We start from the raw sequence: 140,183 nt of genomic DNA on the forward strand, positions 1-140,183 counted from the left end.
TTTTTCATATATACTTGCTTCTTATATGTCATATTTATTTCTTTTTCTATACATATTTATTTTTCATATATAATCTCTTCTTACACATCATGTCTGTCTATTTATTCATACATAGATATTTATTTCTCATATATACTCTCCTCTCATATGCTATAATTATTTATTTATTCATATAGACTCACCTCTCACACCTTATGGTTGTTTATTTGTTATTGTTTTCAGTCAGTCAGTCACCATGTGGGCAGAGTCTGAGGTATCAGTCAGTCAGTCAGTCATCATGTAGGTGGGGATTGGGCTGTCAGTCAGTCACCAAGAGGGCGGGGCCTGGGGTGTTAATCTGTCAGTCAGTCACCATGTGTGTGGAGCCTGAGATGTCAGTCAGTCAGTCAGTCAGTCAGTCATCATTTGTTCATTGGTTAGTTAGTGGGTGTCTCCTTTGTTCATTGGTTAGTTAGTGGGTGTCTCCTTTGTTCATTGGTTAGTTAGTGGGTGTCTCCTTTGTTATTGGTTAGTTAGTGGGTGTCTCCTTTGTTCATTGGTTAGTGGATGTCTCGTTCGTTCATTGGTTAGTTAGTGGGTGGTTCATTTGTTCATTGGTTGGTTAGTGGAGGTTTATTGGTTAGTTTCTGAGTCCATGGATCATATTATCACCAAGAATGGTGCCTGTCATTGCCTGTCAGCCTTGCAAACTCTGAAGAACATTCCAGGAGGCTTCCATCTCTAGCGATGACAGGACAGCTTTGACCCTGCCTGACTATGGAATGGATCAGAGGAATGGATCCTTCAGGACGCCATGCTACAGCAGGTGCTCATGGGTCATTGCTGAGGAAAGGCAGCCTAGAGCTACCCAGCAGGCTCGGTGACCAGCGATCTGAGTTGCAACTGACACAGTTATGTTATCATCTCTTAACACAGCTTCATGGCTGTCTAGATGCTGAGCCTGGACCACAGCGCCCTCTGAGTCCTCCCAGGACCCTGTGAACCACACGCACACATGCACAGCCAGCCTCACAGGATGCTATCTGTCTCCTGGCACCATCCCCACCTCATTCAGAACAATGAGGTAAAACTGTCTGTGAGGAAACAAGAAGACCTGCCTGGTTCCCTGCTTAGCTCTCAGGTCACTCCCTCCAATGAGCAGACTCTGCTGGCAGTGCCCGTACTCAGAGCCTGGCATTCAGCCTGCCCCTGTTACACACCTTCTTTGGCAGTTGACTGTAAAAGAGGTGCCCTTGACACATGTTCCATTCTGTTGTGGTCATAATTCTCTGAGAAAGGACAGGGTGAGGGAAACATGTCTATTATAGCCATAAGTGAAGAGCATCAGTGATCATCCCAAAAGAGAGGAAGATGCTGAGCAGATGTGGGAGGAGCTAGACATATCTGGCTCTTCACAGTAGTTTGTCCCTTGCCTGGTGACATTTCCTTCTGGCCCCTGATGGGATGGACCACAGCACCCACAATCACTGGGGCAGGCCTCATCCAGGACTTTCCTGCTACTGTCTGCTGTAAGGTACTCCTGTGCCTGACCCAGTACTCATGTGGCCTCAGACTGTGTGGTGGCATCTGCCAATACCCATACGGCACTGCATCTTTCTACCCTTCGAGGCTTGGCTCAGGACTTCTTTGAATATGTTGTCTCAGCCTCCATCCCCCTTACCGTCCATGGAGTCCTTACTGTTGGCTTGGTTGTTGTTGTTGTTGTTGTTGTTGTTGTTGTAACAATATGTGTGTGTTACAGGTGGTCTTTTTATCTGGGGTACCACCACCTGTATTGTAGGTGACTGTTAGGGAGAGTTATAGGTGCACATCTCTGAGCCTTTCTGAAGGTGTCTTGACCAATGTTTGGGTTAAGAGTACACAGTAGTGCAAAGGTGACAGGTGTATGGGCCTCGGTCCATCCTTTAGAAGAAGTGAGAGATGGGCAGTCACAGACTAAGGGAGAGAAGCCTTGGGGCACTGGCCCCCTCCATAATAATTTGTTCCCAAGCAAAGGGGCAGACATAAGGAAGAGCCCTCTTTTCCTTATCCAGATTTTCCATAAAGTTGCCTATCTGGAACTCTTAGCTTTCTGGCCGGGAGCTGAAGGAGAAAACAAGTGGTCAGCGATGCTTGCCCAGCCCAACCATGAAGCCAGATAGAGTACCGAGAAACATCGCTAGTCTTTGCTGGGACAGAAGATGGACAGTGATAACTTATGTGACTCATTTGAGCTTCTTCACTCTCTGGGAGAGCAATTTGATTTTAGTCTTTCCAGTCATGGTCTGACCTTTTGAATCTATCCATTCTTCCACACATGCCACTACCCATGATTTGTCCGTCTATCCATCTATCCACCCATCAATCATTTGTCCATGTATTCAGCCATTATCTATCTATCCATTGATCTGTCCAACCATCCACATGTCTAGCAATCCACTCATCCAACATCCATTTATCTAATTATTCAGTCTTCACCCCATCAACTCATCTATCCATCCACCTGCCCATCCACTCATCCTTCATTCATCCACCTGCTCATCCATCCGTTCATACAATTATACATCCATCCAACCATTCATCTTCTGCTTATCTGTCCATCTATCTAACCATCCATCTTTATCTATCCATTTTTCTATGCCATCATTGACCCATCCATCTATCCATCCGTCTGTCCATCCATCCATCCTTACTTATACCCCCCCTCTTTTATGAGACGGGTCTTTCTACATCTTGTAACTCACTGTGTAGACCAGGCTGACCTCAAACTCATGGATCTCTGCCTGCCTCCAACTCTCAGATGCTGGAACTAAAGGCATCAGTCACCTAGCTTATTCATCTATTCATCCTTCATCCTTTATTCATCTCCCCCATCTACTCACAAAGCCATGCTCTAGCCACTCTATCTTTTTTCTTTTCTCCTTCCACTACTCATCCATCATTCTGTATCTGCTCTTCCATCCTGAGGGTTGATGGAACTTGCAGCTGTGGATTTTGTAAACAAGCACACCTTTGGATGGACCATCGGGGGCGGGGGTGGGAGCAGGAGGGTGTTCCTACAAGGCGATGGCTGTGATATGGACATAGGTCAACCAGCTCTAGCTTCCTCTAGCCTCTAGTGAGGAAGGCGCTGTGGTGGCAGGCTGAGGACCCCTTGTCTGAAGAAAATAGAAGCTATAAATTATGGAAGAGTTTACAGGTGGGTAAAGGGACTCATGTTTATGGTGGCAGTGAGCCCGACAAAGGGTCTGAGATCAGAACACCAACAGCCAGAGCCCTGGGGATAGCAGCAGAGGGAAGAAAGCCTGGCGAGCTCCAGTGGCCAGCACTGCCTGCCTGTAGCCCTGATCACACCCTCTGTTGTCCCCAGTTTTAGTCACTGGGGAAGAATTTCATCAGGGCTTCCAAGGCACCCAGTTTGTTTTCCAATCCCCTGGTTGGCCTTGCATGAGGCCACTACCCTGAGGGTGGGGGCTAGTGGGAAGGACTTGGGCAGACCCTCTGTTGCTGCCATACCTTCTGGCTTGGCTCTCAGGCCTTTCCTAAAACTGGCTCTTTACCCCGGGAAGCCACAGGGAAAGAGACAGGGAAGAGAGGGGGAGGATTGGCTGCTGCAGCCTGGGCAGGCAGCTGTCCTGTGCGTATGGGTAGGTCAGGAGCGAGAGGCTGGACACCAGCGGGCTGTGTAGTGGTGCTATGCTGGCTGCACCTCTCTAGTCCAGGCCTTGTTGCTGAGCCTTTTGGCTCTTACTCTTCTGTCTGTGAACTTATAGAACTGAGCCCAGGGGTTGTCAAAAAGGCTCACACACTTCTCTCTTGAAGACAACGATGTTGTCCTTGGAGCTTGCAACACGAAACAAAATACCTTACTCTCCGTTTCTCTGTTCCTGGTCCTTCTGTCTGTCTTTCTGTCACCAACCCTGTCTTTCTCAGTCTATTGCTCTTTTGTGTCTCTCAGTTTTTGTACACTCCTCATTTTCTCTAAGGTTTGTGGTAAGCGTGGCCCGCAGCTTCTCCCGGCAGTGCGACATGGAGAAGGCTTAGTGTCTGAGGCAGGCTGTGGATCATGAGGTGGGAAGAGGCCTGCTTGACCATGAGGTCGTAATATACCAGCCATAGGTCGGGCTCAGATGACTAAGTCACAACACTCCCTCACCCCTGTTGAGATACCAGTCACCACTGAGTGATTAGTGGGGATGAGGCTGCATCGGGGAATCCGGGCCAGGGACCTCCCTGTGAAGGTACAGAGGGCCCACGAATCCCTGTGGCACTCCTTGAGGAGAGAGCTGCTGTTCCAGGCATGGGTGAGGAGGGGACAGGTAGCTAGCTGGGCTGGAGGCCTCCTGCTCCCGGCAAATGTGTAAAATGGGCAATTTATTGAGGGTGTGTGCGTGCTGAATCAGGGGCAAAGAGTTGTGTCACTCAAATCTGTTGGGTCAGAACTGTGACCTCAGAGGACTCTGAGTGCTTCCCTTCTGCAACTCCAAAGGTCATGGGTCATTTCTCATCAGCTCACAGCTGCTCTGAGATCGGAGCCTGGCGGGAGGCAGAGCATAGCAGCCAAGGTGAAGTGAATTGCATTCCTGAAAGCAGAACAGGGGGGCTGAGCTTATTTACCTTTGGCCTGTTATGTGTAAAGGCCATGAGCTCACTTAGTCATTCAACAAACACAGCTGAGTCATGGCTCTGCCGTGCCCCTGCCCAGCCCAGCACACAGGGCTCTGCCCTTCTTACTTCTTCCCATTCCAAACCCCGATGGGATGGGGTGCAAGATGAATCCTGCAAGCCGTTACATGTAGCCCTCCTCTCAGGACCTCAGCGTTCTGCAGGGCTGTCTGTGCTCTGTTGTCCCCAAGCCTCCTGCTGAGCTGGAGGGCAGTGCTTGGCCAGGGTCCCCTCTGAGCGTTTCCATTCCCTGCGGTGGCCAGGACTGTGGTGGCAGAAAGTATGAAGCTGGGGTTTTAGATTCTATTCTGTGGGCACCGTGTGAGTGGCTCCAGATGGTGACTCAGGCCTTCCAAGAGCAGGCTGCCTTCTGCAGTGTTGGCAACCAGTGGCCTGATTGATGTGTTCCACAGTCGGGGCCACCAATCCAAGGGTTAGGCTGCTGAGCGTGGGACTGGCCCTCCTGCAGAGCAGGCTGGCATCCTCACAAATGTTTCTGGGCATGAGGCAGGGGTGTCTAGATGGCACCTATGGCCAGGCACCAATTTCTGTTCTTCCTAAAAGCAGATACTCCCTTCCATCTATTCTTAAGCCTGGGACTTCCTGGTATTGGGCTGTGGAGTGCTGCTCCAGGGCCTTATCATGAGCTGTCTGCCTCATTTGGTCCTAGGCAGAGCCACAGGGCCACATTTTCATGTGCCAGTGGCTCACTTTTAGCTGTCGATCTCTGGCCAGCAGGTCAGGAGAGCCCATGTGCTGTGGCCATGCCAGTGAGGCTTTAGTGTCCTATAGCTGCGGAGTGAGTAGATGGAGGCAACAGAGATTAGCCACTCCAGCTCTCAGCTCTGCAGGAGCACAGAACAGCCAGTGCTTAGTGGTGGTGAAAGAAATGCCTCACGGGGCAGGGTAGGGTTACCCTGTGGTCAGAGGTGGCAGTGTCGCCAGTGGGTGAGACATGTGACTGCCTAGACATTTGTAAGATCTGTCTTTGGCCTCTGCCTCTTGGTCAGAGGTGGCAGTGTCGCCAGTGGGTGAGACATGTGACTGCCTAGCCATTTGTAAGATCTGTCTTTGGCCTCTGCCTCCTGGTTTGCCCCATTCTTCTCCTCACTTGCTGAGTGAGTGATGAATGAATCCTTCCCTCCAACCATCTACTCATCTACTACCCACTTATTTTGTTGCCTACCATCCATTCATATATCCATTCATCCATCCACCTACACATCTGTACTTCATCCATTAATCCATTTGTCTCTAATATCCATCCATCCATCCATCCATCCATCCATCCATCATCCATCAATCTACACACCCATTCATCTACCTACACATCCATCTGTCATCCATCCATCTTTCCATATATCCACTACCAATTCATGTGTCTATCTATCTAATCTATCTATCTATGTAATCTATCTATCCATCCATACCTCCATCTAGCCATTCAGCTACCATCTATATATCCTTCTGTCCACCTACTACCCACTTATCATCCACTCATCTATCCATCATTCTATCATCCAACAATCCATAACCTATAACCTTCTATCCACCCACCCCACTTATCATCCGTCCACCCACTCATTCATCTATCCAGTATCATCACCTATCAAACAGTCTATCCATAATCTACATCTGTCTACTCGCCTACCCCACTTACCAGCTATACCTACCCACCATCCATCCATTAGCTTGTTCGCTCATCCATATCCACTTATCATCCACCTACTGTCCACCATCCATCAGCCCATTCGTCTATTCATTCACCCACCTATTGAGGAATGTAGTCCTCCAAGCATAAATGACTATTAATGTCTTGAAATCAGGGCAGCTCTAATTATGCACATGAGATTCTCACAAGATTGAATCTACTAATATTCCTTTGTAGAGGGGAGAGAGGGATCACAAGGTGTCCTAGATGTTCACAAATGGCTCACATGGCTACACAGAAGGCATCGTATAAGGCCTGGATCCTCCCTGAAGATACAAGTGATTAACTCTTAACATCTCTTCCTTGTCAGTTTAACCACCTCTATGTTGTCTATGCCCCTGTCAGACCTAAGTAAAACTCAATGGTGGAAGCCTTTCTTTGGTCTGTCACTGTTGCCTTATCTGGGGCGAATAGATGTTTGTTCATGTCTTTCCAAGAAAACTTAACCCACCACCCACCCACCTACCCACCCACCTATGGACCCATGCCCTCATCCACCCATTTACCCACTCATCCATTTCTCTCTCCATTTACCCACTCAACCATTTATTCATCCACTCTTCTACCCACAAACCAGTCAGTCATCTGCCGATCCATCCATCCGTCTGTCCATCCATCCATCTATCCATCTTTCTGTCTATCCTGGCCCCTTTATCTGAGCCTCCTTGGTGTGGACATGGCTTCTTTAGTGTGTCAAGTATCCAGAACTCAACTAGATGGCTTTTATTGCTTCCTTGGTTACCTTTTTAAAAAATCTTACAACTAACTTCATTTGCATCCATTTCCCAGTTTAGAGATGCCACACACGGTCCCATCAGCACTAAAATGGAATGAGGATACTGGAGTGTTAGCAAATTCTGGACTGACCATGAACACACATGAGAGGCTGAGTCCAGCCTCTTAGGTTTCTGTCCATTGAGGGATGGGCCAACATCTGCTCCTTTCCGTGTCTAGAAGTGACAGCATGGCTCCTGTCTTTAGGGGCTGGGCCCCTGTGTGCTGTGATGCAGACTGAGGCCTTTCAGGCATGTTCCTCAAATGCAAGTGTAGCATACACATAGCTGAGTAGCAGGCTATCGGTGGCGGGAGGTGGGGTGAGGGCAGGCTGTGTGGAGAACAGAGCCAGTTGGAGTCAGAAGTCCTGAGGTAGCATCCAAGGTCACACTATCACAATGAGTTTACTATTCATGTGACAAGATCATTCTTGCAGTTGTATGGAATCCTTGGGCTGGACCCCAGGCCCAAACAAAGGGGTCTTAGTGCCAAGACTGCCTCATGGGCACAGTCTTAAGGCAGGTTGGGGAGCTTACTACAACTCATGTTCCACACCAGGATAATCTTTGATTGGTAGATTCTGGCTTACTTCAATGATTCTTATCCCAAAGGCCTCTGGGAAATGTAGTTTTAGCCCCCAAGGCTGTGTAGCAGGACTCTCTAGGAGGAGACTGGGCCTAGCTGAAGTGAACAGATAAGGCCAGGCAGCCCTCTCTCTCTCTCTTTCTGAAGCCTGATCTGTTCGTAGGCAGAACAGCCTGTGGAAGAGCAATGGAGTTCTTGCATGCAAACCTTTTGGAGGTGGTCTCACTTGCAGCGGGTGGCAGGTCTCAGGATTTTTCAAGTTTGACTGTGAAGCACAGGCTTTTTGTTGGGAACAAAGGCCTCAGATGCAATACCATGTGTGTCTTTCCTAAGTTTGTGGGACTCAATGAGTCCTGAGGTCACCATCAATACTGTTTTCCTTCCCAAGCATCCTGTACATTAGCTATGGAGTTCTGGGAACTGCCCCTGCAGGTTCCAGGAGGATTCTGTGGCTTCTTTGACTGGCCTCAGCTGGTATGATCATCCCTTGGGGGTGTGGTGACCCTAGATTCTTAGTCACATCCACCTGTTTCAATAGCCCCTGGCATGTCAGAGTGGAGGCGCTCACCCTGGCACTTGTTTGAAGGACAGATAGGCATCCTCTGTGGGAGAGAGTTTTCTAGAAGCCTGTGTGCTGGACACAACTCTGGTGTTCCCCACACCTTGTTTAAGACTAAATATATCTTGCTCTCTGGCACAGAAAATCCCTGGCCAGCGGGAAGGGTGGCACTAGGCCTAGGAGAGGTCTGGTGGCCTTTTAAACTTGTTGGAATACAGGTCTGCAAACATCCCCAGGCAAGCCCCTGAGAGACTGCTCTCTGCTTTGACAATGGGGAAAGCAGGCTCCAGCCTGCTCTGGGAAGAACATCACAGCAGAGGTGCTGTGATGCAGGTCCAGGAAGCCCTTCTGGGATCCCCATCAAGATCTTCCCTCGGCTACTGCCAGCCTCCGAGCTCAGTTTCTGAGATGACCCAAGGTTCGGTGCTATGTCATTCTGGCCAGGTGTGCTGGCGGTTGGCACAGTCATCTTCCCACGGCTGTGCCCAGGCCTGGGGCTGTGCCACACAGCCTTGCCAGTGCGCTGAGCATTGCCTCTGATGTTCACTAAACAAGGGCCCAGTGAGGGCTTTGTCACCACATGAATATCTGGGAGGCGCCACAGATACGCAAGTGACTGACACCTTATGTGGCACTGGGCACGGGGGACTGGCTAAGAGCTGTCCAGGATTCTAAACCAGGTGGAGGCTATACAGGATCAATAGTGGGCTGGCTGTCTACACTGTGCTCTGCTGTATGGGATCAACAGTGGGCTGGCTGTCTACACTGTGCTCTGCTGTACATGATCATTAGTGGGCTGGCTGTCTACACTGTGCTCTGCTGTATGGGATCAACAGTGGGCTGGCTGTCTACACTGTGCTCTGCTGTATGGGATCAACAGTGGGCTGGCTGTCTACACTGTGCTCTGCTGTATGGGATCAACAATGGGATGGCTGTCTACACTGTGCTCTGCTGTACGGGATCAACAGTGGGCTGGCTGTCTACACTGTGCTCTGCTGTATGGGATCAATAGTGGGCTGGCTGTCTACACTGTGCTCTGCTGTACGGGATCAACAGTGGGCTGGCCGTCTACACTGTGCTCTGCTGTCCTTCGTAATGATTTCTTATAGGGGTAGGGAACACTTTTCTCTGGAGTAGATGGTGAAGGATGCCAAGAGCTGGCTGCAGACCTGGCCACATGGTTGTCTGGAGCACAGGGTAGTGAGTGTCAGGCTCTTGACTTGGTGGCGGCTGCTGGAGGATTCATCAAAACTCTCACCAGAGGAAGCCTGCGTGATCATCCTTTGTTACCACCTTCTTTAAAAAACAGCCTGACTATCCTCCTGGAGAGTCAGTCCTACAGAAACACCCACTTGAGGAGGAAGGCAGGAAGTAGGTGGGTTGAGTTTGGGAGAGACAATCAAGGGATGAGCCAACTTCAGCCTCCTGTAGTCTTCAGATGGGGAAGTCAAGGCAGAGACGTCAGACCTCTGGTCACGTCAAACCCACAATCAAGAGCAGAGAGAAATGGACGCACACATGCTCATCTGCTGGCTTATGTTCAGCTCTGGTTCTTCACTCTTATACGTCAGGACCTCATGCCTAGGGGATAGTACCACCCACAGTGGGCCAGGTATTCCCTCATCAGTTAATTTAAAGTAACCTCCCATAGGCATGGCCACAGGCCAACCCATTATAAATAATTCCTCACTGAAATACTCTTACAAGGTCATCTTGACAATTAAAGTATTGCAGGGGCAACTGTTGAGCTCCTGAGCAAGCACCTGCAATTCAGAGGTTGGAGGGTCAAGCTTCCGCTTTTCCCTGAGTGTCTCCCAGAGGTGGGAGAGTCAGAAACCTTCCTAAAAGGATCTGAGGTCTCTGCAAGCATTCTCTGTCCTGGGAAGTCAGGCCTCGGTCTTTTGAGGCTGGACAGAAATTGGCTATTTACTGTAAAGTGTTGTGGGAACATGGGGGACAAAAGTGACACCGATAACAGTGGAGAGGTTGCCTAGCAATTTCTTAAACTGTCAATCACTCCAATGTTGGAAACAGCTCTGCAGGGATGTCTGGGGACAGAGGGTCTACTGAGGCTTCCTGGCTGTGTCTGAGGGACAGAGCCATCTCTGGGGCTGCTGCTGAGGAGACACAGTTAGGAAGTGGAGCTTGAGTGACTCAGGCCAGCAGAGGATTTGGAGCAAGGAGTCTCTGCAGGTTGCAAAGCAAGAAAGGGCGGGGTGGGGGCGCACGAGGGACTGTCAGAGGGTGTAGGCGAGGCCAGGCTCTGACCCTGGGAAGCTGGTTGCATGATGAAGATTGAACCACTTCTAGAGGTGTCCCTCCTGGTCCGGAGCAGGGCCCCAGCCTCTTCCCAGCACAGATGTTTGCTGGAGGGAAATGTGAGGGGCAGAGTGAGTGCTGGTTTCAGTTGTCTAAGACTGTCTTCCTCTTTGGGGGTGCCTTTCAGTTGTGTCCACCCTGGGGCTGACACAGCCTTTCTGTCTTTGCAGCTCAGCCATCAGACTGGTGGTGCTAGATTTTCACAATTTGCCCTCAGGGCTAATGAAAACCACAGGCTTCTGTGCCACTCGACGATCTTCCAAAGGGCCGGACGTTGCCTACCGTGTCTCTAAAGATGCACAACTCAGCATGCCCAGCAAGCAGCTGTACCCTGGTAAGAGGTGCCCCATTCCTGTTCTGGGTGGTGGAGTTCTGGGGACTCTAGGGTTCTGGCCTGGGGGCAACGAGGAAGCCTGAGTGGGTGGTTGTAGAAGAGCCATGGGTGTGAATTCTGGGAGTGAAACCTACCACTCACCCATCACGTGTGTGTGTGTGTGTGCGTGTGTGTGTGTGTGTGTGTGTGTGTGTGTGTGTGTGTGTGTGTGCAAGGTCTCGTCTGTGCCTCACCGGATCCAAGCAGGCAAGTTTCCAGCAATGATAGACCACCATGCCAAAGGGCAGAAAGGAGCTGGATGCCCTCCAAGGGATGAGGTGAAGAGAGAGCTCAGGTCCTGACAAAGGAAAGGCTGGTAGTGGGGGACATGAACCTACCTGGGGCCAGTGACACTAAGAGACATAAGTCCAACCTCCTAGCTGGCAGCCAGCATGAGGGAGCTTTAATGAGAATATGCTAGCAGGTGCCAAGCCTCTGCTTTAATTATTTATGCAGAGGGAACCATGTTGGGTGGAGGTATACATCCGAATTAGTCACACACTTGGGTATTTAGCTCCGATCCTCAACATCTTGTGGTATTGATTAAGTGCTCTGTGCCTATTCACTGATGAGCAGGTGATGGGTTCCCCTCTCCCTGCCTCAGGAGGGCCTGTTGGCTCAACCTGAGGTGCCCCGACCCTGCTGACCTGATTATGAAGTGAGCCAGGCAGAAGCCATGCCCCTTCTGCGTTTAGAAGCCCGCGTTCAATCTTTTTTTGTGGTCTGGATGTGACCCCAACATTGAACTAGAACTGGGCAGTTTTAGCAAGCTGTCCTGTCCCAGTGAACCTCGTGTCTCCACTGTGTCCCCGAAGGATGCTCTTGCTGGCGGTGTGGTCACTTCCTGTGGCCTTCTCCTGTCTGGGTTTTTTCCCCCATCCAGCATCTCTCTGAAGTCATTGTGACTTTAAGAGTTTGTAACTGAGGGAGGAGCTGGGTGCTTTGGTCCAAGGTGTCATTTTGGATGCATGGGTGCTGTGCACAATGCTCCCTGCCTTGCAGCTTCGGAGGGAGCAGCCTGGGGGCTCCAAGGAGCAAACCCTTGGTGCAGGACTACCCTGGCTCACAGATGCCCGGTCCAATTCATCTCTACAGATAAACGTTCCACAGTGACGCTTTCTGACGCTTCCTCATGGGGAGCTGCAGGGAGTCTGTGCCTTATTTTTTTGGAGACAGCATGTTTTTCAGTGGGAGGTCATCTTTAGAACCCCAAGTCTCATCTTTTTCCCAGAGAGTTGTAATTTTTCTGCCGTGTGGCCCAAGAGTTAGAACTTCCGAATTGGAGCCATAGAGTCCTGGGCCCAGGCAGGAAGGTGCTGCTGGCAGGGGACGAAGGGATATGAAGCTGATGTGGGAATAGCTGTGGGAGGGGGGAGGGGGGGGAGGCTCCCAGCACAAGGAGCTTCACACAGCTGCCGCTAATAGCCTCTCTTAACACTGCCACCCAAGGCAAGAGTGCTAGCAGAGCAGGTCGCTAGAATTCCAGTCTGTCACTCAGTTCCCCCTGGGTTAGCTTATGGTAAGAATTCTCCTAGGATCAGGGAGATGAGCCTGGGAAACTGAGTGGATCCCCAAATCAGATGATGGGGGATGTTTTTGTGGTTGTTAATTAGTTTGTGGCTCTTTTGTTTTTGAGACAGTCTCAGGTAGGCTCAGGCTGCCCTTGAGTGTGCCAAGCAGCTAAGGAGACCTCGAACTCCTGGTCTTCCTGTCTTCACCTCCCAAACGGTAGGACTATAGGCATGTGCCACTGTGGCTGCCTCCAGCCTGCCCTGAGCTCTTACCCTCTTGCCTTGACTCCCCAGTGTGTGGGACCATAGGCCTGGGATTTATTTATTTACTTTTGACAGGGTCTCAGGTGTTCTAAGCTAGCCTGAGATTTCGATTGCCAGTCAAGGTTGGCTTTGAACTTCTGATGTCTTGAATCCACCCTAAGAGTGTAGGCATGCATCGGTTTGTGGTTTGTGTGGTGGGGGCGATCAAACACGGTGCTCCAGAGACTGCTCTGTGACTGACTGAGCCCCAACCTCAGCCTTCCCAGAGGCCTTGGGAAGTTTTTGTTGTTGTTGTTGTTGTTGCGTTTCCTTTCATCTGTCCTCAAATTAGTAACTTGGTTAGGCATTCAGACTTGCTCTAATTAGGGTGTTGGAGGGCACTGGGCCACACAGTGATTGTCGTTAGGGGCCAGTGAAGCCAAGGTAGCTTCAGAGTGTCTGCAGAGGAACTCATGTGGCGTCAGTCTCCTCAGGTCCCACAGGTCAGTTGGGCACAGACTTATGCATCATCTGGTCTATGAGGCTGCACAGCTCAGAGCAGGCGGTTAATCCTGGAAAGTCCTGGAAGGTACTGCAGGCTTTCTGATTGGCAAGTGCTCAGGAAACAGGTCAGACCTCATGGGATGTCTTCCATAGGACTAATGTTGGCCACTTGCCAACCATTGCCAAGGCAAGAACGAGAGCGGCTGCGAGCTACCATGTGCCTCCTTCCAGAATGCAGGAGCTGCTCGCCTGCACCAGGGTGGGGAGGCTGGCTGTGGCAGCTGCACATGGAGGCCTGAGGGCTCCAGGCAACTGCAGCAAGGCTGCACTGAGCAGAGCACGAACAGAGGTTTGTAATTGTCTTAGTGCCTAGTGGACCCCTAGAGGGCGACACGATTGTCCCCTCATAGCCTGTGTGGCTCTGGGTCTCTAGATAGCTGGTCATGTCTGTCCATGGGGTACAGTCTGGTCATTCTCTCCCACAGGGTGGGCACCATATCTAAAAGAAACTACCTGTAGACAGCCAAGCTCAACTGTCCCTGTGTCCCTGTGTCCCAACAGGCTGCTTGCAATGTTCTCCTAAGTCACACTATGGAAGGGCCACTGATCTCACCTCGGGTGTAGAGGGCCAATCCCCACTGTTCTTGAGCTGTGCACTAAGGTCTTAACCCCTCAGCTGAGGAGGGAGCCGAGATTTCTGACTCACTTAGGACTCCAGACAGGATGGGCGGGGCTGAAGCTCTTCTCTTCCTGCCTCCTTGCCAGGGCTACATCTTTACTCCAGGATCCTAAGATGTCAGCAGGCCCCACGCTCCAGTAGCACCCAGTGACCTGCAGAGTAGCCTGCTGCTTCTACTGTCCCCTCCCACTCCCACTGGGCAGAGGTCTCGGGTCCAAACAGTCCACTGGTGACCACAGGCTAAGCAACTTCTTGGAATGCTGGCCCTAGACCATGGCCATGGGTGGAGGGCAGGGTGCTGTCTGCCTGAGCAGGCCCCACATGGAGTGGTATATGGAATCCTCCAGTTAGGAGTATCTTGTTCCTTGAACCCCTATACAGTAGGATATAGGGTCCCTAGTGCATCCCGAACTGTGGGGTGTGAGGGTCCCGTTCAGGAGTGGCCCACCTTGGCATCTACGTGGTGTTGGAGGTGCCCTCCTATCGCTCCGTGTTAGAGCCCAGCTGCCTCATGGTGACAGTCAGCTGCAGGCACCCTGCCCTCGCCTGAGGGCCTGAGGTCAGACTTGATGACCTCAAAATAACTCCATCCTGCAGGAAGCGACAACTGGTAGTGATTCTTCAGGCCCATCATCTTCCTCAGGCGGAAGGAAGCAGATGAGAGTCCCTCTAGGTCCCCACGGGCCATCATCCCTATGCTGGCTCCCTGCCTAAAGCTCTCCACACCTGCAGTGAGTTCCTGCCCCTGTCTCATCACACGCACCCCCAAGCCACTCCACATTGGCTCTTATTGATATAACTTGATTATTGTTTCTGTCCCTTATGGAAATGTCACTTCCTGCGCAGAGGACGGTGTCCATCCCTTGACTTCGCACTGGATCCCCGCCCATATTAGAGGAATTGTCATAACTATTGATTACCTCACCAAGGCGAGCGGCCCGTCAGCCAGCTCATCACCATTGACTTAGAATGAGTCAATTCCATGGCAGCTGCACTTACTAGCCACCTACTGTATTCCTGCCGTGGACTGGTACCTTTGGGTGTTGGTGGAAGGAGAGAGTATCCCAGGAGGGAGGTAGCTGGCCCTCTGCCACCCTCACCTCTCAGCAGTGGCTTTTCTAAGTGAGATGAAACACAAAGCACCAGACAGCAGATGCACTTCTTCCAGACTGCCTGAAAGCTTGGAGTACAGTGTCAGCGGCCAGCTCTTGTCACAGTGAGAAGGGACCTCCTTAAAGTGACTATAAATCCATTGTTATTTTGCCAGGAGAGAGATTAATGTTCGACACAATTTATCTTTCTCAAGTTTTGTCTGAGCTGAGAAAATGTGTTACCGTAGTGATTTTAAACATTGAGAAAGAGCACTTTAATGAGCTGGGAGAGACGGGTTGGCTGTCCTCGGCCATAGATCATGACGGAGAAAGAGGACTCTCTCATGCGCCATCCTTCTCCTTCTTTCAGTCAATGGCTGCAAGGGACACAGAGGCAGGGTGGGCACAGAGGCAGGACAATGACTGCGCGGTGCACCCTGGATGCAGGCAGAGACCTCCAGGCTGCTATAGAGACTACAGTGTCCACTTCCTATGGGGACAAGGCTCCTCACTGGCATGGCTAACTGGAGGCTTGCACTGGGCATGTATGGCGGTTCTTGCCATCCACCAGCACCAGCTAAGGCTGAGACCTCCATTTTCCTCACATCCCCGAATAGTCGAGGGTGCAGTGTTGATGCTCGGGGCAGCAAGGCAGTGAGGTCTCACGTGTTCCCTTCCAAGCGGCTTCCTGTCTGGAAGTTGAGGGCAGGCTAAGCAGGTCCCTCCATGGAGCCTGTCTTTCTTCAAGCAGCTGCTCTAGAGCAGCCTGCCGTTGTCATCCTGACCCCAGGTCACACACACAGCTGCCAAGCACACACACAGCTCCCTGCACACTAGCTTCTTTACGCATGTGCTTGACTTGGGCTAGGGCACATGGCCATTCCATGTCAGAGTGTGAGGGCCCCTTAAGGAGAGGTCATGACCTAACGGGATGGTTCTTCCACTGCTTTCCTAACCCACAATGCCCTGGGCCACCCCTGGGGCTTGCACAGTTTCACTGCTTGGAGCTCCCACAGACTCCATAAGGTCTCTCTGCCTGTGTCCTACATCAGGAGTGGGAAGGAACAGCAGTCAAGTGTCCCATCCGTCCATCCATCCACGTCCTTACTGCTCCCCTCCCTCTGACATTTTACTTTCTCCTAGCATGGTACCTGTAGCATGCAGTTTTATCAGCAGAGGGCGCCCTTGGATAGCTTTGCGTAGGAACTATGCAAAGCAGCCTGGCTACGACAGTGACTGGCGGCCTCCTGGGCCAAATGGCTGTCCTTGTTCCTACTTTAAAGCGGAAGGTGAGATAGCCAGACACTCTTGTCCCAGCCCGTAAATCAGATTCCCAGCCATCTACAGAGAATAGTGTGGCTTGGTGACACCTCACCACTGTGCCCTTTGTCAGCCTGTTCCTGCTGATAACTTGCTGGCTGGGTATCACCCTCTGAGAGCTCTGAGAGGTACACTCCCCACAGGTAGGGAGGGGAAGAACGTTTCTAGAACATTTTCCCTCTTATTTATTAGCTGTGTTGTTCACATCCCCATCAGACCCAGGGCCTCGGCAGCAAAACTTCAGTCATAGGAGGACACTTGACTTTTCCACCAGGAGCCCTGGGGAGGTGGCAGCCAAGGTCCTCACTAAGCTTCAGGCAAGGGTGGCATCAGGAGTGGGTTCAGGTACCTTCAGGGACAGCCTAGGGGCTTCCTATATTGAAAGTGACAACCCCTCCTGTTCAACATACTAGATATTTGTTTTTCTTAAAAATTTAAGCTTGGAGTATTTTATGTTTTATTTCTGCTTTTTCTTTGATTTGCTTACTGGCAGAGACATCTCAAAAGTGTGAGTCTAGGTACGCCACAGGCCTGTAGTCTTCCACCCTCTCTCTTCCACTCCTCTTATCCCCTGTGACTGAGGCACACTGTGCCCAGCCTTTCGTACAGTGGGAGATGTGGAGGTCCTTCATAAGCCCCCTTCCCACTCACCCCCATCGAGGGCAGGTCTCAGTCCAGCAGGTCTTGGGTAGGACTCATAAGCAGATGTGTGGAGGTGAAGGGTGGAGCCAAGGAGAGGCTGTCACAGGCTCCTCACTAGAAGGGCCACTGCTGTTTCCTGGAGAAGTTTGTGTGGTCAGTATGCCTTGAACTGGCAGCTTGACCCCCTCCCCACCCACCCCGCGGTGGAGGAGGAGGCTGCAGAGACTTCATCTCAGGCAGGTGAGCTGCAGAGGGGCACCACCCACCAGAGTTTGCCCAGTCTCTGACCTGGCCCATTGTGGCCTGCCATGGCTGGCCAGGGTCCGGTTTTCCTATGGCCCTCTCACCCTGTCCTCTGTTTCAGAGCCTGATTTTCCTGAGGACTTCTTCATCTTGACCACTGTGAAAGCCAAGAAAGGCAGCCAGGCCTTCCTGGTCTCCATTTACAATGAGCTTCCAGCAGATGGGGCTGGAGCTGGGCCGCTGCTTCCCTGTCTTCCTCTGCGAGGACCACACAGGGAAGCCTGGGCCTGAGGAGTATCCACTCTTCCCTGGCATCAATTTGTCCGATGGCAAGTAAGTACCCCGCCCACCAGCAGAAGGAGGGGGTGGAGCTGCTAGCCGGACATCACAGGGCAGCAGTTAGCCTGGAAGTAGATGGCATATGATGCCCACATGCTGGGGACCAGGAGGATGGAGCACTGACCTCCCCAGGGCTTGTTCTCATCTCTAAAACCCCAGGGACCTTTGCTGTTCCCTAGCTCTGTTTCCCGTAGAACGCACTGAGTGCATCCTGTGCTGGCCCTAGGGCAGAAGGGGCAGAGGAGGGTATGTGGCCACACCTACCTATTCCCTAGGAGCCTACCCTTTCTGGATCTGGCACAGTGTCTGTGTGAGCGAATGAAAACAGAGCCCTATCTTCAGAATTCTGCTGGGGGCTCCCTGAGTGCTGGTCACCATCCCTAAGGCACCTGGAGACTGTAGGCCACGGCTCCTGGGGTTTCTAGCAAGGCTTTGTGTCAGCCCATCACAGCTGCCATGGAGTGGGTGTCCTGCATAAAAATGGGGCCCTTGTGATAGTGTTATTGTGACTGCAGCGCCCCCATGACTCCTTCCTATGGCTGAACCCACCCTGAGCCCCCATGCTTGTGCCTCCCAAGGGCACCTCAGGAGCTCCCAGGGTTTGCGCCTTAGATATGAGAACTCTGGTTTGGAGAGTCTGAACGGACTAAAGATTATCTATTCTCAAAAAGCTCCTGTGTTACAAGAGCTCTTTCCGGAGTCTGACCCCCCTTTATTGTAAGTAATGAGGGGCACATTAGGACTTCACACAGCAGGACTCTTAGGAGCCCAGGACCTTCCTAGTCGCACTCAAAGAGGGGAGTGAAATTGAGACCACTCTCTGACCTAGGGCAAGGGCTTTCTGCTTCATAAGCATTAATTTCGTGTTGCCTACGAGTGCTATATTCACACTGGGAAAAGAAGCCTACTGTGGCCTTTGACACAGAGGTCTGAAGCCAGTGGCTGTGATCTCTTCCTTGACTCTTAGAGATTCTCTCAGTGACAGTACTATCCTTGTGTGATATTGCCCAGGCTCGTGCCCAAGCTTGTCACTCAGCAGCTTTGTGGCACATGGCCCTTGGGGACTTTCCCTGCCTGAATATTTGTTTCTTTGCAGGTGGCACCAAATTGCTATCAGTGTCTACTAGAAAAATGTCACCTTGATCCTCGACTGTAAAAAGAAGATTGTAAAGTTTCTCAACCGCAGTGAACACCCCATAATAGACGTCAATGGCATCGTCATGTTCAGCTCCCGGATTTTGGATGATGAAATATTTGAGGTAGGCAGGAGATGGATGGTTCACCATGACACTCGGGGACAATGTGGCAAGTGGCGGTCCTCCATGTAGAGATGCGGCAGCTGCTGTGGGAGGTCCATCTCCTCAGCTGGGGATCGGTTTGACTCTCATTGCTTCCCGTAGGACACTGTGGCTTGTGAGTGGAGAGGCCAGCTTGGCTGGCACATGAATGTAATGACTGCCCTTTTCCAAGCAACCCGGTCCGTATGTCCTGGGTACCAGGTTGGGATAGACACAGGGCAAGCTTGCTCTAACTGGCACCTTCTGGTGGGCAAGGGTTCTGCTGAGGAGAGCCAACTTCCTTTGAGCACACTCGCAGGCCATAGCTGGGCCATGCTGTGGGATTGTCCTGACTCGGTGTGCATGTTTGAAGTCAACAGTGTTCCAGACAGGCCCAACAGAGCCTGTGTCCTGGGAAAATGCCCAGAGATAGGACCAGGAGGCACAACAGGGGCTGTGGCCTGCACTGTAGTCTGCAGAGTCCTCTGGGTTCGTGTGGGGCATGAAAGGATTTGGGCAACTGTCTTGATTCAGGAAGAAGGTTGAGAGCCTATACAGGTGTCTCGAGGGGGGAAGGCAGGTGTCCCAGAGGCCACCTGAAACCAGAAGAACTGGGACAGCACCTGCTACCACACCCTTAGGTCTGTGTCCTAAGTGTATCCACAGCCTGAGTCCTTGGGCTTGGGCTGGGACACTTGGCATGGTTTCTAAGACATACATGGCCTTTGTGGAAAGCTTTGGGGTGCAGAGCTCCCCAGCTGGAGAAGTGATTTCATAATCACTTAGAAAATGGTCTCTGAGAGCTATCTGAACTCTCAGGACAGGATGGGGGAAGGGCCCTCCCAGCTCTCCAAACGCCGTGTGAATGCCATTTCCCCGCTGTGTTGGGTCCCCACCATGGGGACATGTGTCACCTACATCTGGGGAGGCTTGCTGATGGCCTCACAGCTGCAGTGGGGGTTCTAGGCCATGGCCTCTTAGTGGCCCAGGGTCCAGCAAGCTGGATGCAATGCCGAGCCGACCCCAGTGCTCTGCGAGGACTTAGTGACCTGACATTGATTGCAATGTGACTACTACATAGATCTGTGACCAAAGTGACAAGTAGTTGTGTGTCATAAGGAGTGAGTGCCAGATGAGTGTGAACTGCAGTCACTGTGGAGGTTGGGCCGAGGTCAGCTCGGGTGAAGATGGGATAGAATTTGCAGTCAATAGCCAAGCAGAGTCCAGAACAGCCAGTTTGCCTTCTGTGGACACGGGGTGGGCCTCCAGGAGAAGGTGCAAACAGGGCGTGTCTGTTGGACTCAGCTGCCTTAAGCTGACACTGTAGCTGGGGCCTTCTGCCAGCTGGGACGGGCACATGGGTGCAGACAGCGTTGAACCTCGAAACCATGGGGCTGCCCTCAGGGCAGGCTTCTGAGTGGACATGCCCGGGAGTCTGGGATGAGCTGGAGGGTGGCCAAGTGGCCTCAGCTGGACAGGCAGCTGCTGGCCTCTTGTGGGGAGCTGGTGCTTACCGCGGGTTTAGAGGTCAAGTACTGCTTTTACTGGTTACTCTGTGGGAAGGCCTAGGCAAGCCTGAGATGCTGGCAGGTTCCAAGGCCGCCCTGGAGAGTGTGCATAAGAGGAGTTGAAGAGAGAACTCTTAGCCAGTGGAGCCACAGTGGCTCCTGATGTCCAGTCTCTAGTGACCAAAATCTTGAAAGCAGGCATGCAACGGCATCCCAGGGCTGAGCAAAACATTGGGCCTGACTGAATTTCCTGTGTACTATTGGTGTTGGGCTGTGCCTAACACTTGTCATTTCTGCAGGATATGCCAATGTACCTTTTATCATCAAGATTCTAGAAAAACTTTTGACCCTTAAAAAAAGGTGTGTCTGTGTCTCTGTGTGTGTTTGTGTGTGTCTGTGTGTGTCTCTGTATGTATGTGTGTGTGTCTGTGTGTGTCTGTGTCTCTGTGTGTGTGTCTGTCTGTCTGTCTGTGTCTGTGTGTCTGTGTGTGTGTGTGTGTGTCTGTGTGTATGTGTGTATTTGTGTGTGTCTATGTGTGTCTCTGTATGTATGTGTGTGTCTGTGTGTGTGTGTGTCTGTGTCTGTATGTGTCTCTGTATGTATGTGTGTGTGTATCTGTGTGTGTGTGTGTGTGGTTTATGCACATGTGGTTTATGCATGCAAGTCCTTGTTTGTGTGCACATGAAGGCCAGCAGTCAGTGTCAAACATCTTCCTCAGTTACTTTCCACCTTGTTTTTGGAGACAAAGTCTCACTGAACCTGACGGTCACTGGACCCAGCTCAGAGGTCTTGGCTGGGTGTTCTCCATAGCTGAGGCTCAATGACTGCAAAATGAAGACAATAATAATATATTTGTGTGTGTGTGTGTGTGTGTGTGTGTGTGTGTGTGTGTGTGTGTGTGTGTGCATGCATGCATGCGTGCGCGAGCTCAGGAATCAATCCACAAAAGCCACGCGCATGCATGGTCTACAGCAAGTCTTCTGTAACGATTACCTATTTATGTTGAGACGGAGACAGGTCCCCGTTTTCAAACTCGTTTGGATACTGGCTGCAGAGTCCAGTTTTGCCTTGTTGGCTTTTTCTCACCATGCACAGGTGGGTCTCACTCTGCAGCTGATGCCTGGCAACTCTGTTGGAACAGCAGGCTGCAATGCACTCACAGTCCCGAGTTTCTGGTGAGCCCTTTTCCCCTGCCGTGGAATTTGATTTGAGGGAGAGCGGCTGCCAGAAGCCCAGGATTTTTGTTGACCACAAGTTGTTAATGGTTTGAGGTCCATGTTTTCCCAGCCCCAGGGTTTCCTGGCTGTTAGCTGTGCTCACGGTGGGAAATTGGACCTGTCTGCCTTAATGAAGACCAGCTAGGGCAGCAAGGCGGAGGGGGGGTGGGCAGAGTTGCTTTTCCTCCTCTTTGCTTCTTCCAGGTATAATGGCAGAGGAGGAGAGCTGGCCTCAGTCTCCTTGCAAGTGAATTTTTATCCCTTTTGAAATAGAAGTGATTTAACTCTTGGCTTTCCAGGTTTCAGATAACAGTGCTCGCTGTTTTCTCTTTTTCACTGCCTGGCTTCTCTAGAAGCTTCTTGCTGGAAACTTCTCCAGTGGCCTTTTCGTCCCACCAGATTCTTATGCTTGTTAAAGGCCAGTCTGCCCCATAGCTCTCTGGATTTGGAGAGAGCGAGGGTGCCGGAGCTGAGGCCTAGGCCAGGCACTGTTGGCACAGCCTCACCGTGCCCCACTCAGCACCTCTTCTAGGCAGACTCTCAGGACTCCACACAGCTTCCAGGGGGGCCTTGGGGGAGCCTGGGTGCCCAAAGCCTCACAAGAAGCAGAGGCTTCTGTGGCCCAGTACCCTGTTCAGCTCCAGGGCACAGACATGTTGAGCCCTGGCACAGTGGCCCTGGCAGGCAGTCTCTGGCAGCTGCTGGCTCCCTCAGGCATGGCCCCTTTGCCTCACTAGCTTGGACCTGAGTCTCGGGGTTTCCCTGATGTTTAGGGGATGTTGGACATACCAGGGTCTGGCAAAGCTACATAGAGAGGAAGTGAAGGTGTACAGGGTGCAGGCTTTCAGCTCTGCCTGAGTGAGCTGGTTGAGGATTTGGGCACCCTAACGCCAGCTTCCCCTTGCCATCCCAGAGGCCCACCGTGAAACGTGGGTACAGTTCTCATCACTTGGGCTTCCCACTGTCTGGGGCTTGGGGGCTTCCTAGAGACTCGCTGAATGATCTGCCTTGCTCATTTGGTCTAACCCCGTGCTACTGCATTCCCGAGGGGTATGCCGAGCCTTCCCTGGACAGCTGAGTCTTGTCGCTTTCCTTGCGATGTGCCTGAGATCTGACATACAGGAGGTGGTGGGTAGGCCAAGGCCCCATGATACAGGAAGGTGGGGGTGCCCCATATGGGCAACCACTCCTTTTCATCCAGGGGTGAGCTTTGGGGTTTGGGAGCAGGGACACAGTTGTCAGGGAAGGGGGCTCTCTGGACGGTAGAAGTGAGCTGTTCATTGGTGGAGTGTCCTTGCAGACAGGCTGCCAGCAATAGCAGCTCCGTGCTCTGCCTGCCCACCTCAAGGTGCTGGGGGCTGGGGACCCTGTTCCCATCTAAGGGCTTGGGAAGCTGGCATCCGTGGCTGAGCAACTTTTCAAAGATCATCTGCAGCGTGGCAGCAGAGAGGGACTTCTTCAGCCAGGTAGCCTTGCTCTGGGCCTCTGCCACTGGCTCCTGGGACCCTCCATTAGCCAAAGACATCCGAATCCCTGGTCCTGTGGGGTCTATGAAGCTTGGGACCTTACAGAAAGGACCAGAACAAACAACTTTCCAGGATGGAAGCTCATTCAATGCTCTATCCTGCATGACGCTTGACTCCGCTACCCCCATCCTCCTATTTCACACCCCAAACTGGAACTTGGGGCTGTTCTTGCTCTGTTGTCTGCAGGTTCGAGGCTGACCTATGTTTTCAAGGGAACAACAGAGTCTGGTGTCGCCTGTTTTCTCTAGGGCCCCGAGGTGGAAAGGCCTTCTTGCTGGAGTATGCCACGAAGGAGGGCCACGGAGGAGGCTGAGACTTCAGGGAGGGGGGAGGGGGATGGCCGGCTGCAGACTCTGGGCCGGGAGCCAAATGTGCTTTTAAGCTGTTGAATGTTTCAAGGGGCAACAAAACCAAATAGACTGTTAACTCAGCTTTCACTGTGTACCCCCAGTTGCTGGTGAATCCCCCCTCCTGACCGTACCTCAGCATTTGAAGAAGGCCAAGTGTTTACCTAATCCTGGCTTCCCTGTTTCCCGGAGGCCGGCTCTTCCGCTGAGCTCTTTTTTTCCTGGAATCTGTTCTGAGACAGGAACGGGCTGTGCTGAAGAGGTGCTTTCCTCATCAGCCAGCCCAAGGGGATCTGGGCCTGGCCTTCTCAAACAGGTCTGAGAGCCAGCCATCTTCTGTGTGAGTGGGGAGCAGAGCCCCGGTCAGCAGTGTGGCCCCCAGATCCAGGCCTGGCTTTAGCCTCTGTCTCCTCCCAGGGACTCTCCAGTCTCCTGCCACTCACCTGTCCACCGATGGCCTCCATGGCAAGCTTTAAGGGGCCAGGGATTCAGCTCAGGCCTGTTGTCAAGTGGGGATGCAGAGCCAATGGAAAAGCCTTGTCTCACTGGGGGGTGGAATGAGGTGACAAATTACCACAGAGAGCTGGTCCCTGTTTGTGGGAGTCTGCCAGTGACTGGTGGACAAGCTGCAGAGTCCAGAGAACAGCCGCTCTGTGTCCAGCTCTTTGCATTGCGTCATCTCTGTCATCCCCTCTTGTCGACCTGATGGTCACACACGTCTCAAAAGGAGCAGCCAAGAAAGGCTGGCTCTGACTCTGATTGCAGAGGGCTATGATCTGGCTGCCCAGAAGCTTTTCTGATACCATCTCTGTGCCCCAGTGCCCACCCACTATGATTTTAGCAGCCCAGGGGTGGACAGTCTGGGCCAGCTGTATCAGAGTCTCTGTTGCTACCCAGGCCAGCGTAGCTGTGGCCATGGTGGCCATTCTGTGAGAGACTCCCAGCAACAAGGCCCGCTTTCACAGGCCTCTGCTACTGCTCTAGGCCCCTGTGTCCTGACCTACAGAGGGGAATTTGGAAGCCTCTAGATGGTAGGTCCTGAGTTCAGTGATGAGAAAGGAAATCTCCAACCCCGGCTCTCAGTTGCTCATCCTGGGAACAGCCAAGCAGGGAGGGGGGTGGGGGTGGGTAGTGATGCAAATGGCCCAGCAACAGATGGGAGGAGTTTGTGTCAGTAGGTGAGCAGGGTGTTGAGTGGGGTCATGCCCTTCTGGCTCTAGACCATGACCCACAGTTAGCCAGTCTGTTCTTCTGACTTCTGCTCAGGTTTAATGTAGATGTGGCCTCTGGCCTTCTCAGGCCAGCGTGCCTGTGCTCTAGCTGACTGAGTGGGCCTCAGCACGTGCCCTTGTGTATATGCACGTGATGTTTATGTGTACGGTGTGTGTGTGTGTGTGTGTGTGTGTGTGTGTGTGTGTGTGTGTGTGTGTGTATGCATGCACATGTGCAGCGCATGTGTCAGCATGCATACCATGGTGCACATGTAGAGGTCAGTGTGTGTGTGTGTGTGTGTGTGTGTGTGTGTGTGTGCATGTGTGCGCACATGCAGCACATGTAAGTGTCAGCATGCATGCCATGGTGCACACGCAGAGCTCAGAGGACACCCTCAGTTGCTGACCCTCTCTTTTTGCCTGGCTAGAAGTGGGATCTCTTTGTTCTTCTCTGTTTCCTATAATAGGCAGCTGGTCCATGAGATTCCAGGGATTCTGCCTCTGCCTCTCATCTTACTGCAGGAACACTGGGATATGCACTGCTATAACTGGCTTTACATGGGCTCTGGGGATTTGAACTCAGGTCTTCATGCTTGCGTGCCAGGGGCTTTATTCAGGGAGCTCTAGCCACACCATGTTGTCCTTTGAGGAGCCCCGGGACACTAGCCAGTGTGGATTCAAGACTATCTGGCTGTGTCTTCAGTCCGCCTGCTCTAGGGTACCCCCAGTTCCAGGAAGGGCAGAGCTCGGTTCTGATGGCTCTCCTGGGGCTGACACACATGGTCACACGTGGCGGTAAAGTGGAGAGTCTGCTTCCTTCCGATCTCGAAGGCTCCGGGTGTGGGCATGTCACGCTTCCTCGCAAAGCTTACCCTAAACCTAATGGTTTCACTTTGAAACCCTCAACTGAGCTCCATCCATGTCCTGTTTTTGGTAAGGTCATACTATGGAGTTGAAGTGTTAGAGCTGAAACATAGCTTTGGAGCCCCCCGTTTAGCTCCTGTCTCTAAAACAGCCTGGAAAAGGCCTCCTCTGACCCCACCAGAGCATGTGCACTATGGTGTGAGGCCCTGGGCACTCTGGGCACTCCTGAATGGCTTCCAATTCCCCAGCTCCCAGGCTTAGGAATGGCTTCAGGTTGGGAGCAGGGGTTGGCCCCAGCCTGTGCCCTGGCCAACAGTGGGCCACACAGGGTGATTCATCTCCTAAAGCCCTTGGCTGGCTGGCAGCCAGATGGGAGGTCTGTGCTTCTGGAGACCCAGGAAGGCACCGTATGAGGTTGGCAGCAGAGTGGAGGTTCAGTCTTCACAGGACTTGCCTAGCCTGTAAGGGTGTCAGGCTTGTTCCATGGAAACTGTGAGCTGCAGAGTCTCCCAGGAGACAGGGCTGACCTTAGGTTGGAAGTCAGGCCTTGTCCAGTGACATCATGCTGGGCTGGCATGTGGTGGACATTCTGACCTAGTCCCTGGGGAGCATGGTGGCCAAGGAGCTCTAGGAAGTCGGACCTCACTGCACAGAGGCGCACACAGTGCCATGTCACTGAGGGAGGGGACCAGGGTGGCAGGGACACATGTAGGGAGAACAGAGGGACAGACAGTATGCCACCTGGAGGTGGGGCATGTGGCCGAGGAAACTATGAGAGCCTAAAACTGCTACCAGGCTGTTGATGGGTGAGAGTGTGTGAGCGCTGGCTCAGGGGCTGCAGAGGGAGCTGGCCAAGTCCTGTCCTTCGGGTCCCATGGCCAGCTGCATGGCTGTTGGGAGCATGCCATCAGAAACACAGACTGACACCTTTGAATCTCTTCAGTGTTTGCTGAGTAACAGGAAGCCTACAAGCTATGTCAGTCTGATTGGCTGTAATCCACCAAGCGCTCCTAATTTGGATTGATAGACCCTGTGATTGGTAATCAGAGCTCCTTTCATTCCACTCTTAGTGATGACTATTAACTCTTGTATTATACATTGGTTCTGGTTAGTTTTGTTTTTGTGTTTTGTGTTTTTATTTTGTCAACTCACCACAAGCTAAGGTCAGTCAGGAAGAAAGAGCCTCAAGTGGGGAAAAAATTTAAAAATTTAAAAATTTTAAAAATTAAAAAAAAAACCCTCCATCAGAATGGCCTGTGGGCAAGCCTATGGGTTTTGTTTTGTTTTGTTTTGTTTTGTTGACTAATGATGGATGTGAAATAGCCCAGCCCATTGTGGGTGTTGCCACCCCTGGATAGGTGGTCCTGGGTTGATTAAGAAAGCAGGCTGAGCAAGCCATGAGGAACAAGCTATTGAGCAGTGCTCCTCTGTGGTCTCTGCCTCAGTTCCTGCCTCCAGGTTCCTGCCTTGACTTCCTACCCTGACTTCCCTTGGTGATGGTCTGTGATTGGGACACTTAGCCAAACAAACCCTTTCCTCCCCAAATTGCTTTTTGTTAAATGTTTTGTCACAGCAATAAGAAACAAATGAGAACATTATACTTTACACAAAGAAACATATATTCTTTCTCTCTCTCTCTCTCTCTCTCTCTCTCTCTCTCTCACACACACACACACACACACACACACACACACACACACACACACGAGCACTACCGAATGACTAGAGGCCTAAAGAGTTGATGTGGGTATCCTATGGGGTCTGTGTTTGGCCATACCCATAGCCCTGGCTCAAGTCAATGTCACCTTCTTCACATAGCCTCACCCACACCACGGGGCTCAGTGCATCCCATGCTGATGGGTCAAAAGAGCACAGCCAAGCTCTGAGCTGTGTCCTTCATCATGACTCCCTGGACCTCCAAGGCACTTATGCAAATTGTCCCAAGGAAGCCTAAGGGCTGTTTTCTTCTCCCTGGAGACTAGCAGTCATAACAGAGTTAGTTTTTCACCTATGTCTGTAGACTCAGTAGAGAGTGTGAAACACTGAATGAATGAAAGACTGAGGAATCTAAGCTGGGTGCCCTTCTATAGGCTTTTCTGCTGCATAGGGGTGTTTGGGCTGATGGTGAGCGTCCATTAGGGATCAAGGGCCACATAATATCTTTATGGTCATGATTGGAAGTCTGGTGGAGGTAAGCTGGCAGGTGTGGTGATGGTGGTGATGACGATAGTAATGGTAGTCTTGGTGGTGGCAGTGGTGATGATCTTTGTGACTGGTAGTGGTGATGGTGATCTAGATGGTGGAATGGGGGTGGTAGAGTTAATAATAGTGACTATGATGATGATGATGCTAATAATAGTGGTAGTGATAGTGGTGATGGTGATCTTGGTGGTGGTCGTCGTCTTGGTGATAGTGACAGTGATGATAATGATAATAATAATAATAATTAATAATAATAATAATAATAACAACAATAATAACGATAATGATGAAGGCACTGGTGGTAATGGTGTTAGTGGTGGTGGTGATGGTGGTCTTGGTGGTGTTGGCAGTGCAGGTGGTGATGGTAGTAATAATGGTGGTCTTGATGGTGGTGATGGCGGTCTTCGTAATGATGATGGTGAGGATGGTGATTATCTGTCTCTTTCTCCAGGGTCCAGCTCTGAGGTATTTCCTGAATGATGTCTTTATACCATCCACCCTAGACAGGGTCCAGGGAAAGACAGCAAGAAGACATATTTGACCACTTGAAGTTGTTTCCTTAATTCTCCTGTGAACATAGCTCAGCCCACTCTCCCCAGCCGTACAGAGAACCACAAAGCGGTGTCTCCAGGTTCCCTTCCCCTGGCTTAGACACTTTTTATTCCTAGCCTGTGTAGCCCCATAAGTAATAATACAAAAGCAAGATTTTCAATGTGACTTGTGAGGGCCCCTGAAAGTCTGAATGGGTGGTCTGTCTACAGGGAACTTCTGAGGGCACAGGGAGTGGAAGAAAGCACCCCACCACACCCAATTGCTCTGCTCTGAGCTTGTGGGAGAATCCCCAGCCTGCTGCCTGGGTGTGTGGCTTGGCTCCTGCTCTGCTTCAGTTAAGGAAGTTGGGTTGAGTCTTTCCCTGGCAACCACCGAAGCCAGACTTCTTTCCATCCTCCCAGACAGGGAAGTGTGTCCTGCTGAGGTTTGGGAAAGTGCCTAAGATCACACAGTGTGATTCAGATGGGACCCCAGGGGAGCTTGGAGGCTCCCAAGTTCCTCCTTCCTCCACCTGGGACAACAATCCAGGAAGCACCGGCAAGTGTCCAGGCTGCAAGTGCCTAGGTGTGTTTTGAATGGGTGGTGGAAGGGCATGGTTCTGGGGTGCCTTATGGCCAGGGAGCGTGACAGAGGGCATTCAAGATTTGCCTCGCTGGTACACTTGCGTGCCACCTCTCCTGCAGCCTGGAACAAGAACGGGTTATTTTCTCAACTTAGTTGCACCTGTCTATTCATGGGCATGAGGTAGTCTGGTTAATTAATTAATTTTATATCTCGATTGCAATTTCTCCTCCTAGCTCTTCCCTCTCACCTCACCTTCCAGTCACCTCCAATCCCCCTCATTTCTCCTCAGAAAAGGCTCAGAAAAAAAGAGGCCTCCCATGGATCTTAACCTGCCTTGGCATATCAAGTTGTAGAAGGGCTAGTCACATCCTCTCCTATTGTGGCTAGGCAAGGCTGGCCAGTAAGGGGAAAAGGGGTCCCCCTGCTGTCTTGTTGAGTCATCTGGGTAAAATTTGATGATAATAAAAATCTGTAAATTGAGCAAAGATCTGTGTGGATCCCCGCAGAGCACCTTTGGACTGGGGTGAGGGCCAGGTGTGGCAGCCATGGCGTGGGGGCTGGTGTGCCTCAGGGAGGAGGAAGAGTGAAAAGGAAGGGCAGCAGAGAGGGGCTCCTGTTATCAGAGGGTGCACTGCTAAGCTCTCTGCTGGATGCGCGTTCGCTGCATAGCCGCCAGGGTTGCAGACTCTCCCACAAACGCTTTGCAATTTCCTCAGCCCAACGCAGCTTGGCTAAAATCTCATTATCGGCGGAGACAGAACTGACTCGCTCAGCAAAATGCTTCGGGCTCCATGAGCGCCAAGGACAGCATGATCTCTACTGTGTCCAAATGAAGACGGACCTGTCCTCTGTGGGAAAATGGGCCGCTCACTTGATGGCTGCCAACATGGGTGCGTGGTCAGCGCAACACACTGGAACAACAGTAATGACCAACAGGCATGGGGGAAGGGGTGCAGAAGCTTCTAGAGGCTCATTAGGGGCTCAGAAAGTGAAAAGGATGTTATGAGAGTGAAGGTGGCATTTGAACGCCGACACCTCCTCAGGTGATCTAGGGTCCCCATAGGCAGGCTTGTGTGAGACTGCCAGTTCTGGGTTGCGGCGTTTGAAATGAAATGAAGTGATGCCAAGGGTTGGCCTGGACCCCGTGGGTAGAAGAGTGAGCCGAGCTGCTACCCACTCTGTATAAGCCTGTGTGGGTGACTAAGAGGTGAGAGGGTGTCCTGTGTGTGCTGTGCACAACTTAGCACTGTGGCCTTATGGTCCAAGTGAACAGCTCTAAGGGGCTGGGAGGGGTGCAGGCAACCTTCCTGCTAGGTAGCCTGTGAGAGCGGTCTCACATCTGTGTCCTGTGAGGCAGCGAGGAAAGAAGTCATTCGTCGTCTCACGTGGAAGTGTGAGGGTAGGGTCAGCCCTGGAGAAAAGGTCACCTTCGCTGAGACAGAGTGGGCCAGAGAGGGCTGGTGGATGACACTGGACCATGCGTGAGGAGGGCGTGGTCAAGCTTTTCTGTTCCCCGTGTGAGCTCAAGACATCGTATGGGAATGGAGAGGGGTCTCGGTACAGCTCTTGAGGACCCATGAGCTGCTGGCGAGGGACACTCAGGTTCCACCTCAGTGCTCTCTGAGGGCCAGCTGCATACTATATAATAGACTCAGTGCTTAAGAGCACTGTTAGCTCTTCCAAAGGACCGAGCTTCAACTCCTAACACCCACATGGCAGCTCACAACTGTCTGTAACTCCAGTTCCAGGTGTTCTGACACCCTCCCACCAATGCACATAAAATAAATTTAAAAAATAAAATAAAATAAAATAATGGGGCCCTCCCACGACATGCACATGTACACAGACAAAACAGTGCACACGCAGTATATACTACAGCTAACAGACAGACTCCACACCCATGTATGTGTACAAAATCTATATCCATACCTATAAACACACCAGGCAACCCCAGATCTTGCTACTAGGCCATCAGACTTGAGAGCTGCTCATAGAGAAGGCAATGTGTGGAGTGGTTTGTGCCAGGATGGAGACAGGAGAACGGGCAAGCCTGAGGAAGTTGGAGGTTGTGCCCATTATCCCTGCCGTGTGTGTGTGTGTGTGTGTGTGTGTGTGTGTGTGTGTGTGCGCGCGCGCGCGCGCGCTGGGGACACTTAGCAATAAGACATGCCATTAAGGGGTCGTCAGTGAGAGGCTGGATGGCCAGAGACTCAGCAGGGGTGGAGAGGCTGGACTGGGGGCCTATGGCCCAGCAGCCAGAACCCACCTCTGGGAGGGCGACTGGGACTGGCATCCTTGCCGCACCCCAATGCCTCCATTACTGGCCATGCTGAGAAGCCAGGAGCATCCTGGATTACAGGCCAGAGACCTTCCTGTGGCATCTCAAACAGTGCATGGGATTATAAGCCCAGCCCAGGTTCTAGCTTCCTGTCGCCCTGCCAGCTACTGTTGGGGCCATGAGGGGGCCCTGAGGAGACCCTGCGGCCACCAACTAGCTCCCCGGCCCTGCATATTTAGAGCCTTTATTTCTCCCTCATCCATGCTATAAGGAAGCCGTTGTGGGAATTCAGGGCTGTTGCACGGAGCCTGGATATCTTCCACAAAGTATTGTTAACATGTTCTCAATGTGAGACTCTGGCCATTGGGGTTTGTTTTAAGATCTAGTTAAGGTGTTTTAAAGATTTGTTTATTTTAAATGTATACGTGTTTTTTGCCTGCATATATGTATGTGTCCTTTGTGCCCATAGAGACCAGCAGACAGTGTAGGACTCTGGGCCTGGAGTTACCTGTAGTTACGAGCCACCGTGTGACAGGAATTGAGCCTAGATCCTCCATGAAAGCCACAAGTTCTCTTAATGGCCGAGCCACCTCTCCGGACCTGGGCTTGGCTTTAACAAGTAGTTTGCATTGACCCGAGGCTTCCAGGCTTTTGCCGCCCAGGCCTCGGGCAGTGCCTTCCAGAAGCTCGCTGAGGCAGTCTGGAGCGGCTGAGCCTCTGACAAGGGCCCTTGGGACTTCCTGATGGTCCACAGGGAGTGAGGCCATTGGGATTGGGGGGGGTGGAATCCTACAAGGTCTCAAAATGGCTTAGCACAGCTGCATCCTGTTGGGGCTCCCTGCAGCGAGTGCCTGGATCCCAAACCCACCTCATGGTTCTAGCCAGATGTATCAGATCCGCTCAGCAGCATTCCTGAGCTCCCAGGAGGGTGGAGAAGCCCTCTTGCCCTCTGAGATGCTTTTAAAGATGCAGGAGCATGACCTGTTCTCTTCAGTTCTACCTCCTGACTCCACCAACCCGGGCTTTTGAGGCCCACCACACCAGAGGCTTCTAGAGTCTTTGGATATGGATTTCTTGGCAGGACACATGTGTTCTTGGGCACAAGACTGCTATCTGACCCCGATCCATTGTGGATTTATTGTCTGTCTGTGTCCATCTGTCTGTCTATCATCTATTTATTCAACTTATTTATTTATTCAATTTATTTGTTCTATTTACCCTATTTATCTATTTGTTGAATTTCTTTCTTTACTTGAGACAGGTTCTCCTGTAGCCCAGGTTGGCCTCTAACTTGCTATATAGCCAAAGATGACGTTGAACATCTAATCCTCTTGCGTTCTATTATCTTCCTAGTGCTGAGATATACATACGGTGCTACCATGCCTCAGTTATATAGTGCTGGGCATTAGACCCAGGGCTTTTGTGTGTGTGAGCCTGGTACTCAACTAGCCAGTCAGCATTGTGTTTTACCTGGCTGGCAGTGGTTCCAGGGATGTGGGAGTGCCTTAAAACAGCACCCTACATTCCCCACGACACTCCAACAGGCTTGCTCTGCACCCCACCCCAGCACCCTGTTAGGTCCCATTGTCCTCTGATAGCTACCTCAAGAAGTTAGCTAGAAGATTGGACACCTGGCCCCAGTTCCAGTCTGAAGCCAAGTGGTATCCCCAGGTTGGATGTAGCCCAGGATGGGGGTGGGGTCTTCTCAGAGCCCAGGATGGAAGTGGCATCTTCTCAGAGACCAGGATGGAAGTGGGGTCTTCTCAGAGACCAGGATGGAAGTGGGGTCTTCTCAGAGCCCAGGATGGGTTTTCAGCCTTTCTCTTGGTTCAGCTTCTGCTCCTCTGCCTCGCACAAGGTCTGGAAGGATGCTGTGGTGGTGTCACGGCACCCTTATCCTGTTCTTCCAGCCCCAACCTGTGGTACACACAGCTGGGAAGCTGAAACAGATGCACAGTGGAGCCCCCGTCCTGCATCTTGTCCTCCTGCCCCTCAGAGAGCTCCTTGTCCCTTGCAGTCTTGCTGGGCACTGGGCATTCGAGGCCCTTTCCCCGTCTCCTCACATGCAGTGAAGAAAGGCTAGATGGGCTGGAGGCACCCTGGACCAGGTAGAGTTAACCCAGCTCCCTGGAGGGCTTGGAGAAGGATGGACCAGGAAAACAAGGACTCTTTGGCCAGCTGGGATTAATTGCGTGTCCACATCCTGCCCTGGGTGGGCTGAAGCCAGCTTAGCTTGGATACCAGAGTAGGCACACAAGAACATGGGGCCTTGTGTCAGTTGGGGATCTCTTTACCCAAGCACAGAGCCAGTTGTCATGTAGTGCGTGGGAGGTGGTGAGTGCCCACACTCAGCGACATGAGCCATCTTCCTCCGGGGCATGTTCTTTTGACCACTATGCTGGGTTTCAGGGATGTGCTAGACACACAAGTACCTGCCTAAAGAGCCTGTAAGGGACAGTGGTCACAGTGTCCCAGCTGCCAAATCCCAAACTCTCACAGACACGGCTCTTCCTCCCATCAAGGATGTTTGGAGAACATTTATTTACACATCAAGCTATGGGCTGAAAGAGAAAATATTTCATTTGAATCGGATGAAATTTGAACCACAGGTCACATCGCTTAATGAAAACATGTGGTCTTCGTGAACCATTCTGCCATGAGGTGGGCATCTGTGGGAGTTTAAAACACAGGCCTCTAACATTCTAGGAGGGACAAGTATGGGATGGAGGGAGCCAGGGCAGTGGGCACCTCTGCTGGCCTCAGAGAAGGTGGGGGAGGGGGTGGCAGGAATTGGAGAGAAGCATCTAGACTAGATGTCAGTAGGGGGCAGTACTATGTAAAATACTGAGAGACTGTCACTGAGGACCCTTTATGTCCCCCTCCTCCTGCCGTTTGCTGCAGTAGAGCCTGCAGAGCAGCAGCAGGCAGCGTTGTGCCTGCATTCTCTGTCTCCCATATCCTTGTGTGGTCTGAAGCCCAGGGCTTGTCTAAGAGAGGAAGATTCCCCCATCCTTGCTCTTGCCTCTTTACCCCCAGGAGTCAAGAGTGGACAAGGACACGCTGCCCTTGGTTGCATCTTGCACAACTGTCCTGCCTCGTCTTATGGAAAGAGTCTGGGCTCCAGGGCGTAGCAGTATCCGTGGTGGTGTGGAGTGGTGGGGGTATTGCTCTTTGAGGGAGCAGCCACCCTGCCTGCTGGTGGGAAGATTGCTTTTCTGTCTATAGTCTGGATAGGAGTTTGCCAGCTGAGATGGGAGACAAGTGTGGTGGGTCAATTGATAGTCACGGCCACTGGTCTCATGGGTCTGTAGGCCGACGTTAGTTTCAACTGTCAGCTTGACACAGCCTAAAGTCACCCGAGAAGGGCGTCTCAACTGAGGCACTGATCGGATCCGATTGGCCTCTGGGCATGTCTGTGGGGCATATTCTTCATCGTTAATTGATAAAATTGAGTCTAACCCAGGTTGAATTGCTCTGTTCTCTAGGTATGTTGTCCTGGGCTGTATTTAGAGAACTAGCTGAGCAGGGGTGGTAGCCTTTAATCTCAGCACTTTGGAGGCAGAGGCAAAAGCAGAGGCAGGGGCGGGGACAGGGGCAGAGGCAGGGGCAGAGGAAGGGGCAGGGGCAGAGGCAGGGACAGGCAGATCTTTAGGTTCAAAGCCAGCCTGGACTACAACATGAATTCCAGGACAGCCAGGGCAACAAAGAGAAACCCTGTCTTTGAAAAACCAAAACCTTAACCAAACAAACAGCAAGCCAGCTGAGCATGTACCTGTGCCTGTGGGCGAGCCCAGCAGGCAGCATCCTCCGTGGTTTCTGTTCCACTTCCTTAGCTGTGAGTGAGTTCTCTCTTAGAAGTAATGCACACAGGTCTGTCTTCCGGTTCCTGTCCTGAACCCACTCACTCATGGACTGTGACCTGGAAGTATAAGCCAAACCAACCTCTTCCTCCTGAAATTGTTTTTGTCAGAGTGCTCTATCAGATGTGGAAAGGAAATTACTATGCCCCAAGATCAGGGCAGTGGCCTGCATACAGCTCCTCAGATGTCCACTGGGGAGTGACAGCCACTGGGCAGACCTCAGGAATAAACGTCTGCCCCTCCTTTTCCATAGAGGTCAGGGGTTGGGATCAAGCCTGCTGTGAGGAAAGGACCACGTGCAGGCCACACTGGAGGCTACCCTACACAGACGCCCAGACAGACTCAGGCCTGCTTAAGGGTACTCTGAATTCTTTGCTCACTGGGGACCAGGTACGTGGAGCTAAGCCCCAGGGCTCAGGGAAGCTGGCCTTTGAATATTCTGAGACTAGTTTTTTTTTTTCCGCCAGTGAGCACTACCATGTCAGCCCAATTCAAGGCCAGTTTCCCCTCAGAGACAGAGGCTTGGGGATGGTGAAGGGTCCTGTCCTAGATCACAAGACACCCACAACCTCCTTCTCAGATCCTAGGAAGCCATCATGTGCCCACACTCAGTGACTTCAGGTGACACATGCATCCGGTCCTGCCGTGGCCCAGGAGATAGGAGGCAACATACAGACTCCTGCCCCCCGCCCCTCCAACCTCCAGCTTAGCCTGGGGTCCAGCCCGGAGAAAGATTCACACTCGTCCTAATGAAAAGCAGACATGAAGAACTTCCTGGATTGTGCAAGAAGGTCCCCCTGCCTGGAGCACAGCAGGACTGTCGGTGCAGGACCAGTCCTGAGATCTGGCCAGAAATCTGGTCTTTGGAGCATGTAGTATTATCCAGAAAGCACAAAGCAAATCTGTGATGCTGACAGAATGTGGGCGCCATCGTGCAGCTGTTGCGTGTCAGAGCTGCATCTGCAGTGTATGGCCCAGTGGCCACAACTTAGGTGCTCCATAACTGTTGAATGGACAGGTTAATGGACAAACGCATGGATGGATGGACACATGGATGGATACATGGATGGATGCAAGGATGGATGGATGGATGGGTGGGTGGGTGGATGGGTGGATGGGTGGATGGCATGGGTGGGTGGATGGCATAGGTGGGTAGATAGATAAGTGATATGCAAGGATGATAGATGGATGATTTGATGACATTAATAAATGGATGGATGGATACTTGGATGGATAGATGATGGATGGATGGATGCATGGATGCATGGATGGATACATGATAGATGAATGGATGGGCGGATGGATAAGCGGATGGCATGGGTGGGTGGATAGATAAGTAATACGCAAGGATGATTGATGGATGAATGGATAGTATTAATAAATGGATGGATGAAAGGATGGATGGAAATATGAATAGCAGGCATCAATGGGTGGAGGGCATTCATGGTTGGATGGATGAATGGAAAAACAGATTAATTGCATGGATGGGTGGGTGGGTGACATACATGGATGGGTGGGCGAGGAGATCTGTGAGAAAGAGCTGGGTATGCCACTCATTGTAATCACAGAAGTGTATTTAATATTTCCTTCCCTTCTTAGGTGCTCATTATTTACTGTTAAGTCCCCCTGAGCCCCTCCTTCTGGCCCTGTGGCTTTGCTACTGACCCCTGTGGTCTGATCCTTGCCCATATTTCTAAAGTGCCTGATGTCTGTGTATTTTCCCTGCCACCCATGCCCGTTCTTGGGTTCTTCATCCTACCTGAGCCTTCTGCTGGCCCCTGACCCCGCCCCAATTCCATATCCTACTGTCCCTTTAGGGCTTTTCTGTTGCACTCACCCTTTGGTGATGTCAAGATTTGCTATTGAGCACTCCGGTCATGCCAGTTTGCCTGGAGGACCACAGCCTCCCAGCATCGTGTGAAGTGGATATTGTTTATTTTGCGTTCAATTTTCACACAGAGAGAGAGAGCAAATCTCAGACAGGCTCCAGGCCACACAGATAAAGAATGGGGGAGCCGGCTAGTTTTTCAGACCTGATGGTCTATGTGCCAAATATGCTGCCCCCGTGTCACTGCAAGTTGGGAGTTCCTGCACCCTCCCCTATGTCCCGTCCAGCTCTGAACTGGTGGTAGAGGGGGACACTGTAGCCTGCAGTGGAGAGTTAAGGGCATCACCTCCCCATGCCCTTTACGCCTCCATTTGAGGCCATTTGCGGCAGCCATTGGGAAGGCCTGAAGCTGTGTCAAGGGAAAGGAAGCAGCTTTAAGGCAGCAATTCCCCTTGAGTAAATCCCTGTGTCCTCAGGCAATGGAATTCTGGGTAAATTAGCACAGGGGCCGGTAGAGAATGTGTGGTTGTGTGTGGTCTGTGCCCCTGCCGGGTCAGAGAGTTTTGTGGGAGCCCAGCCTTGGTTAGGGCACCCTCATCCTGCTAGGTGCTGTGGCCTGCTCAGGTGGCCTTGGTCCCAGACAACGGAAAGATGCGTGGCTGCCTGGACTGGGTTTGGCAGATATGGGAATGTGGACTCAGAATTGGCTCTCCCCACAGGGGCTGGCCACTGAGGTCATCCATCCTAGCATGTCCTATGAGTACCCAAGGGAGGAGGCCATTGTCCTGCACCATGGCTGGTGCAAGGCTGGGCAGCTGTCAGTTCCACTGCCAGGACTCAGCTCCCTGGGCCTGAGTTCAGAGCATGACCTTGGGGCTCCCTAGGAGAGAGAACCAGCCTCACAGGACTCCGGCCCTCTTACAGGAGAAAAGGCTTGCTCAGCAGTGCTTAGTAGGCCAGCGGGCCAGGGCAAGCTCCTTGGCTTGGCCTCTTCCCTAGCCAAAGGGAGCCCTAAAAGGAAGCCTCTTGCTGGCTTCAGGGCCTCTGCCTGCCACTCATGCACCTGGCTCCCCTGGCAGTGAGCCTGAGGACGCTTATCCTCCTCCCAGACCTCTCTGTAGTTCCAAAGAAGACGCTCTACAGGTGAGGCTGGAGGACCAGGACACAAAGGGAAAGGGCGTAGAGCACAAGGGTAGCTCAGCCTGGGGCCCTTTGCTCAACCCCATGAGAAACCTCAACCCAAGTTCGTGTTCATGGGAGATGGGTGGGCCTGAAGACGAGCATCCTAAGGGACTGGGGCAGACTTATCCCATGGCCCACGTCTGAGGCTTGTCTTGCCCCATGCCAGAGGAAGGATGCAGCACAGATGGCCTCTCTGCTATGCTGGACTATTTTCGAGGACCACCTCAACTGGGCTTGGCCCCAGGTAAACTTGGTCATCACTTGTGGCCCCTTGACAAGGTCCCTAACGCTTCACTAAAAGGGGCAGCTTTCCTGAGATTCCAGAGAAGGCAGGTACCCAAGGCTCTGGGGGCCTTGTGGTTGGTCCCCAGCTTCAGAAGTGGGTGGGTTGAACCTTTGAATAAGGCTTACTTAAGCTTATTGTATATGGAGTTGGCTCTCTAGGTCTGGGCACAGGGAGAGGCATGGAGAGAGAGTCCTGCTAGAGGGCTGCCCTGACAGAGGCTGTGGGTGAGGGTGGGCCACAGACAGCACTGAGAATGTCGGGGTGGTCCAGCGGATGCTCATCTCTGGATGACCCAGCTTCTCTTCTCTGGGAAGAGCACAAGCCATCTGGAGGCAGTTACAGAAGGCCCCCGCCCCCACCTGATGCTTGCTTCTTCCCAGCTTCCTCTGGGGTGTCCACAGAGCCTTTGGCGAGTCCCCATGGAGAGATAGTGCAAACATTTGGAATTGTCAACCTGGAGCATCGCCAGCTGTCCCCGGAGTCTTAGCGATACATACACAGATGGAGGCCCTGGGGACTGGTGATGTACAGCCTGCCTCGTGCTGGGGTGGCTGCTATCCCCTCTCCTGACACCTGTCCCACAGAATAACGGGCTTACAGCAACTGCTAGCATAGGGTCAGTCCCTCCTTGCATCCAGGAGGTGACATGGCTGGCGCCCCCCACCCCACTGCTCAATTTCAGCTCCTCTGATTTGTCAGCAAGACAAAGGGACTCCTTAAAAGGACAGACCTGGCTTGGCTGAGATGAGGCAGATCCAGCAGTCTCCTTGGCATCGGCCCCCGTGTTCTGCTTAGCATGTGGAGGGACCTTCACTAAGAATGGGTTTGGGTGCTGGGAATGACAGCACATGCCTATGAAACCATCACCCTGGGGGGCTAAGGCTGGAAGATTTGAGCTCTGGGCTAGCCTAGGCTACAAAGCAAGATCTTGTCTCATTGGAAAGTAAGCAATCATCTTCAGTCTGACCAAGTCTGTTTAAAGTAACAAAATGTCACAGCTTTTCAGTGTGTATGTGCATGTGTGCGTGTGTGTGTGCATGCATGTGTGTGTGTGTGTGTGTGTGTGTGTGTGTGCATTTAGGTATGGGTATATGCAGTGTATGCCTGTGGATGTGTGTACACACATGCAGAGGCCAGAGGTAAATGTCAATTGTCTTTCTCAATTGCTTTCCACTTTTTTTTTTTTTAAGATTTAAGGAAATTACTGTTTTAACTGTCTGCATCCTGAAGAGGGCTCCCCTGGAGCAAGATGGTTTTGCGCTCAGCAACCAGCTAGGTGGCTGGGATAGTAAGCCATCTGTCTCCGGTTACAGGTGCACACTGCCACACCTAGCTTTTATTTATTTGTTTTTTTATTTATTTGTTTATTTATTTATTTTGAATACTATGGATCCAGACTCAGAGTCTCATGCTTGCACACTTTATTGACGGAGCCATCTCTGCAGCCCATGGTGCTTTGACATACCTGAAATCTATACACACAGTGAAGAGCTCCCTGCCGCTGGCACCCAGCGTCACAACCTTTCTTTGTGTGAGCGTGGGGCAGTGTATGAGTTTATTTCTGATAGATCACTAGTGAATACAGCCATGAAAGCCACAGGGACCTTCTCCTGTAGTTCCGGGCCCCAGTGCATTTGGTGGTGGACGGGATGGTGAGGTACAGGGTAGAGACAGCAGGCCTCGGAAGGCCAGATGGGCCAGCGCTGGCTCCTCTAGCCACACGCCTTTTTTTTTTAAATGAAGGATTTGTTTACGTTGGCAGTTTTAGAGGGCATTGCATATCATGGTGGGAAGGCACAATGGCTGGTGACTCCGCAGCAGGAAAAGTATGGAGCAGCTGGTTACATGACATCTGCAGCTGGGAAGCAGAGAGCAGAGAGAAGTGTATTAACACCTCGAAGCTCACATGCAATGACCCAATTTCCACAGCCAGATTCCACCCCCTAAATGCAGCAAGACCAGCTCAATAGCGAGTGTTGAGACACACAAACCTGCAAGGAACGTGTCACATTCAAAACAATAATAATATTACTGACAATTAAAAACAAGGAATTCCCGAAATTTGTCATGCCTTCTTTTTTATTCTGAGCTGAGGTGATCCGGACTGGCCGTCACCTGTGAGATCCTGTGATGCTACCCCGGCTCTGCTGAACAACAGTGTGTGCGTGTGCGTGTGCATGTGTGTGTGTGTGTGTAAAGACATCTGCTGCCCCCTGGGCCCTGCCAGGGCCAGTGGTTCCCCTTAATCCCTTCTCCACTTCTGAGTCCTCCCAGCTGCCCATCAGAGGAAATGGGAAGATGAGCCGCTTGGATGAGTTCTCTGTGTACATCGCACGCACAAATATTTCTCCTTAGCACATCTGTGTAAACATGGCGTTTAGCCTCCCAGAGACCAGGAAACCACGTGGGCAGAGTGGATAAGGCTTGTATGCAGGCAGTACTTTGAATCCCTTGCTCAGTTGAATCTCACCCCACCAATCCAACTCATTAGACATGGTGACCAGCCTGCCAGGGCCTCGCACCTTCACTTGAGTAGGTCTATTTTGCTTGTCAGGACTAAGCCCAAATTTGACAAGAGGGCTGTGTGCTTTCAAAGACACATCGGAGGCATGATGACTTCCGTTATCTCAAAAGAATAGCCATGCCTGTTTCCCTTTGCCTGGGAGACTAGAGAGGGACCTGGCCCAGGGACAAGGCCTCCAGCCTCTCACGCCATCATTCCTGCAGTCTTGAGAGCTACCTGGGAGACATATCTATGCATGTCTTACATGTGGCTAGCCTGCACAACCTGCAAGTGTCATGACAGGGTCCTGCATCTATCTACCCAAAGCGTGCCGCGGACTCTGGGTACCAGCCTGCAGGCCTCTTGTGTGGACGCTGCCCGGCACACACACACAACAGATTTTCCTAGAGTGTGCATGGGGCTCAGAATGTTCTGGATGGGTGATGGTAAGGAGACCAAGAGAAGTCTGGGTGGGGCTTTTTGAAGGAGAGCATCTAGAAAAATAGATCCTAGCACAGAGGAAACCATCTTTCAAGACAGGGCCAATGGGCAGCAAGAGGCCTTATCTCCTCTCTGGGCTGGGCACAGTGAGGGCTAGTGGCAGGATGGAACCCGGGCTTAGGAATAACGGGAAGAAAACAGGCATGGGTCGAGTGACGTCAGCAGTGTGGGAGGAGGGACAGAATGTTCTGCTGGCTGGGACAGGAGTAGTCCTGACTATGCTCAGCCCACCTAGCTTTTTTCCTTAACCTTTGTCAGTCCACCTGGGTGCCTGGTCCCAGGTTTCCATTTTATCCCTTGGATAGCTGGATACTCTTCAGGTAGATGGCAAAGACAAGAGTCATGTTTGGAGCCTGATCGTTCCCTCTGGAAAACTGGGGTGCTTTTATCAAAGTTGTGTTTGAGGGGAGCCTGTGGGCTCCTGATCACTGGCTGGAGCCTGCTGCGACTTGGGATGCAAAGACAGAATGTGCTCCCACCACCGGCCACTGTCCAGGAGTCCTGTAAGGACTGGCTGACCTCTTGGCTGACTGTGGTAAATTTAAGGGCTGTTGTCTACCCCAGATCAAGGGCTGGGCCCGTGATCTCAGATGGCCTGTTTCTCTTCCTCTCTGCAGGGAATGCTGATAGAGGGGCCCCCTGGCCCTGAAGGCCCTGCTGTGAGTGTCTGGTTTTATTTCCCTCTGACTTGTGTGTGTGGGGGGGGGGGCACTGTGGGGGTAATTTCCTGGGGAGGAAGTTCAATGTTCCTCACTTTTGCAGATACCCGGGCCTACAACTTCCTTAGCTCCATTTCTGTCTCTCGAGTCTTTGCCCTGAGGCCATATCTGAAACTCTGTCTTGCTTTTGTTTTTAATTCCAGGGTCTTCCAGGACCTCCAGGAACTACAGGTCCTACTGGCCAAATGGGTGATCCAGGAGAAAGGGTAAGACCAGTTCAGCTCCATGACCACATGCTGTGTGGGTTGTCTTGCCTTGTCTGCTCTCTTCCCTCCTCCCTTCCTGTTCTGCTCCTGTGTTGATTTTCAATGTAGAAATGACACTAAGAACAACCACTCCTTCCTCAAATTTCCACCTCCGTAGAGCCAGCCACCCAGTGTCATCCCCTCAGGTCTTTATGGGGTTCACTCTTACCTGGCTACGTGTGTAACTAAACCTGGGTCCCGAGGCAGCCAGCAGTGAACCCTCAGCAGTGACCCCAAGTGACAGCTTGGAGGGCCCTGGTGCTCTCAGGAGCAGCTCCTGGCCTGGAGCCTGCATTAGTTCTCACAATAGACCCTCTTAGTAGAAGTCAAACCACTGGCTGGGGAGGTTTGTTCTGGGTGGGATGTGAGCCAAGCCCTGGGCCATGAGCTTCTTCTGACACCTGGTGGCGGGTTGGAGTACTGCAGCCTGTGGGTTTCTGAAGCCCACCCACCCTTCTTCCTCCTTCCTTTCTTTCTTTCCTCCCTCCCTCATTCCCTTCCTGCCTGCCTCCTTTGCCTGATCACCTAATGAATATCATCACTGATAATCAGGCAGCCAAGTTATAGATGAGGATGTACATGCGTTAAGGCTAGGCATTTGTCCCTGGCTCTTGGCCCAGCACAGTAAGGCGTTTAAGCGGCAGGTGAAGTCGCATGATGGTGTGGCCACATGGTTGGGTGTTATGTATGCTCTGCTGGCTAGGGCCTCCTCAAGGCAGTGGTTTGGGCAGTGCTGGTAAAGGGTAAAGTCGGGTGTCTGTAGATGCAGGGAAGACTGAGAGGGGTTCTGGGTGTCAGTCAGTAGAGGATGGCAAATCTCAGGGGAAGGATGGAAGAAACAGGATACATGACGACAGGTGGCCAGCCAGCCTTTTGCCTTCGTGAGGAGCACCATAAGTTGAGCACTTACAGGAAGATTTTGTGACCCATCTAGGCTGTCAAAGGGGTTCATTTGTCAGGGCTGGGAGATGACTCCTGGGAGAGAAGAGCAGATGGGGGCCGGCTGTGAGACCCAGAAGAGGAGGCTGTGTGGAAGGCACGCAGGAGGCAAGGGTGACCAGCCCGCAGGGCCAGCAGGAAGAGCTCTATCCTGTCCTCCAGCACCTCACTCAGCCCGGAGAGCTTAGGGCTGCGGTTCTCAGCCCTCGTTCTGTGTGGAGACAGCGCAGAGGGCTGGGCTATGCAGATTGATAGGGGTTGACCCCTGCTTTTCTCCAGCTCAAGGCTCAGCCTCCAGCCTCCAGCTAGACACAGTTGCCTGCCTTTCATCTCTGAATGTTTCACATCTAACTCAGCTCCCTCACTCCCTGTGCCCACATCCCCCTGTCATGATGTGCCTTTCTCCGGGTTTCGAGCACATTCTCTGCCACGGAGTCTTGCGTTGCTCTTTGCCTGCTCTAGCCTGTCTTCTGCCGTCTCCTCCTCACTTCTGAAGCTCAGCTCTGTCCCATTGTCTCTCTCTGACCGGTTTTCTTCCCTTCTCCCCTGGGCGCCCAGGTCTTCCTGGGGCTGATGGCTTGCCTGGTCCCCCAGGAACAATGCTTATGTTGCCGGTGAGTGTCTGTAACTGGGGGTGGGGGTGCGTTCTTAGTGGGTGGGTCATGATAGGGGCAGGTGTGTGTGGATCTGTGGTGGCCCAGGAGTTGGGTATGAGTGAGGTCCATGTAACTCAGCCTGTCACTGGTACCATGTGGGGAAAGGAAAGTCCCGCTCTCTGGGTGGGACTCCTGGGGAAGTCTGCTGCAAGGCTCTCTGTGACGATGGCTGAATCCCCTCTCCCTAAAGAACCGACCAGTTATTGTGGGTGGGAGAGGAACAGGGTCTTCGTTGGAAGCTATCTGTGTGGTCAGATGCCATGTAGAACCTTCTGGATGCTGCCTTTCACTGGAGTTGCTATTGAATCCTAAGCAATAAGAATGAAGCCCAGGCTCACATTCTCTGTGACAAGTGGAGGATGGTCCCTCAGGCCGACCGTTCAGAGATGAGGGACTTGGAGCTCAGAGAGGAGCTGAGGGCCAGCTGACCTCAGACTTCCAAACCCAGAAGTTTCTTAGACATAGCCCTGGCAGTCAGCACCCAACCTCTGCCGCTGGCTTCAGGGTCTCTGCAGGGACCTCTGAAGAGAGGGGCACATGCCCTGGACTCCTGTCTGTCTTCTGGAGAATAACTGGGGCCCTTGCAGAGGTGCCCTCAGGATGGAGGGTTCTAGGTCAGGCATAAGAAACTTGGGTAAGTGAAGGGCCAGGCATAGGCAGAGCCAGACCAGCTCCTCAGCCACCTTGCTGTTAATTATTGTCCTTGCCCCTCATCTCCCTCACTATGCCTGAGCACCATGTCCTCAGCACTGTGCCCCCAGGACTGTGCCCCCAGCACTGTGCTCTCAGCACTGTGTTCTCAGACTGTTATCAGCACTGTGCCCCCAGCACTGTGCTCTCAGGACTGTGCCCCAGCACTGTGCTCCCAGGACTGTGCCCCCAGCACTGAGCTCCCAGGACTGTGCCCCCAGCACTGTGCTTCCAGGACTATGCCCCCCAGCACTGTGCTCCCAGGACTGTGCCCCCAGCACTGTGCTCCCAGGACTGTGCCCCCAGCACTGTGCTCCCAGGACTATGCCCCCCAGCACTGTGCTCCCAGGACTGTACCCCCAGCACTGTGCTCCCAGGACTATGCCCCCCAGCACTGTGCTCCCAGGACTGTGCCCCCAGCACTGTGCTCCCAGGACTGTACCCCCAGCACTGTGCTCCCAGGACTATGCCCCCCAGCACTGTGCTCCCAGGACTGTGCCCCCAGCACTGTGCTCCCAGGACTATGCCCTCCAGCACTGTGCTCCCAGGACTGTGCCCCCAGCACTGTGCTCCCAGGACTGTACCCCCAGCACTGTGCTCTCAGGACTGTGCCCCAGCACTGTGCTCCCAGGACTATGCCCCCCAGCACTGTGCTCTCAGGACTGTGCCCCAGCACTGTGCTCTCAGGACTGTGCCCCAGCACTGTGTTCCCAGGACTGTGTTATCAGCAGCATTGTTTCATCACAGTGTTCCAGGGACAGCTGGTATGGAGGAGTGTGGGAAGTTGGCAGGTTCCCCTCCCCAAGGGCAGAGGCTAAAGAATGTGACATTTGCTGCTCATGTTGTCTTCCTACGGTCTGGGAACAAGAGCATCAACTGCACTTTAGCCTCAAGTTGCATGTTGCACTGAGGGAGACCCAACATAGAACCAGGTGTCCCTTGCAGGTCCCTTGGACCTAGGCTGGTTTCTTTGGCCCCTTGCTACTCTTGGCAGTGATGAGGGCCCATGCTTCATCACGCAAGACAGTGAAGGCCCAGGGTCCTTTGCGGCCCAGGCTGGGTTTTAGGTATCCAGGGCTAAGACAGACAGGAGGGCCATGTGCACGCAGGTTCTGGGATTGGAAGTCTCTATTAGCCACGTTCCACCCCTGGTGACTCTTCCCCTTGCTCTCGCAGTTCAGGTTTGGAGGCGGTGGTGACGCTGGTTCTAAGGGCCCCATGGTCTCTGCGCAGGAGTCCCAAGCCCAGGCTATCCTCCAGCAAGCCAGGGTGAGTAATGTGGCCCCCTGGGGACGCGTGTGACAGAGCCTGGCCCCAGCGGTCGCAGGAACTGAGTGATTGCCTCACAGTCTGCATGGTCAGGAGCCTAGGGGAGGTCAGGTCCTCTGTGTCCAGCTGCACAATGTGGGGGACTCAAGGAGAGTTTTCAGGGGCATCCTGTCCACAAAAGGGGCCTCTGTAGCTCATCTGACCCAGTGGGCCCATCTTATCTGCAGTGTGCAGACACTCAGCTCTGTGCCAGGCCTTGCACCTGGGGCTAGCCACGGGGAAAGGAACTGCTTGCTGCTCCACGTAGGGCTGCCAGCTGGTTGACTCAGGCTCCCAGGGCTGGGGTTGGGATTGAGTGCAAGGACACACCCTAGAAGAGAGATCCCAGTCCTAGGGTACCTCACATGGACTCCCCAAGACTCTTGCATTGGGTCCAGGGTCTCTCACACTGAGCCCAGGGTCACGTGGTCTTTGTTAAGGGTCCCCTCCTTCCCGGGTGAGCACATCAGGCATCAGTAGAGAACGTGGCTCCAGATTGCTGATTGCCAGTGACTGGCCTGATGCTGCCACTGCCCGGTGGGGTGGGCAGGTAGGTGGATGCTCCTCTGGTGACGTGCAGATAAAGCAAACATAGAAGCCTTGTTTGGGAAATATTGACACCACTCTGTGCAGTGCAGTGGAGACATTAACGGCAGAGTGTGCTGGGGGCAATTGAAGGACAGTTTCAGTATTGAGTAGTTGCCATGGAGCAGGGTAGCCAGTGGTAAAACCAACACCAGACAAGGCTCTGCATGTGACTGGGTTTGTTGACTTGTGCCTGCCTGGCTGGCCTCTTAATCTGTGCATTTTAATCAAAGCCAAAGGGCTTGGTTTTTTTTTTTTAAGATTTATTTATTTTTATTTTCTGTTATTTGCCTGCCCACACTGGTGCCCACAGAAGCCAGAAGAGAGCATCAGATGCCCTGGAACTGTAATTACAGATGGTTGTGAGCCACCACATGGGTGCTGGGAATTGAACTTGGGTCCTCTGGAAGACGTGCTCTTAACCCTTGAGCCATTTCTCCAGCCCTGTTTTTTTTTTTAATATTTTAAATTTTGTGTTTTTATTTATAAATTAAAACAATATTCATATTTTACTATTACTGTGGGGGGTATATGTGTGCATGTGTGTGGAGGACTGAGGTGAGTGTCAGGTAATTTTCTCTCAGTCTCTTTATTTTGAGACAGGGTCTCTCCCTGACTCTGAAGCTCACTAATTTGGTTAGGTTGGCTAGCCAAGGCACACCAGGAAACTGTCTGGTTTTGCCTTCCCAATACTGGGGATGGAGACAGGTGTGGCACACCTGGCGTTTTGCAGGTGTGCTGGGAATCCTAACTCAGATTCTCATGGTTGCCTGGAGGGCAGTTTGCCAGCTGAGCCATCTCCCTAGCCCCCACAGAGTTTCAAACTGCAAACTAATCTTCCAAAAGTAAGACTGTGGTGGAGGGTTGGAACCCTGCAACAGGGTGGCTCTTTGGGAAGACAAGTTGAGCCTGGGTGGTGGCTGACAGGGGCCACATGAAGCCAGGGGGCCAGTGAATGACAGAGCGCCTAGGGCCACAGGCTCCTCCCCCATGCACCGCACACATCTCTCTCATTGCTGCAGAGTACACAGTGCCTCTTCTGGAGACGAAAGTCTCAAATCCACAAAGAACATCTATGCCTCAGCCCACGCCCTCCCCCAGGAAGGGAGACCACAGTTCAGATATGATACAGGGTGGTCCACAAGCAAGGAGGAAGACGCTGGGGACTTGGCCACAGTGGGGCTGCGGGTAGCACTGACTTCTACATCTGTGTCGTGTTTCCCTGTGGAGATGCTAAGAGCCCGGAAATGGGCCAGTGAACCTCCAGTCTTCCCTGTCCTTGGCCACGTGTCACAGAACAGGAGCCAGAAAACCAGGACAGGGCCACCCAGAGCCTTTTCCTGATCTCCTCCCCTTTCCTTTGCAGTTGGCACTGAGGGGCCCAGCTGGTCCAATGGGTCTTACAGGGAGACCTGGCCCGATGGTGAGTGATCGGCAGGTCTGAGGCCAGTGGGTGGAGAGCACTGGATGGCCCTCTGCCCGGCACCGTTGTTCCCAGCTGGGAGTCAGCTCAGCTGCGTGGCCTCTTGGAGCTGTTCCATCCCATTGTGGGAGCACGTGTTTAGATGTGTTTGGGGGTCATTTGAAGGATTTGGAGCCGGTTCCCGGGAAATAGGCCTCAGTTTAAACGTGATGGAGGATGGGGTGGTCCCTCCCCACCTCTGCTTCTGAGCTCCAAGCTCTCCCTGTGAAGGACACGCTCTAGGCTCCTCTCTTTTCTCTATCACAGGGAACACAGCAGGTAAGGGACTGCTACACTAGAGGCCTGGAGATGTCCACAGAGGCTGAGCCCGTGCAGCTATGCCAGCTACACTTTTGGCTGATGAGGGGTCAACTTCTGTGTCCTTTAGGGGTCTTCTTCCTTAGACTTCTGTCCTGGTGTCAAATGTTGCCCCAGTGCAGGCCAACCACAGGGGTTGCTGTCTTTCCCTGCCTGGCCTAGGTGTCTCAGCTCGGCTTCCTCTGGGCCTCACAGTACAGCATGGATGCTGTGAATCCAGGGACCCTAAGCTGTCATCCAAGTGTCAGATACATGCTCTGGGCACTGGGAGTAGGGCCTGGCAAGGACACAGCCACCTCTCAGCCCTTTGGAGCTGAGGACTGAACCCAGAGCCTTGCACTTGCTAGGCCAGCATTCTGCCACTGAGCTAAACCTCCAACCCTAAGGACACAGGATCCTTATAGCTTTATACAACTGGCTGACTTAGCCGTATGCTACCTCTCACCCCCAGGTCTGGGCTCAGTCCCCTGCATGCAGAAGGTTGAGGCCAATCTCCCAGGTGCTCTTACCTTGAACTAGCCCATAGGCTATGTACAGTGTTCCAAGCTGGAGGCTGTCACAAATCATGGGCTGGCTTGTCCTGGGGTCAAAAACCACTTAAGACTAAACGGTCTCCATGAGCCCCTTCTCCTGGGGTTCTACTAAGTACCAAGAAGAGACCCTGGCAGCTACTGGTCCCTCTGCCTCCTGGAAGTCATATTTTCTCATTCGTCACAGAAAGCAGGCTTGCTATGATGAGGGCTCCCTGCCTGTTGTACATACAGTGTCCCTGTGTCACTTGTCTGGTACACACTAATATGGTACAGTCTTTAGGGTCCTCCTGGGAGCGGAGGTTTGAAGGGTGAGCCAGGAGACATGGGGCCTCAGGTATGTGTGAACCTACTTCTGCTTTGCTCTCTAGGGTGTGGCTCCTGGTTTGCTGGTGGTGGTCTGATTGCTAATACTTCCCCAACAAAAGCAGAAAGAATTGTTACTTGACACTATAGAGCAAGGTGTTGGTGCTGTCTTCACTAGCCCTCACTTAAGGCAGTACCTGTGTCCTGTCACCAAGATGTCCACATGTGGGCAACCGGAACAGTGAGCCTTAGGCTAGGCTGACATGCACGGGGATGAATGAGGGACGTATCCTGATGCTTTGTCCTCTGATTTCTGGCAGGGTCCTCCAGGTGTGCAAGGCCCACCTGGCCCAACAGGGAAGCCTGGAAGACGGGTAAGTGCTGGGCTCTATGAGCATGTCCAGATCTGAGCTAGGCTGTCCCCTTAGGAACCTCATGGTCCCGTGTCCACCTCCAAAGCTGTGTCTGTCCAGGAACAAATGCTGGGGTGAGATGGTCGACCTGTGCCTAAAGCCATCTCCCAGACGGGTCACAGGCACTGTATCCACATTGTTGGTTGTTGATAGTGGGCCTCGTATTTGGGGGGAACACCTCGTGCCTCCTCTCCAGAAATGGCTGTCTTGGCTCCTGCTCAAGCCTTCCTTCAGCCCACTAGCCTCCTGGGATTTCCTGTTGAGAGCGCTGTCCTCCTGGATGGATCCAGCTGGTTTCCTCAGGAGCACAGCTGCTTCAAGATGTCACGCTGAAAAAGTGATGCCCACACCCCAGGAAGGCTAGCAAAGGCTTAATTAGCCCATCCTGTTCCTACAAACAGCCCTTCTCACGCATTGCATATGGAGATTGTCCGCATGGCCTCTCTGCCTGACCATGAGCCCACGGGTAACACCCCCAACCCATGATCAGTCATTTACAGAAGACACTAGAGAAGAGGTTGGTATGCCTCACTAGTGAGCAGGGGCTTGTCAGGGAGACCCTGTGCCCTTGTGCTTCTCCCCCATGGTCACTGTAGCCTTCATACAGACTCTGCAGGTCCAAGCTTCGGACCCAGGGCAATCAACTGGGCACCGTGGCTTTGATCTTGGATATTTCCCATGCCTGGGGAGCAAGTGTGAGAGCAGACAAAGATGGGTGGCCAGCTCACCATGCATCGCAGACTCTACCTTTAGGTCACTGTGTTGTCTGCCTGGGACACACACCCTGTGGACTTGTCTCATACTCACTCAGGTATAAGTGATCAAGAGAGGTCTTGAGCTAGCCCACAAATCTTTGGTCTTTAATTTTCTTCCCTGTGGTAGCAAAGACCTGAGCTCCTCATGGTTGTCAGCAGCACCTCCCTGGAGCCACAAAAGCAAGCTCCCTATACTGGCCTCCCAAATCGTCTTCCTCCTCAAGCCTAGAAGGACAGGTAGCATCAGGCTCCTGGGTCAAGTCCCAGTGAGGCAAACACTATATTTTTATTTGCTGGCCATAGCATGGCCTCGAGGTGTTGGATCTGGGTCCCCTGTCCAGTCTGGTGACACTGGACAATCGCCTTTGGCTGGAGTGCTTTCCACGGTGACTCCCTCAGCTTGGTTTGCTGGGAAACTGCTCCCAGAGGATGTGGCAGGCTGGCTTTTCTCCCATATGGACTGCTTGTGTCTTCTGTTCCAGGGCCGAGCTGGGAGTGATGGAGCCAGAGGCATGCCTGGACAAACAGGCCCCAAGGTAGGCAGTCACCCCTACACTCCTCATGTCAGGGGCTCCCATTCACCATCATCGCTGACGTCATACTGATGGCATAACCCTCATGTTTGATGAGCGGTGACTCTAGGGAGTGCTGACTCACTTGGGTGAGTCCCTCTGGTGGGTGTGTTGAGAAGACAGATTGACAGGCGAATTGCATGGGTGAGAATCCGTCTCCTTAAAGGGGCAGGTGCCCTCTGCATATGGGCAGTGTCTGAGGTGGGGTGAGTTGTGAGAACCCCTTGAGAGTGTGCAGGTAAGCAGGCCACACCTTGGTAGCAAGGCGGGCCAGATGATCCCAAGTCTAGGGAATGTGAGTTTCCCTGCCCTGCCTTGGGAAGTCAGGACCTGGGCCTCGTGGGGGAGAGTAGACACAACCTGTGGGTGAGTAGCAGCTTCTGTGCGTGCACAGGACTTGTGACAGCTGTGGATCCCTGATGCTGTGGATCCTGGCTTCATCCCTCTTCCTGTGACCCTGTATAGATAGAATCTCTCTCGCACATGCCTGGGTCACCAGGAACTGTCACTGTTCAGTGCATTTGTGCTGCATGCCCCTGGATCCAAAGTCCTGAATGTTTCCTGTGAACCCAGAGTTAATGAACACAGAAAGCTGTGGATGACAGGAGGAAGAGAATCTGACTGTTCTGTCAAGTCGTTTATGCTCTTTTAAATATGAAGTCACAAAAAGCCACACATACCCTATTCTGATATCATCCTCCTGGGCTTGAACACCCACAAGATGGGATGCTGATACTGGCCTCCATGAGGCTGGAAGGCAGGAGCCAGGGTCCCTGCAGGTGGAGATGCTGGGGCCTCTAACAGTGAGTGTGAGCACTGGTGTGTGACAGCCCTCAGCACACAAGGCTGCAGCCATCAGGACAGTGGGACTGCTCCTGCAGGGGGAGACTCAGAGCAAGTGAACACATGCTGACTTTGCAGTGGCCACTGATAAACCGCATGTCAACATCCCCAAGGATGCCCTGGCCTTTGGCTTGGGGACAACAGTGCTCCTCCCTTTCTCACCTCTGCCTTGCTTGGGGAGAGGAGGTGGCATATACAATCTCCACAGTGGCCTGGCACAGGACGGCTGTGCAGAGGCCATGAGAGGACACTAGGTCCAGGGTGCTCGGTTAAGGTGTCAGTAGGTCCTGCTGTGCGTGTGGTTTTTGACGCAGCTCTCTTGTCCTTGCAGGGTGACCGTGGCTTTGATGGTCTGGCTGGGTTGCCGGGAGAGAAGGGCCACAGGGTGAGTATTTGCTGTGGGATTTGGGGAGGGGACCAGGTGCCCCCATTTTACAATGGAAGCGCTGTGGCTTGTTCACACACAACTGACCCCCGGAATGAAGTCTCTGCTGATGGAGATCTAACCCAGAGAAGTTCAGTTTTCTACCTGTGGCTTATGAGCAAAGGCAGCAGGCACTTCATCGCAGGGCATCACAGAGGACTGGGAAGTGAGGGAATAAGTGCGTTAAAACTAGTTTTAGAACCTTCTAGAACCAACTTTCTACCTAAGGGAGGCTTCACATTCATGGGAAATCCAAACAGCTATCACGTGCAGGCTGTGGCCCTGGGAAGATGGGGCAGTCTCAGGGGCCTGCTGCTAAGGAGGGCTGGGCTTGGGCCACCGTGGTGCCTGCCTGCCTTTCTCACCCCTAGCTAGGAGTGGATCCTCTCTAACCTGCTTTGCCTTGAAGTAGATTTATTTGTCAATTTTAGCATTGTTTGGGACATCCAGGTGCATATGTATGTATGTACAAACATGTACACAGATACCTTCACAGGCATACACACAAAGGCACAGGGACATATATTCATCCGTACACATATACACATACACACATGCATGCACATATTCACACACACACATTCATACACTCATACAAACATGGAGACATGTATGCATCATAGAAAGTATAATAATATAGGGCCCAGAAACATGTACACACATTCACAAGCACATAAACATACAAATATGTACACAGAGACATAGGCATATAGACACCCATGTGCATATACATGTATATACATGGGAGTACACATGTATGTAAACAGGTACACATGGATAGATTTACCCAGTCACACTCATACATATAGGCAGATGTGGGGACACATGCGTATATAATACATGCACGTGTATGTGTGTATATATATGTGTGTGTGTACACAGGGATGCAACAACAACACAATCATGCATACACATGAGCAAAACATATACACACATAGAAACGTGGGCATAAAGCATGCAGATATGAGTCTTACAGTGAGAAATGCCTGTGCTCTGAATACACTGAGTAGTGGCTGCTGGAACTCACCAACCACTGCCGCCTCTATGCTCTCTCATAATTACATGAAAACAATCTCAGAGTCACCAGTGGCAGTCTTTGTCTGGGGTGAGCGGTGGGAGGTGGGTGTGCCCTCATTTTGACCAAATGATGAGAGCACACATTGAGCGCCTCCTACAGGCGAGGCTTGGAACTGCAGGTTTGCCCGAGGTAAAATTAGCCCTGCCCCTCACCTTGGTGCAGGGTGGTCCTTTCTGTGGAGGGACACTGAGGGCACAGTGTGCCTGTATGTCTGTGGCTCCTGTTAAGCCTCCTAGGTGCTCAGTCTGATGATTCTGCCATCGTCAAACTACCCAGATGGGATTTGGGTGCAAGGGCCACTAGACCTCCCAGGAGAACTGGCCTACAGGACCTAGGCTTAGAATGAAGAGGACAGAGGAAGAGGCTTGGGATGGTTGTGGGCAGTCTGCTCTGCACTGGTTAACTTTGACCCTGGTTGACTTGCTAGGGTGACCCTGGTCCGTCTGGCCCGCCGGGACTCCCAGGAGATGATGGAGAAAGGGTACGTATCTCTCAGCATCCTTTTCCCTGAGTTTCTACTGGAAAACAGACAGGGTTGGTGGGGGAGAGGGGGTGGGGGGGGCGGGGAGAATGCGATGCTGGGAAAAGGGAGCATGTGTGTTGGCCTGGGAGGTGGCTCCTGAGACTGAAGCAAGGTGCAAGCATTCATTTTACTTTATCCTTCTTGCCAGTGAGGGTCAAACTGTCATGAGTTTCAGAAAGAAAGCCTCTAACTATAGGAGGCAGGTGCCCTGGATCCTGTGGCAGAGAGATGCCAGGGGCTTAATGAGCTCAGCGCCTCTGCTGATCTCATCTAAATGAGGTGTCAGAGGGAGAAGCACGGGCTCAGGAGGGCAGGGGGTGGAGGGGTGGAAGGAAGTCACTATCTCTGGCCCCCGAGGGAGGGAAGGAGTCGGGCTTCTTAGCCTGGGCTTCTGTTCCCAGAGCACTCCTCAGTGTCCATCCCAGGATCCTCAGCGGCTGGGGGCTGAGCTCATAGGCCACAGCACAGGTGTGCATGGCAGAGAATATGGGCTCCCTGCACTATTGCTGGGAGCTCAAGAACCCCAGGAAAGTGGGAGAGAGACAATGTCCTGTCCAGATCCCAGACTTTGCCAGGGAGTTTCCCATGTCTGGACCTTAGTCTAATCAGCTGTAAGCTGAGGAAGGAGAGGGCGACTTTTGGATGCTCTGCCCTCTTGATTTAGGAAATTTGGGTGTGGGTTCACATGCATGCATTTGCATACTCAGCTATCTACGCTCCTCTGCCTCTCCTCTGACGCCCTTGTTACTCATGAGGGTGGCTGCGGCCTTGAACTCAGTGTCTGCCTAACTGCCCTCACTGCAGCTTGAATGCAGCTGGCGAGCAGGGCCTGCTTCCAAGCCTCACTGTTCCCTGCAGCAGCTGCACCCTTGCAGCTCCAGAGTGAGGACAGGGGCCTCTCCTAAGGGACCAACATTAGCAAATTAACAAATTAGCTCCTCTGCCTGAGGAGTGGGCAGGATCCTGCTGTGTGGTACAGGGAGATGGCCTCTGGGTACCCAGGCCTCAAAGCTTGTCCTGAAACATCCTTTTCTTTCTCTTCCATAGGGTGACGATGGAGAAGTTGGGCCCAGGGGCCTGCCCGGGGAGCCTGTAAGTCGCTGGTGGGTGGGACTCTGAGCCTCAGCTCCATAGTCAGGAAATGATAGATGGATGTGCAGTGGATTAGAGAGCTTAGTCTGGGGGAGGGGACAAGTGACATTTGCCCAGGAAGGAACAGAGGGATGACACTATGTATGGGCTGGGCGACTCTAGGGAATGCATACGCACCCCACCCTTTCTACAGGACGAAGCTGGGTCCTGGGGAGTTGTCGCAAGTGCCCATGGGCTTATGATTCCAGGGGAATTATGCCAGGTGCCTGAGTGCACCATGGAGGACGCGCAGAAGGTTCACGGTGGACACCCAAGTGTGTCAGAGTAGACAGGAAGACCCAATATGGTATGCCTTCTGCAAGAGTCGTAGCAGGCGCCTAAGCAACATGGTGGTAGAGCATCGTGGTAGGTGTCCAAGGTGCCATGGCAGGCACCCAGTCAGCAGTCATAGTGGGTGCTGGGACAGTCAAGGGGACTGAATAGGCCTGAGCTTGCCCCAGGCCTGGCAACTGCATGCTCCAGGGTGGTGCCCAGCGCCCCCGCAGGAAAAGCTGCCTTTTGCCAGCCAACTTGTACTTTGGCTTAAAGTGGATCTTCACAAGGGCAAAAGGACACTAATTACCCTTCATTTACTGATGCTCAGAAACCTGCCTTCGTTATCCTAGTCAGGAGGCCGTTTGTATCTGGTGAAGTTAATTGATGAGCTATGCTGTAAATGCTGCACAGGGCAGAGCGCGGGGTCGGCATACTCAGGTTCGTTTGGGATGAAATTATACCCCTAGACATCTGATTATCCACTGAGGAGGATCCATCAGCACGGTTCTCCTTAACACACACATCTAAGTGGTGTCTTCTGGGTTATTAGTGTCTCAAAAACACTAAGTATTAAAATAACGGAGGAAGTGTTTAAGATGCAGAGAATGTGAGGAAAGAGGGCTTTTTGGGTTTTTGTTTGTTGGTTTTTGTTCTTGTTTGTATGTTTGCTTTTTCTTTGTTGCCATCAAAAAGATTCTGTCAAAATCAAGAGCACTTGAGATCCAAGTGCCTAGGGTGAAAGAAGCCTTCAATTCCGAAGGCAGACAGCTCCCCTAGAGTCACCCCATACCCACCTGAGACATCAGTGGTGCCTCAGACCTGTCCCTCAGTTTAGCATGCAGTCACTGCGCACAACCCTTTCATGCCCAAGGGAGGGGAAGATACTGTGGCTCTCCCAAGTAGCTGTACCCAACAAGGCCCTGAAGTTCCCCACAGGTGTGGTATCTTCTGAACCTGTTTGTTGCTCCGTTGAGCTCTGTCATCGAAGAAATGACACCATTCCATGTCACCGGGGAGAGAGATTGAAGAAAGACCCTGCAGTGAACACGGGATCCAGCAGTACAAAGTAATGTCATGAGTTTTCCACAGAGTATGTGCTCACTTCCCTGAGTGTCAGAGGAAGGCAGGAAAGACCCCTTCCCTGAGGACATCCTGCTGCCCAGCTGAGCCCCTCCATACCAGGAGCTCCCTGCCTCTGGTTCCCATGGCCAGGTAGAGAGGAGGATTGGAGAAAAGGAAAGTGAGTGTGACCGCATCTCTCTCAGGACTCTGGATTCACCGGCTCAGCTCTAATGGGGCACTGGGTACCAAGTATGGGATGCACAGGGCAGACAAGCAGGGCCGGTCTCTGTCTGGGTTTTATCCTTCCTTGTCTTTTTGTCTTGCAGGGACCACGTGGTCTGCTTGGCCCAAAAGGCCCTCCTGGCCCTCCCGGCCCTCCTGTAAGTTCTGTCACCTCTTTGGTATTATGTGTCCACCTTATGGCCCAGAGACCCTCTGTCCCAGCTAGTGACACTGGGGCCATGGAGCCATGCTGACCCTAGTACACACCAGCTGTGGGCGTGAGGGGCTGTGGGTCCTTCATGCTCACACATGAAGAACAAGGAAATAGATGGGGCTGGGGCAGTTGGCCTTGAAGCTCTTCTAGGCTTTTCAGTCTCCCTTTCTGGCACACAGCACCAGATGGTTCTTATTTGTTTGTTTTGTTTTGTTTTTTGTTTTTCTATTATAAGCAATGCCTCAGAATGCCACATTGTCTCTCTGCTTGAGAGACCTTCCAGCACCTTCCTTTGGGAGTTCTGGAAAGAGGTAGAGGGCCATGGTTCTGACTGGGGCTCTGTTTGGGTGGGTCAGACTGGCCCTACCCTCTTCAGACCCACTGAGAGACTTTTCTAGAACTCAGGGTCTGCTCATATGAGGGTGCTGGGGCCTAATGGCTCAGCTGGCTTATGGTGAAGGGTTAGTAGCCCCAGCCATGAGGGGTCGGGAGTCATTTCCCCAGAGAATATATTCCACCTCGGGGCCGTATCCAAGCATGCAGAGTGGGGTTGCTCATTCTGTATTGAAAACATCTCTTTTCTTTCTAACTCTCCTGCAGGGTGTAACGGGTATGGATGGCCAGCCTGGCCCCAAAGGAAATGTGGTGAGTCCCAGAGGTCACATGACCTTGCTTTTGGTGATGCTCTGTCAACACAGTCCCTGCCTGGCAGTGGAGGTCTACATCAGCTGGAAATTGGTGTAGGAGAGTGTCCACCTTAGCCTCTGGCCCATGGCCTGGTGCTGCCCCCTGATGGCAGAGCCTTGTGCTAAAATCCCAAGTTGGTATTTGTTTTCCAAAGTCAGTTCAGCTGGAGCCGGAGGGCACACTTTCCTACTAATAGAGTATTGCGTGGTCAGCTTCTGTCACACTTTCCGCCTTGAAGAGCATCATGTGCAGGTCCTTGTGCTCCCTGCAGAGGCAAGTCTTTAATCCTATGGGTATAAGGTTCTGCCTGCTCTCAGAGGCAGCACCTCTTTTCCCTAAAGCTGTTCCCACACACTGACTACTGGGACTACTGGGGGACAGTTCAGAGCAGGATGGAAAGAAAAGATGTGGAAATGGGATTCCCTCAAAATGGGGTGTGGTTCCTAGGTCCTCTTCTCAGGGCCTTTGCTTATGTTTCCTATAGGGTCCCCAGCAAGAGCTTGAGCCTCCAGGACAGCAGGGTAACCCTGGTGTCCAGGTAAATGTCCTGGGTGGGGTGGGGCCCAGGTTCTGGTGAAATGCCTGGGAAGTACAGAATCACCTCTGCCATCACAAGATGGTTGGTACCTGGATGAGGGACGGTGAGTGGGAAGATGGCAGAGGGTGAGGACGGTCCTCTAGTCAGTCTCCTCATTTCTCTCTTGGTTCTTCCTCCTAGGGTCTTCCGGGTCCCCAGGGTGCCATTGGTCCTCCAGGAGAAAAGGTAGGTGGGACAGATGTGTGAAGTGTGGCCCTGCCACACTTCTATCCAGGCCTTGGAGATAATGTTGGCCTTCACTGGCGGCATGTGCACCTTGCTCTCTGGGAACCAAGCATATCAGCCTCAGGGGGGATCTTGAATCTATCTCATTAATTGATTCATAGATCCATAGTCCATTCACTATGTATGTGCGGAGGTGCCAGTTTTAGCAGTCCTTAAACCAGCACCCACTGTTGAGTATGAACTATGTACTGTCTATCAGAAGATTAAAGTGGGCATCCTATTTCATTGAGTTTTGGTAAATTTGGCACATAGACTTCTAGTGCCTACTGTGTCCCGGGACACTCGCCCTTCCACCGGCATCACAGGATCCAGGCACGGGTTAGTACAGGAAATGCGGAATGTCTAGGTCTTGTCTAGCAGGAGGCAGTACAGAAGGTGGTTCTGTGGGCATCCAGCTCCTGGGAGAGCTTGTTGAAATGCAGCCAGCCAGCCTGTGCTAGGCCTGGACCTTGTTGAGAATGACACGGAGCGGTGGTCTGGTGGTCCTGTGGCTGCCCCGCCCTTTGTGGGAGGGATTCCATGGATGCTGCTGGAAAATCCATCCGAGGAAGGCACTGTGCCAGGAGCAGCTTCAGAACAGCTCCCAGGACAGCAGCATCTGCTCAGGGGATATGAGGGAGAAAGACAATTGGGGGGGGGCACAGAGGGGGGCTGCTCCCACAGCAGAACTGAAGGTTCTGGTAGGGGAGGCACTTTGATGGGTGCAGGGGGAACTGGATGCTGGGAGCAAGGACCACAGTAGGCATCCTAAGTGACAGTGTCTGAATATTTACTTTGGGGGCCTATAGAAAAAGGTTGGGCATCCCAGGGAAGGAGTAAACATCAAAGATGCTCCTCCCAGACTGTCTGGTTTACACTAGGGTCCTTTGGGGAAACCAGGTCTCCCAGGAATGCCGAGTCCTGATGGACCCCCAGTGAATAGTGCCTCCCCCGCCTCCAGGAAGCCCCTCTCCTCCCCAGAGGGGAACTGGGAGCATCATTGCCTGAGCCATTGTGGGTAAAGACCACGTGCCCTGGTGTTCTGGCCTGACTGATTTCTAGATGCCAGGCAAGCTTTCATACCATGTTCCTGTCATGGAGGGGATGTGACTACACAGAAGGAGCGCTACTTACTTGTTAGGGTGTGCAAATTAGTCCCCCGAACTCAACATCATGTCTGAAACTGTGTGGAGGACTGGGCTGGGCTCCAAGCCATCACACCTGTCACCGGTGTGGGAAGTGAGGGCAGGGTGTGCCAGAGGTATTTTTAGTGTTCACACATTGAGTCGGGGATGGCAGGGGAAACTGGGGGTTGAGGGAGAAGGGGGAGCTGGGGGTGTAATTTGTCTGCAGTGAGCACAGCTGGAAGCCAGATTAGACAGTACTTGGAAGTAGCAAGTGAGTGAAGGAAGGGTCCAAACTAGGCAAACTGGGGTGGGGGGGCGGGGGGTGGCGCGAACTGTACAGAAAGGGAGGCATGGGGAAGAGGAAGCATTAGGTGTGTGTGTGTGTGTGTGTGTGTGTGTGTGTGTGTGTGTGTGTGTGTGTTTCTATCTATGGCTCCCATTCTGCCTGAAGATGTTGCTGCCTTGACGGATTTTTAATTTTAAATTTAATTTAAATATTTTTAAAATAAATTATTAAATCTACTCCCTCCGATTTCTCCCCTCCCCACCCCTCTGTGCCCCTCCCCCCAAGTGACACATGCTCTCTAGTGTTTAGCGAAACTGAAAGGATGTGTCTCAGAGAATGAGATACATTAATTATTTATGACTGTTTCGTTTATTGTTTTAATAACACCATTACAAACTAAATGCAGGGGGGGTGGGAGCTAGGGAACGCCTCGCTGATTAAAGTGATTTGCTGCACCAATGTGAGGACCCCATGTAAATGCGGGGGTGGTCATGGTGTCCACGTACACCTACAGCTTTGGAAAGCAGAGACAGTTCCATTGGCAATCTCTGCGTCTGAGATACCTTGCCTCGGGGAGTGAGGTGGAGCAGTGGTCAGGGTGACTCCTCACATCAGCCTCAAACCTCCATGTGCTCAGGCACACATACATGTGTCTACCTACATACATATAACATGCACATATACACACATGTACACCACACACTCGCATGCAAAAGTTGAAAACTAAATAAATAAATAAATGGGGATGTTGAGTATATGCTGACGGTAACTGGGGACAGTTCACCATGAGCAGTCAACACCACTCCATTTTGAGAGTCACAGTGATTCCCAGATCCCAGATTATCTTTGACTGGTCTGAGCAAACACATATAGCCATTCCCATCTCCATGCTGTCAGACTGGGGAGTTTAGGAGCCCAGTGACTGGTATTTCCCAGAGTGAAGCGGCAAGTAGAAGATTCCATCCCGTCCCCATTGGCCAGCAGCGGTCACAGGACCACAGTTCCCTAGTGTCTGGTTCCTGTAGTAGGTGATGTCCACAGATGGAGGTCTACTGCAGTGTGTCACACACCTCCTGCAGGGAGGAGAGAGTGGTTGTTCCGGTTCCACAACCAGACACGCCTCTGGCCTCCATAGAATTGGTTCTGTCCTGGAATTCCTCTCCCCACACAGAGACCTCCCAAGAGTCAGGTCCTGCGTGTAGTGGTCTTCTTCGACATTTTGTGGGTGGGACACCTAGAACCTGCTGGCCTGTCGACTCTCACCTCTGCTCCTGGCTATATTAGTTACCTTTCCTATTGTTGTGACAAAATTCCTGAGGAAAACAACCTAAGGAAGGAGGGGCTCGCAGTCTGAGGGAGGCACAGTCCACCACGGCAGGGAAGCCAGGGCAGCAGGAGCTTGAAGCAGATGGTCTTAGCGTGTCCATCAGAAGCAGAGAGCCCTGGGTGCTGGTGCTCGGCTCGCTTCTTCTTTTTATTCGGTCAAGAACCCCAAGGCCATGGAATGCTGCTGCCCATACTTAGGGGGAGTCTTCACCCCAGTTAGCCTAGTCTAGACGCTCCCTCAGCCATACCCTGAGGTTTGCCTCCTAGGTGGTTCTACATCCCCTCAGGCCCAATACTGAAGCTTTAAAATGTGCTGTGAGAGGGGCCTTGTTTCTGGCCCATGAGAGGCCCAAAGACAGCGGGTGAGCTGGAAAGCCACTGGGGCCCTAAACAGATCCAGCTGCCCGCGTTTGGAAGGGAGGGAAGATGGATGGCTCGCCTTATAAAAGCAGCTCGCTGTTGATAAACTTGAAGAGGCCAGCTTGTGCTGAGGCTGTTTTTCCCTAGTATTCCTTTAGTTTCGGTTGTGAAGGAAGAGTGATTGACAGGCCACGGAGATAGCTCCATTAGAAAGTGTTTACCCAGCATGCACAGAGGCTGGGCGTGGCAGTGCAGACTTGTAATTCCAGGGCTGGGAAAGAGATCCCTGGGCTTTCCCAGCCAGCCAGTGTAGCAAATCAGAGAGGTCTAGGTTCAGTGAGAGACCCCATCTTAAAGGTTACCATGGAGAGCAATCAAGGAAGACACCTGATACCAGCCTCTGGCCTCTACATGCACTCACACACATGTATACACATGCCCATGTACACACATGGAGGAACACAGAGAGAGAGAGAGAGAGAGAGAGAGAGAGAGACAGACAGACAGACAGACAGACAGACAGACAGACAGAGACAGAGAGACAGAGACAGAGACAGAGAAACAGAGAGAGACACACACAGACACACAGAGAGAGACAGAGACAGACAGACATACACAGAGAGAGAGAGTCAGACAGAGAGAGACAGAGAGAGACACAGAGAGAGACAGACAGACAGACAGACAGAGAAAGAGAGAGAGAGAGAGAGAGAGAGAGAGAGAGAGAGAGAGACAGAGACAGAGACAGAGAGACAGAGACAGAGAAACAGAGAGAGAGAGAGACACAGACACACAGAGAGAGACAGAGACAGACAGACATACACAGAGAGAGAGAGTCAGACAGAGAGAGACAGAGAGAGACAGAGAGAGAGAGAGAGAGAGAGAGAGAGAGAGAGAGAGAGATTCAAGTCATACCTAGTGCCCTGAAGTGTGATGAATTCCCCCCAGCACACAGCAGGATGATGGGTAAAAGGAGACAGTAAAAATAAAATGTAGCAAATATCCAAGGTTTGGAGAAAGTGCTCGTGATCCAGTATTAAATGCAGATCATATTACACCTGCCCACTTTGCATGCGCACACACACATACAGGAAATGGATTGGAAGCCTGTGCCCCACCAGCCCTGTGGCTCTGCATGGTGGGCGGTGGAGGAGTTTAATTTCCTTTTCCGCTCTCCTAATTGTCTACTATGCACATATATTACTTTTTTAATCAGAAAAATATCAAATACAAATAATTTAAGCTTTATTATTTTTCCATTATGAAAGTAACATTCACTGTAAAATACTGGGAAGACTTACAGTGGCAGAGAGAGAACACAGCCTCGCCTTGCACAGTAAAATTTTTTTCTATTCTTCTCAGCCTCATGGTTAAGAAAAAAACATGAGCCCTGTGCCTCCCCATTGCACTTGCTTCTTCCTAGATGACAGCTGAGACCCATCTAAGGCGTCTGGTCAGCCATGGCAACGGTGTCCACCAGCTCCCATTGCTCAGGCTCTGCTTGGTGCTTGCTGAGCACCTACGTGTCTGGGGCCCTCTGTGGTGTAAACATATGCACTCTCCGACGTGTCCCTGAAGGAGCTACATATGGTGAGGACATCTGGCTTTCCTAGTGACCCTCACTGCATGTACCACAGAGATCTAGGCTGACAACCTCTCGTGGTGCCCGCCTACCCCAGTCCCTGAGCAGATCCATGTCTGTGGTGGGTGGGCACTGAGATCAAGACCACAGGTAGTCTCCTGGCTGCCTGGAGACGGGACGCCCTCTCTTTGCTGTCTTAGATTCAGCCTTGCAACCAAGGACTTCTGGTACCTTAAGCATGATCATCATTTCCAAAAGGCAGGGGCCGGAGCAGCAGGCACAGTTCACCAGTGGGTGCCTCAGTTTTCCTCGAAAGTCACCACGTGGGACCTTTGTGTCCCAACTCACTTGCCCGGCTCTTTACAAAATTAATTCTCTCACCAAGAGAAGCAATGAAACACACACCCAACCACTGCCCTCTGGAGACAGGGCCCCAGATCCTTAACCCACTCAAGCTAGAACACGTGTCTATATTTTTACCTGTCCACCTGAGGAAATGTGGGGCCTGAGAGGGCAGAGGACTTGTTCAAGCATGCGCAGTAGCTTCAGTGTATCCAAGGTAGAGTTAAGCCCCTCCCCTATTTCCGGGTCTCTATTAATGGAAAAGGTGGTGGTGGGACTGCATGCTCATGACGTGAGCTCAGCCATTTTATTTTCCTCTTTACCGGCAGCTCTCTGCTTATGCATTTAGGGCTCTGACCCCAGGGTCATTCTGGTGAGACAGCATATGGTGCCTTGTGGAGGATGGAATTAGTTGGTAGGAGGTGACCAGAGGACACAGGTGCCTCTGCAGGGCCATCTATTACCTTTGTTTGGTTTCCCAGGCCCCAGGGACCCTCTCGGATGTTATTACAGAAAAACTAGATGCCTGGAACACTCAGTCTGGTAACAAGATGTCCCTCTTTCTGTGCTGCCTGCCTGCCTACCTACCTCAGTTTCCCCAAACACAGTTGCTGGGTTTAGCAGACATCGTGGCCCTTGCTGGCCCTGGGACTCAGGACCCTGAGGTCTGGTCCTAGTTCATTATCCTGAGGGTTCATTTGGCTAGTGTGACCTTGAGTTATGTCCTAGTCATCCCTGTGGTCTGTGAAGCCTGCCCCGGAGGACAGAGTGGTGTCCTACACACCCACATCATCACACAGTCAGCCAGCTGCGGGGCCACGCTGCCCACAGTCAGCCAGCTGCAGGGCCACGCTGCCCACAGTCAGCCAGCTGCAGGGCCACGCTGCCCACAGTCAGCCAGCTGCGGGGCCACGCTGCCCACAGTCAGCCAGCTGCAGGGCCACGCTGCCCACAGTCAGCCAGCTGCAGGGCCACGCTGCCCACAGTCAGACAACTATGGGGACATGCTGCGCACAGTCAGACAACTGCAGAGCCACACTGCCCACAGTCAGACAACTGCAGGGCCATGCTGCCCACAGTCAGACAACTGCGGGGTCACGCTGCCCACAGTCAATTGCGGGGCCACACTGCGCACAGTCAGACAACTACAGGGCCATGCTGTACACAGTCAGACAACTGCGGAGCCATGCTGCCCACAGTCAGCCAACTGCAGGGCCGCACTGCTTCTTTCCGTGTTTGCAGATGAAGCAGCTGAGGTCCAGGACTGGAAGTAGCTGGGCTGCCTGGCCAGACGGCCTTGATTTTCACTTGTTCCCCTGGAGAGGGCAGCACTAGCGGACTGTGACACAAATATTACAGAGGTAGGAGGCCTCTTTCTGAGCAGATGGCTCACTAATAAAGACCTTCTCTCTTGTGACAGGGGCACCCTGGCAAAGAAGGTCCTCCAGGAGAGAAAGGAGGCCAGGTAGGTACCCCCTGCACCCTGCCCCAGCAGTCAGTCTCTGTATAGATCTCCCAGGCAAGGAGGAGGGGCAGTGCCTGGACTGTGAGCTCCGGTCAGTCATTGGGAAGGCCTTTTGACTGTTGAAGGATGTCATTTCTATGGACAGGACACTTTTGCTTCTCTCAGCTGAAAATTTGCTTCACCATCCCTAGGATGGAGACTCATTTGTTCAGTGGCCTATCTTTTCTGAACCCAGTGCTGTGTTTTCTTTGTGTTACATGGCTACCTCTCTCTCACCACATCCCGGCCTCCTTGAGCTGGACACAGCATCTGACTGTCCTCAGACATTTTTGCTTTTTGAAAGGCACCATCCACGGCCTCCATCACCAGCATCAGTACCAGCATGGACCACGGGCGGGGTCCCGCATATCCCACAAAGCTGCTTCGTAGGGTCCCACAGAGGTTGTCCGGGACACTCACACCTGAAAGTAGCTAACATTCTTTCCCTTTGGTTTTAGGGTCCTCCTGGTCCCCAGGGTCCCATTGGCTCCCCAGGTCCAGGGGGAGTTAAGATAAGAGGGACTCTGCAAGTCTGGGTCTTCCTGGAATTCAGGAGTGGGATGGGGGTTTGAACCTGGCTGGTTCCTGGAAGTATCTCTGTGGTTACACCCTACTCTGGGGACTCTAGAGTAGGCTGGCTCCCCAGTTCAGTATGCAGATGCTGGGACCCTGGATGCTAGGTCTGAGCAGGCGAGGACTCTGCCTGCCAGCAATGGGACAGACTGATGCGTACCTCCTAGTCAGCCTGTGGAGAAGCAGGGCGCACTGTATCAGCCACCCTCGTGTGTTTACCGCTTGACCGTGCCAGGCTGATCTCAGGAGCCTCTCACAGGCCATGGATCTCATGAGGCAGGGGCATGGCCAGGCCAGGAATCCCAGCAGCAGTCCTTTGAGCAGCTGGCATGTTGGAAGAGGGAAAAGCCAGAATGTCCTCCCAAATTCCCAGGAGGCAGGGTTCATGAGAGATGTCCATTTGTTTACAATCTTGTTTCTGCTGGTAGAAATTCCTGGAACCTTGTTAAATGGGACACAGAGTACCAAAGCAATATTGAGAGCAAGGTCCCCTTTGTCCCTTCAGCACTAACCGAGTTTGCTCTGAGCTGCATGATTTAATCTTGAGATCCGAGGTTCCCACGGCGAAGGCACATTCCTGTGCAGAAGATGGGCGTGGGCAGGGCCTCTTCCTTCTCCATAACAGGGACTTTGCAGCATCTCAAAGCTCCAGGCTTTCCACTGGCGAAAAGAAAAGAAAAGAAAAAGATAACAACTCCTTCCTTCAAACTGAGATGAAAGGAAACCCAGGTGTATCCCCATGACCGTGCAGTACACACAAGCACACCCACAAAAGAACTTCTTGGGTTTGAAGAATTTTTATAAACACGATCAAGGCCACTGGGCCTCACCTATGCACTTTGCTGTTCTTTGTTTCTGTCCAGCATTGCTGCAGACCCAAAGTATACATCTGCCCTGGGGGTGTGGAGGGTGGAGAACTCATTGCCTCAGTGTTCAGAGACTGTCCGGAAGCTTAGCAAGCATGGTACCCCAGGCTGGGCTTGAATCCGACTGGCCCTGTTTACATGTCTCAGAAACCTGGACATCTCAATTTCAAGAGCAACCTCTGAAGGACAGCAGCCTTAGGCAGGTCAGGTTCCTCCTTAAGTGTGCTTTTCCCAGCAGAATGCACACTGAATGCTGTAACGGTGAAAACTGAGCAGCGGTGCTGATTATGGGAGCTGCATGTTCATCGTACAAATTCCTGTCGCCCCTTCCCCGAGCCTTTGGCAGCCCCTATACATGCCTAATTGCGTAAGGCTCCCTCTGCAAGCCGAGAGGTGTTTACTTTGAAGTGTTTATGGAGAATGCTCTTATCTATCTGTCTGATTAAAATTCACTCGTGACGTGAGCAATCCAGTTAGACTTGGAAGCAGAGGGGAAAGCAAGCTTCAAGACAGCTTTCACGAGAGAAACAGATATTCTCTTTGTGTTCATGAGGAGTGGTGACGGCCACCTACTGAGTCCCAGGCCCATGGGCGCCGCAGAGGTAGGTGTGGGAGCTGTAGCCATTAAGGTAGAGAGAGCTGGTTATTTCCTACCTAAGCTTCTCCCCAAGACAGGGTTCTGTTGTGGCCTATCTGGAAGAGAAATTCCGTGATCTGGGCTTTTGAAATGGAGGTGTACTTGATACCCTATGAGCATATACAGGGGGAGGAAGTCCCCCTCAATCACAGTCATAGGGGAGGGGAGTAAGGGGAAAATGGGAGGGAGGGAGGAATGGGAGGATACAAGGGATGGGATAACAACTGAGATGTAATATGAGTAAATCAATAAAATAAAAATAAAAAAGAATGGAGGTACACATAGATTCATCACTTGGTTAGGACCGTTTTCTGCTCCACAGCCTGGTCTTCTCCTAGTGGTGTCTTAAGGTAGAAAGGGCTCACAGACTCTCTCACCCCCTAACCCACCCCTTCTCACTGAGATGAACTCTACCACTGAGCTAAAGGCCCAGGCAGGCCTCCTTTTACTTTTTGTTTGAGGCAGAAACATGCCTAGGTGGCTGGCCTTAAACTCAGGGTCCTGCTGCCTCAGCCTCAGGAGCACTTGGGATGACAGGCCTGTGCCAGCAGGCCTGGACCTGAGAGTTCAACTCTGCTGGCTTTTTGTGCTTCTGTCTCTCTCCTCCAAGGAGATGGCTGCAAGAGTGAGATGGTGGGTGGGGCTCTGGGTACCACCTGAACAGCCTGCCCGCTGTCTTCTTCTCTGGGGACTTCTGGCTCTCTAGACTGTGTCTCAGGAAAAGAACACTGGCTCCAAGGCAGCTGGCCAGACAGGCACATTGCACCAACCTGGGTCCTTTGCACCACAGATGTGCTTAAGCTCCTGTTGCTTGGGTACATGTGGCAAGCCTTGCTCACAGACTGTGTATACCAGATGTCTCCGTGCCTGCTCTATGCCCCGCCCCAGTTTCCAGTTTGCTGCCACCTTGATTCAGGTTTGAGCAAGCACAGAGCAGACTCCCTAGAGTCAGCGTCCCTTCCCCAGTGCCTGTCCCATCTACAGCTGCTGCCAAGGGCGAGGGGCTGCTGGCTTAATGGACTGGGCACCTCTGGTGTCAACCCACATTTATTTGTCCAGTGTCAAGATGTGTCAGAGTCAACGAGCAGGAGTCTCTCTGACCCAGCTGCTGCTCAGGTTCTCCCTGTTCCACGGCTTCCTCTTCTTGGCCCTCCATTCCACATTCTACATTGTGCACCACGGGGCACTGACTAGGGATGTTGTCAACAGTGAGCATGTCTCCTGATGCTCCCAGACCTCCCTCCTCCCCGGGGTAAGATCTCTGGGTATCTGTGCACCTGGCTCTTGGCTCCCAGCTTCCTGTGCTCTTGGGTCTGTGTGTCTCCACACTTCATTCTAACGTTTTTTTTTCCCCAGCCCCAAATTTAGAACTATTAAGCCTATGTGGAGCGCTGGCCAGCAGAGGGCAGCTAGTGGCCCCTGGGTCCAGAAGGTGGCTCAGGCCGCTGCCTCAACCATGAAAGAAATTGGGCCGTGTGACTCCTCTGGGGTCCTAGGCAGAGGTGACTTGAGGCAGCTCCTGGAGTCAACAGTGAGTCCATGTAGGTAAATGTCACTCCTCTTAGAAGCCTATGGTCAAAGGCATGGGCCATGAGGATATGACTGCATCTGTCACTAGATTTCACCTCCTACAGTGGAGGGGTGGGGCCATTGAAAATGGAGGAAAGGGACCTGGTCTGTGTCTTTAGAGCTGTGCCTAGCAGGGATGGGAGGTGGCCCACCATGGGCTGAGGCCAACCACAGTCATTGCTGTGGCATTAGTTGATGTAATCCGCGTCACCTTTCAGTGATAATGCAGAATTAACACAGACAGATGGTGCACAGCTACCGTCTACTGGATGTCAGGTGTGCACTGGCCACTCCATGAGGACTTGCAGACCAGCCTTTTCCAACAGCAGAGACAAGGCTAGGGTCTTCACCAGTCTACTTCCAGTAAGGAAACTGAGGCACACAGAAGTCTGGGGCCTCCTCAGAGGCCACAGAAAGTGTAAGGATCTTAGCCCACCCGCCCACAATAAGTTCTTCCTGGCTGCAAAAACTGAGGGACTATTTCTGGAACAGGCAGGCATTTTATCATGGGGACGTGTTGGCAGGGGTCTGGGCTTTTAGACAGGTAAATCCAGTCCTTTGAGAAATTGACCAGGGAGAGGCTTGGATGTTTGTGTAGAAGGAGGAGTCAGAGGCCAGCGTAGGAATTAAGGACACTGAGGGCCTCACAAGAGCCCCTGTCAATCAACAAGAGAACAGGAAATTCCCCTCCCTCCTGAGATGGAGACACGTTGAACAAGGGCTCATCTGAGGCTGGCACCCACCCCCACCCCATGGGACCTGTTCCCTTGACGCCCCTGGGCCTTGTACATTTGTGATCATTCGCTTTTCTTGCCGGCACAGGGGGCAGATGGCATCTGAGATCTGAAGGACACCAAGAGGGAAAAGGTAAGGAACTGTCCCCTTGAGGGTGGGCGGGCTCAGCGTGGTGCAGGATACAACGGGGTGTATCCTGAGTGTGGAGGGGGATTGATGACACCATGAAGGATGCTTGCTTGTTTGTAAAGGGAGAAAGTAGCTGCTGAGGACCATAGTACTTCCTGTCTCCTGGGCTGGCCCAGAGCATCCACCCATGAGGCCCTAGGATGGCCACATGGCTGTATTTACATACCTTCCTCCCCCAGGTCTCTCCCCATGGGTCATCACTGACAGCAGTCCTCGTGGTGGTCAGTTGTCACTGAGAGGCCCAGCACTCCTGCACAGAGTCCAGTTTTACAGTCCAGCTCGGTGACTGTTCACACTCACATATAAGCCACGTGGTAGAATGTGGTGCTGCCTGCCATGGTCAAGGCTGCACATCAGGCCTATATGGACCGTCCTGGTTAACACAGCTAGATGGTGGCATTCTGAATGGCGCAGACTCAGAGTGCCCAGGTCCCCGGCAGTTGAGACACCCTGAGCCTGTGGAACTGTGCAGCCGGCCATGTCTGTCCTTTCCACTTGGTGGTAGGAAGCCTGGCACTTGGATGTTTTCTGCCCATCTTATGCTCCATCCTACTGGGCATCTCCCTGACCCACACAGGTATAGCTAGTGGGTGTAGTCGCCATTTGTGGCAGGCTGGGGTGCTCCCTGGGACATTGGGGTCTGAAGGCAGTGAGAGCAGGGCCTGCCGAGCCTGAGCTCGAGCACCGTACTCCTGCATCGGCGTGGACTTGGAAGGTGTGCACGCCATTGCTTCTCACTGGGCACCTATGGACATTTCTGTCTCCTTTCCCACATGATCTGCGAGGCTGAAATCTATTCTCTGGGGGCTGCTTCAAGGGCTGTGGACGAGAACAGCACTCTCGCTGTAGGATCTAGCTTGGGCCTGTGTGCTAACCACTTGCCTACCTTTTGGGAGGAGCAAACAAAGAGCTCTTCCATTTTCCATGCCTTCTAGAGCATCTCCACAGGGTCTCCTTCTGCAGGGCCAGGGGCATGGGTGTGTGTGCCTTGGGAACAATTCAGCCAGGAGCACCTATATGTGGACCTCACAGGGGTTAGGGAAAAGCATGTTCTCTTAGGAGTAGATGCCCACTTGCTCCCTGGAAGGACTCTCTCCATGCCCTGTGTCCCAGATTTCCCATTCTGTTGGGAGACTGTTATGGGGGCATCTTCTACCTTTTTGAAGATGGTTTCCAGAGTCCTAGCTTTACCACTTTATCTCAGTTTGTTTGTCTTCACGAGACAGGATGTGTCTCGTTATGTACTTGGAAGGATATGAATGGGATTCTGCCTTACAAGGAAAGTTCCCGGGCTGTCCCCAGGCATCTGAGGAAAGCTGGCTAAAATGGTACTAAGGAGAAGGGAGTCTGAGGACCTGTGGCCCCAGTACATTATGTCTACTGTGGCAGAAGCCTCGGGGATGGGTGAGAGGCCCAGTGCACGCAGGCCCCTTCTGTGCAGGCACGAAGTTTCATCCCTGTACAGCTCTCCCATTTCTCTTCTGGTCCAGGGGCTCTGTGCTGCGCATGCCCACTGTGCAGTGGGAAGTGGTGCTTGGAATGGAGCTCTTCTCTGCAGGTTGATGTCTTCTCTTGTCTGTGTTCAGGGTAAAGACGGCTTCCCTGGGTTTAAAGGCGACATGGGAATAAAGGGCGACCGGGTGAGTGTAATGGGCCTAGGAATTGGGCCAGGGGCAAGCAGAGTGGGTTTGGGGGACCTGTGTGAAAGCCAGAGGTATCTGGGATCACAGAGAAGCTTATCAGAAGGGAGGTAACACCTCTGCAAGACCCTGGTCTGAGCACCGAGTGTCTGGAGCCCAGGGGCCCTGTGCAGTGTTCTCTAGCCTGCTCCTCAGTTCCCACTCCAAAGCCAGACAACTCTCACCTGCGTTAACCCCAAGGACAACTGTGGTCACTGGCACTGTACCCTGGATAGGTGACTTAGTGAGGAATGGGGACCCTGGATTACAGAGAAATTTGACTCCAGAAGATGAAGAGGAAAGGGGGTGGTGTGGAAACTATCCAGACAGGCCCATAAGCAAGCCCCTACCCAAGACGTAGCAGACGGCTGGCAGGACCGTGCACTATTGAGGGTCTACAGTTCTTGTTCAGCTCCTGGACCATCCTGGTCCCCAAGATGCACCCAAGTCACTCTTGAAGCCCATGCATCCCAGTGCCCTGCCATCTGGAGCTGGCCCTTGGATGAAACCCCAAACCTGGCTGCTTTCTGGTGGGCTGAGCATCCCAGCTCCAGAGAAAGCAGTTGGTGCAGATGAGGGCCTGGCTTTGCTCGGGGTGAGGTGGGGATGCACAGCACAGCAAGCACACCAACTAAGGGGTTAACAGGGACACTGAGGGCAGTTTCTAGGTGCTGACCTTAGAGCCACCTGCTAGCTCCTGCTGAGAAGTTTCCCCCACAACTTCAGAGTGAGTCAGAAGGCAACACACTGTGCTCCTGGTAGCCCAGCTGTCGCACGCACCTGAGTGCTGTCTATCGGTTATTTCAGGCCTGCTGTCCGCTTCTGTAATTATCCTCATGGCAGGCCCTGAAAGCACCTATGGCAAACATTCTAGAACAAGAGGGCCTGTACACTTTGCCACAACCTGACAGGGACTCTCTGAAGCCATCTGCATGTCTGTCAGAGGAGGAGAATAAAAAAGGACTCGGTGTTCCGTTACGCTGCTTCTGAGCGTGGCTGCCCCAGGTGAAAGATCATCAGTGATGAGAGGCTACCCTAGATCAACAGAAAAAGTCCCTCTGAGCCCTCCTCTGTGATGACTTGGCACACACAATTAGAGTCCACTTGACTGAGGCACGGGCGTGGTGGTGCGCGCCTATAATTAATGTCACAAGACAGAGGCAGGAGGATAGGTTATGAGTTTGCAGCTAGTTTGGTATTTATAGAGAGATCCTGGCAATGAGATGGAGATAGGAGATAGAAGATAGGAGATGAGAGATAGATAGATAGATAGATAGATAGATAGATAGATAGATAGACAGACAGACAGATAGGCAGACAGATAGACAGATAGGCAATGAGACGGAACACTTCCTGGGAGCACAGTTCAGTTCTTAGTAGATGAGGGTGAGATGGCGGAGCCTTGCACAGGGCTTTCTGCGGGTAGTCAGGTCAGATGTAAATACCTAAAGGATCAGTGGATTAAAGGAGCCCTTTCCAAGGACAGGGACTTCTTAGCTCTGCGGTTGTTGGTCTCTATCTGCGCAGTCTGCTCTGATGTGGGGGTCATCCATCTGTCTGCAGCTGTTCGTGGAAGCAGGTAGTCAGAGGAGGGCACGGGTCTCCAAGAGCTTCAGGGCTGCTATTTGGCAATGGCCACTGTGCGTCTGTGGCCTGAGCGGGTCCGAGTCCCTCTTAGTTAAGTGTAGACTTCATACGTGCAGCTAGGACACTGGATGGCATCTTTGGTGTGCATTCGGCGTCTCCTGGTGTGAGCAAAGCCAGATCACTGCTTTGATCCACCTCAGTGCCTCCTGAGGTCTCAGAAGAAGGTGAATTTGGGGACTGTGATGGTTGGCTCTGGATCAAATAAGGGACATACCACTGCATGGGCCCTTGAGGGCATGTCCTGGAGCGACTGTTCCTCTACTGAACCCAGACTTATACAGGGACAGAGCAATTCGGAGCCACCATTGTTAGCCAGTTATTTCAGCTAAGAGTCACTTAACTAGACAAAGGAGTCTGGAAACAGAGATGGTCACCGCGGTGGCACTCAGTGCAGAGAGGTGACAACAGTCCGGCTAACAAAGGCCAGGCAAGCACAGCTCTCACCCAGCATCCCTGCTTGGCAGTCCTACTCCAAGGTGGTGGGAGGGGTCAGCTGGGGGTGGAGACTGGCAAGGGACTCCCTCAACCTCCTCTTTTCTGACTACTAGAAGAGATCAGCCCACCTGGTCCCCAAGGAGAAGATGGTCCTGAAGGCCCAAAGGGTCGTGGTGGTCCCAATGGCAATCCTGGTCCTGTGGGACCTACTGGGGAGAAGGTTTGTGTTTATAATACTTGACTATGGCTAGAGAGCTCTGAGCGCCAGATGGCCCCTCCCATGCTTAGCATGGGTAGTGTGACTCCTGAATAGCCCATGCCAGCACCCCCAGCCTTTTGTTACTTCTCCTAGTAGGTGTGTGTGTGTGTGTGTGTGTGTGTGTGTGTGTGTGTGTGTGTATGTATCCTATGATCTTTATCCTGTTTCTGATCTCCCCAACCTGCCCCCGCCCCACCCCCGCACACTTTGGAGGAGTGTCTTCCTCCAGGTATAGGCAAAGTGTGGGGTCCTCACCAGCCACCCATTCCTATCAGATCCTGCCTCTACTTTGGGGGTGACAGAATGTTCTCACTACAGTCTGACAGCACAGCATATGCTCCTGTCCAGCAGCACACTCCTACACCTTGTCCCCAGTAACCTGGTGAGGAGGGGACACAAGGAGTGCTTAAGCCTCCTGTTCATTCTGGCCCTGTGGCTAGAACCCTTACAGAGTGTTCAGCACCCCCACGGATAAGAATCTTCTTCCTGCCCACGGTACCATCTCTTTGCTTGGTGTTTGGTTTTCCGTGCCTGCTGATAGGATCGCGGACATCTTCCTTCCTGAGGGCTTAGAAACCCACTCAGTTCCAGGGGGAGATCCAGATGCCTCTGCACGCTGCCCACCCTGCCCTTCCAACCTGCCCTAGTCCCTCTCAGAACACCTCAGTGCTCTCTGCTCAGAGACAAGATTGAGAAAAGTCATGCTTATGATTTATGAGTCTTTTTTTTCCTGCTCCTAGGGAAAGCTTGGAGTGCCAGGATTACCGGGGTACCCAGGAAGACAAGGGCCAAAGGTAATTTAAGCCCTGCTAAGTATGTCCAGGCAGGCACTGTCTCATGTGGTGCCCTGCACATTCCGAGGTCCCTCATCCGGTCCCCAGCTCTGCTTGGCTTCTGTGCCACAGTGGAACAATATGCTCGCTGTGATCTCACTGTCCCCAGGCAGCCTTTGGTGTCAATTTGAGCAAGCTCAAAGAAAGCACTTAGACAATAAGTTGAGCCTTTCAGAGAAGAGGGCAGAAACTACGCCAGTCCCGGGGCCTGCTGCAGGTGCTCCTCCACACCAGCCTCCTCTTAGCCCCACTTTCCTTTGGAAGTACGGAGCCTCTGTGTTTAATGGAGCAGGGAGGGCCAACCATTGTCTTATCTGCAGGCATGGTCAGGCTTAAGCGGAACAGCTCCTAAAGGCTTTGGAAATCAGGGAGAACATTATTTTCTTCTCATCCCACATTTTATTATTCATAGTTCCTCCTTAAACAATAACCGCCGCGTGCGCTGGAGACCTGGTTAGCGGCACGCAGCCAGCCGGCCCCAGATTTGCATCCTGCCCTTCTGCTGCCTGCTTGCCTGCTAGCTTCACTGTCTTTGCCCCACAAGCCTGGGCCTGCCAATCAAAGGAACTCGGGCTGTGAGGGCGAGCGGTGGCCCACATACATACATACACACACACACACATACACACACAGCCCTACTAGAAGTAACAAAAGGCTGGGAGTGCTAGCATGGACTATTCAAGAGTGGACACACATCCAGCCTGCAGGAGTGTGTCCCTTAACTGTGGCTCCAGTGTAGCTGCCACTGAGGGCCATCCATGCAAGTGTTGAAAACTGGGCTCCCTGTGAACACATTTGTTCTTCCTCTTTTCAGGCTTTTGTTTTTCAGGAGAGAAAGGTAGAGAGGAGGCATTCGAGAGAGGAGAGGGTGGGTTATGACTAAGTGCTGGCAGCTTTGGAGATATGAGGAAACAGGACTTTGAAGCTCTGTTCTTAGGCTGTGACCAGACACAGCGATGGGCTGCACAGTGGCCTGGGGGTTCTGTATCCTTCACCCCAGGTCACCACGTTTCAATCCCTGCCTGGGTGGCCAGGTGAGCTTAGAGGAGGAACGCAAGGCATGGAAATAAGCAGACTTCCTGAAATATGAATGTTCTCAGGTCAAGGTGTCAGGCCACCCAGAGGGCAGAGCCTCACAAAGGGCAGTAGACAACACCCACACTGATGGGCAGTGGGCTGCCCTGGGTATGTCCTGGGGAGCCCTGTGGCATCTTTTTTTTTTCACAGCAGGAGTTTGGATGCTTGGCAGAATAAAGTCTTGAAGGCCACATTTGGCCCATGTGTTTATCCGTAGAGTTGAAAACATTAGATGCTACCGTTTGTGCCTGGATTTGTGTCCATTTCTGACCTTGCGAACTGTCGCGCTTTGGTTAAGGCATTACAGACAGGTCACAAAATATGACAGAAAGACCAGTGAGCAAGGCTGCGAAATGCACCCCATTTTTCCAGGGAGCCTCAGCAATGCATGTCCTCCCATCCCCCCACACTTCAGCTGGCGTTGTACAGCCTCTATGTGGGGGCTGACGGGAATCGAACAAAACATGCTAGGACTTAGCTTTGGGGTCTGGAGAATTTTCAGGAAACATTTAGTGTGTGGAGTGGATGGGTGTTGAGTGGGTGGCGGGTGGCTAGCTAATGGACAACAGGAGAACTAAAGGCTGGGTGAGTGGGTTCGCCAGGGGTTGGTGGGTGGTAGGGTGGCTGGGTGGCTTTCATGGGTGGTTGGGTAGAAGCAGATTTGATCAATGGCTAAGGGGTATGTGTGAACTGTGACAAGAACTCTCCGGGGTGGGCATGACAGCGTGGCCCTTGCTTGGCAGTCCGTCTCACCTTCCTTAACTCTCTTGCAGGGTTCTATTGGATTCCCTGGCTTCCCCGGTGCCATCGGAGAGAAGGGGTGCAGGGTAAGGATTGTGCTTGCTCCCTGTGCTGCCTCCGTCCGTGTGCCGGCGTTGGCTCTCCACTAAGTGCCCTGTTCGTTTTTCTCCACTTGTTAGCAAAAGTACTTTCCAGAAGTAGCTGATCTTGAGCTCTAGGCTTTCTTTAGCTGTCGGTTATGGAGGCACCGTGACGGGAAGGAGTAGTGGTAAGAAAGAAAGAGCATGCTGGGAAAACGGAGCCAGGAAGTTCCTGGGGCTCCTTCAGAGTCTTCTCTTACAGAGAGACTTTCCTGCATACCAACTTTACAGGGAGAGAAAAAGGGTGATATTTTGTCCTCTTTGGTGTGATCTGCCACCTCCCTTAGGCTGGGCACATGTCACCTTGGGCTATCTATGTGCAGTCTAGACCTACAGTCCCTGTTGGAAGTTGCCCTGGCTGTAAATATGGGGCAGGACATGACACCAGTGGGTTCTTTCTGCTGTCATCCTCACAGAGGTCTCTTGGGGGTCAACTTGAGGAAACCATATCTATCTACCTCCTGTGGTGTCCTTGTTGGCTTAGGCCTTCCCTGCAGAAGCCCCCCTACATGTCTCTGGGCAGTGTCACAAAGCCTGCACACTGCCGGTTGGGAGACGGAGTGTGGTGGCCATCTTGGGCCTTGAACATACAAGGCACAGAGAGGTCATTGGTCAGGGACACAGAACAGAGTGCTCCTGGCTGGCTCCCCCTCCATGCACACACAGAGCACACATCCTCTTCCTCATAGGACGCTACTTCCTCAGAGTATCACAGGTAAAGCAGGGACCTTACATATGATGTGCTCTTGAAAGCCAGGAGAACGACTTTACGATAACTGAGAGCGTGTGGACAAGCCAGTGGTCACCAGCCTCACAGTGTGGAAAGCAGGGCTGTCCTGGAAGTGAGCACACAGGGTGGACACTATCTACTGCCATCATCTGCCTCTTTCTTACACAGTCTCTTTATCATCTTTCTATGTTTCTACATGTCTATTTTCTCTTCATTCATCTATCATCTATGTATCATTTATTATCTATCTACCTATGCATCTATTATCTGTCATCTACCTATCTATCCATCTATCATTGATTTATTTATCATCTATCTATCTATGCCTCTATCATCAATCTATCATCTATCTATCTATCTATCTATCTATCTATCTATCTATCTATCTGCCATTTACCATCTATCCTCTGTTCTCAGCCAGACTTTATCTAGAGTCATCTGATTAGTGTTTGTGAGGGGAGTTGTCCCCTGACATATTTGGAGGCACTCCCTGTGAAGAGTGGTCCAGGGTCTCACAGGTGTGGAAGATGCTGCTGTAATAAGATGGAGAGCCCATGGGTTGTTGCTTTGCCTTTGGTACAAAATCTCATCCTGAACAAATGCCAACGTTAAGTTCAGGTTGTGCTCTCCTGCTGCTCCCTTGTGCTGTGGACCCCTCAGTCACTGGGGCTTCACAGAAGGCAGCCCATTCACTTGCATCCCACGTTCCCTAAGTCCTCGCTAAGCTCAGAGCTTACCAGGCAGGGCATGCTCCAGTGGCTGAGCAAGATAAGGAGCAGCCAGCAACCAGTGCTCAGGGGTAATGGGCATGCAAGGAGGGATAAACCCAGACCCCAGACCTGGGTCCTCACAGAAGGCTGAGCTCTTCCTGCTGAGCCCAGAGAAGGGGGTGGGTGGGGCGGAGCCACTTAGAGAAGCTGCTGCAGCCAAGCCCAGTGCAGAGGCCTGGGCTGTGGGCGCCTGTGGAGGCCTTGCCTCTGCAGTGCCTCTGGGTGGCTCTTTATCCCAAGGCCTGGGGGTGACTCCAGTTTCAAAGGTAGTCTGGGTCCCATGAGGGAGAGGATCAGGAAGGATCCCAGGGCTGTGAAGGAGGCTTGTCTGTGCCCTGCCCTGGGAGACCTGCTGTGTTTGCAGATATGTCAGCAGGCTGCTTCTAGGATGGGATGGCAGAGTTTGCAGCAGCGGTGTGTGTTTGCCACTCCCCCAAGTACTACCTATACACCTCAGTCCTCTGTTACCAGAGACCAGGCTTCTGCAGGGCTGATGGCTCGGGTCTGTGTCTGCCTAGCAGCGGGAGGTTAGACGGGAAACCATCAGAAACAATACTGCATCATCAAGCTGTCTGCAGCCCACGGCAGAGCCATGACACAAGCAAAGGTGCCCTGTGAAGAGAACGTACCCCGCCCCTTGGAGGGGTCCCATGAGAGGAAGGACCCATTGAGGTCTCCCAGCAAATTCAAGGCTCTTCATACTTCAGCTTGACTCTGGGCTCCAGAAGAGCGGGAGGCAAAGCCATTTCCGGGACCTCCCATGCTTTCCCAGCAGGGACTAGAGGTGAACAATTAATGGGCCAGGAAGGACTAGAGCCATGCTAGGCTTAGCGGCTCCAGCCACCAGGCCGAGCTCCTGTGAGGGTTAGATTACCACATGCCCTGCTGAGCGCCGTGCTACTCCGGGACGCAGATGAGGAACCTGGGTTGAGACTGGTTTGCCTCTTGTCAAGGCTCCAGTGTCTAGAAGTCCCAGGCAGGGTGCACCTGGGGGCCAGGTATGCTCCAAGGTCAGAGGAGATACCGGATCGGAGTTGTGATTCTAGGTGGTGCTAAAGAGGGAGAGGGACAGAGGTGTTGGCATCCCAGGATGGCTCATATACCCAGATGAGTCAGGGCTAGTTACACTGTCAATAAGGGCACACACTTAGCATGAGACGACACCAGATGTCTTACTTAATTTCCATATGCAAATGTTTATATTTGCATAAAAGGATGTTGTCACAGGGCTCAAGCATTGTAACAGGAATGAGTATGTTGTTAGGGGGGAAAAAAAGGCATAATTCACTTGCTATGGGTTGTTTCATTAAACACCTTCAAAACAGGAGACTGGTTTGCTCCTGATAGAGAATTAGGTGAAAATACTAAGGAGAGGCTTGTTCTGTGGCTTCAGCTTATAGGATCTGGCTTTGTTGGTGGGGACCAGGATAAACCCGGGATGAACCTCAGAGCACTGGAGCCTCTGTGCTCAATCCATTACCTCTGTGTGCGGTGGGTAAACTGCACTTGCGGGCCATTACAGCCTTGCTATGGCAGAAAACAGAAAACAAATGCCGGGCATTTGCTTTCTGGGGTTCGGAAAATGCAGATCAGCAGCAGCAAAAGGACTGAGCTCCAAGAGATGCCGGGACTCTTGGATATATGATTTATATTTTAAATTGCAGTTTCCCTCCGTGCCTGCAGAGCCCGATGAAAATTTAATGCCTAATATTCTTAACAGTAGCAGAAGAAAATTATGTGTGATAGGAGTTGACTTTCTTCTCTCTTCATGTAATGATTTCTGCGCCTACTAAGAGGAGAAGAGAGAAGAGGAAGGGAAGGAGGGAGGGAGGGAGGGACAGACGAAGGGAAGGGGGGCACAAATGAGCCAGCTAAGTAGCAGACACTACCCATCGACATTTCGGCCCTTATGCTCTCCCATTCTCCCCCAGATAAGGCTCTCCCAGCCTCATTCTGGATTCTTGAAGTCTCTTCTTAACTCAGGGAGGACCATACATGCCCAGCGTGACTGACAACCATTCCTCTGCTCCTAGGGAACAGCTGGAAAGCCAGGACCATGGGGACAGGAAGGCCCAAGGGTAACCCTCCCTGTGGCCTCTGTACAAACCAAGCACGTGGGCTGTAGGTGGGTGGGCCCTGTGAGTCTGAGGCCTCTGAGCTAACCGGCTTGCCTTTTCTCTGTCCATCTGTTCAGGGCCCGAGGGGTGAAAGAGGCCGACGGGGCACCATGGGGAAGCCTGGCCCTAAGGTACTTACTTCCCTGGTCCTTCAAGGCATAAGAGGGCAGTCAGTGGCCTTTCATGTAAGAACAAAAAGAACAGTGTTCTTCAACACCATTAGAGGGCACTCTACCCTGTAATGGACTTAAGCAAGCTTTGTGACTTGGACCACATGGCTAAGGCTAACCCCAAGGAGACTCAAGACCGACAGAGCTGGGGCAGCCCTCACATGTGGGAACTTTAGAGTCTGGAAGCCAGGCTAGTACAGACCACCCAGGTCTGGTGGAGAAAACTTATTTCTTTTCTGGTAAAGGGACTGGGAACTGCAGAGATCTTTACTAGAAGGTTCTTTCTGGTGCAGGCAGAAGCTGGGCCTACCCCTACCAGGACCCCATATAGCGAGAGGAGTGAAGGCAGCGCCCTGTGCTGGAAACCTGGGAGACACCAAGCACGGCAATGCTGACCAGTTCTAACCAGTATAAATCCAGACTAGGGTCTGAGGAGACAGAGGACCAAAGTTTGGTTCCCAGCACCCACATGTTGGCACAAAATCGCCTCTAACTCTACTCCCAGGATATCTGATGGCATCTTCTTCAGGCACCAGACACGCAACTGATGCACAGACATGCGTGCAGGCAAACAATGACACATACAATTTAAAAAATATTCCTGGGAAGGTCTTGCTGAGAGAGTCAGAGCTGACCCATCCCTGACCATCCCCTCATTGGAGCTCTTCTGTGATAGGCTAAACTCTGGGTGTAACACACACACGCGCGCGCACACACACACACACACACACACACACACACACACACACACACGTACACACAGCTCTTCATGAGAACCACCAGGTGCATGGAATGGTCCTGAAGCTGAGCCCCGTGTTCTTTCTATTAAGTCATTTTAGATGGTCTTGGATGAGCACAGCCTGTGCCCGGGGAGGTCACAGGGGACCTAGTCATGGGGACTTGTTCTGGAAATGCCACCCTCCTCCTCATGCTGCCTCCATATTGGCTGGACACAGAGGCAGGCTAGCATGGAGCCCTGAGGCTCAGTGCTGTCACACATGGCCCTGTACTGGGGTCAGGATGACCTTGGAAGAGTACTCATGGTGACCTTTTTTCCCTTTCCCAGGGCAACTCGGGAGGCGATGGCCTGGTTGGCCCTCCTGGTGAGTGGGTAAGAGTCATCCAGGCCTGGGCTATGAGGAAGGAGGTTTACAGGGAGGAAACTGGTCCCAACACACACTTAACTCTGGGTGAGGCAGTACAGGAGGCCAAGGGTGCCCTGCCGAGGAGCAGGCCTTGCTGAGGCCCAAGGGTGGCTCATGACCAGAAGTGACCAGAGGTGTGTGGGAGGTAGGGGTCTATGGCATGGGAGGTATGTGGGAGGTCCATAGGAGGGAAGAGCCTCAGCAGAAGAGGTTCATGGCAGGGAAAGCCCAGACCTTTCTCTGGGCTCTGCAGTTTCTGTCCTTCCTAGACAATGAGAGACCCAGTGAAACCAGGCCACCCATCTGCTTGATCTTGGGGAGCCGACTGACCTCCCTGGCCTCTGTTAACCCCTTGGGGCAGCTGTAAGGACTGTGGGAACAGGTTCTTGGGTGGCATCTAGTTCCATGACTACTGTGAGTGCCACTGTCCCTGTGAGTGTTCTTTCTTGAAAGCCACCAAGAGGACAGTAACTGTTGTCACCTGTTTCTGCTGAATGAGCCTTCCTGGTCTGACTCTCTCCTCAGGGCCCACCAGGCAAGGACGGGCTCCCTGGACATCCTGGGCAGAGAGGCGAGACCGTGAGTATTACAGGCGTTGGGGACATGGCTGTGTCTGGTCTCTCTGGCTGCGTCTCCCATAGCCGTACACATGGAACATGCTGCTGGCTGCCTGGACAGGCATGGGGTCTTTTTTAGATGGTGAAGACCCCACTTCCTGTGGGCCTGCTATCTGCTGTCGACTTGAGGTCAGGCCGTAGGGTAGGCAGGAGCCCCAGAACCCGGACAATGGCTCTTTGCTTGCTCTAGCAGCTTGGGCCAAAGGCCATGTTTAGAGCATCAGGACCCAGGGATGTTGGCATTACAAGACCTGTGTCTCCAACCTTGATTTTCTGAGGGTAACTGTGAGTGAACACCACGGGTCTTTCCTGGGAGAGTGCTTGGGGAAGTCTGTGCTTGTGGATAGCTGCTTGTTTAGGCTACAAAACAAGAGCCGTGGGCCTCGGACCTAACACAGATCCCAGCATTGTCCATCTGGGGAGCTGGCGGGAAGGAGTGGAATATGGTGCCTTTAGCCTCCTCTGTCATGGTAAAGAAGATGCTGTGAGATGAGTTGAGGCAAGCATGAGGATCTGAACTCTGACCCCAGCACTGATGTGAAAGCTAAACACGGAGGTACAAGGGTTAGCTGAAACCCGGTGCTGGAGAAGGGGAGACCAGAGGAGTCTAGTCTAGCCAATGAGCTGGCCCAGTAAGAGACCCTACCTCAGAAAGAGCATATGCATACCTGTGACCTTGGATGCACTTATGACCCTGGGAGTCCAGACGCCCTCAAAGTGCTGGTCACACCCGCGCCTTCTCTTCGTGAGCCCCTGCTTCACCCGCATTAGAAGGGCGGTTTGTACAGGTGTAAGCGTTTCTCGCTGACAGGCTCCTGCGGCACTGTGTCCAGTTCACTGTGCCTGAAGGTCTCCTGGCGGGGGGCGGGGGGCGCTTTCACGGCTGAAACAGGTCCTCCTGATACAGGTCTTTGAACGCCTTCTCGGATAGAGCCCTGATACCTGCTTTAATACGTTGTCCCCTTCTGTCTTTCAGCACATTAGAGAGAAGTCTTTTAATTATGCCTTTGCCAGTATTCGAGCAGCCCGGGCTGGCTGACAAAGGGAGATTACCTTGCTCTTTTGTTTAGAGAGAAAAATGAAAACAGTTCTTCCGAGCTCTGCACATTTTCCTCTAATGCCTTTCCAAGGAGAGAAGAATTTTGCATCCTGCTTGCTTTCCTCCCTCAGACTTGTTCTGCAGCTAATCAAGCCTCTCGTCTTTGCTTGGGAAACTGTAGTCTCCAGCAACTTCTACCATGTCCAGCTACCCCTGTCATCACAGGAGTGCTCTCTGAGACTCATCTTGGTGTTCTCTAGAGTGTAGATTTTCTTCTTTTTCTTTTTCCTCTTCTCCTCTCCTCCTCTTTTCTCTCTCTCCCCCTCCTCCTCCAAGGAACACAAACGGCCATTGTGTCTCTTTAATGGGAGGAAAAAGCCTATTTTTCCACAAGGAGCAGAAGACCAATTCCCTCCTTATCAGGCATGGTTGGCCCAGTGACTGTGGACCCGGTGGGAGGCCTTGCTTGCCCTCCTCAGTGACTGCAGTGGGCAGAGCTCTCCTTTGGCTCCTGCCTCCCTCGGCACGTCTCCCTCTTGACCTGTTCCTCACTGCTTGTTGTTGACTGTCAGAGAGATGTGTCTTAGAAACAGTCACTTCTGCCCACTATGAGAGCTAAGCTGGGCTGAGAGAGAAGAGCCCTCTGGGGTCTCCAGGGCAGGGACTGCTATGGTCTGTGTGGCCAGGGAATTGTGGGTGATATTAGCCTGTTGGCCTGGAGCCATCTGCTCACCCTCCTGTCATAGCTGTGACCTCTGTGCAGCTCGGCTGCCCTTCTCAGGCCAAGCAGCTGCAGGTGTGTCTTGTGCTCCAAATCAAGCTTGACTTGCTGCGGCTTCCTGCTCACTAGGAGAGTTTGGGAAGGAGAGCAGAAGAAAGAGGCAAGCCTGGGCCATTCTAGGCATGAGCACTCAGATCCTCGAAGAGACAGTGTCTATGAAGTGACTTTAAACTAACATATTTAAGCTGACAGCTTCAGAGAGCAGCCAGGCCAGGCTCCCCAGCCCCAGCCCCCGTCCTAAATATGAAGAGGAAGAGACTGGCGAGTCACCTGCCGTGTGTCAGAAGTGTGGATAACAAAGGCTGAAAAGTCTCACAAAGTTGCTTAATGAGCACCAGGCCAGATATGGGTCTTCTGTGTCCTCAGAAAATGAACACACAGCGACATGAGGGAGAACAGACTTAAAATCCATTTCTCAGCACAAAAACACAGCATGGAGCTAACCCGCTTGGCTCTAGTACTTTCGTGAAATTAATATGGAAAGGGGGCATAAGGCATGACTCTAAAATGAGAGTTACGGCACGCAGCCATTGGGGACAGGTGGGGGGCGGGCTTCTGAGACTGCAGCAGGGTGGTGGATGCTGCTGCAGTGGCCCCTCAGCTTGCTGGCTCTCTCCACAGGGTTTCCAAGGCAAGAGTGGGCCTCCAGGCCCCCCACAGGAGTGGTTGGCCCTCAGAGGAGACCTTGCAACATTCTGAGGCCAGGGTGGGGGGCTCTCAAGTGTTTCAAACCACAGGGCTATGGTCAGTTTTCTAGAGAGGTAGACCCCATTAATGGAGAGGTTTAAGTCCCATGGCGAGCGTGTGCTAACTGTAGGAGGTGGAAGGGGATGGGCTGAGAGGAAGCAGGTAACTCATGAAGCAAAGGGCCCCGAGGCCGGCAGCAAAGGCACCCAATTCTTCTACACTGGTCAGTGCCCTGGGACTCTGATTCCAACCAGCACAGAGCAGTGAAGGGTACAGGTTCCAGCTAGGGCTGATGACTTTAGATCCGAGGACAGTTGTGTACCTGTCACTTAGCCAGCCACACCTGACCTAATGAGAAGTAAGAGACTGACAGCTAATATCAACACAGGCCTTCTCCCCTCTGTGACAAATATGGCAGCCCTGAACATCTTTCTGATCACATCCCCAAAACTCAGCCTCCAGAGAGGCGCAGGGACAGGAGGACAGCAGCCATGGCTAACACTGCCTACCTGGCTTCATCTTTTCCATCTGGATTTTGCCTTGAGAGGGAGAATAGAGAAGCTGGGAGGCCCACAGTAGGTGTCACCACAGTCAGGGCTGTACCCAGGCTCAGGGTGAAGCGATCATTCCTTTGCAAGTTCCTCAAAACCAATATGTGACAACACTATCTGTCCCCACAGGGTCCCACAGGAGAAACAGGTCCAATGGGTGAGTGTGGCCGTCCTGGTCCTCTAGGCACCCCAGTGAACAGGGCCTCCCAGGTGTCACCGGAAAGGAAAGGACAAAGGTGAGTTTCCAGAAGCTTCCATGTCAGGCAAATCTTTTTTCCTAGGGAATCAGAACTTTGTGCTTTCTCTTAATCTTTTTGGACAAATGGGTAACTTCTCAAACAAATGCTTCTCTGAAACCCAAGCGTTCAGATCCTTTTTGCTTGAACTGAGACAAGGCTGTGGGCCACTGCAGGGGGACCACAGAAGGGATGTGGGATCAAACCATCCCAGGCCCTGTGGGGAGCACCTCCCCTTGCTGCCCATTTCTCCAGAAACAGACTAAAGGCCTGAGTCTTCAACAGCCGATACAGATCTGCTAGAGATTGGGCCTTTGAAACCCCCTCACTCAAACACACTGAAAATAGATTCTGAAAGTGAAAAATGAATCTGTCTCCAGCCTTGTGCCAGTGCTGGCTCCTGCTATGCCCCTTTTTTGTAGTCTGTTCAGCAGGGTGGAGTGCCCCAAACTTGTGGTTGTAATGCCTGTGTGTTAGCATAAAACTCTTCAAGTTTCTTTGAAAGGAACTAAAAGCAGAAGTTCTCAGCCTGGTTTTTGTGGTTGTTTTGAGACAGGGTCTCACTGAGTAGCCCTGGCCACGTAGACCAGTCTGGCCTCGAACTCACAGAGATCCACCTACCTCTGCCTCCTGAGTGTTGACATTAAAGGCAAGTGCCACCATGCCTGGGCCACCCCACCTGTTGATGTGACCACTTAAAAGGGTAAATTTAAAATTAGAGACATACAGTAAATAAATATGTAGGAAAACAATATATCCCTTATGTGTCTGTTTGAGTAAGTACATATATCCTCAGATATGTATGTATACATATATGTGTATGTAAATACACATGTATGACCATTACACACACACACACACACACACACACACACACACACACACAGCATTGAGCCTATAAATCTTTCTACTCTGGACAAAGAGAGCTCGTTGAGTTCAGAAAAAAAGCCAAGTGCATTTGATGTGCTGGTCTGGAAAGACCTTTGTGTTTCTGTGTGAAGCCCCAGGAATATTCTGGATGGTGTTCTAGCTTTTACCCTGCCAGGGAACACACACCCAGTGGTACCTGGTTTTAGATATGGGAACTGGGCTGGTAGCAAGTTCCTTGAGGTTTTTTTAACCACAAGCCACTGGGATGCCCTTAACTAGCCACAGTCCCATTGGGGGGTCCTATGCAAATGAGGACTTTCATGGCACTCCAGCTCCCCTTCAGCTCCTGGGTTTTGCAAGTCTGGGCCCTGAAAGAGCATGGGGTGGGGGAGGGGAGTATCATAGTCAGAGTCCCTCCCCCACATCTACATACAGAGGCAGCCTGGAGAACATGGCTTCCAGATGTACGCAAGAGCAGAGCTCAAGTCCACAGAGTAGAGGAAATGTGCCAGGTCCCGGCTTCCATCTCCAGCCTCCAAAGCAAAACAATACCAGAGAATTTCTTTGAAGCCAAGGGCTAGAGGAAGCCCAGGTCAACGTGTATCCTCAGTGGATCTTGACAGAAGACTCATCCTGCTCCTTAGACATGGGTCCTGTGGTCTAGAGGTTGGTGAAAAGCCAACAGCTGGAGCTTCCAGGTGTGCTAACTCTGCCTCTCTTTTTAGGGTGACTTAGGGTGACCCAGGTCCCCATGGCCTCCCTGGGAAGGATGGCCCTCCAGGATTGCGTGGATTCCCTGGGGACCGTGGGCTCCCCGGCCCCGTGGTAAGTGAGGGGCAGGGTGGGGTAGTGGTAGGGTGCACAGCCCTGGGGCTCTCTCTGAGTGTCTTCAACCTATATTCTTACTACTTTGCAGGGGGCACCTGGACTAAAAGGCAGTGAAGGCCCTCCTGGCCCCCCCAGGTCCCGCGGTGAGTCGAAGCCTTCCATCTTATACTATCCTTCAGGCCTCTTGTTCCACAGGCAACAAGGGCTCGGAGGACACGCCTAGATGCCAAGGTCCCCATCAAGTATGTCAGGGGGACAGGGTGGAGCATAGGGACAGCGTTCCTGACACAGAAGTTGGGTTGATAGAATCACAGGGCCACCTTGTCTGAGGGACAGCAGAGAAGTGGCAGCTTGGAGTTTTACACGTGACCTGCCAGGGCATGAAGGCAAGGAGAGAGACTCACACTGGATGTGGACTGCTTGGGTCAGCAGGGAGAGTACATAGTTTTCTTATGAATTTCAAGGGTATATGGTAGAGCAGGCTAGGCCACCTGGCACCAGAAAGGAAGGGTCTATCTCTAGCCTGTAGTCCAGGAACTATCACATATTGTCCTCATGAACTAGCTAGCCCCTTGTCAATCTCAGAACCCCAACCGTGAGAGGCCTTATGACCCTGCATTCCCAGGCCTTTAGCTGTGGCCCCGTGTCAGAGACTGTTGCTTCTCTCATATGGATAAGAACTGTCAGCTTTGCTTCCTTCTCCCTCATTCAAGCTAGCCTGACGGCCGTGCTCAGGAATAAAGCCTAGCTGAGTGACCTCCCCTAGCTGAGTTCCAGACAGGGCAAATCAGATGAGAAACTAGCTTTCCCTGTGATAGGGCATATGGAAGGTTTGCAGGCTGTGCTGACCTCTTGATGTGACCTCAAGCTTAGCCTGGATCCTTGTTAGCATCCATATGTACCCCCAAATCAGGACCCCCTCCTCTAAATCTATAAGAACTTTGTGGGCAGACAGACCCTACAGGGATGGGTATGTGCCTGGCCTCTGGAAAAGACCATCAAAGACAGACCTAAAATAAGACTTGCTTCCTTCCAGACACTTGGAGGAGAGGGCATGAGTCAGATGGAATTATGGGAGGAGAAGAGCTAAGAAGGGGCCTAATGACAGCCTGAAATACTAGACCAATTAGTCCATACTTGCAGCCAGCCATGTAGTGGGAGCCACTGGGGGCTTAAAGTGAGGGCAGAGTAGTGTGACCCATCGGTGCTTAAGGAAAGTCTTACAGTACAGTTCAAGAGCCTCTAAAGTGAGCCATTTCCTTGCTGTGATTTAGGGCTCTTCAGGGGAGAGAGGACCAGCTGGTGCTGCTGGGCCCATGGGAATTCCAGGGAGACCTGGGCCTCAGGGACCTCCAGGCCCTGCTGGAGAGACTGTGTTCCTCTAAGTACCACCTGAGATTAGGGGTCCCCTCCCAGGTTTGGTCTCGTCCCCCCTGCTGTGTTATCTCCATGGGGCAATCCCCTGGCTGTGGGAGGGGGCAGAGGCTGTGGTGTCTGACTATCCTACAGGGATAGCCACTCTGAGGAGTCCCAGCCAGCTCAGCCTGGCCAGCCCCGAATGGGATGTCACAGTAGCTAGACACAGTCTGTCCCCTATAGACCTGTTCTCTGTCTAGGCTGCTGTGCCTCCTGGGTATCTGGGCCATACTGTCTGCTGAGTGAACATCACCTCCCCACTGGCCTCACCCCCATGGCTGGGCCTTTTTAGGAAAAAGGCAAGTGTTTGGGAGCAGGTGGTCCCTTTATTGATGAGAGAGCACAGGAGGGCAGACATTGTCTGGCAGACGATGGCAGGTAGGTCCCCAGAAAGCGGACAGCCCCTCTACAAGGCCTGGGTTCACTGGGCTCTGAAAGGCCTCTGAAGCAGGGACACAGGCAGGCCTGGGTTTCCCCACAGCCCTTTTCCGATCACCCAGCATAGCTCCCCACCCATAGTGACACCCACAGCCCCACTTCATATCTGCAGTTCAGACGCAGCTCCGTGCCTTCCCATCACCCCTGATTTCCCACGGCTGTGGGGGAGATTTCATGGGTCTCGGCCCAGCTTCCCTATCTCAGTGCACAGAGCTAGGATGAGCCTCAGTGGAGGATAGCGTGGAGCACTGAGCTAGCCACATATGCCCACTGACTGACGCCAGTGACGCGGCTCTGTGTTCTGTACATCCTGCTCTCTGGCCTCACTAGGAGACCACACTGTGGCGAATCTTGCAACACCCTTTTGGCAATTGATAGCACTGTGCCAAATTTAGTGATGCACCCAGGACACAGATCCAGCAGGATTCTGTGTGCAACACAGACGTCCTTGGAGGTCCAGGACACGTGGAATTCAGACTCAGCCGGAGAGAACTCCATGTTTCCAGAAACTCGGATTTACATAGAAACCTTGCAAGAACTCCCCTAAGCAAGGAAAGCTCACCTTGTCTCAGAATAGCTCCAGCAAGAGGAGCGAAGTTGAGAGAGGATCTCTCTCTGCCAAACTCCCAACCTGACAGGAAATGGAGGGAGGGAAGCCCGGAAGTCCTGAACCCGCCGGAACACTTTCTAGCTTAGGGAGGACAGGCTGGCTTCTAGGAGTGGGAGCGAGGTGCGGGGAAACACAGGATGGGCTAGCCAGGCATCCATGTTTCTCCTCCTGTCGCACATAAATTCCTTCTTTGTGACACTGGAAGAAAGGGACTCCTAGCTGAGGTGAGAAAATGCCTGTTGTGGCACAGCAGGAGCTAGCGAGGTCACAGGAGAGTGTGAAGGGGCAGTTGTGAGAAAAGCAAGTCAGAGTTATGAGGGCAGAAAAGATAAGTTTGTATGTAAATATGCCTGTGTGCATGCTCACTTAGGTGTGTATACATGCTTGTCATGTTAGTATGCATGTCTTCATGTGTTTGTGTGTGTGTGTGTGTGTGGTGCCTGCATGCGCAGTATGCTTGTGTATATCCTGTGTGTGAGCATTTCCATGGACGTGCATGTCTGTACTTAGGTGTATCTGCACACACATGTCATATGTATATGTGTACATGCATGTCTGTGTGTGCACAGGCAGGGTGTTCACAGAGAGTTGATAGAGTGACACAGTTAGCAGAAGCCGCTGCTCATGCTGTCCTGGAGCACAGCGTGGAGGAGCTTGGAGGAGCCCAAACAGGTCCAGGGACTTATGTTCACAAGCTCTGCTTGTTAGCTGCCAGTCACTTTGACAAATATCTGAGAGAAACCACTGAGATCAAAGGGTTTGCTTGGGGGGCCTGTGGTTCCAGAGGTTTGTGTTCGTGGTTGGCGCCATTGCTGCGGGTCTATAGTGAGAGAGAGCAGCATGGCGGAAGGGCTTGCTAGGTCAGAGCGGCTCACCTTACGGCAGCCAGGAAGCAGGTAGTCAGGTGAATGTTATCTTCTAGAACAATTGCAGGGCCAAACCTCCCCTCACTAGGTCCAGCCTCCTCAGATTCCCACAGCCCTATCCCCCAACCGACGGCACCAAGCCTTCACCATTGCATGTCCAGACCACAGCGTTAACTGTGCCTCAGTTTCCTCATCTCTAATGAGCGGCCCTTCTAAATTGCTCCCTGCTCCCCTCTCAGCCATTTCAGACTGAACTGTGTGGGGCTGGATTTAATGAGGTTTTAATCTGTGCACTATTCTGAGTGTGGCTTTGGCCCAGCAAAGTGCCAGCCATTCAGGGTCCAGAACTGGTCGAAATGAGCCTCCCTGCCCCCTGGCTGGCATGTTAGGACCTTGATGGTCCTTACCACTCCCTCAGACTCCCAGCTTCCCACCCCTGGGTCCCTCTCTGGGGTGAGGAGCGGTGGCATGGTGTTTCCAATATAAAACTCATTGAATCTGAACTGCCTGTCCTCTCTAGGGCGAGAAAGGTCCGCAAGGCCCAGCTGGCCGAGACGGCCTCCAAGGTCCTGTGGGGCTCCCTGGTCCAGCCGGCCCTGTGGGTCCTCCTGGAGAAGATGGAGATAAGGTAAGGAGAAATTGGAGTGTGTGTGGCCAGGCAGGCAGTGAGTGCAATGGCAGTGTTTTAAACAACAGTATGTGCATACAATAAAGAGGCTCAGTGAGCAGAGCAGGGCTGGTTCCCTTCAGACCTGGTAAGAGGGGGTGATTTTGAAGTAGTGCACAGAGAAACGCCAACAAACAAGACCTGTAGTGTGTGCTGGGGGGAGGGGAGGAGCCTGGAAAGCACTCAGCACCTTGGCAGCTTCTGTTGCCTGAGCCATGTGCAGGTCGTGGCCAGAGCTGAAGAAATTGCTCCCTGCTCCCTTCTGAACCCTTTCAAGCCGGGACTGTGTGGGGCTGAATTTAATGAGGTTTTACTCTGTGTCTATTTTTAAGCATCTCCCCTTGAATGATCGAAGCTCTGTTTTTATTGCTACTTCTGATGCCATTACAGAGGAGCCTGGATTTTATACTTCATTAAGGAAAGGCGGTGCGGCTTAGCTCCTCAGCGCCAGTCTCCATTTGTCATAGTTCTCTGGTGATATTTCTGACTTTGTCACCTCTGCACAGAGGATGTCTCAGTCTGTGGGAGGCAGTTTAACAGGAACACCAGAGAGGATGTGAGACCACCACATCACCGTGTCTGCTAACCCTCCGCAGTAATCGAAGAACCACAGGGGCAGCGAAGGAGCTGGAGAGATAGCTCAGTCAGTAAAGCACTTGTCTTGCAAGCGTTAGGACATGAGTTTGACTCCCCCCGCCCCCCCCCCATGCTTGAAAAGCCAGGTGTGGTGGTGTCTATAATCTCAGGCTGAGGAGGTAGAGACAGGGAGAACTCAACCCTCTCTGTCTGGCCAGCCTGCTCTATGGAGGCAAGTCCAAGGCCATTGAGAAATGGAGCAGATAACAAGTAAAAGTCTGCAGAGATAGTTTAGTAACTAAGAGCACTGGGGTTCAGTGCGCAGCACCCACATGGCAGCTCTCAACGGCCTGTAATTCCAGTTCCGAGGTATCCAAAACCCTCTTCTAGCCTCTGGCATTTTCAGAGTGCCCATATGCAGTGCACAAACATATATATATATATGAAGACCACACACACACACACACACACACACACACCTATGTATACACAGACGTCAAAATAAAAAAGGAAATCAAATTCATATAAGGAAATGCTTTCTGTTGGCCCAAGTCTTAGGATCAGCTCCAAGAAAGATTTCCCATGAGACTGGGAAAGGCAGACACAGACACTGGACTAACAACATCCTTCCTGTCCCATATGCAGGGAGAGATCGGGAAGCCGGGGCAGAAAGGAAGCAAAGGGGACAAGGGCAAGCAGGTCAGAGCGAGTGTGTACCAGGGTGGCCGCTGAGTGTGCACCAGGGTGGCCACCAGGAGTGCAATGTATACCCTGGCTTCATACTCTGTGATCCCAGCACTGCAAACTCCTGGGCCACACCAGTTGGCTATCTTCCCTGAGAATATCCCATGTGCATGTGTATACTCATGTGTGTTCAGATGTGTGAGAGAATCTCTTGGTGTCGGCCCGTCAGCGAGGACCACAGAGCTCTGCAGAGGCAGGGCATCCAGTTGTCCCTTGGTATTTTAGACACTCAGAAATGCTGCCTCTCTGTGACCCATACCAGCCCCCTTCAGGGCCATGAGCCCTCTCCAAACTGGGGGGGGGAGGGGCGGTGTGTGTGCTGAGCCAAGCTTCTCTACAGGCCTCTGGCTCCCCAAGGGCAGGGCCTCTGTTCCTACTGGCTTTTTAAAAATCTCTCCCTGGTCCTGTGCCCACAGTGACAGGTGCTTGAGGACAGCATGTGAGCAGGGGTCATGGTAAGGTCCCTCCTAGCTCAGCACTTAGGAGATTTGAGGCCTCTGATCCTTGTCGTCCGAGGGTCCCCTTGTGCCACAGCAGGGCATGTGATGATTGCTGAGAGGACACATAGCGGCCTCTCTTGCTTCTGTTACCCATAGCAACATGATCATGGTTGAATTGAGAGCCTGGCTCACTTCCCAAAGCCTACAACCTGGCTCATGCCATGCTGTTAATAGTTGGTGTTACTCCGATGATCGGTACATTTGGGGACTGATAAACCAAGTCCTGCACAAGCCAGCCACTTCCAGAGACATAAGTGGCCTGTTCCTGGACTCATCTACAATTCCAAAACAGTTATGTCTCTGTTTAACTCTTACAGGGTCCTCCTGGGCCTACGGGTCCTCAAGGCCCCATTGGACAGCCAGGCCCATTGGTGAGTATGTGTCAGATGACCTAGCAAGGCCCGCCTCTCAAGCCGTTGAGAGCTCACCCATGCTCACTTCCTTACCTCGGGGAGCAGACAGTGAACCCGGCCCTGTGGGCAGCAGGGCCTGTTTAGGTAGAAAGGAGATGATGGATGGTTCACGAGGCTTCCCAGGACCACTGGGGCCTGTGGGGTTACAGATGACCATGGAGCTTCCCAGGGCCCCTACCAGAGATGTGAGAATCTTGCTGGGCCTCTTCTTCCTGTCATCACTCAACCTCAGGAGTAGGGACTAGAAGTAATGCTGGTTTTCTTTTTCTGTGAGCACACACACACACACACATGCATGCATGCACACACATACACACACACACGCATACACATATACACAGATATACACACATACACGCACACACACGCACACACACACACACACACACGCATACACATATACACACATACACACACGTACACACACATACACACACGCACACACACATACACATACACACACATACACACACACACACATACACACACACACACACGCACATACACACACATACCCCACCTACACACACACAGCCTATACACAGCCACAGCTGCTTCCATGTTTACTGTGTGGAATCCTGGAACAGTGTCCTGTAAGAAAGATGTACAGACTCCACATCTGAACCCACCACCTAGAAGTGACAGCCGTCAGCCCACATCATTCAGTGCCTTCCAGGTTACTGTCCCTGCCATGTGACTGTACTTGATGTCAAGAAAGCCCCAAGCTTGCCATGTGCTGTAAAGCATACAGCAGCCTTTATTTTACAGATGGGGCATATTGGACGCCATCAAATATTCTTTGAACACAAGACTTTATTTTGGAAAGCACAATTTTTAGTTACTGGTAGTATTTGGCATACGGTGGGGACTTGATTTATCCGGAAGCTTCCCTGCTGCCGGCTCATTAGGTTTGCTGTTTTATGGGAAGCCACCATAAGTGCCATTCCCCATAAATCTTTGCGCTCTCCTCTGGTTATTTCCTCTGCTGTTTGAGCCCCCGGGAGTAGGAAGAATCCTTCCATGGAGGCAGATTCACGGACACACACTTCAGGGCCCGTGGGAAGCATTGTGGCAGTGGCAATCATGACAGCCATGTGTGACTCACAGAGTAGCGCCTCACCACAGTGTCCTGCCCACAGGGTCTGCCAGGACCTCCAGGAGAGAAGGGCGAGACCGGAGAGGTGGGCCAGATGGTAAGTGGCTGCGCCATTCAGACCCAAACGGCTCCCCTGGTTTTCGTTTTGGGGCAGGATGTTGATGTCTTGTCTTGCTTAATGTCCTTTCTCCTTCCCAGGGTCCTCCTGGTCCACCAGGCCCCCGAGGACCCTCTGGAGCTCCAGGTGCTGATGGGCCGCAGGGTCCTCCCGGAGGAATTGGCAACCCTGGCGCAGTGGGAGAAAAGGTGATGTCAGCCTACTTATCACAGTGTCTGCGCCATAGCTACATGGCCCTGTGTGCCTGTGTATGTGCACACACGCATGCATGTGTGTATGTGTCTGTGGCGAGACACTCCCATCACACTCATTGTGAAAACTAGACGTAGATTTATGACCCCAAGGTGGGATCTCTGACAGTGTTCATTTGTAACAGCTGTTTGCAAACTCTAAAGCACTATTGTGCCCATCCCCCCCACCCCCCCACCCCCCGCCATGCCTCACTCCCTCCTTCCCTCCAGTTCAGACCTGATGACATCAGCCTTTCTCCCTCCACACTGAGCTTGCTGTGACAACCTACTCTCGCACAGCTGGGGCCTTGTTGTACCCACTGCTTGGTGTTAGGGCCTGGCCCTTGAGACCGACTGAGCACAGGGAGCCTCAGAGTGTAGGCATGGATATGTGTGAATGTGTGTGTGCACACGCTTGTGAATATACAGGTGTGAACATGAACACACGTGTGTGGGCACCATGACAGTTTCAGTGTGAGGCTGAGCTCCACAGGATCCTGGAGCTCCACATAACCTTAGGAAGCCTTGGGTGGGTTGGAAGCGGCTGCCTGCGCTTGTCAGGGCTTGCTTGTGACACGGGATGTTATGTGACACTGCTTTGTTCTTGCTCTTTACGTGAAGAAAAAGTAAGAAACAGGTGTGGCGTAGAGGCCCTGCTGTCTCCTCCCTCCTGCCTCACCCCTGCACTGCCTGCGCCTGCCACCACCTCACAGGCCCTTCTGCCCTGTCTCAGCGCTGCAGGACAGTGCACTGGGCCTCCGAGCTTCTGCCCTGCTTTGCATCCTGTGTTAGTTACTTGTCCCATTGCTGGAACAAAACACCTGAGGAAATCAACTTAAAAGCTGACAGGCTTGTTTGCCTTATCATAGTGGAGAAGTCATGGTGGCAGGTGTGTGAGGTGCTGGTCATATCAAATCCATGGTCAGGATGCAGAGCGCTTGCTTGGGACAGGCTTCAATTGGTGTCCATTGTGATCTGTACAGTGCCTCTCACTGCCCCTACACACACACACACACACACACACACACACACACACACACACATGCACACGCATGCGCATGCACATGCACAGACGTACACACACACGCCTCTCACATTCTTTATTCCTCATTCGCTTCCCATGGCATTTCTGTGAACTATCTGGAAACAATAACCCTGACCCCACAGAGTCCTGAACATCAAGGACAGGCCCGCAGAATGAGCAGATGGGTGGGCGCTGGCAGACGGACCCTCCGCTATCACCATTGGTGAGGGAACCTTCTAACACTGACTTGTCTTCTCATGGAGAGCCTGTGAAGCTGGAGAGCCTGGCCTTCCAAGAGAAGGAGGTCCCCTGGTGAGTGTGGGCCTGGAGGAGGGGTGGGATGTGCCCAGTGGGAACACTGACAAGGCGCTCAACTAGAAGCTTTAACCTTACCTCAGTCTTCTTCCCCCCGACCCCACCCCACCCCCACCTCGAAATGGGAGTCATGACTCTGCTGTGTTGAACAACATAGAACTATGCATTGTGGGATGTGAGCTTACATGCATGCATGTGTACATATGTGGGGCTGAGCACACATATGTGCAGACCTCGGCACTGACCCCACAACTCATGGCCACCAGGGTCTGCCCTTTCACAGGCTGCTGTGAGTGTGACCATTACTACCTTGTTGACTCAGATTTTCCAGGCTAGCCAGAGAATGCCCAGGCCTCTGAAGGTTGGGGTACGGTCAGGCTTAGGAAGCATCTTGGAGGACTGAGATGTCTCAGTTTCCTCTGCCTGAAAACCACAGGGCTGGAGGGCACCCCAACTAACCCTAGCTGCCGATCATTAATCCAGGAGCCATCCCTAACCTAGAGCTGAACCTAGGCCTTGGAGCTTTTAGAAGGGCAGGCCTCTTTGCCTGCCTGGTGGTACACATGGGGTTGCTATGGAGAACTGGAAGCAGGAACAGCACCATCCCCATCCTGGGGCTCATGGGTTGCTGGGAAGGAGCTGCCAGTGAGGTGCAGCAATGAGTCCACAGACGGCTCATGGTAGACCAGCACCTTTTAGCCTGGTCTCTGAGAACTGAACCTTAACCTCTTCCTTTCCAGGGACCTAAAGTAGAAAGAGGGAAGAAGGGAGAGGCCGGCCCCTCTGGTGCTGCTGGACCCAAAGGCCCTCCTGGAGATGACAGTCCCAAAGGCAGCCCTGTGAGTACTGTTAGATGCTGTGGTGTCCACGCAGTGTCCCTGCACTCAGGCCATTCTGAGTCCCTGTGGTGCCTACATTGTGTGCACTGAGCTCTGGGAACAGCTGTGCGGATGCTTCGTGTCTTAGGGGTAACTTTGTCTATTCTAGAGGTTTCCACACCAGCTACTGGTGTGCAAGAGGGGAGCATGGAGGCATGGGATAGAAGCAGCAGCCAGTGTGTTGGAGGGTGGGGTGGGGGTCCCCTATGAAAAGCCTTCAGGCTCCGGGAACTGCTTGTCCCTGCTGGCCTCATCAGAAGTCAAAGGGGCCACCAGAGTGGATGTGTGGGCAGGACGCCTGCTCCCACTAGTCTCAGAAGATCAGAATACTACTACCCCGTGTCTGCCTCGTGGGTGGGTTCTATGTTCTGTGGACTCTTCTAGTTAGATCTCTCCTGATCAAAAGTGCTGAGGGTGTTGAGACTGTCCCTTGTCCTGTACCCTGGGCCATGGTGGGGCAGGCAGGATGTGTCAGGGTGCTGAAAGCCTGCTTATCTCTTCTCAGGGCCCTGTGGGCTTTCCTGGAGATCCTGGCCCCCCTGGAGAGCCAGGCCCCTTGCCACCCCCAGTACCCCTGCTCTCTGCTTCTGTCCTATAATGGGTTCTCTAGGGCACAGCACCTCTCCATGTTGTCCCTGTTCCAATGCCCAGCCTCTGGGCACAGTAGGTACGTTGAGTTTGGGAAAGGATCTGAGGCTACACTAGAGTTGGAGGGTAAATGTGATCTGTCCAGTGGAAGCAGCCTTCTTGTTCCCACAGAGTCAAGACGGTCCACCTAGTGACAAAGGGGACGATGGTGGACCTGAACAGACGGTGAGTGTGTGGTCTGATGACTTCCTGGTGGGAGCCTTCCTGTGTTCCTGGGTCTCTGTAAGAAGCCCAAATCTAGGTCCCTCTTGACTGTGGCTGGAACTGAGGAGCCCCATGGTCCTGATGAAGGCTGGGACCCTTCCTCAAAAGGGAAGATGCATACGCAGCCCCACCAGGGGACCTGTATGAAGCCCCAGGGGCTCTGCAAAGTGCCCCAGATCTCACTCTGAATCTCAGCTAGAGCTGCCCCACAGGTACATGCCACCTCTCACAGGCTCAACATCCCTGTGACTGAGGTCATCTGACCTTGGGCAGCTGTTTTAATGCAGGATGGTCTCTTTAGGGTGGGGCCAGGTGACCTTTTCAGCTCTCTGGGCTGGAGTGTGTGTTCCTCAGAGGTCTCTCAAGCCCACCCCCAAGGTGGGACCAGTTCCTAGGAAATGACTGCCTGTCTGGGACTTTTTACTGCTGATATGATGAAGTTTCAGGCTTGGTGAATTAAAACAAGATGAATGCGCTTGGTTTAGGGTGCTACAGGGTAGGAAGTCAAGAGAGAGGAACCTTATAGGGTAGGGTGTCTTGCTGCAGCTTCCCAAGGCAAGAACAGATCTGGTGGCTCAGGCTTCTGATATCAGCAGTCAGGAAACTGGGGCAGGAGGATTGCTGCAAGTCTGAGGCCTTTCTAGTCCATATAATGAGTTCAAGGTCAGCCTTGGTCTAGAGTAAGACCCTGTTGCAAACAACAGTACTACAGTGGATGTCGTCACGAAGCTCTGGGAAAGGAGGAGGTGAGCTTATGCCCCCTCCCCCAGCTCATTTCTGTGACAGTGATGCCACCTGTGCACACTCAGGTGACCTGATAACCCGCCCCCCCCCTCAATCCCAGCACAGGAACAATTTGATATGAGCCTGGGTTTCGGAGGCCATCCAAAACATCCCTGACCCAAGGGCAAATACTTGTCACTGCTCTGAGACAGGCAGCAAAGGAAATGAAAGGCCTCGGATACAGGCTGTGAGCCAGCTGTGTTCTGTGCGTGTCCCTGCTTCCCCAACCCTTGCCTTGGCCTCCTGGCTTGCTCCTTCTGGAAAGGGGATGTAGGTGATGGCAACATGGTGGAAGGCAGACAGCTAGCGATAGATGCAAGCATACCCCAGGGCGGTCTCTTTGCTCTAGGTGCAGCAGCTGTAGGATGTGAGTTGGAGTCTCCAAACACCAGCTGCAGGGCACAGGGTATGAAGGCTGCAAGGACCTTGTTGTAGATTGCTACGCTCACACCAGAGAGGGGGCCGTGCAGGGCTGGCCATGGAAAGGCCCGAATCTTTGTGTGTTTCCTCGACTGTGGGCAGTACAGCCTTGTGTCCTGATGGGACAAATTCCTAATGCTCTGTGTTCTTTCTCCCAACCAGGGACCCCCAGGCCCTACTTGTGAACCCCAGCCCATCTGAGCCCCCAGGGAAGAGGGTGAGTCCTCCTGCCCACCCCTCCCCACTTGCTGGCTGCTTTCCACACAAAGCCTTCTACCCTTTGTGAAGCCCCTGGTGCCCTACATGGCCCTCAGGAGGGTACATGGATATCTGAAATGTGGGACACACTCATCAGGTGTGTGGGGTGACACAACTGGATGGAGCAATGTCTGAGGAAGCAGAGTCTAGACTAGGGGTGTCCTAGGATGACCAGTGACCATCATATGAGGGCAAAAAATCTTCAAAAGCTGGACTCTCCTTGTCCCTAGACCAGACCATTATGAACAAAGGAGGTCCAGGATTAGAAATAGATGTCTGTATTGCAAGCTCCAGTGGGAGTCTGGGCTGTGACACTTGAGCCAAAGGGTGTACAGGTTGGAGAGGGACGTCCATACACAAGGCACCCAGGGCATCCCTAGATCCACAGAGGTCTAGCTGGCCCTGTATAGGCCCCTGGGTCTTCACTGGTCAGTGAGCCATGGTCCCTTCACACCCTGTAGCCCTCTCTGGAGTCTGGGCCTAGTCTCCAAACTCACATCTTAGTTGTTATATTGTTTTTCTAGGGTCCCCCAGGCCCTGCAGGCCCTGAAGGCAGGCAAAGGGAGAAAGGAGCCAAGGTAAGTTACCCTGGTGGCTGTGACTTCTATGGGCCTGGAAGAGGCTGGGGCAGTGATAGGGCACAGTCTGAAGGCAGAGCATCCAGGGATGCAGGGGGAGGTGGGGAAGGCCATGGAGCATAAAGGTGGGAAGGAGGCAGAGGCTGGAGGCAGAAGGAAGCCAGGGCAAGATCACACCCAGTCTTTGGCCTATGACAGAGGGTGAGATAGCACACACAGGAAGTGGGGCCTGAGGAGACTGGGATGGCCTTTACCTGAGTGGTCCACATGGTGCCCAGCACTGGAACACCCAGTCGCTCTTGCCATGAGATGACTCACACGGCCTGTATGGGAATATTTGCCATCTTTCTCTGAGACTTAGTGATCTTTACTTCTGGGTTCTATGGAGCCTGGCACATGGTGGGTGACCCTCTGTGCCACTGTGTTTGGGCGTTAACAGAATAGAGCTCAGGTCAAGTCAGTCTCCACAGGAAAGGAGGACGTGGCACCACCCAGGACACATGGGGGCACCTCCGCAGCACCCGAGGGGTCTTGGTCTCAGTGCCTTGAGCCTCTGAACATCTGCATCCACCTCTGCAGGAAGAAGCTGGCTTAGAAAGCACTCAGAGGAAGGATAGCAGGTTACCAAGAAGAGACTTGATACCCAATGAGCATAGGAAGTCCCCCTCAGGAACAGTCATAGGGGAGGGGAATAAGGGGAAAATAGGAGGGAGGGAAGAAGGGGAGGATACAAGGGATGGGATAACCATTGAGATGTAACAAGAATAAATTAATAAAAAAAACATATAAAAAAAAGGAGGCCCCCTCCTGGGAAGACTGGCCCCATTGGCCCCCAAGGGACCCTGGGAAGCCTGTCCCCGATGGTCTTCGTGGGATCCCCGGGCCTGTGGTAAGTAAGAGGCCTAGTAGGCTTGGGATGAAGGAGAGATGCTGATGGAGACACAGAGTCTCACCCAGGGACTCTGTTTCAGGGTGAGCAAGGCCTCCCAGGATCCCCAGGCCCTGATGGTCCACCTGGCCCCATGGTGAGTGGCATGCATTATCAGTGTGTCTGTATAGGTAAGGCACTGGGGCAAGGATGCTGACTCCTCTTTCTCCTGCAGGGTCCTCCAGGACTCCCTGGCCTCAAAAGAGACTCTGGTCCCAAAGGTGAGAAGGTGAGCTGAGATCTAGGAGGCCCCAACATTGCAATAAAGGCACCCTTGACTCAGTCACTGGGTTATTGACCCACCGCCAAGAACCTGCTGTGGCTGTCATGGGACCCTGAGGTAGATCGACAAAAGAGACATGCACACAGGGCTTTGAGGCTCGTGCCTGTATGCAAGGAGTCCTAGAAGCCCCAGATTGGCAGAATTGACTCTTCCAGAGCCCTGGTGGCTGCATTAACTTATGGTGACTTTTCTCCTCCTTACATTGATTTATTTATAAATAAACGGGCTCCCAAGAGGGAAGTCAGCAAGGGACATCCTTTTCCACTTCAGTATCCTTCACCAACATAATGGAAGCTGGAAGTCCTTCCAGAACATTCTAGAAGCTTGTATGAAACCAAATGATGTATAAGGCAGATGTGGGGATTTTTCTCTTGAAAGATGTTCAAGTGCAGTTTCTGTGTCAGCCTCAAGCTCATAAAGTTTACTAGGTAAAAAGACAGCCACAAAATATCCCTCCAGAAATCCAGTGGTCTCTGGGTCTGGGTGCCCCTGTATGCTTCTTTTTGGTTATTATTGGGGTTCAATGGCAGGGGTGGTGACAGTACTGTGGAATTGAACCAAGGGTCCCACATATGTTAGGTTCCTAGCTGCTCAGTCACACCCTGTCTCTCCCTGTGTGTTTCAAGTACGTTCCTTACAAGCAAGTCACCGTGAGACTTGTCACCTGGCCTGTTCTTGGCTGATTTTCGCTCCTTGACATGTTGGCTCTGACACATTTCCCTGTGTCACAGCTGTGTGCCAGGTCACCTGGCCCACTGTGCGGTGGTAGCATGCATACCTCTCACGCCTTCATTTTCTCACAGGGCCATCCAGGCCTCATCGGACTCATCGGACCTCCGGGTGAACAAGGTGAAAAGGGTGACCGAGGACTCCCCGGCCCCCAGGGCTCATCTGGTCCTAAAGGAGAACAGGTACATACAGTCACCGACATCCCTGCAGCAACTTCTGGTTTCTCCCGGAGCCTGGGAGGGTTTCCTCATTGCCATGGAACCCCAAATCTCTCTTTGCAGATGGGGCCAGTGGGGGCTTGGACTTAGCTAGGTCCAACTCCGGGTGCTGGGTAGAGGGAGGAGCTCTCCCCTCACTGCTGTGAGGATCCTCAAGAATCAGGGAGTCTTAGCAGGTAGATCTTTGTCCCTTTCCACGTCCGTGCAAATGCCTCAGAGATGACTCACTGGGCAGAAAGAAGTGGTGGTCCAGCAGCTACGTTCCCTTGTGGAGAGAGGCAAAGCAACGGCACTAACACGCTTGCCTCCACCTTGCCACAGATGCTCACATCTGACCCCAGACTTGCCCTGGAATTCACTGTAGTCGGTTAGCATGCAATCTTGGCTAGCCTGGGTGCATGTTGGTTTGGCTTCAGGAGGTGACGAGGGGTAGTCTGTGTACAATGCAGGATAGAAGACCCGCAAGTCTTTGCGTGGGAAATCCCTATTCATTGTAGTGGGACTCCCCACTTTGTGCCCACAGCGTGACAGCACTCACACCTGTGGATCTTTGCTTATCCATACCTACGTCTATCCTGAAAGACAGCAGGATGTGGGGGTGGCAGGAGCCTTTGGAGGCTGAGGAAACAGCAGACATCCCTCTCTAGGTCATATTGGAAGTGGGTGACATCAAAGGATGAGGCTCCGTGGATGCCCCATCCCCACCCCCCCCGACAGCCACAGTGGGCAGTTGTCTGACTGCCGAGTGTTCCCAGGCTTCAGTGGCGTTCAGATCTGTGTGGCTCTGTGCATGTATGTTTACTCACTTTGCCACAAATTGTCATCTTGGCCATGTTACAGGGAGAAAGTGTCATCAGGGTGCAGGCTTGAGAAACATGGGACCCGTTAGGGACTCAGAGGCCCAGGCCCTGTGAGCTGATGGTAGAGGGACGTTATCCCTGTGAGTCTGGGCTGTCAACTGTGGCCGGAAAGGACATTCATTGCTTTCCCCGCCCACTGTGGTGAGACCTAACACCATGAGCCGAGATATGTGGCCACGCTGGGCAGGAGGTTGGAGCCGAATACTCTGAGTTCTAGTAGTGTATGGGGGGAGGGGGGTTTTAATCCACAGTTCCCTCCAGCCTGGGCAGGGAGCGGGGCCTGAGGACTTCAACCTGTGGCTGATGTTCCGGTCAATCAGTCTAATCGATTGAGGAGACATGGTGGCCCTCACCGTGATGTAAGGTCCAGCCAGAGTGGTTGACTATAGCTGCCAGCCAGGTTTCGGGGTCCCTGGAACAGGCACTATGAGGGAATCTGGAATCATGGTGCGGTCACGGGGGTCACCTGCCTCAATCCCACCCTCATCTAAAAGCTGGTAACCTGCATTTCTGCTCCTTTCCAGGGCATCACTGGTCCTTCTGGCCCACTTGGGCCCCCTGGACCCCCTGGCTTGCCGGTATGTATCTAGGATGGGTGCAGGGGTATACAAGGAGGGAAGGCAGATGGACGAGCCTGGTTAGAGAGTCACAGGGTGTTAGGAGAGGTGACTGAACCAGGGTTGATTTGTATATAACACAGCATTGGGGGCCCTAGGGACAGGAGCAGGAGAAGGGCTGTTGGTCCCCTGGTTGCCTTGCCCAAGGGGAAGGGAGGGGCAAACTTTAATCCTTGAACCCCCGCACAGAGAATGGTGAACCTTCTGCAAGCATCTGGGGTATAGGGAGGGGCGTGATCTTGGCTCCCATTTTCCCAGTGTGCATGAGTAGGGCCAGCCCAGTCCAGGCTTGAAACAGAGGGATCTGTTCTCTCAGCACCCAGGCTGGGGCGTCCCTTGTGGTTTGAGGGTCCAGCACTCCAACATCATCCCCACATCCCCACTCTGACCCATCTGTGTAGGCTGGACCTTGGGCCCACATGGCTATGGGTGTCCAGCAGGAGGTCCCTCAGAAGCCCAGGAGCTCCCTTGGTTTTTAACGCCTAAATGTCATCCCCCAGCCGAGCATTGTGGGTAGGGTGACTTCTCATCGGGACACCCTCCTCCTGCCTACCAGCCAGCCAGGTGCAGAGAGGACTCTGAGCGGGTTGGGGACAGGCCAAGGAAGACTGGGACCTGAGAGGTTTCCTCACGTTGTGACTTCTGCTCTCTGCAGGGCCCTCCAGGTCCCAAAGGTGCTAAAAGGCTCTTCGGTAAGTGACTCTAACTTCAGGGGGCTGTGGTGCCAGAGATGACCTTGGAGGTGGGGGAGGAGTCCTCTGGGATGTGGGTCATCCCAGACCTCCCCCCTCAGCCATGGCAGTCCTCTCCACACTGCCTCTCTTCCTCACTACACTGTGTGCTATGGCTGCTCCTTGTTGTCTTTAGGGGATTCCGTTCATGAGGCAGGAGAAAATCAAGCGGGACCAGCTGGCTCTGCCAGATCCTGCAACCCCTTCACACTTTTGGCTAATGTACAATAATTCCGTGTATTTATGGGCCTCTGTGTGGCCTTTCACTATGTATATGTGACATGTCCTGATCAAACTGGAGTCATTAGCGTTTCTGTGCCTTTATTGTTACTGTGTGTGTGGAGCCCTCCAGCCTCTCTAGGTATTCATGAGACCTAGCAGGCTGGTGTGTGTCAGCCGCTCCCCACCCGCCCATCATTGTGTCACAGAACACCCCCTCCCCCCACCACTCCCCATCATTGTGTCATAGAACACCCCCACTCCCCTATCCCCCCATCATTCTGTCACAAAACAACCCCCTCCCCCATCACTGTGTCACAGAACACCCCCTCCCCCATCATTGTGTCACAGAACACCCCCTCCCCTATCATTGTGTCACAGAACACCCCCTCCCCCATCATTGTGTCACAGAACACCCCCTCCCCTATCATTGTGTCACAGAACACCCCCTCCCCCATCATTGTGTCACAGAACACCCCCTCCCCCATCATTGTGTCACAGAACACCCCCTCCCCTATCATTGTGTCACAGAACACCCCCTCCCCCATCATTGTGTCACAGAACACCCCCTCCCCCATCATTATGTCACAGAATACCCCCCTCCCCCATCATTGTGTCACAGAACACCCCCCTCCCCCATCATTGTGTCACAGAACACCCCCTCCCCCATCATTGTGTCACAGAATACCCCCCTCCCCCATCATTGTGTCACAGAACACCCCCCTCCCCCATCATTGTGTCACAGAACACCCCCTCCCCCATCATTGTGTCACAGAACACCCCCTCCCCCATCATTATGTCACAGAATACCCCCCTCCCCCATCATTGTGTCACAGAACACCCCCCTCCCCCATCATTGTGTCACAGAACACCCCCTCCCCCATCATTGTGTCACAGAATACCCCCCTCCCCCATCATTGTGTCACAGAACACCCCCCTCCCCCATCATTGTGTCACAGAACACCCCCTCCCCCATCATTGTGTCACAGAACACCCCTTCCCCCATCATTGTGTCACAGAACACCCCTCCCCCATCATTGTGTCACAGAACACCCCTCCCCCATCACTGTCACAGAACACCCCCCCATCATTGTGTCACAGAACACCCCTTCCCCCATCACTGTCACAGAACACCCCCCTCCCCCATCATTGTGTCACAGAACACCCCCCCATCATTGTGTCACAGAACATCCCCCCCATCATTGTGTCACAGAACACCCCCCTCCCCCATCATTGTGTCACAGAACACCCCCCATCATTGTGTCACAGAACACCCCCTCCCCCATCATTGTGTCACAGAACACCCCCTCCCCCATCATTGTGTCACAGAACACCCCCCTCCCCCATCATTGTGTCACAGAACACTCGGTTTTATTCCTTCTGTGCAAACGTGTTTGGTGCCCATCAACTCAGCATCCGTCCTCCCAATGTTCCAGCCCCCTTGCCCTCACCCCAGGCTCTGGAAATCACCATTTTACCTTCTACTGTCTATTAACTACTATTGTTCAAATTGTTCTGCATTGTATCTCTGTCAGTGTTCACTTGGGAGTGCCTTTAGTCTGTCTGTCCCCTCCTCACCCTTGCCCACCCCTCCCCTCCTCCCCTCCTTGCTCCTCCCCACCCTCCCCACTCATGCTCCCCTCCTCACCCCTGCCCACCCCTCCCCTCCTCCCCTCCTCACCCCTGCCCACCCCTCCCCCTTCTCACCCCTCCCCACTTCCCCTCCTCACCCCTGCCCACCCCTCCTCTCCTCCCCTCCTCACCCCTACCCACCCCTCCTCTCCCATGCACAAGACAGGATGGCCTTCTCTGTGACTGAGCAAGGCTCCTTGTGTCTTATTTGCTGGATGGAGCACCTAGGCTGACCTCCATCTTAGCTGTGCGATCAGTAGGTGTTGGAGTGTCATTCAGGTACCATGACTTGCACACACATGCAGAGGTGGGACAACAAGATCATGTAGTATGTCCATCTTTGGTTATTTTCTACCATGGAGGAGCTATTCTGTACTCCCAGCAGCAGTGTCCCATCCGCTCCAGCACTACTTTCTGTCTCTCTGATAATGGTCCTGCTGGTTGTGGTGGATGAGGTCCCGCTGAGGGTTGGGTTCATGTTCCCCGATGGTCTGTGCCGCTGGCATGCTTCCACAGACCCGTTTGTTGGCGGCCTCATTTCTTTCGGCACCTGTCTCATGTCTTTCCAGCTCATCTCAGGCCAAGGCATTTAGGCTGCTTGCTCCCTGCTGAGGAGGGTGCCAGCCTCAGGAGCAGAGATGTCCTGCCTGCCTGGTCCCTTTGTCCTGACCTTTCAGAGCTAATAGTTCCATCAGATCACAGTAGGCCACATGACCAAGTAACGGTTTGTTCTTTTCTTCCCAGGGTCCCACTGGCCCGAAGGGCGAGGCAGGCCACCCAGGACTCCCTGGCCCACCCGTGAGTAGTGTGTGAAGTGTGAAGGGGAACTGAGGGAGTGTCTGTTTGTGGGGCTTGCTCTCTGTGATGCAGGGAGGCTCACATGGCACACCCAGGGGCTTGTCCCTGGGGAATCACAGGGCGAAACAGTGGGTCTCACAGACTTATCTGTGGAGCTCATGGGCTGCCCAGCCCTGGGAAGGATCATTGGCCAGTCAGATAAGGAATGTGCATTATGTTTGTGAGTATATGTGACTGTAAGTGTGTCATATTGCTATACATGCATATGTGTATTTAATTATGTGTGCATGTATTCATATATATAGGTAACAGTTTGTATACATGTTTATTTGCAAGTATGGACTTGTGCATTTGTATGTACTCTATACATATGTGTGCAAATATGCATTAAGTATATGTGTAAATGTTCACATATGTATGAACATGCACATATACATGTGCAGGTATATATGCATGTGACTCTGCTATATGCATGTGTGTGAACATGTATGCATCTCTGTGTTTACATGCATATGTGCACATACATAGGAGTATGTTTGTGAACATGATATATGTAGATACTGCATATGTATTTATGTGCATGTGTACGAACGTGATATGTGTGTTGTACATTTCTGCATGTGTATTGTATGTTTGTATATATGTATTATGAATATGCATTCATGTGTGTGCCTGTACGTATTTACATTGTGCGTGTGTGTGTCAACATGCCTATGCAATGTGAATGCATGTTTCTATATGTTTATGTATGTGAACATATATGTGTTTCTGTGTGTGTTGTTCATATGTATATAAATATACATGTATAAATGTACAAATGTTTCTAGATTGTATATGTATCTATATGTGTATATGAATTATGTATTTTATATGTGTGTTATGCATATATATACAGACATGTATAAACATTTGGGCATATTTTATATGTTTATTGTACATGTGTATAGTTGTATGACTAAACTTTTCATGGGCAGTTACAACACACATGCATACTCAACCCAGATAGGGGGGAGCCCACAATAGACCGAAGTGTGGATACTGCTCACGTCCAGCTTGATGAGCCATGACTTTTATTTGGCTTAGTTAAAAGAAATGGGTGAGGGGTTACTTACAGGAACAGAAATGCCTGTAAAACAGCTGCATCTTCAAAGTCCACCCCAGCACTGATGACAGCAAAGCTGTGAACCTGGAGCACACTGCACAGCCTGCAGGCAGCTCAGCAGGTCGCAGAGTGTCCGCCCTAAGTGAATCAGTTGGCCTGGGTCTCTCTCAGGCATCTTGGCTGGTTTTGCTTTTCCAGGCATCTGGTCTGGTCTCAGAGTCTTTGCAGCTTGGTTTACCTGAGAGTCTTCTTTAGCGCTTAACTCAGCTTCTCTCAGAAGGACTCTCAGCTTTCATTGCTTAGTCTGGCAGGGAGGGGACTAGTGAATCTAGTCAGTTTTGGGAACTTCCTGAAGCTGTTTTGAAGCGTTTACCTTCCTTTTTAAGGTACTTACCTGCGGGATGGAATGTTTCAGTGTTGGAGGCAACTTTTACACAACAGTGTATGTATGGGTTAACATACATGTGTACATATGTACACATGCATATGGATGTATGTGGTTCTGTATTGTGCGGGTGTGTATATTGTGTCCGCGTGTGTGTAGTTCTGTGGCTGAATGTACATGCAGGAAAAGCTTGATGTGTCCGGGTGCTGCCAGCCTCTCGACTACCTCAGTCATCCTGGCGGGGCGCCTGGACATGAGCCACTCTCTGTACCAACTGGCGCTTAAATGGCTCTCTGTGTTCAGCCCCAAGTGGGGCCATGGAGATAAGATGGAGCTTGGATTACTTGTGCAGGTATATATGTATGTGCCTCTGCTATATGCATGTGTGTGAACATGTATGCAATCTGTGTGTTTACATGCATATGTGTACATACATAGGAGTGTGTTTGTGAACATGATATGTGTATGTGAACATATATGTGTGTTTCTCTGTGTGTTGTTCATATGTATATGAATATGCATGTATAAATGTACAAATGTTCCTAGATTGTATATAGATGGGGGAAGCCCACAATAGACCGGCTTGGCTTTTAGGCTCAGAACAGGACACCAGACAAAGCTAAGGCCTTGAGCGACTGCGTTCTGAAGAAGAGGCAGGGCCTTGGGCTCAGGGAAGAAAGACACTTAGCCAGGCAGACGCCTGGGGGATAGGTGGGCATGGAATATTCAGGATTTAAGAAGGAGATAAAATACCAAGTGGGCCGGCAGCTGTCCTTCCAGCCCAGGACACAGGCTGAGGGAACTGGACTTCACCTCAGGGCCACTTAGCTCTGCCCTTGGGACAGGATCATCCCTGTCCTCTCCTAAGCACGACTGTTCTCTTCTGCACCCCAGGGCCCTCCAGGTGAGGTCATCCAGCTCCTGCCAATCCAGGCATCCAGGACTCGGCGGAACATTGATGCCAGCCACTTCCTGGATGACAGGGCTGGGGAGAGCTACGTGGACTATGCGGATGGCATGGAGGAGATCTTTGGTTCCCTCAACTCCCTGAAACTGGAGATTGAGCAGATGAAGTGGCCGCTAGGCACACAGCAGAACCCTGCCAGTACCTGCAAGGACCTGCAGCTCTGCCATCTTGACTGCCCAGAGGGTGAGGGAGGGCCACAGTGCGGGAGACACCCCCTTCCCGCAGGATCCCTCATTCATCTGCTGAAACACCAGAGAAGTAATTAACGCATCAGGGGAGGTCAGACAGGGCTCAAGTATCAAGGCTTCGAGGCTTATTAGGCATCTTCCTGCTTTATTCCAAGTCTCGCTGTTCCTGATCTGCCACATGAGTACAGAAACAATCACCTTGTAAGTGGTACATGAGCAGTGTATAAAATGCCTTTGGCCTGGCCCTTAGCTGTCCCTGAAGGCAGCTTGGTGTCAGGTTTATGTGCACTGCTGTGCTTGGGAAGGTGGGTTTTAAACAGTGGCAGAACCGTAGAACCTCGTCCTCACCCTCTTCAAACCAAGGGCCTATTTATTAGCTGTGAAGTGAAACTGGCGTGCCTTTCCCAGGAAGTAGGGATGTCCCCTGCAGGATTTAAGGGGTGTCTCATCTCAGTAGATTCTGGCCCACATCTCCAGGCTTACTTGAGAGCATCCTTTGTCTGTCTGTCCTCCACCCATGAAGGTCGGCAGACACTGACACAGCACGCTTCACGCTCCGGCTGTCTTCTTGTGAACAGGGCCGTCTGCTGGTCTTTATGCTCCCCACAGGAAAAGGACAGCGCTGCGAGATGAGCAGGGAAGGCTGTGTCGGTGGCTTTGTGGCCCTGGCTGTGCGTTTCCCAGCTAGATTGAAATGTTGCAGTGGCTCCTGCAACTGCCCAGGGATCCTTTCTCATGAATCAGCCTCTCTGTCTCTGAAATCCAGGTGAATACTGGGTCGATCCCAACCAAGGATGCTTCAGGGACTCCTTCAAAGTGTACTGCAATTTCACAGCCAGAGGGTCCACGTGCGTCTTCCCTGACAAGAAGTCCGAGGGGGTGAGTACCCCCACCAGCTGCCTGCCTCCACTTGGACAAGGGTGTCAGTATTTACATGGATACAGCTTTAAGGCTAAAAGCCAGAGGCCAGTTGGTTTCAGAACCAAGAGACTTCTCCTGGAAGTCACTCTTGAGCTGTCTCAGGGTGAGTTATTTCGGGTGTGCAGTGGCAGGCGCAGCCTCGCTTCCCCCATGAGGCGACTGCCTTGAGTGTTGTATGTTCCTCCAGTCATCCACAATAGGATTGTCCTGGCAGTGGCAGCCATCACTGGGGTCAGCAGCATCACCGCCCAGACCAACCTAAAACTCTGGAAGGCCTTTGGGGCAAGTGATAAAGAGCCCAAGACACCTGGAAGGAAGCTGCTGGGTGCCTAAACTGGCAGTGCCAGCTTATTTTTGCAGAACCTGTGCCAGGCCTCTCTCAGGTGCCAGACAGGGGTCTGTGTGAGGATCTGCTGAGTTCTGACTCAAGAGATTTTGTGAGGGGTGCAGTCACCTCTGGCCTTTCCAGAGCTCACTCATGTAGGTAGGAATGTGTATGTGTGTGTGTGTGTGTGTGTGTGTGTGTGTGTGTGTGTGTGAGAGAGAGAGAGAGAGAGAGAGAGAGAGAGAGAGAGAGAGAGAGAGAGAGAGAGAGAGAGAGATGTCTAAACTGTGCCAAGGAATCTGTGGCAGAGGCTACAGGACAGGCCGGCAAGAAGAAGGCCTTCTCTGTGTCTGAGAGAATAACCATGACTCCAGCCTCAGTGTCCCTCCATCTGGCCTGGGATGGCTCAGAGTTGTCCCATGCCATTTTCAGGAGACCACAGCAGGTGTGTGTGTGTGTGTGTGTGTGTGTGTGTGTGTGTGTGTGTGTGTGTGTGTGTATTCCACATCACAGCTGCCTAGTGACCCTAGCATCTGGGAAGTGAGTCCCTGCTGGAGAGAGCATAAAGGCTCCCTGAGGCTTCCATCCTCTCTCTAAGTCACACCATAAGTGTGGTAAGTGCCCGCATGCCCTCAGGTGGCAGCAGGGGCAGGGCAGGGATAAGAGATTCATAGTCTTCTGCCTTCCCTCCATCCCAACTGAATTCTGAGATCCTGGGCTTCAGGATAAGCCAGAGCTTTGAAGAGGTCTGAGACATGAGGACCCACTGTATGGGTCTTGGTGTATCCCTACATCTGGCCATAGCTCTGGGGATGGGACTGAGCTAAGAGACCTTTTTCACCCGTCTTAGTGCTCTGCCCTCTACAGTCAGCCTCTGGTAGCCAGCCTGTCTCTGGGACTGTGTCAGATGGCGTCTAGACAGACCCTGCATTCTGCTTCTTTGCTTCTCCCACATGTATGAACTATGGGCTGGGCCAGAGATGACTGCCCAGGATGGAGGGACCCTCTCCCAGAGTCCTCGAGACTCAGGGCTCCAGAGCCTAGAGCAGGTTTGAGCAGAAGTCTGAGGCAAAGCCTGTGTTCTCTGTCCCTAACTTCGGGGGAACTGCTCCTACTCAGTTGGAGTGTGGCCTTGACTGACATCTGAAAACCACAGGGAAAGTCAGGATTCTGGGGGTCAGGCAGACAGGATACCTCATTTCCCCAGCAGTCAGCCAGCTCAAAAGGGACAATCGACAATGACTCTTATCTCTGACTCTTTCCCCACTTGACCACTGGGCTTGGGTCTGAAACATGGGTCTCTCCTGTGCCTGGTCAGCCCAGGATGTCCTGAGGACTCCCCTTTTTCTACACTAACAGTGAGTCAGCCCAGAGACACCACCCCCCACCCTCACCCTACAGAGGCTCAGCCACCCACTCCTTCAGCCCACAGTAGCTCTGAGCCCCCTCTGTCGGCCAATCTTGCATATCTGCAGCCTTGGCGTCCATAGAGACAGACTCAAAGTGAGACTCCCTAAGGGAGGTACAGAGGCAAGCTCCATGATGAAGCGTGTTCCTTTAGCTCTTCGATTTCAGGAGGCTTTGGGGGCAGCCTTTGTTCCCTTGTCATGGCAGATTACCTAATGTACAAGTCCCCAGTGAAGACCTTAACATAATACACACACAACACAACACACACACACACACACACACATACACACACACACACACACACACACACACACACACCTCTGTTGTATGATGTTTTTTTTCTGGAGAAAACAAAAAAAAAAGTCTTTCCATCTCATATAGGGCACCGACAATAGACCAAAGAGCAAAAAATGATTTCACCCAGGTCTAGCTGAGTGAAGATATGAGTTGATTGCAGTTACTTACAGGAACTCGTGTGGCTCAAAGGCAGCTGTCTCTCTCACGGAAAAGACAAGGCCAGCAGGCCTACAACCCGCAAAAGCTGCATCACTGGAGTTTTGTGACTGGCAGACAGCTTGGCTGGTCAGAGAACCTCTTCTTCCCACTGCTTTTAAAGCCTTTTAAGGGGCCTTGTGTATACTGTAAGTCTGAGCATCTTAGCTCTAAGAAAAGATGTTTCCACTTGGAGGCTATAACCACACAACACTTCACCCCCTCTTCTGACTCTAACATTGTCCCCACATCTCCTGTTGTGGAAAAATCAATTAATTAATACAAACTAACTTCCTCCTGTGACCAACTGAGAAAGCAGCATACTGTAAAGGCCTAAACACTAAAGATCAGAAGGCAATTTGATAGGTGCGTCACAGCCATTAACAAAGCAACAGCAGCAGCCTTCCCACTGGAGCCTGTCAACTCCCCAGCCATGATGTAACTCCCCCCCAGTTTACAGTTCCCGATGTTAGCTCCCTTCTGTGAGGTGTACCTTACACCTGTTGAAGAGCAGCTGGTTACATCATGGAAATGGTACCACATTGGCACCTGTGTGTACATCTGCCTGGCTTATTGGAAGCATAGCACACAGGACCCACAACTAAACAGCACTGTTGGGGACAATTCTCCCCCAGCAGCCTACTTGGTACCTCCTGATGCTAAGGAAGTCTACCAGAAGGGAGGAAGTGTCCAGCTCAGTCTCAGCCTGAGTTTTCCATGGCCTGCAGCCAGCCAGCATGGAGGGAGCATCCCATACGGGTGCATACTCGATACATGCCACACCCACGCACCGTATGCGTACTCATTATGCATATATGTCACTCCGTGTCCGTGTCCTCTCTTGATAGCCAGCCTGTGCACTCGTCTGGAGGGAGGGAGGAAAGCTTTGCCAGGGTGGCTGGGTACAATGCAGGGCCTTGGTCGACAGAGAGTGATTGGGTAAGGAGCACACACACCTGGGAACAGCTTTGGAAAACTGGTTCAGTTTATTGGAGGGGGTATTAATTGCCCCCGAGGAGGTGGGCCAGGTCTCTGGGGCAAGGTTTGTGTGGTCATGGACAATTGGCCAGAACAGAGGTGTTGGAAGATACTTCACCTGCTTACACAGGGGCTATGGTTCTAGGGGGTTGGGGAGCCTTATAAGGCCAAACAAGGAGTAAGGCCTGATACCTGTCAGGGCAGTAAATTCTTACTGGGGTTCATAGGGGGGCAACTGACTTTCTGGTGACAGGTTGGGAGACGGGAGGGGGCCAATGCCTGCCATCCTCATGTGACGTATCTGGGGTTGAATCTTTCCTTGACCCTCTGTTAATCCTGGGCCATTACAGCACCACACAGGTACTGTATGCACATACTATCCGTATATACACACCCACGCCCCACATGCACAGTGGCTCTGTCCAGGTTGCTGCAGTGACAGGTGACAGCTGGAGAGCCTGAGCCACTGCCTCTCAAAATGAGTGGGCTGAGATATCCACACATTGCTAGACCAGCCGTCATGCTAGCTGCAGTCTTCCCTTGTTGTTTACTGCCCCACTATTACTTTCCGCCAGTCACTGGATGCCCTGTGGGCCTACGGACTCTGGCTGCTGCCGACCTCACAGTTTACAGGAGCACCCCACATGGCTGTAGTAGTCTGGGTTTAACTTATGGAAGGTGTATCTCAGAACGCAATCCATCTCAGAGGTGGAAAGATCCTAAGACATCAACCCGAAGGCCCTTGTGACCAGCACGGAGGCCCAGGAACTTGTTTAGATCCATTGCTGTAAGAGCAGGGCTCAGCCCCTCAGAATGGAACGTTTTCCCCCACACTGTGGGCCTTAACCGAAGTCAGCTCAAAACTTTGCGAAGCCCTGCTAGGCTTCAGGTTCCAGGTTCCGAGGAGAGTCCACACCATCTTTTGATTCATCAACCTAGTGGGGCCTCATCCCACGAGTCCTTGCTCACACAGACTCCATGGGGCTTCCACTGCCTCTCAGCACTGCACCAGCCTCTGCCCCTCTAGTGAGCACAGTGTGTGTGGCTTCCAGGACCATCCTGCCCCCACCTCTCTGTCAGCCCTCAGCCTGGAGGCATGCCTGGCTCTCCGTCAGGGTTCCGAGGAGCTCGCCTCTGCAGCCATGTTCTTTAGGCTTCAGCCCTGATGCCCTCTCTTCCCCTTCTCTTCTCTGCCAGGCGTTGTTTCCTCTCTGCTTCTCTTGCTCTCTTCAGAGGAGAGCCGCTGGCACACAGAAGGACCTGTGGGGAAGAAGGCCCAGTGAGCAGTGACGGGAGATCCAAGGAGGATCAGGAAAAAAAAAAAAAAGAGCTGTCATGGGAGTGAAACTGCCCAGGGCTGAGATCCATTGGGGTCCTGTCTGCCTCAACTTGACCTGGCTTCTCCCCTCTTCCCAAATGGCTTCCACCTGGTGTAGTCCAGGTTCCCCGAGGGGGTGCCTGACCCAGTCACTATCCTTCTTAAAGGAGCAAATGGTCATAGAATACCCATGTCTAGGCTGCCACCTCTCACCTTTATCCTGAGTCAGTTACCAGCGACAGAGGCGCAAGGACCATCCAAGGCAAACCAGCCTGCCTTTGGGCTCCACTGCTGATTCCCAGCTCCCAGTAAGAACCATAGTAACCTAGGGGATCAAATCTCCGTCTTAGATGCCTAAGATGGCCCCTCACACTGAGGCTGCAGGGAACCAATCCCCTAGGGCAGGACCACTTGAAGACTCCAACCTGGGACGGTACTAGGGCTTCCGGTCCTTCTGTGGTGCCACCTCTGCCTCTGCTGGGGCATGTGTGCCCTTTCTCAAGTCAGTCACGTGTCCTCCCAGGAGCATCAGATGCCTGGACTGCTGGCTGGTATGCATTTTTCCCTCTGCAGAGTCTGACTGTGGGTTTTCTCAAGCCATCTCCAAGGGAGTGGAGTTTGCTTGACATAACTTGGGGACGCCCAGGGTATTCCACAACCATGGTGGGAAGGAACAAGGTCCCGGGTATGGCTCTGCCACCCTATTCTTCCTTCCTATTACTGTTGAAAACGTGGGCTCTGAAGTTGCCACATCTTCTTGGTCACCGTGTGCCAGAGCCAGCACTGCCTCAGCATTCCTTCACTGACCACACGCCCTTTGGAATGGCCAACACAGAACAGTGTTGGAGCAGCCATTGCTTGGAGCAGAGTGAGACACTTCCCTCTGCCAGCCTCTTTCCGTGATGCCCAGCTGAGCCCTGCTAGTCCTTGCCTGGAGAGAGGCCTTCAGTCGCATCCAGGTGCTGCCGGGAGGCAGTGCTTTGTCCCACAGTTTTGCACCCCTGATAATACCAATGGCTCAGAAAGTTCTGCTTGCAAAGAAGCTGTAGACAATGGGACTCTCCTCTCAGGCATCCATGCGGGCCTGCAACTAGTGGGGCAGAGTGGCTTGAGATTCTGATGACACTGTGGAAGCCACTTAGAGAGTGGCATTCTCTTTCCACGACACTGTCCCAGCTTCTTGTGGAGAGCGGGCCTTCCAGTGCGGGTCCTGTTTCCAGAGCCATGCACTACTTGCTTGATCTGGGCAGTGGGCAGCGGATAGTGTGTTGGCTGCCTTAGAAGCCTGTCCCTTGGCAGAATAGGATGCCCTTGCACCTTCGGGGTGCACCTGGTCACTCCAGTTCCCACACAGCTCAGATCCTGCTTAGGCTAGTCTACCACGCTCCGCCATTTCCCCACTGTCTCTTGGCCATTCTAGCTCTTGATCCCCAAGCTGGCGCATTGGGCATGCTGACCACTAAGCAGGCGAGCTCCCATCTGTCCACAAGAGCCCATGCCGCCACCTTCCTTTGCTCAGCACAGTGGCAGGGACAACAGGCTAGGCTCCTGTGCTTGTGGCATACATGGTTCAGGGAAGGTGACAAATGGGACACAGGACCTGAGCTGGTGCAGAGGGAGGCTGGTACACACAGCCTCGGGGCTGCATTGGAGGAACAGTGAAGAGCAGGGACAGAGCTGTGACCAAAGGTGACAGTTGCAGCATCTCCTGCCTCTGGGCATGGGCCTAGCAAAGAGGAGAACTTCTGTCAAGGCTCAAGGTCAGATAGACCACTCAAGAACTCCCAGAAAAGGTAGGAAAAGGTGGCCAGCAGGTGCCAGGAGCATCTTCTACATCCAAGGCTTTATTGCCATGCATCCGCTCCAGGGACTCGGGCCTTGCCTCTTGCTCCCATCATCCTGACTCATCGATGGGATGGGAGGGTGGCACCTTCTATGACCGGAGGGCAGGTCTTAATGGAACACATATTTGTTCAGTGCAGCAAGCCAGGCAGATCCTGCGAGAAGGGAGGAGGTGACTGGCTCCTCGGAAGTGGCCTGGGAGCTAGAGACAGAATAGAGGGTCAAGTGCAGGAAAACGTGACCTAGGCAGGCTTCCTGGAGGAAGCAGTGCAGGCACTGCATCTGGAGAGGTAGGGATGCTGAAGGGAGGATGCTAAGCAGACATTTAGTCTCTGAAGAACACAAGATGTGTTTCCCTTGGCTCGTGTTCCTGGAGCTCCCAGGAGATCCTGTGCATTAAGGGCAAGGATGACGGAAGCTTCTAGGCAGCAGCCTTAGGAAGATGGGCTTGGGTGAGGCCCTGTGGATGTGGGAAACTCCGTGACCATTGCTGTGTCCACCCTGCTGATTCCCCGTGCTGTGCCCACCCCCAGCTCTCCTACGTGGATGCTGAAGGCAGCCCTGTGGGCGTGGTACAAATGACCTTCCTGTGGCTGCTGAGTGCCTCTGCCCACCAGAATATTACCTACAACTGCTACCAGTTGGTGGCCTGGCAGGATGCCGCCACAGGCAGCTACGACAAAGCTATCCGGTTCTTGGGCTCCAACGATGAGGAAATGTCTTACGATAACAACCCCTACATCCGTGCTCTAGTGGACGGCTGTGCTGTGAGTATGACCCCTTTGGGTGCACTACTCGCTAGTGCAAATTTGTGGAGTATGTTCTGTGTGCCATTCTCTGGGCTGGGCTGTGTGTTGGGGATGCATGGAGGGCCAAATATGCCCCAGCCTGGCCATATCAGAGTATAGCTGGCCTGGTAGGTCTGAGTTGGATCATAGAGAGCAATCCCACTTAAGTAGCTCTTTTCTGGGCAGGGTGTGACACTGTGTGTGTGTGTGTGTGTGTGTGTGTGTGTGTGTGTGTGTATTTATGCCTGTGCACTTGTATGTATGAGTGTGTGGGGGTACATATGGAAGGGATAAGTGTGGTTATTTCTGTAGAATGTCAAAGTATCTCACTGGCTTTAACTTACCAAGTAAGCTAAACTGGCTGGCCAGTAAACTCAAGGAAACTCCAGGAGTCTGGCAGGCTCCCCACCCCCACCTCTTAAGCACCAAGGTGCCCTCATCTACTAAGCCGTCAGTCCAGCCCAGTGGGTTCTGGGGATCAGACTCTGGCCTGCATGCTGGCATGGCAAGAACCTGTTATTCACGCATCTGGGCGTCTGAGGGAGGATCCGAGTGTACTGGGGAGCTCTCAGCGCACCTCCAGGGCCAGGCAGACCCTGAGAGAGTGTGGTAGCTGAGGTGGGAGTTGTCCCAACTGCAGCCCGCACCGGCCACCTCTTCATGGGGAGGGCTATTCTAGTCACAGCACCAAGCATCGTTCTGAGCTGTGGCCCCCTCGGCATCTCTGGGCACAAAGGTGAGGTACAGGCCAGAAGCACACGGGGCTGGAGAGGGAGAAGCAGCTGCCTCTTGGTTTTACTTCTGAAAAGATCCAAGATCCCGTCTTGGAAAAGGTGGAGGAAATAATAGCTCAGAACATAATAACCCACTGATGGAACAAAAATTGGCTCTGTGTACTGCGGGGGCGGGGCGGGGCAGGGGGGGAGGGGCTCAGGGAGAGGGCCAGACTGGCAGAACTGTGGAGGTAGGTGCAAGGCGGTTGGTCTGAGGAGAACAGCGGGGCGGCAAGGCCAACCTGTTTTCTGCCCGCAACCCCGCCCCTCCCGCCACCCCCCCCCCCCCCCCGCGCGTTCAGCGGTGATCTGGACTGTCACAGTCCTCTCACTCAGTGGCAGTGCTCCTTCAGGACTGCTTCTGCCCTCTGCGTGCAGGCAGTGGTGCCAAGGCTTGCTCAGCCCTGGGAGGCCTGCTTGATTCATTGTGTAATCACAGCCGCTGAAATTGGAATCCCAACACTGGTATCGTGTGGCTGGGTAGCCTGATTGACGGGGCTGCCGAGCGGCCAGGGCGGGTGGGGGGGGGAGGGGCGCGGGGGTGGCGGGCTGTGGAGGGGCCAAGAGCCACTCCACATCAATTCCGTTGTTTGTGCAGCTTTGTGTGCCCCTGGGGGGCCGTTGCTTGCTGGCAATGGTTATTTATGTCTCTTCTTTAAATACGTCCCTCTCTGAGCACTCTGATAATTGGAGCAGCGGGGCCCCACAAATCCGCGTGAAATCGCCTGCCAGGTCCACGCACGCACGGTGGTCCCGACGCAGATACCATAAAAGGAGGACGTTTGGGCTCAGGATTCGTAGGTGTACACAAGTCGAGACCTCATCACTGACCTCACATAGTTCTCCAAGACTATACTCCCTTCCTGAGCCTGGAAAAGGGCAGGCTGATGACCTCCTGTAAGTCTCTGGGCCTGGGAGCAGAGCCCAAGGTAACTGCCTAGATGACAGGGGACCAGCTCTACCTCCTTAGCCTGACTATGAGGGTCTCAGCCACCCCACAGCTAACTGCACCAGTATGTAAGTCCAGCCCCTGAAGCTGCCCAGATTCTTTTCTGAGACAGGGTTACTCTGTATAGCCTTGGCTGTCCTGGAATTCATTCTGTAGACCAGGCTGGCCTTGAACTCACAGAGATCCACCTGCCTCTGCCTCCTGAGCATTGGAATGAAAGGCATGGGCTACCGTCCCTATCTTTTTTTTTCCTTTTATATTGTTTATGCATATGATGTACATATTTGTGTATATGCATGGCATATAATGCGGGTGCGTGTGTGTGTGTGTGTGTGTGTGTGTGTGTGTGTGTGTGTGTGTGTGTGTACCCAACATTGGAGTCTGTTGGGAATCATCTGTCTTAGTCATTGGGACAGGGTGTTTCAATCAAACCCAGAGCTCACTGATATGACTTGACTCTCAAGCTAGCTTGTTCTGGAATCCCCTATCTCTGTCTTCCAAAGATGGAATTACAGGAGGGCTGTCATACCCATGGAGCATTCACACATACTGCTGAGGATTCCAACTTCAGTATTCATGCTTGCATAGCAAACACCTTAACCACTGAGCCACCTCTAGCCCCTCAGATAGTTTATGTGCTAAGTTTCAGGAAATGACCATGGAAATGGAAAGGTGTGGCTATCCTTTTGGCCAGTCAGATCAGTTATAGTTATCCCTCAAACGCAACCATGTTCAAGGCAGCCAGTGTCCGTGCTGGACTCCTGGTGTTTCTCAGGGGGCAGCCAGAAAACTACAAGTGGCAAAATTCTCCAAGACTCCCATTGAATAAAATGCAGATTCCACCCCAAGTCGGTTCAATGGGCAGAGCGTGCAGTGCTCAAATGCTCCCGGAGAATGGGTCATCCCTACCCTGGCTCTGAGCACAGGACAGAGGTATCCAATCAGGGCAGCTGTGGGCAGGTGCAGTCTGGGGCACGTGGAAGCTGAGAACAGTGAAGGCAGGACACTGGACGCCAACTAGAAAAGGTACTGCCCACCTCTTCAGTCACCCCTGCACTGTTGGCAAACCACCCACATTCCAGATAGAGACATTAGGTAGCAGGCTGTGTTATTTGCTGTATGTAACAAGTTAGCCCGCAAAGCTTAGCAGTTGTAAACAAAGAAATTTCCCAGTACACACAGGCCTGAGATGGGAAATCTACCAATGGCTTAGCCTCCAGCTGTGGCTCAGGGTGGCTTGGGTTGGTTTGGCTGTAATCACCAATAACAGTCGCCTAAGTGGCTTTATAAACAGCAGGAACTGTTCACAGTTCTGCATTCAGAAAGTTCAAGGTTGGGACCATCACCCCGGGTTATACACAGACATCTTTGCAGTGTTACCATATGGAAGAGATGGAGGGTGGGTCTTTCTGGGGTCCCTTCATAAGGGGAGCAAGCCCACATATGAGGGCTCCATCCTCATGGCTCCATCATCTTCCCAAGGCCGGCCTCCCACCGTCACCTGGAGCAATGGGGTTCCTATTTAGATTTTGGGTACACATCTAGTCTACACCCAGGGAGAGTAAAGCCCTGCAGCTGGGCACCAAACATGGGAGTTTCAGGACTGACCCGGGGTCACTAGGAGACCCTCTGCTGGGCTGCACCCCAGGGCGTTGCATCCACAGTTACATCTGGGGTACTTGCTGCCCACCCACTTTCTCCTCATGACATCAGCCAAGGGATAGGCAGTAGAGGAGACCATTCCCAGGCCAGACACAGTCTCCTGTGAGTTCGGTCTACATCCATGGGTGTGGACGTCCTGTGGCCATGTGGCCAGTAGGTAGCCCAAGACTCCTGGGGGAAAGACGGATGTCAGGAACCATTGAAGGGCATTGGCAGAATAGCAGAACCAGACTGTCCTCTGTGACACGTGTTCCTGACACCTCAAGTTACACTTGCTTGGCTTTGGGGACAGAAGTGGTGTCTTCCTCCCTATATTCTGGCAGAAAGAGATGTCTCTGTTGGCAACTCCCTCTCCTGGCCGAGGCCCAGCCTGCTTTTCCTAGGAGAACCCTGTCCCCTCTGCTCAAGAGTGCTGGTCTGAGCACAGGAGGGGCGCTGACCTATCCAACAGGCTGCTCAGACTCTGTATCATTGTGACCCTCCTGTGCCTCAGTTTACCCAGTGCACTATGGAGCAGGTAGTACGGAAGGTTCCCTTGCCTGGCCACACTTGTGGAGGGGCCTGGCACCGCTGCAGAGCTCCACCTGCCTCTCTGTGTGAAGTCTTACAGGAGTCCCATCACTTCTCTGCCTGGCCGTGGTTCCTCAGACTTGCTGCTCCGCTGTCTTCCTGGCTCAGGAGTTGATGGAGCCTTGGGGCAGAGGGAGACCTGGGCCAAGGCTAGACTGCCAGCTTTAACTGCGTCCACGTCTTCCCCCTTCCTAGACCAAGAAAGGCTACCAGAAGACGGTGCTGGAGATTGACACACCCAAAGTAGAGCAAGTCCCCATGGTGGACATCATGTTCAATGACTTTGGTGAAGCCTCACAGAAATTTGGATTTGAAGTGGGGCCAGCTTGCTTCCTGGGCTAGGAGCTGCTGAGCCCATTGGTCTCCAGAGCAACCTCGTGACCTCAGCATCCCACCTGTGGGTGTCCTGTGCACGGCCCATCCTGGACAGTGAACATTTCTCACCCCTCCCTGTCTGACTCACCCTATGCCTCAGACACCCCTTGGTGTTGGACCCTCATGCCCAGAGAGAACAAAGGGAAAGAGCCGTGTCCCCACAGAGCCGAATCACATGACCTAGCCACACCACAGCCTCTTGCCTCCCCGCAGGCCCTGGTCCCCAGCTCTCTGGATAGGTTCATCAAAGGTGTTAATGGACCATTGGCTGATGAGGGGTGGAGGGGGACTGGTGGAGCAGTATTTGAAAACCACTTTTAAAAATTCAACATAAAGATATATATTCCCCCTGACCTTCAAAGATGCTCTCAGGTGGGGTCTTGTAAAGGTCGCCAAAGCCTCCTTTAAAAAACAAAAACAAAAACAACAACAACAAAAAACCATCAACACATCCACTCAGAGGCCAAATGTCATTCCACACGTGCCTTTCCGATGGATTAAAGGTGCTTATGTTTTTGTGAGAATTTTAAGTAAATATTTGTATTGTATTGTTATAAATGTTGAGTGTGCCTGGCTTTCAGTCTTGCATGGAAACCCAGCCTCAGGCCCACGGAGAGAATGGGCAACTGGGACGAGGCACCTGCTCGGCCTTGCAATCAGGCTCTCAGCAGAGGGCACCTCCTCACCCGCCCCAAGAACGTGCAATACATTGGAAATTTGCCCAGTCAACAAGAAGCTGCATTGCCACTGCAGGTGCCTGGGCCCCTTTCCAGACTCTTAATTATATTTTTTTCTTTCTGATTAGCTCTGGATAATTTTTCATGGGGAGGGAAAAAGAAAAGGCATTTGATAGCCTGCCTTTTCTACATGCACTCAGATTAAAAACACAGGCTTAAATTAATTCTGATTGCTTCCTCTTTCCGTGTTCCTTCCTGCAGAGGCTGATGGGACAGTGTCCAGGCCTGGAGAACCACGTGTTCTGTAGATGATAAATAGCTATGAACATTGGAGCTGCCTTTTTTTTTTTTTTACCATAGTCTCTTGTGGTGCTATGTGTCCTGAGATCCCTAGAGGCAGCACCAAGTTGCCTGCCATGTCTCGTTCCCCCCTTTCTTTCTCCACATTCTGAGATATTTTTTCCAAGGGCCTGAAGATCATATTGGTGCCGGAGACCTTTCTACCTTGCTGGTACTCTGTGCGTATGATGGTGTGGAGTCCTTCCTGAAGCCTGGCCTCCACTCTGGGCTCTACTTATATCATTTGAAAACACGTGAGCAAAGCAAAGATTTTCTGCATGGCACCTGGTATATCCATGGTCCTGTTCAGTCGCTGGATGTTTGTGGTGCTAATTTCTGTGTGTGTGCCAAGAAGGGATGGAAGCCGCTGGGTGCCCATGCTGACAGCCAGACTGCTTTGTGAGCAGCCAGTGGACTGACAGCCAGCGCAATGGATTCTGGCTCCAGGCTCCTCTGTTTGGGTTTCCAAAGAGGGGTGTCCTGGGTGCAGGCGTCAGTGCCCGGTGGTGGGGGTTGGGGGGTGGCTATGGATTCCCCTGCATGATGGCCTCTGCCTCTTCCTCCAGTGTGGACAGTATGGATTCCTCTGTATGCTGGCCTCTGCTGCCTCCGTGTGTGTGTGTGTGTGTGTGTGTGTGTGTGTGTGTGTGTGTGTGTGTGTTGTGGTTGGCAGGGGTGGGGGTGGGGCCTTTGTTCTGGGTGCAGAGGTATCCAGGACCAACAAGGAGCAAGGATACCTCACAGCGAGTGTTGCCCTCTTGTCACACCTCTTTTTCCACCACAAGAAAGCTATGGTGCCCCGGGGAGCCAGCCATCACACTCCGCTCTGGTGCTGTGTCCCCACCCCACCCCGGGAGTGATGGCAAACACAGAGAAGCACCAGGAGTGGCCGGGACTGATGAACGCCACCAATGCACATCCCCAATGTCCTCTGAAGAACAGTTTTACTCTTGCCAAAGAAATGCCTGGCTTGGAGAGTTCTCCTGAAAGCCAGGATGCCATCGTGAGCCAGGGACTGCTGTGCATGCCTCTGCACAAGAAAAGCCATATTGGAAGATGGCCATATGCCCCGTGGATTCTGTGTAGGTCATGTGATTCGGTTTCTGCCTCTCGCCCCATCTGATTTGTCTCTTCACTCTGTCTTGTTCTGCTGTCGGTCCCTTCCAAGTTGGAATTTGTACTGAAGTCCAAAACGTGTCCTGTTCTCCTCAGGCCACGCCAGCTTCAATATTTTACAATAAAATAACTTCTTATATTTGCAGAAAAGCTTCTGGCATCATCCTGTTTCCATTTTCTCTGGTGTGTGCGTGTTCTCTCCATGTATATAATTGGGCAAATGCTGTTGAAAATACACAAAAAGTAAACAGAAGGGCTGTGATAAAAACCATAGGCGCTTGGGTCCTTTAAAATTCCAGGCCAAAGAATACATTGTGTACTTCTCAGCAGAATAACCTAAGCCTCCTATTTTAACTTCTCCCCTGGAAGAGTGTTCGAAAATATTTTAAAACTGTGTAACAAAGGAATCATTGTAACCGTGTCTCAATAAAGGAGTTTACTGTTTACACCCCCCAGAGACTTGACTGGCTGGCTTCTTTCATGGCCAGGCCCTCCACTTGGCTCTCCTGTTGCTTTACAGCCCAGGAGATGAGGAGCTGTGAACCTGAGGGTGATGGTCAGGAGGCATGGAGAACGGCTGGTTGGCTGTGGCCTCCCATTGCTATGGGACCACCGGTTCACACCCCTTGGATTCTTGCATGTGGCTCACATCAGCTGATGACCTTTAGCAAGTGAGGTATGTACCGCCTGCCTCTGAAAGGGTGGCTCCCTTTTGTATGTCACCAGTCATGGCTACAAGCCAGCAGGTTCTGGTATCATAACTACCAGCCTGTCATCAGCTTGTACCATCACTCCAGGAGGCACATTTTGTTGCTTTGAGCATCCTCAAGTGATGATTGTTAACACAGAGCCCCAGGCCAGTGGTGCTCACTGCAGTCCACAGTCCCACAGCAGGGCACCAGGCTGAACTGCAGATGTTTTGTGAGGAAACTAGTCACCTGTTTCTGCCCAGCCAGTAGGTGATTGTGAAGGGGTTGGTCCTGGAGGGGAAACGTCCCTTCTGTCAGAGTGTAAAGCTGCTGAATGTCACACAGGCAGGATATTGAGTCTCACAGGTGTTTGATAACCTGAAAGCTCCGAGGCTTAGAAGTGTGGATGATGAAGCAATAACCCATAGCCCCGGGTAGGAAAATGCTGGCTGCGAAGGCTGGTTGCTCCTGCTTGCTTTGGAAGGACATGACAGAAACAGCCCTGAACTGTAGAAAGCAAAGCCTACAGAGTCGGAAATCTGCAGGCTGGATGAAATTTCTCAGCATCCACTACTGACCTATCCAACTGAGAGAAGCCCTAGGGGACACACCAATCACAAGTTGGCCACTGTAGTTGAGCATCTGGAATGCAGCCTTGAAGTGGGAGTGGGTGGTACCAGATACATCCTGTGGGTTACAGCGAATGGCTTGGGACACTATCAAAGGCCAGTAGGTGGAAGATTCCACAGGGGTGTAGGAGGTCCAGGAATCATGGTGGGAAATGCCATTGGTGGGACTTCAGGAATGCACAGGTGGAGAGCTGACTGTCTCTAAGAGATGGGATTCACAGAAGACCTCCAGCAGGGTCTGTGGCACATGGCAAGAAAATGGCCCGGTCACCTCTTCGGGAGCTGCGCCTTCAGGTTATACACTTTCTTTTCTAATTAATTTATTCCCTTTACATCCTAGCCCCGCCTCTCCTCCCAGTCTCATCCTCCTTTCCCCTTCCCCTGTTCCTCAGAAAAGAGGAGCACTCTCTACCAGCCCACCACCTCCCATCTCATAAAGTCACATCAGGATTGAGTTTGTCCGCTTTCTCTATTGCCTGGCAAGGCAGTCCTGTCAGGAGCAGTGATGGAAAAGCACGTAATAGAGTCCATGTCAGATACAGCCCCCACCCCCCACTCCCCACACTAGTGGACCCACATGAAGACTCAACTGTTCATTGGCTACCTCTATGTAGAGGACCTAGGTCCAGTCCATGCCTGATCCATGGTTAGTGCCAAGGCCCCTCTGGCCCTGGTTGGTTGGCTCTGTTGGTCTTCTTGTAGAGCTCCTGTCCCCTCTAGGTCCTGCCCCCTTTCCACTAGACTCCCTATGCTTCACCCAATGTTGGGCTGTGAGTCTCAGCATCTGTTTCGAACTTCTGCTGGGTGGAGCCTCTCAGACGAAAGTTCTTCTGGGCTCCTGTCTGCAAGCATAGCAGAGTATAGTGAATAGTGTCAGGAGTTGGCTGTCCTCCATGGGGTGGGTCTTGCGAGACCCAGAAAGACACACATGTTATGTACTCACTTATGAGCGGATTCTAGCCATTTTGTACAGGATAAACATGCTACAGTTCACAGACCCAAAGAAGATAAGTAACAAGGAGGACCCAAAGGAGGACAGTTAACCTCCTCCTCAGAATGGGGAATAGAGTAGACACAGGTTGTGGTGGAAGAGAGTGAACAAGTTAGGAGACGGGACATGGAGAGAAGTAAGGATGGAGATCAGACCTGGGGAGAGCAGGGCATCAGGAGGCCAGAAGTCCTTCAGAGAGAAGAGAAACTGTAGATGGGAGCATCTGTGTGACAAGCTGGTGACCTAAGTCAGAATAGGCCTCTGGGAGGATATGAGGGGGACGCTCTAGCTGAGATTCCTGGTAGCAGGGGCCATGGAGACTGGAAGGGACACACTCTAACTAGACAAGACTCTTAGTGGAGGGAGCAGAACACCAACCCACCCACAAAAGCTTTGACCCAAAACTCATCCTGCGTACAAGACATGCAGGGATAAAGATAGAGCAGAGATTGAGACAGTGTCCAACCAGTGTCTGGTTAAACACTTCTTAAGGGCGGAGTTTCCTCCAGATCAGAGTGGCCCAGCTTCTTGACTGTGAACAGGAGGGTCTGGCACCAACATGGGCTCCCCCAGTCCTGTTCTAGAATGTCCATAAGCCTGTGCTTGGCCTCAGACATTGACAGACAAAATGCCTTCCAACAATGGATTTAGCGTTCTATCCCTACCATGCAGGTTAGAGGCCCCCAGCCTGAGGGCTCGCTCCTCTGGGGAAAGTTCTAGAATACTCTATAGGACTAGAGTTCTGCAGTGCCCCTTGGTTGTGGTGCATACAAAGGCATGGTCCATGAGCTCATTCTCCAAGCCAAATCCACTACGGCTGGAAAAGGGTGTGGGGTCCCACTGTGGCCACGGCTTCCTCTAAGGACACCCCTGTAAGAACAGGGACTCTTTCCTAATTCGAGCCAAGTTTCAACAGACCCTTGCTCCAGCTCTGCCTCCCCACCTTGCTCAAAGACACTACTAGAGGTCAGAGCCCTGGCCAGGTGGGCCCTCTGTGGTTCTCCCTTCCTTTGCTCTTTGGGACAAAGCCTTACATGTCAGACCCTTGAGTCTGAATGGCTGGCTAGCTATACGCCATGTCAGGTGTTGGAACCTTCCTGCCCCCACTGCAGTGTGGTGAGAGGACATCACCAACTCAGCAGGAACCCAGCCTGTATCCTCAGCTTGGCCGCAATGAGCTTTGATCCTGTAAGACTCCAGCTCAGCCTATTGCCCTATCTCAGCCTGTGGAAACCAAGATGAGATGTGAGGCCCAGGCTTTCACCTGCTCTCAACTCCCCTAATTTCCAAAACATGAGCCACAAGCATCTGCCACTGCCTGCCACTGCACTCACATGGGATCTCTGTCAGGTACTGCGTCTGTTCTGTGTCCCAGGAGTAAAACACAACAGAAGCCACACATGTGTCCTCCCAAACGCATGCCACTTCCTTTTTTTTTCCATATTGAGAAGTGAAAATCACATCGGTTTGGGAGACATCCAGTCCCCAGGCATATGTTGTGAGCCAACATATTCAACTGTGCAAGAATCCACTGCCCTATGGGACTTCCTCAAATTTGTTTCAAACTAGAAGCTAGGGTTGGAGCTGTTAAAAAGACTCTTCCCCAAGATGGGAGCATCTGTGGGATTCACTGTGAGACCCATGACCCCAAAACGAAGAGGCTTGAGACAGCACACAGTTCACCCCACAGCTTCCAGAAAGAGCTTCAGCAGGCCCAAGGCACAGATTGCTCCTGACATCAGAAGCAGGTGTCTTCGAGGACCCAGGTCTTGTTCATAAGGTTGACCAGAGAAGGTCCTACCTGCAGGTGCCCTTGGTGGTAGCAGGATTCAGGTCTCTGGGTGCTGTTGATTGGCGGCCACTGCCAACCCTCATCCTCGGAGCCTCTCCACGTGTGGCATCCTACTTCACCACACTGGTGAGAAGAAAGTGGCTAAGAAGATAAAGACGAGCTTGGCACACCTAGATGTGGTCCCCTGCTGCCCTGGTTAAAAGAAGCAGACAGTCGTGGTCCAGCGGCTGCCACTTGACTCCTAGAGTCAGACCCACTGCAGTTTGCATTGTGAGGTGGTCAGGAGCCTTTGTGGGTCAAGAAGAAAGTGCTTTGCTGTGGATCTTAAGCAAGGTTCAGACAGTGGCCCGTGGCACTACTGTTGGTGGTGGAGCCCAATGGGAAGACATTGGGTTAATGAGGATATGTCTTTGAAAGGGGAATAGAGACCCCAGCCTCTCCTTGATGCCATTTTCTGTAGCCATTATAATGAGATTTCTTTAATAATTCCTATTTCTCTCAGACACAGTGACCTCATAGGCCCACGTCTACCAGAGACTGACCGTGAGCTAAACCCTCAGAAGCTGTAGGTTGACCCCAGGCATTTTGTCACAGCAGCAAAGCTGATGAACACAGGAACCTTCGTCCAGGATTGAACTTTAGTGAAGAGCAACTCCCGAGAAGGAAAATGCAGAGTGGAAGCCTTCTTGCTGCTGGAGGCCAGTGTGCTGTGATTTCACCTTTCACCTTTTCATCTTTGGGGGGAGGTGGGGGAGGCGGAACTCTCCTGCCTGCGAGGTTAATGGCTGCTGCCACGGCTGAAAAAGACCAGAGCTAGATGGTGGTTTGCTCCACTCTGATTGACATCACAGGGTCTCTAGCGCCCAGGAAAAAGAATGATTTGATGGAAGAGGTGTACAGATTGACAGAGGAGCATATTCCCCGATGGAAAAGCCATGGGACTGGGGTTCAAGGGCAGAAATGCACTGCCTTTCTCCCAGCAGCTCCCAGCCAGAGATAGCATGAGTGAGTCACAGAAGGCCACACACAACACTAGGCACAGCTAGAACATGGAAGTAGCTTGGACCACTTCCTGTATATCTAGTCTATTTTCAGCGTCCCATTGCTATGACAAAATACCTGAGAAGATCAATTTATGAAGAAGAAAGATTTGTTTAGCATCTATCTCTGAAGGTTTAATTTCACAGCACAGGGATATCTAGGGAAGGGACTTGGGGACAGAGGGTCATGTGATGGAGGATGTGGCTGGAGTGTGGACTTGGCCTGGAGGGTAGGCTTGGGATGGGCCACAGAGGCCTTTTGGAAGATCATTCTATGGTACAGTGAAATACAGAGATTTTATATGGATATGTGGCCATCACATACCTTTGTGACAGTGTCTGGATGGGCCAAGAGTGGGTGTCACTCACTTAACTGCATGCTGATGTCTTTGTGATCCAGGATTAGGTGTCACACGCCTATGCAGTCAAATGCCCCTCCACTCATTCTTTCCAAGGTCTTCACTCACTGTCCTCTGGTGACATGCCCTTCTGGCTATGTCTGGAATCCTCCAAGGTTTCTGCCTCTTTCTGTAGACTTACCCCCACTACTGCAGATCTGAGCCCCACCTCGCACTTGTCAGTTCACAGAGCTGGGTTTGTGAACACTCCCCAGACTCCTGGCACCTTTGGGGACCATTTGTGTCTGTCTTTAGCACTGTGACAAACAGCAACTTTGCTTCTAAGGAAAACTACTGAGGACTCAGAGCAGCAAATGCAAAGCAGTTTGCTCTACCGCCTGTGAACACGTCAGGTGTCAACCTCGCCGACGCCTGAAACGAGTATAGGCAAGATGGCCAACACATCAACTTGGGGGAGAACAGTGTTTTTTATAGCCCCTGATCATGATAAGTTCCTGCCCTGTTTTTCCCAAAGGTTGGTGCTCCACCCCTACTTCCTCATCCTCCCGGCACTCCAGGTTGACCTTGTTAGCACACAGGCATTCCCACTAGCCTGCCTTTTAGGGGCCTAGCAACCTCTGACATCATCATCTGCCACTGCCAGGTGTGTGCTTGATAAAAAGGACCCATACAGTCCCTAGATCTCTCTGTTTCACTCTCTCTGTCTTTCTGTTTCTTTTTCTCTCTCTCTCTCTCTCTGTCATGGGTGTCCTCCTCTCTCTCTTCCCCCTCCCCTTTCTCGCAATAACTTACTAATACCAAATATGTTGTGCCGTCCTGCTCACACTACTGTCCTGTTCACACTGCTGTCCTATTGACACTGCTGTCTTGTCCTGCTCACACCGCTGTTCTGCCCACACCACTGTCCTGCCCACACCGCTGTCCTGTTCACACTGCTGTTCTGTCCTGCTCACACTGCTGTTCTATCCTGCTCACACTGCTGTCCTGCTCACAGTGTTATCCTACCCACACTGCTGTCCTGCCCACACCGCTGTCCTGCCCACACTGCTGTCCTGTTCACACTGCTGTCCTGCTCACACTGCTGAGATCCCACTCCCATTTTCTGGCACATGGGTTCTGAGGGTATGATCACAGAGCAGACTTGGTACCTTTTCAACCCTGAGATAAACTGAAAGCCCCCCAGGCAAGCAGAAGCCAGCTACTAGGTAGGGAAGACAGAGGCCCAGTGCCTCCTGCTGAGCTATGGCTTTCTGATGAACTCTAAATTCACCTCACACTGAAAATGGACCATAAAGATTCCTTTCTAACATATTCCACAAAGATAACCCAGGGCATGGCTTCCAAAGCTTTTCCTAGTTTTGACCCTTTTTTCTTCTAAGAAATTTTTATGACGCTGCAGTCATATAGATACATAAAACAGATACACATACCAGACATTTATTGATGATAAATTGTAAAGAAATTTATTTTAAAATAATCCTTTGGTAGACATATTAATTTTAATCATTCGTTAAAGACAAAAACAAAACTTGCCTGTCAATGCCTGCCTGTGCTTATAATGATCAAATCCTGCCTGAGTATTTGATACCACAAGACCTAGAGACTCTTCCTTATTTTTCAGAGTTGATTGATATTTCCATTTTACAACAATCAATGACACTTTTCATAAAAACGTAGTACAAGGTGGCAGGAAGATATTTAAAACCGTTTCAGAAGCTGTTGGAAATTCTGCTCCATTGAGCATTTTTTAAAATGAAACTCAAGTCAGCAACTCAAACAGCAATTTTCTAAAAATCTAACATCCTCTCACATTTGGGGCTGTGAACCTAGCATTTAGTGGCTGAGCCCTCTCTTTGGACCCCAAGTCTAACATTCTCAATCCAACGACATACAAGCTTGATACTTGCATGCTGAGGAACAATGGGGGGGGGGGGGGAGTAAAAAGCCACTGCACCTCTCTAAGAGCCCAGACCTGTGTACGTACAGTACAGACACACTCTGCAGCTCATAACAGCCAACTCTCATGTCTGAGTGGCAGTATTTCAGGAAGCTTGATGACGCAGCAGCCTGCACAGTGCTCATTTTGAGTTTTATCACAGGCTGTCACTGCCAGAAACACATGGATGCTGGGTGAGTTTGATCATGAATCCATCAAGTACGCAGAGATCTTTTCCTATGGACAACCTTTTCACCATCCCAAGTCAGTCATGAGACCTGTGGGCATCGTGGCTCACAGATGCTTAGGAAACTGAGCTGGAAGGCCGCTGTGGACCACACCCTTTTAAGGCACAGCAGAAAGGATGCAGATGTGCCCCATGTGAATGAGAACGGTCCCGAGGCTTGTATATTTAAATGCTCGGTGCACATTTGATGGAAGTGTTTGGGGAGGATTAGGAGATGGCCTTGTTCTAAGAAGTGTGTCCCTGGGGTGGGGGGGAGTGGGATGGGGGTTCAAAGATCTGCGCCATATCCGGTGTCTTTCTCTGCCTCCTGCTTGTATAAGGTTTGAGATGTGAGCTCCTGGCTGTTCTTGCTGCCTTTCCTCCACCGTCATGAATTCTAACCCTCTGGAACCATAAGACCAATTAAATCTTTTCCTTTTTTATAAGCTGCCTTGATCGTGGTGTTTTATCACAGCAATAGAAAAGAAGCTAATACAGTGGGCGAGCTGTAGAGGGGAGGCTGCAGATCGTCCCCCTGAAGAAGACCTGCAGGACCCTGGCTCTCTCTTACTTGCTTTCCTCTGCTGTGACCTGTGAGAGACAAACAGGAGTACTATAGACCCAGAGAACTGAAAGAGAAACACTTTATTCTACAACCTTGCACAGTGGGGGGGGGGGGGGCGGGTCTAGAAAAAAGGTGAAAATGGCTGATGTGCCAATTTGGTTCACGGCAGTGGTGTTTTGGTTTGTTTGATTGATTGCTCTCTTACTTGATTTTGATAGGTTATCTCCACCGATGAAATAAGCCAATCCAAGTCAGATTTAAAAAAAAAAAAAGGCATGTTTAAGGCCGGGCATGGTGGTGCACGCTTTTAATCCCAGCACTTGGGAGACAGAGACAGGCAGGTCGTTGTGAGTCCAAGGCCAGCCTGGTCTACAAAGTGAGTCAAGGATAGCCAAGGCTATACAGAGAAACCCTGTCTCAAAAAAAAGAGACAGGTTTGAGAACTGGGGTGCCTGGGTAAGCTTATGAGCCTCAGGGGACAAGAGCAGAGGAAATTGCACCTAGAATATAGAGGTGCATTTTTTTAAAGGACTGTAGGTGAAGGAAAATTACTTGTCTGACACATGCTGGGCTTGTGCCCAGGTACGGCCATCTGGGGTGGGGGTGGGGGCGGGGCTCGGGGAGCTGGTGGCTCCAGGTGAGGAGGTTAGGGCAGCCTTCAGGAATGCCAGGGTGCAGAGGTTTTCCTCTGAGCTTGCAGGGTTAGAGAAAGAGAATTGGGATTTACCTGATCATGGGGGTGGAGGTGGGGGTGGGGGCAACAGGAGGTTCCAACCCAACAGTTTTGCTTTTATTTCTAATGGCATTTTTCCCTGTTCCCTAAATTCTTCATTAGCTGAGTTTCTATGGAAGAGATACAGTCTTTCCCACTCATTGAGCGCACTCTCACCCCCCCCCCACCCCCGGCCCTTCACACACGCACCCTCATCTTTATGTACCCAGATCAAATGTCCAGTATGTACGAGATTGCGTGGTGCCCTCAAAACTGTAAGCTTGACAGCATTAATGCAGTCTCATACAAACATGAAATTCAGCCTGTCATGTAAGGGCCACAAAGCATGACCAGGAGGAACAGAACCAAGGGCCTATTTTCTGGTAAGTCAATAGGTAGCCATTTTTGTCTCTGTACCAGAGAGTTTCCTCTTAGCATTTCAGCCTGTTAGTGGGACAATGGGAAGCCTATTCTCTTCTGTCACTATTTCCAGCTGACATTAGGACATTGTTATCAGGGCCCAGGGAGGTTGAAAGGCCAGTCAAAGGCTCGGCAATGGGAGAATTTATCAGAAGCATCTGATTAGCCAGTCAAGTTGAAGAGAGGAAACAATCACATTGGTTGGACTAGTTTACATCAGCTTGCAGCAAGTCCAGATCTCAGCAGCTTGCAATCCACAGGTAATCCCTGAAGGAGTCTGTTAGCCAGGTGAAAAATCGGCTGAGACAAATGTAGACTAGGACAGAAATTAAAACTGTCTAGTAATTGGGGGAAGGTGAGGAATCCTATGACCAAGAGAAAAGACCCATTTTCAAGAACAGGCGAGTGCACTTATCTGAAATCCGTTTCATCAGTGGCAGGTGATGTCTTAGAAGTTTTTGTTCCTTGATACTTATATTAATTTTAGTTTAGAAGGAACTACATTAATATTACCATTGTATTGAGACCTATATTTTAGAAAAGGCAGTTATCAGGTATCCGCAAGACACCAGGAATAGACTCATGCCTTTGTAAAAGCTACAGCTTTGGGTTAAAAAGCATGAACACTCTTTTCTCAGTCCAGAGGGCTAGATAAACATACTGGACTGAGATGACTTTAGCATGATGAGACGTACAAGTCTCTATCCAGAAGGCAGCCAAAAGGAAATTAAAGTCTCGAGCTTGTGACTGGGTAGTAAGCAGCCAGTGCTCCATGAGCTTATCAGAACTCTGTCAATTAATGTTAAAGCTCGGACCTTTTAAAATCTTATAAAAATATACATACCCTAAAACATCTTCTTAGACCCTCCAACTTTATCCTGCATTTATTAACCTTTAAACATTTTCTTAGCCCCTCAGACATTTTCTTAGAAGCCTCTCTTTATAGCTTGCATTTACCAACCCTTAAGCACCTTCTCAGCACCTCAGACATTTTCTCAGATTCTTATAACATAAATTAACGTTTCATCAGACCTTACATAAACTTTACATGTTTTTTATCCAGTTATTCACTAGGAGATACAGGTAGTTTATTACTGGGAGCACTCATTTTATGGAAACCTGTTTACTTTTTAGCATGAAGCCTGTGAGCAAGGCCAAACTGGTAGCCTTTTTAAATAAGAGACCTAGTACCTGGCAGTTTTAACTACCTAATGAATTGGCTAATGAACTAACAGTGGATCTAATTTGTCTTCCAGCTGTCAAGCTACCATTAGCTTAGCCCTCAGTGTGATCAGAGACCTGGCAAAGATAAGTTTTAACCTAGATGAATTTACATTATCAATTAAAACGACAGAGATGACTAGTCAGTCCATGCCCTAGACAGTTGTCCCAGGCTCCTGTCATTTTCATGGCACCATGGGCAGACGCAGAAGATGAGAGGCTGTTTCTGTGGAAGAAGACCATGAGAGACTGACCCCACCTCGTTTTCAGCAACATGAGGCAAGAGCTCTCCAGGGGGCCAGTGCATCCAAAGTACAGGCAGGGGCCTAACAGAGCATCAGGCATTGAGGCAGTCTTGCCCTGTGGTTAGGACACCACACTCCAGCATTGAAGTCCTTTGCTGTGCTCTAATCTTCTCAGAGACCTCGGGGGTCAACTATTAGGATAAAGAGTTTCTGTCACAATAAGCTGGAATGTATTTAATGCCATATTCAGCACCCCCTCACCACCTCAGCGGCATGCAGCTTGAGGCCTGGCGCGCGGCGTGGGCAGCAGCAGGTCATGGCGCAGCAGTGTGAGCCGTGGCGGAGGCGGGCACTCCTGGCCCCGCTAGCTTTGCTGCTTCTTTCCCGGGGCCGAAGCGGTGGTTCGGCAGGCAGGGACCTAGACATCTGCGCTGTTGGTCAGTTCAGCATCCTCTGGGGGCCCCTTGTCCCAGCACCTGGCCTCTGAGCTGTCCTCTCTAGACTTCAGCACCTTCTTTGCAAGTAAAAGGTATTACTTCGTGAGTCTGTTTCATTGTGGAGATGAAGTCTTGAGGAGTTTCGAAGGTAGTGAGGAGATGCCGGGTTTCCACCCCTCACCCCCCGGTGGTGGTACAGTGCCTCTGCTGGATCCTGCCGGCCATTTGTGTACAGAGGCTATGAAGGGACTGGCAACAACCAGCAAAGCCGGGAGGAGTGTCTTGAGAAGTGTGCTGGTGTCACTGAGAGCGCCCGTGACAGTGTGGCCAGGAAAAGGAATAGAGCCGACTCTTCTGTCCTGAGTGTTTCCAGAAAGCAGGACTCTGAGGACCTCTCTGCTTGAAATCTTAGACTATAAAGAATACTGTGTCCTGAGGGCCATCACCGGGCCTGGCTGGGCAGCCTTCCTTCCCTCGCTGGTACTGTGACACTGAGAAGAGTTCCTGTGACAGGTTCATCTTTGGGGCGTGCCGAGGCAACAAGAACAACTACGTCTCCCAGGAGGGGTGCACGCAGCGCTTATCTGGAAAGAAGATGTATCCTGTCCTGACTCCCTGGCACAAAAGCCGTGGTCCTGGTGGGACTGGTCCTGATGGGACTGGTCCTTCTCCCAGGAACGTCCGTGGTGTTTGCCTGATCCTTGTGATACTCAGGAAGCCGGAACGTGCTCTCTGAACCGCTGGGGACGACAAGGAAGAGCTGGAGAAGAAGACCTATGTCACGTAAAGGCCCCAGTGCTAGGAGAAGGGGCGGAGGGGGGCGGGAGGAGGGAACATGTGCTCTTTAAAAGAGAGCCCTGCTGCATCTGTAAGATCATTAGGAGTTTTCCCGTGGCAGGCGGGGCTTCCTGGTCCGTTTGGCTGCTTAGGGCCCTCTGCCCGCCCCCCGCCCCCACCAACTGTAAACCCTCTTTTCCTCTCAACTGTCTGTCCTCGCTCCACCTTCTCTCCAGGAAGTCCCGCCTTCCCCTTCCTATCCTTTGCCCAGCTTATTGGCTAAACAACGCTTTACCGACAGTTGTTGCATCCATTCAAGACATTCCTCCACAAGACATTTCTGTCATAATAAGCTGAAATATATTTAATGCCATATTCAGCACATCTCTGACAAGCTCGAGGGTTATCATATCTGAGTTTATCTTTGTCGGTATTTAGTTATCTGCTCTAAACTACATCTTGCAAACATACAACAGAGTGTTATGATCTATAATCTGCATACAAGTGTTTGAGGACTATATCTATCTATTTTCAGTATATCTGAATTGATTGTTTCTAGCTATATATTAGCCAATTAACCTTAGAAAGCACCTGTGATTAACTGATCTAGTACCTAACAAAATCAAAAGTTTGATTGACTATTAGTTTGCATCTCTTACTTGTCCTAAACAGTTTGTGATAGTAGCTTTCAAAATAACTATAACTAAGCTGGGCATGATGATACACGCCTTTAATCCCAGCACTTGGGGAGACAGAGGTAGGCAGATTGCTCTGAGTTCAAGGCCAGCCTGGTCTACAAAGCAAGTCTACACAGGGAAACCCTGTCTAAAAAAAAAATAGCAACAACAAACAAACAACAAAATGACTAGAACTGCACATAGCATTTTAAAGAATTACAAAGGTACAATACCTTTAAAAGAGTTGATACATAGTATGCTGTAATCAAAATATAACCTTAACTATGTACAATATGCAAAGATTTGAACAACCAAAACCCATCCACCCCAACCCAGGAATGGGGCCTCATTCTCTTAAAATTGCTTCATTAACCATCAGGCAACTGATTGCCTGATATAGATGACCATCAACTTCTACCTCCTAGTTATCCTTAAACATATGCAAGAATTTTGTTATTTACCTTTAATTTTGAAAAAAAAAATAGGAGGCCAAATAAAGCCTACCCTGGCAATTACTCATCACTGAGGCAATTATTCATGACTGTAAGCACAGTCATAGATATTTTAAAGAACACGATCATTTCTGAGACAACCGACATCTGCATGTCTCAATTATCTTTAACAGTCCATAATAAAATGGCAACCGCTGAACTGAAACTGCTTCAGCATCGTGACCCCTAAATACAGAAAATGGGGACTTCCTTGACCCCCTCATGGTACATCACCATAGAACATGACAGTTCCCTGGATGACCCGGTTTATGACAAAAAAAATAGTTACTTCTTAATATTGCTAGTAAAAACAAGGAGGTTAAATATATATGTGTATATATATATATATATATTTAAATCTGTCCCTGTTAGCCTGAATAAACCTTATAAGCCAGTGACACTCATTCATTCTCGGGCAAAGAGTTTTACATCTTGACTGACTGGAGACTATAAAAAAGTTATCATCCAAAAAAAAGTTTGTTTGTTTGTTTTGTCTTTCCAAGAGAAATTAATGCAGCTAGTACCTATACAAAAAGGACAGTTTATAGTAAAAAGGAACTAAATTTAGAGATAGTCAATGCATTTTCAATTTATCTATTTATCAAAATTATATACCAATAAAGACATTATTATAAAATATCTGATACAATTTTAAATGCCTTCTATATTTAAACATTAAAAAACTGTCTTTGCAATAAAGCATCTTTTTAAAGAGTGACGTCATAGAGTATAATCATAATTTTATAAGATAAAACCAAATTTTAACAGTGTAAACAACTGGAATGTCTCTAAAGTTAATACATTCCTACTTAAAAATATCTCTAGAACCATCCATTTCCAGAGTCAACGATAAAGTAGCTCATTAATCTGAATCAACCTTTATAACCTTAAATTTTACCATTATATAAAGAATACTTTGACCCAGGATTGAATCCTATGTACAATATGTTGTAAGAATATAAGTTTGACTTTCTATAAAAATTCATAACAAATTAAAATAAGGCGTGTTTTCTTAGCCTGAGGCGGGATAAAACAGCAAGCAGAGGGCTCATTAGGACCACGTGGTTTTCTCAAGATGGTGGACTCAGACCATGGTAGCTGCAGACCATGTGGTCCGCAGGGTTGCTGCTTAAAAACATCTGTGTTCCTACGGATGTTACAAACACATATGCACACACATCTTAAGATAAACAGGCTGCGGTGCCTCTTTAATACCTCACTAAAGAAATATTGCTTTAAATTCTATCTTTTATAAGCCTAGTTTTAAAACACAGAGCGGGAATTACAAAAGAATCTTATCCCAATTTAAAATAAGGTGTCTCTCAAGATCTGTTTCCTTGGTTCCCTCGTGCCATGTGTTGTTGCCCAGAATGGTTCTGACCCTGAGTTACTTGTTTCAAGCTAACTTGTTACAGATGTTACAGATGTCTTAAGACTATACCCAATAACCAATAGCTATAACCCAGACATACAGAGCATGGTAAACTTATACATTCATGACCAGTCAGAAGTAAACATACCGGGCTGGAGAGATGGCTCAGTGGCTAACAACACTGTTTGTTCTTCTAGAGGTCGTGAGTTCAATTCCCAGCAACCACATGGTGGTTCAACCACCTACAATGTGATCTGATGCCCTCTTCTGACATGCAAGTGTACATGCAGATAGAATATTCAAATACATAGAAATAAATAATTATTAAATAAATAAATAAACAAATAAATAAACATGCAGTGGCCACACATACATCCATACATTTAAAACAGACATACAAAACTTTCCCTACTTCCTCCAGCTGTAATTTCAAGGGAAGGGCACCTTGCTATCTGGTGAATCCAGCAGCGTTTCTCATCTGCAGTGGGTATAGTGGGTGACAGAGGTGGAGAGGTGCCACCTGCCTTTTGGCACCACCATCCCCTCTCCCCTGAGTGATTTTCAGGCCCTTACAGCTTACCACCCTGCTCTTCACTGGGATCCCATGAGACCCTACATCTCCAGCCAAAGGGACCAAAACAGAGTCACCCCAACAAAGCCTGGAAACCAGCCCTGCAGGAAGGGCTGTGAGTGGGTAAACAGCGGAGGACTTGTCTGCCATAGCACCAACCAAGGCCTCCTCTGAGGAAGAGCAGTTCAGACTAACTGCACGCGGCACTTCAGCCCCACAGTGTACTACTCAGGATAGAGTCTAGAGCCACTAGTCATGCCCAAGACGGACCATGTGGCCTGTTGTTGAGAAGAAACAGAAACCCATGGGGGCCTCAGTGTCGTTTCCTCCTGAGAGGATCAGTAGCAGCTCTGAGAATTCTGGGAGATGAGTCTACAGCATGATCCCAGAGAAGTTGGAGAAGCCTCTTCTGAGAGCAGAGGGTGGGGAAACATCTGCTGGAAGACAGCAAAGGGTTGGGACAGGAACAGTGATCAGGAGAGGGGGATGTCTTGGCCTTGAGGAGGAAGGCGATGAACTCACATCTAATGAAGCCTTGGGAAGAGAATAAGGTGGAGTGTGGGCAGAACTGTGTCCCCAGCTAGGCTGCAGTGTTCTCCAGCCAAGAAGGATGGAAAAGCAAAGACTCTTAGTGTGGAGTGAAGAAGTGGCTGTGGTAAGTAGCATTCTAAAATGCATGGCTAACTGTCAAAGTGGTGCTAAGGCAGGCCGGGTGGCTCCCACCTCTTACCCCAGCACCACAGAGCCAGGTGCAGGAGGCTAGCCTGGGCTACATGGTGAGACGCTATCTCAAGCAAACAGCAAGACTGAGGTACAGAGAGAAAGTTCCCTAGATATTCTTGACTCGCTAAAATAAAGATGAGAGTGTATCCAGGGTTCATAATGTATGTAGAAATAAAATCCAAGGCCACTATAGGTTTACAATTACCTTTCTTGTTGCTATGACAAAATACCCGACACAGGCAACTTGAGCCAGAAAGGGTTTGTTTGGCTCACAGTTTGAGGGCACACAGTCCTGCAGTCTGCAGTAGGGTGAGGCAGCTGGTCACCTTGCACCCAGCATCTAGAAGCAGAGAGAGAGAGAGACGAATGCTGGGGCTTGGCTCACTGTCTCCTTCTTTTAGGTCTGGGTTTCCAGCTCAACTGGTGCCACCCATATTCAGGGTGGGAGGTCTACCCACCTCAGTTAAACCATTCCTGTGACAGCCTCACATAAACACCAGAGATGTGTTTCCATGGTGAGTCCAAACCTAATGATGTTGATTGACAGTGAACATGAGTTATTTCATGAGCAGGGGCAGGACAAGCCCATCCTCTCTGCCTGGATGTGGAGCTGGTCACCTGGGGCAGGTGTGGGAGTCAGAACAGAGGGAGGGTGCCCGGGAGGCAGCTGCGTTCAGGAGCACCCCAGGGCCCCTACAGAACTGAACGGCTCCAAGGCAGCTTCTCTCTTTCCTGAGCCTCAGTTTCCCCATCCATAGGCAGCTGACCTGGGTCTGGTCCAAACGGCGAGGCTTCTCTTCTGCTGTTTTATCGTCAGGTCTATCTTATTTCTTACACAAAGGTAACCCCGAATCTTAACTTCAGTTCTTAAAGAAGTTCCATTCAAG

The 140,183-nt window shown here is 51.8% G+C and overlaps 5 protein-coding genes, 2 long non-coding RNA genes and 1 pseudogene across 8 annotated transcripts; all 8 read left to right on the top strand.

Moving 5' to 3' along the window:
* Nucleotides 1–43,696: 43,696 nt before the first annotated feature.
* Nucleotides 43,697–65,131, top strand: LOC311607743 (uncharacterized protein). The gene is made up of 16 exons (XM_084799774.1): nucleotides 43,697–43,761; nucleotides 45,670–45,762; nucleotides 47,753–47,809; nucleotides 48,980–49,033; nucleotides 49,323–49,376; nucleotides 50,653–50,706; nucleotides 51,917–51,970; nucleotides 53,515–53,568; nucleotides 54,658–54,702; nucleotides 56,406–56,459; nucleotides 57,116–57,160; nucleotides 57,687–57,740; nucleotides 57,921–57,965; nucleotides 58,886–58,939; nucleotides 64,445–64,489; nucleotides 64,987–65,131. Exons 1-16 carry the CDS (start codon nucleotides 43,747–43,749, stop codon nucleotides 65,098–65,100), a joined length of 891 nt encoding a protein of 296 aa, XP_084655900.1. The 5' UTR covers nucleotides 43,697–43,746; the 3' UTR covers nucleotides 65,101–65,131.
* A 3,817-nt stretch (nucleotides 65,132–68,948) lies between these two features.
* LOC311607748 lies at nucleotides 68,949–72,837 on the top strand. The gene is made up of 3 exons (XR_014782722.1): nucleotides 68,949–69,040; nucleotides 70,684–70,737; nucleotides 72,705–72,837. It is a non-coding gene; the product is annotated as an uncharacterized lncRNA (long non-coding RNA).
* A 166-nt stretch (nucleotides 72,838–73,003) lies between these two features.
* On the top strand, nucleotides 73,004–86,581 carry LOC311607744 (uncharacterized protein). The gene is made up of 10 exons (XM_084799775.1): nucleotides 73,004–73,078; nucleotides 73,858–73,911; nucleotides 75,801–75,854; nucleotides 79,442–79,486; nucleotides 79,603–79,656; nucleotides 80,762–80,798; nucleotides 81,366–81,419; nucleotides 84,645–84,751; nucleotides 86,347–86,446; nucleotides 86,538–86,581. The coding sequence occupies exons 1-9, from the start codon at nucleotides 73,005–73,007 to the stop codon at nucleotides 86,354–86,356; spliced, it is 489 nt and encodes a 162-aa protein (XP_084655901.1). The 5' UTR covers nucleotide 73,004; the 3' UTR covers nucleotides 86,357–86,446; nucleotides 86,538–86,581.
* Nucleotides 86,582–89,822: 3,241 nt separating this feature from the next.
* Nucleotides 89,823–96,896, top strand: LOC311607746 (uncharacterized protein). The gene is made up of 8 exons (XM_084799777.1): nucleotides 89,823–90,407; nucleotides 91,668–91,721; nucleotides 92,584–92,637; nucleotides 93,819–93,872; nucleotides 93,974–94,081; nucleotides 95,291–95,459; nucleotides 96,203–96,301; nucleotides 96,846–96,896. The coding sequence occupies exons 1-6, from the start codon at nucleotides 90,397–90,399 to the stop codon at nucleotides 95,322–95,324; spliced, it is 315 nt and encodes a 104-aa protein (XP_084655903.1). The 5' UTR covers nucleotides 89,823–90,396; the 3' UTR covers nucleotides 95,325–95,459; nucleotides 96,203–96,301; nucleotides 96,846–96,896.
* LOC311607291 (uncharacterized protein) lies at nucleotides 95,329–103,566 on the top strand (the record flags this gene model as incomplete). Its single annotated transcript, XM_084798964.1, has 11 exons — nucleotides 95,329–95,459; nucleotides 96,846–96,908; nucleotides 97,100–97,153; nucleotides 98,558–98,612; nucleotides 99,178–99,231; nucleotides 100,028–100,120; nucleotides 100,203–100,256; nucleotides 100,335–100,388; nucleotides 101,246–101,353; nucleotides 102,774–102,827; nucleotides 103,522–103,566. The coding sequence occupies 11 exons, from the start codon at nucleotides 95,329–95,331 to the stop codon at nucleotides 103,564–103,566; spliced, it is 765 nt and encodes a 254-aa protein (XP_084655090.1).
* A 2,425-nt stretch (nucleotides 103,567–105,991) lies between these two features.
* LOC311607747 lies at nucleotides 105,992–109,761 on the top strand. Its single transcript, XR_014782721.1, has 3 exons — nucleotides 105,992–106,246; nucleotides 108,628–108,883; nucleotides 109,655–109,761. It is a non-coding gene; the product is annotated as an uncharacterized lncRNA (long non-coding RNA).
* A 6,682-nt stretch (nucleotides 109,762–116,443) lies between these two features.
* Nucleotides 116,444–121,826, top strand: LOC311607745 (collagen alpha-1(V) chain-like). The gene is made up of 3 exons (XM_084799776.1): nucleotides 116,444–116,464; nucleotides 116,708–116,941; nucleotides 121,112–121,826. The coding sequence occupies exons 2-3, from the start codon at nucleotides 116,753–116,755 to the stop codon at nucleotides 121,256–121,258; spliced, it is 336 nt and encodes a 111-aa protein (XP_084655902.1). The 5' UTR covers nucleotides 116,444–116,464; nucleotides 116,708–116,752; the 3' UTR covers nucleotides 121,259–121,826.
* A 12,738-nt stretch (nucleotides 121,827–134,564) lies between these two features.
* LOC311607292 (kunitz-type protease inhibitor 2-like) lies at nucleotides 134,565–135,652 on the top strand (annotated as a pseudogene). The gene is made up of 2 exons: nucleotides 134,565–134,685; nucleotides 134,842–135,652. The product of its transcript is annotated as a kunitz-type protease inhibitor 2-like (transcript).
* The last annotated feature ends 4,531 nt before the right edge of the window (nucleotides 135,653–140,183 follow it).

This window comes from Acomys minous, assembly GCF_964271855.1.
Source record: "Acomys minous genome assembly, chromosome: 10".
In the NCBI taxonomy this organism is placed as follows: Eukaryota; Metazoa; Chordata; class Mammalia; order Rodentia; family Muridae; genus Acomys; species Acomys minous.

Bases quoted from the DNA above. Each gene is read 5' to 3' on its own strand.
- LOC311607745 (XM_084799776.1), top strand. From the start codon at position 116,753: ATGACCTTCCTGTGGCTGCTGAGTGCCTCTGCCCACCAGAATATTACC. The intron at 116,942-121,111 runs GTGAGTATGACC...CCCCCTTCCTAG, and splicing joins CTCTAGTGGACGGCTGTGCT to ACCAAGAAAGGCTACCAGAA.
- LOC311607743 (XM_084799774.1), top strand. The intron at 47,810-48,979 runs GTGAGTGATCGG...TACAGTCTTTAG, and splicing joins CAGGGAGACCTGGCCCGATG to GGTCCTCCTGGGAGCGGAGG. The intron at 56,460-57,115 runs GTAAGTTCTGTC...ACTCTCCTGCAG, and splicing joins CTGGCCCTCCCGGCCCTCCT to GGTGTAACGGGTATGGATGG.
- LOC311607744 (XM_084799775.1), top strand. From the start codon at position 73,005: ATGGTCCTGAAGGCCCAAAGGGTCGTGGTGGTCCCAATGGCAATCCTG. The intron at 73,079-73,857 runs GTTTGTGTTTAT...TCCTGCTCCTAG, and splicing joins TGGGACCTACTGGGGAGAAG to GGAAAGCTTGGAGTGCCAGG. The intron at 75,855-79,441 runs GTAAGGATTGTG...CTCTGCTCCTAG, and splicing joins TCGGAGAGAAGGGGTGCAGG to GGAACAGCTGGAAAGCCAGG.
- LOC311607746 (XM_084799777.1), top strand. The intron at 91,722-92,583 runs GTCAGAGCGAGT...TAACTCTTACAG, and splicing joins AAGGGGACAAGGGCAAGCAG to GGTCCTCCTGGGCCTACGGG. The intron at 93,873-93,973 runs GTAAGTGGCTGC...TCTCCTTCCCAG, and splicing joins CCGGAGAGGTGGGCCAGATG to GGTCCTCCTGGTCCACCAGG.